Here is a 121,896-nt window from a genome sequence, read left to right as displayed (position 1 = left end):
AAGGTGAGGGGCCGCTGTCTGCAGGGACCTTTTCTCCCCTCTCCCTCCAGGCTTATTCATGCGTGGGCCAAGGCGCTTCCCCTCTTGTATTGAAATTACTTTTTTCTTTTTTAATTTTAAAAGACTTTATTTATTTATTTGGGGCGCCTGGGTGGCTCAGTGGGTTAAGCCGCTGCCTCCGGCTCAGGTCATGATCTCAGGGTCCTGGGATCGAGTCCCGCATCGGGCTCTCTGCTCAGCAGGGAGCCTGCTTCCTCCTCTCTCTCTCTCTGCCTGCCTCTCTGCCTACTCGTGATCCCTCTCTCTGTCAAATAAATAAATAAAATCTTTTTAGAAAACGTACAAAACAAAAGATTTTATTTTTTTATTTGACAGAGCGAGTGTGAGTGCAAACAGGGGGAACAGCAGGCCAAGGGAGGGGGAGGAGCAGGCCCCCTGCTGCGCAAGGAGCCCAGATACGGGATTTGATCCCAGGACGCTGGGATCATGACCTGAGCCAAAGGCAGTGGCTCAACCCACTGAGCCACCCAGGTGCCCCTGAAATTACCTATTGCTACTCTTATTTCGCTCCCCAGCTGCAGCACAAGGCCCTCCAGCGGGCATCTGAATCTTGCCCAGTTTCAGATTTCCATGCTTCCAATACAGAAAAGGGGCGAGTTCACTTTTGTTGAATTGAATAGAATGGCATTCCTACCAGTGTCTGGGCACAGCCTGCAGTGGTCCTGGGAAAGGTAAACAAACAAGGCTCCCCACCCACCTCTGCCCTCACCCTGGCAGCTTTGAGCCGGCCCTTCCCTGTGTTGGACTGTGTTGGATCTCGTTACCGTATAACGCAGGAATCATAAAAGGTGCCACCTGGCTCAGCAGAAACAATAAAAACCGGTGTGTCCTTGTCCGGAAAGTGCCCAAAGCTCTTTAGAGTTGAGAGAGTGTTTGGTTCAGGATTTTCCTAATAAGAGGACAGCACGTCAGCCAGCCCAGGCAAATCTCAGAGAGGACAGGACTTTCGTCTTTTTTTTTTTTTAATACACTTTTTATTTGGGGAGTTTTAGATTTCTAGAAAAATTACAAAGATAGTACCAAGGTCCCAAATACTCTGCATCCAGTTTCCCCTACTTTTTAAAAAAGATTTTTTTTATTTATTTATTTGACAGAAAGAGATCACAAGTAGACAGAGAGGCAGGCAGAGAGAGGGAGAAGCAGGATCCCTGCCCAGGACCCTGAGATCATGACCTGAGCCGAAGGCAGAGGCTTAACCCATTGAGCCACCCAGGTGCCCCTCCCCTATTTTTTTTTTTTTTTAAGATTTTATTTTTAAGTAATCTCTACACCCACTGTGGGACTTGAACTCACAACCGCAAGATGGAGAGTCACATACTCTACCAATGGAGCCAGCCAGGCACCTCAGTTTCCCTATTATTAACATCTAACATTTGCTATAATTAATTAGCCAGTCTCAGTACATTATTACTATTATTCTTTTTAAGATTTTATGTATTTGTTTGACAGAGACAGCAAGAGAGGGAATACAAGCAGGGGGAGTGGGAGAGGGAGAAACAGGCTCCCTGCTGAGCAGGGAGCCCAATGTGGGACTTGATCCCAGAACCCCGGGATCATGACCTGAGCTGAAGGTAGACACTTAACCGACTAAGCCACCCAGGCGCCCCTCAGTGCATTATTATTAACTGTATTCTGATCTCCTTGGGTTTTACCCAGTGTCCTTTTTTCTGTTCCAGGGTCCCACAAAGGACAGCATCTTACACTTAGTTAATCATGTCTCCTCTTGGTTGGACAGTTTCCAGACTTGCCTTGCTCCTGGCGACTTCGACTGTTTTGAGGAACACTGGTCAGGTATTCTGTAGAATGCCTGTGTCTGACGTTTTTCTCCGTATTAGATGGATTATGGGTTTGGGGAGGCAGATCACAGAAGTCCATTTTTTATCCCTTTCTCCTTCTTAAAAATCCCGTGTCAGTCCCCACTCCCCACCAACCCCCATATTTCCTCCTCCTTCCCCACCCCCACAAAAAGCTGTTATTGCCTTGAGAGAGTCTGATACGGACCAAGGAAATGAGGTTTGATTCTAGTAGGTATCCTGGGGGGGGGGGTCGTTCTCACCTAGCTGGGTATCCCTAGCAGGAATGGCTCCCTCTGAAAATGATTTCTCATTAGAGCCACCGACCAGAGGCCCTTGTGGGCTTTGGACAGTGCGCTTAGCTGAAGGACCAAGCAAAGGCAGGAGGCCTCTGGCATAGAGAACAGACCTGTTCCTGTGGTTGCCTGGCCTGGCAGAAGACACTAAGCCTGAAGGATTTTTATCATCTCCTGTGAGCAGTAAGACCCTGGAACACAGAGCAAGAACAAGTGATGAAAAGTATGGTCCCCGTCAGAGACGCACCTGGTCCAAGAACCATCCCTACTTCCTCCGCAGTTCCTGAGGCCTGAAGAAGAAAGGCAGGACGTGGGGAGGTTATGAATATGACAGCTCCCTCAAGGTGGTGAAGAGCCTGGGCCCTCTCCCCGGGGACTTCGGGCCGAGTCTCTGCAGGGGGCACATAACCGGACATACACGCCTCAGCGAATTGAATTCCGCAGAGACCCAGTTGATGGCATGTGGGGGCCGGGAGCAGGGGGTCCGGAAAGGATTTTCCCTGCCAAAAGGCGGTTTTATTAAAGCACGGGTATAGGACCCGTGAAATAGCTGTGCTTCCTTTGTAAGGAGTGACTGATGCTTTTAAACTTGGGGGGTGGGGGTGGGGTAGAGATAAAGGAAGTTTCCATCGGGATTGTCATAGGTTAAAGAAAACTTCTGCAGGACCCTGGAGGTTGGGCTACTGTCCAGCTAAGGTCAGTAGATGCTCCAGCAGAGCATCAGCAAGAAGGCAATTTTGAACTCCTCGAGGAATGTCCTGTTCTGCCCGTCTCAACTGTTTGCCCATGGGCTGGCTGCAAAGGTGTGAGGAAACTTAATTTTTATCTACATTTCTTTGGCCTTTGTTCTCCCCATCCATAATTTCTTAAAATAGTGCATGACCCGTAGTGAGCGCTCATTCCATAGTAACCATTATCATCATTATAACCTGATGATTGGAATGGAAATAATTTGGCAGTCATCCTAAAGTCCAAACTCTAAGGCCCAGAAGTCTTCTCAATAAACTTGCTGAAAAAACAAAATTCAGATTTCTGGAAAAAGGGAAGCCGCTCTCTTTAAAAAAAAAAAAAAGTCAAAAAAAAGTCTCTACTTACACCCACCTGCACACCTGCTGGCAGATGAAAGAGACAGAGGGTTGGGTTTCTCCAGAGCACGGCTGGGTTAGACTTCCTCATGTCCCCTCCCACGTGCTTCCAACTTGGAATTATGTTCAGAGGGCAGTTAACCAGGGCTGAGTACTCTGCACTGTGTAGGGCCGTGAAATGGAACCAAGTCACCTGGTTCTTTTTTTTTTTTTTAAGATTTTATTTATTTATTTGATAGACAGAGATCACAAGTAGGCAGAGAGGCAGGCAGAGAGAGAGGAGGAAGCAGGCTCCCCACCGAGCAGAGAGCCTGATGCGGGACTCGATCCCAGGACCCCGAGATCATGACCTGAGCCGAAGGCAGCCGTCTAACCCACTGAGCCACCCAGGCGCCCCTGGGCATATAATTTCTTAATTAATTCTTTAGTTCCCAGTATAATTAATGTGATGAATTACAGTATTACAGTTTCAGGTGTACAGTACAGCGAAGTGACAGTTCTGTACATGACTCAGGGCTCCTCGTGGGACGTGTGCTCTTAATCCCCTGCACCCGTCTTCCCCATCCTCCCATCCCCTCCCTTGCCCCATCCCCTCTGGTAACCACCAGTTTGTTCTCAATGGTTAAGAGTCAAGTTTGGTTTTTTTTTTAAGATTTTATTTATTTATTTGACAGAGAGAAATCACAAGTAGACAGAGAGGCAGGCAGAGAGAGAGGAGGAAGCAGGCTCCCTGCTGAGCAGAGAGCCCGATGCGGGGCTCGATCCCAGGACCCTGGGATCATGACCTGAGCCGAAGGCAGAGGCTTAACCCACTGAGCCATCCAGGCGCCCAAGAGTCAAGTTTTTTTGTCTCTTTTTTGCTTTGGTCATTCGTTTGGTTTCTTAAACTCCATGTATGAGGGAAATCGTATGGTGTCTTTCTCTGACTTATTTTACTCAGCATCATTCTCCCTAGATCCATCCATGTTGTTGCAAATGGCAACACTTCATTCTTTTTACGGATGAGTAATATTCCATTGTGTATATCCCTATATCTATATCTCTCTGTATATAGATACCACCTCTTCTCTATCCATTCTTCTATCGATGGACTCCCAGGTGGCTTCCATATTTTGGTTATCGTAAATGATGCTGCAATAAACACAGGGGGTGCATACATCCTTTAGATTAAGTGTTTTCTTATTCATTGGGCAAACCCAGGAGTGGAATTACTGGATCATGTGATAGTTCTAGTTTCCGTTTTTTTGAGGATCCTCCATACTGTTTTCCCAGAGTGGCTACCCCGGTCTGTGTTCCCACCAGCAGTGTAGGAGGGTTCCCTCTTCTCCATGTTCTTGCCAATGCTTGTTTCTTGTGTTTTCGATTTTAGCCGTTCTGACAGGTGAAAGGTGGTGGCTCTCTGTGGTTTTGATATGCATTTCCCTGATGATGATTGCTCTTGAGTTCTTTTCATGTCTGTTGGCCATCTGGATGTCTCCTTTGGAGAAATGTCTGTTCATGTCTTCTGCCCATTTTTTGATCGGATTATTTGCGGTTTTTTGGTGTTGCATTGTGTAAGGTATTTATGTATTCTGGATACTAACCCCTTATCAGATCTGTCATTCGCAGATATCTTCTCCCATCTGATAGGTTGTCTTTTTTGTCTTGTTGCATGTTTCTTTTGCTGTGTAGAAGCCTTTTGTTTTGCAGTCCCAGTAGGTTTTTGTTTTTTGGGGGTTTTTGAGTGTTGTTGTTTTTTTTTTAACAAGTCACTACCTTGGCGCAAACAAATTTTGATGTCTACTCTACTTTCTTTCTTTCTTTTTTTTTTAAAAGATTTTATTTATTTATTTGACAGACAGAGATCACAAGTAGGCAGAGAGACAGGCAGAGAGAGGGAGAAGCAGGCTCCCCACTGAGCAGAGAGCCTGATGCGGGGCTCCATCCCAGGACTCCGGGATCATGACCCAAGCCAAAGGCAGAGGCTTTAACCCATTGAGCCACCCAGGCATCCCTTGAGATTATTTTTAAATAATCTCTACACCAAGCACAGGGCTCAAACTTATAACCCTGAGATCAAGAGTTGCATGTTCCATGCTCTGAGCCAGCCAGGCCCCCTTCAGTAGTTTATTTTTCATTTGGTTTCCCTTGCCTCAGGAGACATATCTAGAAAAACGTTGCTACCACCAATATCAGAAACATTACTCTCTCTCCTCTCTTCTAGAATTTTTATGGTTTCAAGTCTCACATTTAGATCTTCAATCCATTTTGAGTTTATTTTTGTGTTTGGTATAAGAAAGTGGTCTACTAAAAAAATAAGTAAAAGAAAGAAAGAAAGAAAGTGGTCTACTTCCTTCTTTTCCATGTAGCTGTCCAGTTTTCCCAGCACCATTTATCAAAAAGACCGTCTTTTCCCCATGGTACATTCTTGCCTCCTTTATCATACATCAATTGTCCATACAATCGTGGGTTTATTTCTGGGCTCTATTCCGCCTCTTCGGTCTGTGCGTCCGTTTTTTGCCCATCCCATACTGTCTTGATGACTACAGCTTTGCAGTGTAACTTGAAACCTGGCAATGCAATACCTTCAGTTTTTTGTTCTTCTTCTTCAGGATTGCTGTGGCTCTTTGGGGTCTTTGTGGTTTCATACAAATTTTAGGCTGTAAAGCACTTTAAAAAAAAAAAGATTTTATTTATTTATTTGACAGAGATCACAAGTAGACAGAGAAGCAGGCAGAGAGAGAGGGGGAAGCAGGCTTCCCACCAAGCAGAGAGCCCAATGTGGGGCTCTATCCCAGGACCTTGAGATCATGACCTGAGCTGAAGGCAGAGGTTTTAACCCACTGAGCCACCCAGGCGCCCTGAGTGTAAAGCACTTTTAATTGAGAAGTATTACCAAGGTTCTGTTAACCTCTTTGCCCAGGTCTCTGCCGCTGAAGAATATGACAGAAAACAAACGCAGTGATTTCTCCTCTTCATACACCCCTTATACTTCAGATGTTGTCCTGGTGCAAGTGAATAATAATAACGGAGGATTCATTGAGCCCTCTGTGCTGCTTACAAAGCTCAACTCTTTACTTGTGTTAATTCACTTAATCCTCACAACTCTCTGAGCCCTGTTCCTTTTTTTTTTTTTTTAAAGATTTTATTTATTTATTTGACAGACAGAGATCACAAGTAGGCAGAGAGGCAGGCAGAGAGAGGAAAGGAAGCAGGCTCCCTGCTGAGCAGAGATCCTGATGCGGGGCTTGATCCCAGGACCCTGAGATCATGACCTGAGCTGAACGCAGAGGTTTAACCCACTGAGCCACCCAGGTGCCCCTCTGAGCCCTGTTCTATTATAAGACACCCATTTGCACAGAGGAGTAAGCCAAGCCACGGAGAAGTTTAAATGAATTGCCGAAGGTCAAAGACCTACCCGGTGGCTCATTTGGCAGGGACTAGGTTTAGTTGCAAATGAAAATAGAAATACAAATAACAGGGTTTTTTAATGGGTGAATGGGAGTAGACAGTACAGGTTTCCAGGTTGAATAAGTCATGAGGATGAAAGGTGCAGCATAGATAAGACAGTCCGTGGTGTTGCAATGGCGTCACACAGTGGCACATGGTCACGATACTTGGGAGCGTAGCGTAATGTGTCAAGATGTTGAATCGCCGTGTTGTATACCTGAAACCGATATAACGTTGTGTGTCAGTGACTTGCAAGGTTGCAATGGCAGTCCTGCCATTCTTAGAGACTTAGGCTCATCCCTCTTTCTTCTCTGGTCATCCTGGAGCATGACTTCTGTCCTCTGGCTCTCCTCCGGAGTCCACGCCAGGGATTCCCTGGAATGCCAGACATCAGATCGGTGTGTTGGTCAGAAGAGAGGGAAGGAGGGTCGCCGGGGCTGGCGGCTCCGTAAAAGATGTGACTCTTGACCTCAGGGTTGTGAGTTCGAGCCCCGTCTTACGTGTTGCATTTACTTAAAAAAAATAACAATAAAGCAAAATACTTGTTAAAAAGTGTGGGGGGGTGGGCCTGGGTGGCTCAGTCATTAAGCATCTGCCTTCAACTCAGGTCCTAGTCCCGGGGCATAGGGCTCCCTGCTCAGCAGGAGACCTGCTTCTCCCTCTCCCCCTGCATATGTTCCCTCGCTCGCTGTCAAATAAATAAGTAAAGTCTTTAAAAAAGAGACAGAGAGAGAGAGAAGCGGCCAAAAGGAGTTTCCAGGAGCGCCACCTAACAACTTCTGTTGACATCTCCCTGGCCATACCTACCTGCAAATAATGCTGGGAAATTCGTTTTGTTTTTTAGATAGGGCACCTTCATCAAGGTCCTATAACCAAAAAAAGGGGGAGAGAAAAAATTTCACACCTGTATCATAATCATAATCAATCATAAGATTAATCATCTTAATCATATGATTAAGAAATCATAATTTCTTTTATTTATTTATTTATTTTTATTTTTTTTAAGAAATAATTTCTTACACTGGAACTGTGGTGTCGGGTGGCAGGTGAAGAAAGGGCTGAGTTACCGTTTTTATTTCCCACTAAGTGACTAAGTGTGGCAGTCACTTAGAAAACCAAACAAAGGCAATGTCCACGTTAGAAGAAAAAAGTCAAAACTTTACTAAGATTTCCAGTTTCCTCTTGTCCCCAGTTTAGAGTTATAATGAATGAGATTTTTTTTTTATAAATAAGCTTTTGTAATCTCATAGTATTTGCATGTTGTGTAGGCTCTTAACAATTAAGATTAAAAGCAAGACAGAGCGGTATTTCCACAAAATAATTTCCTTCTGTATTGTTATTCTGAAAATTTTGTTAAAGATTTATTTATTTATTTGAGAGAGAGAAAGAGCAGGGGGGGGCAGAGGGAGAAAGAGAGTCTGAAGCAGACTCCCTGCTGAGTGTGCAGTGGAGACCGACCTGGGGCTTGATCTCTAGACCCTGAGATCAGGACCTGAGCAGAAATCAGGAGTTGGCCACTCCTTTGACTGACCCCCCCCACTTCCCTTTTTATTCTGAAATTTTAATCTGAAGGCTTTTTTTCCCCCCTCAAGACATTACTCTTAGATTTCCCTTTCAAAGAGTAAATGTCCAGTATCAAAGCTTTCATTTGTCTTTCAAGGAAAGAAAGGACAAGAATATTTGAATTAGCTGTTTAGAAAGTTTCATAATCAGATTAGATACAATACTTGATAAATGGTCCAGACCTTTTATCTGACCTCAATACCTCCAGTTGTAGATAAAGTCATTTGTTCCGTGAAGTAATACATGTGTTGGATGCTTTATATGTGATGGTCATTGTCCTATCATCGTTAACAAAATAATGGATTAATATGGAACAGGTGGTTTAAAGTTTGTTTCTCAGGGTGCCTGGGTGGCTCAGTCAGTTAAGCATCTGCGTCTGGCTCAGGTCATGATCTCAGGATCCTGGGATTGAGCCCCACATTGGGCTCCCTGCTTAACAGGGGGTCTAGTTCTCCTTCTTCCTCTGCAGCTCCCCCTCCCCCGCCCCACTTGTGCTCTCTCTCTCTCTTCTCTTTCAAATAAATAAATAAAAATCTTAAAATAATTAAAGTTTCTTGATGAGAGCTTTTATGGTTAAGTTTTCTTTTTTTTAAAGTATGCCTTTTCATACAGATAAACCAAATTTGTGACATTACAAAAAAAAACTTTAAACTCTGTTTTTGGAATCATGAGGTGCAACTATTTCAACTGTGTATACATTAGGCATAGCAAAACGTATGTAAGTATCCAGGAAGATAAATATTAACAATTTTTTTTTTTGCTTTAACATTCTTTTCTTTTCTTTTTTTTCTTTCTTTTTTTTTTTTCCTTTTTTTCATTTATTTCTTTTCAGTGAACGATTTTCTTTGGTAAGAGTAAATGATATGCTCTGAAATGCCGTTAGTGCTTTCTCTCTAGCTGGTGTAACTCTACAATGGATATATTTGCAGAAAACGTTCTTCTCATTTATATTAATGTAGTCGTATTGCTTCTCTAAGGAAATATTTATAAATATTACTCCTGCGTTCCGCAAACGTATTAGGAAGAAAATCAGAGCGGAAGACTCCATTATGATGGAAAATATTATAAAAATGTTTCCCCTGATAGAATTCAGAAATGTGCATGTCTCAGTAAATTAAGAGACATGAGTTCAGAGTCAGAGCCTCAGGCCGTGGCTGCGATGTCCTGCGTTGTCTTCAGTTGGTTCCGAATTCTGATTACCTCCTGACCCTAGACAAGCCCTTCAGACCCTTGAATTGTTCCCCTTTTGTTTGCCAGGGCACAGCCCGGTGGGAGGAGCCTCAGAGCGCCGAGGAGCCTTGGTGTACCAGTTAGAGACCTGTCTTTCCGTTGAAAGGGAGTCAGTATGGCAGATACAAGAATGCAGCCAACAAGTTCATAAATATACTTCTCAACATGCTTTCCCTGTGGTGCCCTGGATCTTACCCAGACAAAGGTGATACATTATTTTAAATCTATACCATAGCTCCTTGCCTTGCCTTGGCTTATAGTTTGGAGAGAGCTGAAAATGTGCCTCCCTCTTGGCCAAAAGGTTGTCCTTCCTGCTCTTCAAAGTCAGTGTTATTTTTATCGTGTCCCTTCCTTAACATTTGTTTCTACTCTGCAAATTCCTTCCCAGCTATTTCCCTCCCCTATGACAGAACAGCAAGCTTGAGCCCCAGCAAATACTTCAACGTACAAATCAGCCTGTATCGTGTTCATATTCCTCGTTTCAAAACAACAGAGGTAGGAACTGTGCTCTTTGTCGAGGAACCCTAGGACAATAAGGAGATTTTTCATATATACGTTGGTGGCAAAATAGAACAAGAGACACGCCTTGTCATCTTTCGCCAGAGCCAGTCAACCCCTTGTCTGATCATCAGGGGCCACTCCTATACCGACTGATACCTCCTCATATACCCTGTCTCCTCAGCTCACTGCCATCAAAAACAATACCAGATCAGAATCTGGGATCCTATAAATCATTCCTCCTCCTCCCTCCCCGTATCTTCCCTCCCGAGCCAACACTCACAGAGCAAAACCACCTTCTCCAACAAATGAAGGACACCAGGAAGAGATCCCAGAGACCCTCCATTTAGCTCATCACCAGCACCATCTCTGGTTCGTGACATCTCAAAGCAGCAACGCACCTGAAAGCCTTCAGGACGGCAGAAACATCGATGCTGGGCTGTGAAGCTGAAGGACTGACCCAAAGTGGACCTTTGCCCCAGGAAGATGACTGAGGTGCCGGGAAAAGTTCTTCAGCCTCGCAAAGAGTACCCTTTTGTGGCAGTCACACCGCATGATGAGGGAAGCAGAACAAAGAAACTAAAAACGGAATATGTGCCTAAATTATTTATGACGATGCCGCAGCTGTATTGATCCGAGGCAGTTTCCTCTCTCAACCTCACCTTCCCTGTACCTCCAGAAGTGGCCACCTGCTCCCCAAAGCATGACATTGCAACGTGGATGCGTGGCGGGGAGGGGTGGGTTACTACTGGTCAGGACCTTGGTCAAGAGAAGACTGGTTATCCAGTTGAGTTCTGCCGTATTTCGTGACAAACAAACCCACGATCTCTTCGCATATCTCATTTCCTAGGAGAGAAATGGTGTCTCCTTTCTCAGCGGAGCCTGCAGGAAAAAAAGGTTCTGCCCTCCCTGATCAGATCACATTACCTCAGCCTCCACAAGCCTAATACGAAATTGAAGCTTTCAAAACAAGAGGGCATCTGCAGTCTTAAGAACCTTGTTTACCGTGTTGGCTGCTGAGTCCACGGGGCCAGCATGCTGCCAGGCACACAGTAGGTGCTCAGTCGTGGTTAGGGAGTGAGTGTTGTCGGTGTATCAGGATTCAGGCAATGGAGGCCGGGTGCCCAGCCGCGTGTGGGAGGGAGTCGTTGGCTCCCCAGATAGCATGGGTGGGCCATTCTAGGCTTCCCCCTGGGTGAAGTCCTACTTACTGCCATCTGAGATTGAGGGTGTAAATTCATATGTGCACACAGTTCCAACTTTGCCATTTGGGAATCTCTAAGATGAGGATTCATCCTTTGTCCTTAAACAGACAATCCGAAGGCAATTTGACCCACTCTTTGGGCCAAAGTTTAGGTGTGATAAACTTCTGGGGAAAAAAAAAGAAAATATTAGAAGATATAATATCCTTTTCACCTTAAAAAGAGCTCTGTTTTGGTTTTTTTTTTTTGTTTTTGTTTTTTGTTTTAAGATTTTTTTTTTCCCCAGGTAATATCTACACCTAACGTGGGGCTCGAACTCACAACTGTGAAATCAACAGTTGCATGTCTCTCTGACTGAGCCAGCTAGGCACCCCAAGAATACCATTCTTAATGCTGCTGAGGTAAGCAACACTTCATTAAAAAAAAAAAAAATCCAATTCTAATATAGAGGAGAAAAAAAATTGGTAGCTGACCAAACTGGTTCATTGCAAGAAGAAATTCTAAAGATTTGTCCCAAATCAGTATTGAAAGCCATTTAGGAAAGGCATATAGTGACATATCCATTACAGACAACTTTGGTCAAGGTACTACCTTTCTGGGGCGCTTGGGTGACTCAGTCAGTAACATACATCTGCCTTCAGCTCAGGTCATGATCCCAGGGTCCTGGGATGGAGTCCACATAGGGCTCCCTACTCAGTGGGGACCCTGCTTCTCCCTCTCCTTCCCACTTGTGCTGTCTGTTGCTCTCTCTGTGTCTCTCAAGTAAACAAATAAAATCTTAAAAAAAAATGTAATTACCTTTCTTCCTAATAGTCAACATTTTATGAGAGTAAATAAAAAAGCACATTATTAGAAGAGATGGAAATGTTAGGTAGGCATGCCAAGTTTTCTGACAATATTTAAATCAATCAAGAGAGTACTAGAAATAATCAGGTTCCAGCAAGAGCCTACAAATGGCATCACTCTTAAATTTTAGAGAAGATGAAAGGTAGAGCCCATACGAAGGCCTCTGTCCCTCTTATCCCAAATTCCTGGAAATGGCAGGGGTTATTATTATTTTTTAAATTCATAACAGTATAAGAAAACAGAAACAGATACCCTGAGGGGGCCAGAAATGATTAGGAGTCCCTGAAATATGCCAAGCAGATGCAATCTTATTAACAGAGAAAGTCTACTACCTAAAGATAGGAATTACTTCAAATGTGCTCCTGGCTTAGAAAGGGCAGATACAATGAACAGGAAGAGCCCTAGGCTACCAGAAAGTGATTAGATACGATGAACGTGAACATTAAAGCAAAAATGCTGAAGAACATGTTAGTACATCAGATTCAGAAATGTGTTAATAGAATTATATATGCTAACCAAGCAGGATTTATGCCAAGAGACGTACCATATTGAAAAACTAGACTAATGTAATTAACTCTATTACTAGATTAAAAATGGAAACCCTGTAATCATGTAAATAGATGTCCCAGAAAACATTTGATAAAATTCAGCATATATAATAAAAAATTTTTTTCGGCATTTACTAGGAATAGAAAGAACACTTTTAACCTAATACAGAATATCAATCCAAAGTCCTTAAGCCAACAAATCTTCAGCTACAGAGAATTGTTTCCATTAAAGTCAGATATAAGACAAGAAAGGATGTCAGCACTTTGTCACCCAACATTATGCTGGAAGTTCTAACAAAATAAGACAAGGGGAAAAAAGCCCTCTAAATATTATCAAAGAATAGAAAAAAATGACCTAGAGATATATTCAGGAAGTACTATTGTCTTTTTAAAGAATTCCAGGAGAATCAACTAACCAATTCTTCGAAATAACTAGAGAACACAATTAAGGTAACCAGAAACAAGATAACAGAAAAAAATTCATAGCCTTCCAAAAAAAAAAAGAAAAAAGAAAAAGAAAAAGAAAAAGAAATTCATAGCTTTCCAACATGGTAGCAATATCCATGTAAATGCCATTGCTTTGGACGATTCTTAAGATTTTTGGGGCGCCTGGGTGGCTCAGTGGGTTAAGCCTCTGCCTTCGGCTCAGGTCATGATCTCAGGGTCCTGGGATAGAGTCCCACATCGGGCTCTCTGCTCGGCAGGAAGCCTGCTTCCTCCTCTCTCTCTCTGCCTGCCTCTCTGCCTACTTGTGATCTCTCTGTCAAATAAATAAATAAAATCTTAAAAAAAAAAAAAGATTTTTATTGGGATTATTTTGGATTGACAGCTTCATAAGAGATTGAAGGTGTTCATGGCTCATCGCTGTCTTACAAGTCAAGCTACAGGAAGTCTTCAAGGTAAAAGGAAATGCTTACAGATAACAAGAAACGATAAGCACTGGAAGTTATAAACTTGTGAGTAAACGAATTGTTTCTCTTCTCTTAATTTCTTTAAAGGACACAGAGTCTTTTGTTAGGTTGTGTAAGTGATACTTGTAACACTGTTCTGTTGGGTTTATAACATATATAGATGTCATAAGTGACATTTAACAAAGGGAGGAGGGTTAGAACCATACTGGAAATCTACTATGTTTTACCAGAATTTAAGTCAGTATTAATCTAGTGTAGATTGTGATCAGTTAATATATTTTTTTAAAGATTTATTTACTTATTTGAGAGGGGGGAAGAGGGAGGGAGAGCGTCCCAAGCAGACTCCCCACTAAGTGTGCAGCCCGTCACGGGCCTGATCCTACCAACCTGAGAGCAGGACTGAACTGAAGCCAGGAGACAGATGCTTAACCAACTGAGCCACGCAGGTGCCCTGTGATCAGTTAATATTTATGTTAAATTCATACAGTAACTAGTAAGAAATAAAAATGTTAAAAATCACCGGAAGAATGCGACAGGCACGCAAAAGAAGACAGGAGAGAAGGAACAACAGAACAAAGACAAAAGAAGCCAACTTCATGTGACCGATCCATGAACACTCTACCAGATACAGAACACACATTCTTTGGAGGCACATGTGGAATATTGCCTCAACTAGATGATATTCTAGGGTGGGGGTCAATAAGCTACAGCCCCAGAGCGAGCCACCTAAACATTTAAAACTTTATTTATTTATTTATTTATTTATTTATTTGACAGACAGAGATCACAATTAGGCAGAGAGGCAGGAAGAAAGAGAGGAAGGGAAGCAGGCTGCCTGCTGAGCAGAGAGCCCAGTGTGGGGCTCCATCCCAGGACCCTGGGATCATGACCTGAGCAGAAGGCAGAGGATTTCACCCACTGAGCCACCCAGGTGCCCTTTTAAGACCATTTTAAAGCATACAATTCAGGGTCATTAATTACATTCATAATGAACAACCATCACCATTAGCCACACCCAAAACTCTTTCATCATCCCGGACATAAACGCTGTCCCCATTAAAGAGTAACTCCTTATTCCCCACTCCCTCCAGCCCCTCTGACGGACTTTGTAACCCTATGAATTGGCCTAGTCTAGATATCTCATATATGTGAAATCGTACCATATTTGTGCTTCTGTGTCCGTCGTATTTCACTTGGCATAAAGTTTTCAGAGTCTACTCATACTGTAGCATTCATCAGGAGTTCATTCCCACTTTATAACCAAGTAATATTCCATTCTATGTATATGCCACATTTTGTATACCATTCACCTATGATCAACACTTGGGTTGTTTTTATGTTTTGATTATTGAAAAAAAACAAAAAAACAAAAAAACGCAGCAGTGAATGTTTGTGAATAAGTATCTGGGTTTTGTTTTTGTTTGCTTGCTTTTTTAAGTATCTGTTTGAGTCCCTGTTTGCAATGCTTTGGGTTATACGGCGTAGGAATGGGATTGCTGGGTTATATGATAATTCAGTATTTAACTTTCAGAGGGACCCTTAACTGCTTCCCAGGATGGCTCCTCCATTTCACATTTCCACTTGCTATGGGTTCCAGTTGTTCCAAATCATTGCTAGCACTTATTTTCCATTTTGTTTGTTTCAATTACAGCCCTCCTAATAGGTACATGAGTTGGAGTCAATTGCAGTTTTGATTTGTATTTCCCCAATGGCTGATGATGTTGAAATCATTTCATGTGGTCATTAAGCTGCCTGTTTTTGCGAAGAAATCTTGATGGGAACGTGACCTCATGCACTGGTTTACCTACAGATGGCAGCTTACATCCTGTAACTGCAGCGGTAAGAAGTCAAAAAGACTTTAGGGCTGCAAGTGTAAAATGTTTAACTGATATCTCACCCATTAAGAAAAAAATTTGCTAACTCCCATGGTAGACTGCTAAAAAACCTCAGTGTATTTTAAAAACACTGAAATCAGATTTGTGTGGGTGGCTCTGTTGGTTGAGGGTCCAAATTTTGGTTTTAGCTCAGATTATGATCTCGGGGTCTTGGGGTGGAGCCCTGTGTCGGGCTCCTCAATCAACTGGGAGTCTGCTTGTCTCCCTCACCCTTTGCCCTTCCCCCCGCTCACCTCTCTCTCTCTCTCAATCTCTGGAATAAATAAATAAATCTTTAAAATAAAAACACTGAAACCATATAAGGCATGGTTTTTCAAAACAGAATTAGATTAGAAATCACAGAAATGTGGGAAATCTAAAATATTTAGAAATTCAGAATTATCTGAAAATTAAACAACAGATTTCTCAATAACCCATGGACCCTTGTGAAGACATGCCAAAGGTAATTTAGAAAACATTTCTAAGGGGCAAAAGAAAAAAAGGAGAGAGGGAAGAAATAAGCCATAAGTGCCTCTTAATGATAGAGAACAAACAGGGTCGAAGGAGGTTGTTGGGTGGGAGATGGGCTAGATGGGGGATGGGTATTAAAGAGGCCACTGAAATAAATACTGAAATAAAAGCTTTTTTTTTAAAGATTTTATTTATTTGATGGGGCGTCTGGGTGGCTCAGTGGGTTAAAGCCTTTGCCTTTGGCTCAGGTCATGATCCCAGGGTCTTGGGATCAAGCCCCGCATTGGGCTCTCTGCTCAGCGGAGAGCCTGCTTCCTCCTCCCTCTCTCTCTGCCTGCCTCTCTGACTACTTGTGATCTCTATCTGTCAAATAAAAATAAATAAAAATCTTTAAAAAAAAATTTTTATTTATTTGAGAGAGAGAGGGAGAGAGAGCATGAGCAGGGGTGGAGGGACAGAGGGAGAAGCAGTCTCCCTGCAGATATGGGACTTGATCCCAGGACCCCAGGGTCATGACCTGATCCAAAGGCAGACGCTGAACTGACTGAGCCACCCAGGTGTCCCAAAACTTTTTTTTTTTTTTTTTTAATATGAGGGCTTATGAAAACCAAGACCTTTGTAGATTTCTTATTCCAGCCTCTCATGGTTAAACTGCCAACTGGTCATCCTTATAGATTTCTGTTTCTTAAGCTTTCAGATACTTGTGTCCACGGTTGTAACAAACTTGAAACGAGTATTCTGTCGGTATTTGTTAAAACTATTAGGTGTTATGTTGTTTCCTGTCAGGAGGAGAAATAGAACATTGTGAATGAAAATGAAGTCAAGACTGTGTATCTCCGTGAGTTAGGCTTATTTCAATAATTGGCCTGGCAATGGAGCAGTTGAATTGAAAACTTCTCCATTAGGTGGAAGTTGGCAATTAGAGGAGGGTTTCCCCCAGCAAGGGACCCTTTCATACTGCCCGTCTTGTCTTCTCCATGCTCAAAAACTTCATACATCACATGATCCCTCTGTTAAACGTCTTTCTCTCAGGTAGCAGCATCTGTCCTGTGCGTTGTATTCTATTTGAGAACTGTGAATTAACCTTTTCCTTAATTTTAGTTCCTTCGGGGGAAAGAGGCTTAACTGATACCAGTGTGTATGGTATTAACCTTCACTTGTTCTTAGAAAAGAAGTGATAAAGCAGGTTTGTGCTTAGTACCCGTTGACTGTCTGTCCCTGTGCCTTTGAAGTCCACGCATAGAATTTCAGGAATGATTTCAGTGTGGTCCTCATTTTGTATGCCTGGCATCTCTGAAAGCTCTTTAATGCTCCGCAGTGCCTCCCCTGCTATGGACAATCCAGAGAGGTAAATGCCACCCCATATCTGAGTACCTGCCAGGTTGTAACTTCTGAATTCTCAAGGGCAAGTCGGTTTGGGCCCACTGCAGCAAGCGAGTCAAAGACCCTTGCCCCTACTGACTGCAGTCAGTCTCCTATTCATGTCTACCCCCAACTCCCTAACCCCCTAACCCCCTTGGTCTTGGTCTTGGGCAGGAATCCAGGAAACTGAGAGGGATGTTTTCCCTGAAATATCTCCTCGTAGCGAATGATCTGGTGGACAGAACTTTTATAATAGCAACTGTTTTCAGGGAAAAGAGTGGCAGCTAGTGTTGCCAGATGGCAGAGGGATCCTTAGATCAGAGATCCCAGCATTAAGAGCAGGATGGGTTGGAGAGCAGTTGGTTCAAAACGAGTCATTTGACAGCAGAGAAAACTGAAGCTCAGAAAGTCGAAGGTACTTACCTGAGAGACAGCAGGAACTAACATTCCTACCCAATATCTGTTTCTTCTTTACTAACAAGTCCTTGATTTTGTTTACCTATTCCCAGAGTGAAATCATTACCATCCTAGCCTTCCTTAAAGCTAGGGCTGGACATATGACCCAGTTCTCACGAGGGACAGGTGGAAGTCATGGGATGGGGTGTGAGGGAAAGCTTTTTAAGAGGGAATATGGCGCTTGTATGCCCTCGTCTCTTCCTTCCTTCTCACTTGTAGAGCAGACATTAAGATTAGTTCAGTTCTAACGCTGGTTTTTATCATGTGCCACCATCCATTCTGGGCATGAAGAACTTTCACTTCAAGAGCAGTATTTCTTTCTGGTCATCTGTCGGCTATTGCTAATATTAGAGAAGAAGCCATTCATAAATGCTACCCACCTAGTTTCAACTCTCAGTGCTCCTAGTTTTCTTCTAGAAGCAAAGAGCACACAGGAGGTTCTACAGAACTTGAAAAGGACAAGAAGCTTCCAAGCAGGAAGTATTACGAAGGTGTCTTACGTCCCACTGAGCCTCAGCACTAGGAATATCTCGCACCTTATCTTCTGCTGCTTTGCTCTGGGGCTATCTGCCAGCCACTCTTAGAAGAATGGAACACAAGGAAGAATTAGCAAAGGTCTGGGAGGTGAACAGTCAAGACCAACATTACTGGAGCTTTGAGGAGATGTGCATGGAGGAAATTGTCACAGCTGAGCCAGAAGAGAGAAATTGGAAAATGACCCAGGAAAAAAAGAGGCAAAAGGGGGAAAGCCCCTGTCTTATCAAATGTCCCAAACTGCTGTGTTTCAGCACAATGGCTCATTTGCATACACCATCCTGCCCACCAGTGCTGGGCCCAGCTTCTGCCTCTGCCTACCCAGGAAGGAGAGTACTTTTGCTTCTGCAGTCAGTCTCCTATTCATGTCTCACCCAATGATGGCTGGCAGATTTTGTTGTTTTTTTTTGGGGGGGGGGGAGGGAATCTCAAGCCCTTATACTTTCCTCCTTTTCTAGAGATAAGAGACAGCCTACAGCGGGGTTAATAGGCCGGGGGCAGAGAAGTCAAGTTTTCTTTTCTTTTCTTTGTTTTTTTTTTTTTTTAAGATTTTATTTATTTATTTGACACAGAAAGATCACAAGCAGGCAGAGAGAGCAGACTTCCCGCGGAGCAGAGACCCCCGATGCGGGGCTCGATCCCAGGACCCTGACACCATGACCTGAGCCGAAGGCAGAGGCTTAACTCACTGAGACACCCAGGTGCCCCCCCCCCCAAGTTTTTTTTAAGGGGAGCTAAGGTTGTCAGGTATGAATGGAGCAGGGAGAAGACGGACAGACCCTGACGGCAGCAGCCTCCTAGGGGAGCTGCTATTTGAAAAAGAAGTAGAAAATGGGAGAGACATGCCCCGAATGCGTAACTCAATGAATGAACCGAGTCGTTGTAAAAGTGACTTAGTTCGTCGTCCCTAAGGGTGACAGTGTTTGGGCAGGAGCCTTGCTGGCCGAAATGGTGCTTGCTTTTTTCTTTAATTAAGGGAAAGTCGAGTATCAGGAGGATACGGAGATACAATCGCCCTTACACACGCAGAGTGTTAAAAATACAATCCTTGTATTTGTTCTCATCTCAGAGGCGCTGGGCTTGGGCTTTGTTACCTATTGGATTTCAGGAAGGCTGACTTGAGATGCGGCGTTGCCATTTCCTGGGCCCTCGCATATTTTTTTCCCCCCGGCGCCGGCAGCCAGATCCTTTGTTGTTTGCCTCCTCTGCATTCAGGCTGCCTGGCCTCGCACCTCCAGACAGTGGGATGGGGTTTTCCCCCGGTCCTCGCGCCGGGAGCTCCGAAGGGCCACCTTCCCCCGCATCCGCCGAGGGAGCGCGTTAGCCCTTCCAGGGGTGGAGCGGCGGGGGTGGCGCCCGGGCCCGCAGCCCACCCGCTTTTGTGTCGCTGTTTGTCTCTGCAGCCGCCCGACCCCGGGCGGGAGGCGCGCGGGCCGCGACCCCCGAGGAGGCGGGGCCTCGCCGGCGGACTCCGCCTGGTGTGCATTTCACGCCCGCGACCGCCGCCGCCCTGGTTTGTTCCGCTACCCAGCGGCCGGGCCCCACCGCCGCACCCGGAGTCCAGGACGCCGGACGCCGCTGCCTCGGAGCGCTCTCTGGCCTCCAGCCCACCCAGCCGCGCTCTGGGCTAAGCCCGCAGCTTGCTCACTTTTCCTCGTGAACCGCCTCCTGCAGCGGCGCTTGGCAAAACTCAGAATAAAGCAAAGACGGGGCGCGGGGGCGGTGCGGGAAAAGAACGCCTTCGATGCACCCGCCCGGGTCCTGCAGAGTCGGTGAAGGGTCGCAACCATGTCTGAGTCGGAGGAGATAAGTGAGTTTGGCTACATCATGGAACTGCTGGCCAGAGGCAAGGTAAGTGCCGGGGCGCGCGCCGCGTCGCGGGCTGGGCCCTCACCCCGGGCGCTACCTGGCCTGTCGCTGTGGGCGTCCCGGTCCCTTCCAGCGCCCGCGGAAGGAGGGGGCCCGATCCCGGGTCCGCGCTCCCAGCCAGGGCGTCCCAGCAGCTGCAGGATGCAAAGTGGCCGCCTTTTCTTTATCGCGCGGCATCTCTGAAATGAGCCGAGGGGACTTGGCGAGCTGGGCGACTGCGGGGGGCCTTCCGGGACGGCGAGGGACGAGAGCTCAGCTCGCGGGGATGGACAGGAGGGCAGGGCGGTGGCCGTGGGCGCACTCTCCGACGCCCCCAGGGCTGCCCACGCGTGGTGACTTCGAGTGGGTGATCCGAGCGTCCAGGCGCGAAGCGGGGAGCAGGGCTCGGATAGCGGATGATTCGTCAGGCGGGCGGAGTCGGGTTCAGCTCGCAGGGTGACCGTATGCCGGGTAAACAGGGGCAGAACCCCAGGTACCATGGCCTTGGCGTCTTCAGCCCTCCTTCCAGGTCCCGAGGCCCAGAACAGAGCCAGCAGCCTGCCTTCGGAGGGGACGGGGAATGCCAAGGAACGGGATTTCAGCCCGGCACCTGTCCGGAAGCGGGTTCGAAGCCGCGGCTGGCGCGGTCCGTGGCGCCTCGCGACCACGCCCTCGGCCGGTCCGGGAGGCGCGGCGCCTTGGCAGACAGAAAGCCTGGCGGGAGGCCGGCCTCCGTGCTGCATCCGAGAAACTGCCCCAGGGAGGCTTCTAAGTGGTGTGCGGGCGGGACGTGTCAGGAAATGCGAAGGCTGCACGGGGCGCCCTCAGCCAGGATTCGCAGCCCGCGGGAAAGCTAGAAACGGCGTCTGCGTTTGCCCCGTGTCCCCGGGGTTTTAAGGTAGTGCTGGCGCGGGAGGAAAGGACTTCCTGCGTGCGGTCGTCAGAAAGAAGGGTGCTTCTGCAGCCCCGGTGTGAGCATCTGAAACTTGAGGCTCACACCTCACCAACCCCAAATCCGCTGGGTTTTAGGTTCAGGGCGGGCATTCCCGCGGCTCCCGGAGCTGGGGAGCGGTTAAGGCACTCCCGGACTCAAGTGTCCTGGAGAGCCGTGCGCCCGCCAGAATGCGCTCTCCTGTTCCTCGGCGGAAATAGAAGGCTTATTTTCGCTCTTCGAAGATGCCGGTTGTGCTTTGGGCCACCCCTGCCATTTGCACCCCGAGACCAGAAGGACACGTGGAGGACCCGCTTACCACTTTTCTTCCGACCCTGGAGGGTCTGATCGCACAGGCACGGGGACACCCGGGCCACCACATCCAAGCTCCTCATCGCCCCGAGCAGCTTCCCACCCCCACCCCCCACCCCCACCCCCCACCCCCCGGGCCCGGGGTGCGTGCCATAACCTGGTCCACCCTCGGGAGGACTAACCCCGAGGAGAGGAGAAGGCCAGAAGGAAGCGGTGGTTCAGAGGAAGGGTGGTTTGCAGGGTCCTGATTGCAGGACCCTGGCTGTACAGGAGCTTGGGGGGTGCGGCAGGGGTGGGGAGGAAAGAGGATGCCTTTTGTTGACTACAGAATAAATGGACCACTCTCCGTGGGGCCAGGAATGGGGTGACTGGGAGGCGAGTTCAGGCTTGCCGTGGTCAGTCTTCAAAGTAAGTCAGAATTGCACTAGTTGGCTAAGAGTTTCCTTCCATACAGGCAAAACTTGAAATTCTTTGAGAATGGTTCTGGGGTGAGATCCAGGAATCGGCAGTGTTCACCGCAGGTGATTTTATTAAGCAGACAGATGAACTTCCCGTAAACACTAAGTGGGCAGCTAGGGCAGAACCATTAGTGAATCCTTAAAACTTTGGATAAAATCAGGTAAGCAACACCCAAACTAGACCTCTCAGAATTACCACTAACAGTGCTCGCCATATACTTAGTGTAATGAAACAACAATTTGCAGATTCACCTGGCTTTCTCCGCGGAATTTCTCTCACTGAGCACGCACTCACTGGTGGGCTCGCTGGGTAGACGCACTTTGCTGGGGCTTCAGCGATGGACCTGCAGCAAATACAGGAGCGTGGTCCGCTGAGACAGCCAGGTGTCCCTCTGAAATCTCAGGCTGGAAAATAGGCTCTCTCCCCGTAAGAAGTGAGTTCCTCCCTCTGCCCTTTTGGATGGGGTGCGGGCCAGAGATGTGGAGTAGCCTCCTAACCCTTTTGGCTCCAGTTTATCCCCTGGCCACACTCCTCATACCTTCGCCCTGACTCCTTTAAATACCCTCCTTGTGTGTGTGAGTGTCCAGGATTTGAACGCTGAGTACCTCTCCCAGTATTACCTAGGGAGTAGCAGAGCTTTGAGACTGACTCGCTTTATTTTCCTTTGAGAAGTTAGGTTCCGCTTCCATAGTTCAGGTTCGTAATATAAAGGATAATGTGAAACAGCTCGAAGGATGCCAGGGCCCCCGAGTTAAATTAGGAGAGCAGAAGCCCAGAATTGTCCTGCACCCCTCCCCTCCAGTCCTCTCTTCCCTCCTCCTCTGCTCCCCTCCCTTCTCCTTCTTAGAAGTCGAGACCACCCTGACTTCTTTCACTTTTCTCTGAGGGCTTTAAAACCTGACGAAATTAACATGTGCTTTTTGCAGGATTTACAGCCAGACTTCACAGAAGGTCTTACAGAGTAAAAAATGGAGTTTTACTCCCAGCTCCAAAACGCTGCCTTCCCCAGTGGCTGCAGTTTTCTCGAGTGTGTCTATTTCAAATAAATTAGCTTATTGTGTGTTTTCTGAATGTGGGGAGTGAGGCTTTCATCTTAGTGTAACCTTAAACCCAAATGGCAGACTTGATCAACCTACTTGATCAGCTTCTTTTACTCTATTGTGATGATGAACTTTAATATTTAAAATCCAAGGGGGATCTCAACCATTGTAGTCTTTCTGCTCCTCAGACAATACCCTGTTAGTATAGTGAATGCCTAGGATAATTCTCAAGTGGATTAAAAAATCAACCTAAATGGACTTCCTTGTCTTTCCCTATCAGGGAAATTTGTACGGTTTCTTGAAGATACTTTTTGGATGTTTTGTTTCTTTTGTAGCTCACCTCTTTGGACTGAAAGAGACCTTTCCAAATCTGTGGTCAGTACCTAGGATTACTGAAAGCTGTGTTTTCAAACTTTTGGACCCTAGAAGGTTTTGGCTTATTAATTTTTTAAAAAAAAATTCTCTTCATTCACCTTTTCTCTTCACACCATTATACCCTCCTCTGGAATCATCCAATGAAGATTTGATGACGAGGGACATAGAATTATTTAAATTTAGTATACCCCTTTACATTTAGACAATTTAACATACTTATATTTATGTAAAGATAGCCAGAAAGCACTTGTTCCCCATAGTTCAGTAGTTAACTGTTTGGACACCTCCAAGGAGTGCAGTAGTTTGAGCAAAATGAGTCTTTGGAAAGTTTCCCTTTAACTCTGGTAGAGAAACAGACAGTGATTCCATAATCTGGTGAATTATTACGTCCAACTTTGAACATCTCTGGGGCATAAAAAGTTCAAGAACTTCCACAAAATTTACTGTAAAGCAAGAAGATACTTGTACTCTGAATGAATTAGATTGAGAAGATCCTCAAATCTAGACTAATGGAAAGTCTTTAAGTGTCTCCTAGGACCAAAACAAAAATACCACCAAATGATCTGTTTCACAGGGCTCAATAGGTAGTTGCTCACACAGCTGAACTCTAAACTGGGTGGTAATACTAAGGTTGGGTCCACTGCAAAGTATTCTTTAAAATATTTTTTTATATCTTGGGATTGGATGAAATGTGTGCATGGTGGGGGGTAGGAAAAGCACACAGAAGATGAAGACTTTAGCAATATCATTTGAAACTAGCTAGTTTCATAAATATAATTTTCCTCTGACTTTTTTTTAACCATACTGTAAAAAGATAATTTAAAAAAGAGTATCTTAAATTACTTAGTCAAATAATGCTTAAATCATATTTTTTATGCAACTAAATGATGTTGTATTTCCACCTGTGGGCAGGCATTGCAATTGGGATGCTGGAGGGAGACCCAAGTTTGAATGTCAAGGCTTTTTGGTATCTAGTCATGTGACCTTGAGGGTATTTTTAACCTCCGGGTGGAGGTGGAGAGCCCTTATGGTTGGCCCATGGCCCCACTGAAGGGAATCATACCTACTCACAGGGTTATTGCCAGGATTAAATGAATATTTTATTTAAAGTTCCTCATCCTGGTATTGGCACACAGTAGGTCCTCAGTGCATGAAAGTTGTTACATTTAGCTGCTATGACAACAGTGTTAGGTTTTGAGATACGTCTTTCCAAACTGTGATTGATTGCTAACAAGAGGACAGAGAGAGTTGCCAGATAAAATATAGGATGTAGAATTACATTTGAATTTCAGATAAACAGCACATAGTTGTGTTAATGTAAGTAGGTCCCTTGCAATATATGGGGCATACTTTTTAAATTTAATTTTATTTAAATTCAGTTAGTTAACATAGAGTGTGTTACTAGTTTCAGGGGGAGAGTTCAGTGATTAATCAGTTGCATAGAAAAGCCAGTGCTTGTTCCATCCAGTGCCCTCCTTAATGCCCATCACCCTGTTACCTCATCCCTCCACCCCCTCTCCTCCAGCAACCCTCCTTTTGTTTCTGTGATTAAGAGTCTCTCATTGTTGGTCTCCCTCTCTGATTTCATCTTGTTTTATTTTTCCCTCCCTTCTCCTCTGCTCCTATGTCTTGTTTCTTAAATTCCTCGGATCAGTGAAACCGTATGATAATTGTTTTCCTCTGATTGACTTATTTCACTTAGCATAATACCCTCTAGTTCCATCCACGTCATTGCAAATGGTAAGATTTCATTTTCTGATGGCTGCGTAATATTCCATTGTATATATATATCCCACATCTTTTTTATCCATTCATCCATTGATGGGCATCTAGGCTCTTTCCATAGTTTGGCTATGGTAGACATTGCTGCTATAAACATTGGGGTGCAGGTATGGGGCAAACTTACACTAAAAAAAATTCATTATGTGTCTGAAATTCAGACTTATCTGGGCATCCTTTGTTTTTGCTAAACCTAGCAACCCCAAGTGAACGAATAACGTAGTCAAAAGGGACCCACAGACAATCTCTAATATTGCCACTGTGGTTCACCTCAAGCTGGACAAGGGACCCCTTTGCCACCAGTGATAAAGCCAGTACATTCCTGCCATTAGTGGAAAAATATTTGCTAGAGCAGTACTGTGTTCTTCTCATCAGATTTCAAATTACCAGTCTTATGGTGCTGTTTAGTAAGTAAATGTCTATCAGATTTCTCTCTCTCTCTCTCTCTTTTTTAAAAAATTATTTATTTATTTGACAGAGACACAGCAAGAGAGGGAATGCAATCAGGGAGAGTGGGAGAGGAGAAACAGACTTCCTGCCAAGCAGGGAACCCAATGCAGGGCTGGATCCCAGGCCCAAGGGATCATGACCAGAGCTAAAAGCAGATTCTTAACAACTGAGCTACCCAGGTGCCCCAGACTTTCTCTTAAACAAACAAACAAACAGAAGCTTCAGTGGCTGGGAAGGTAAGGCTTACAAGACATCAAACATTCATGTACGAAATGAGAGTATGTAATCGTGTTCAACTGAGCGGAAAGACTCCAAGTGACCAAGGAGTTCAGAGTCAGGGGAGCTCATCAGTGAAAATAAGACCAATGAGGGAGGAGGCCCTAGGTCTGGAAGATGAGTAGGCTTTGGTGAGGCAATGGACATCTGAACTTCCTGCCTTGCTGGACTCCTCTCCCCTGAGGTGGTTCCCATAGAAACACTTTATGACAGGTAAGCTTGAATTGTTGGAGGTTTGGGTCAGTAACTGATAACTGCCATTCCTTGTCCTTCACCTCTGACCTCCTGATGCCCAGCGTGTATACAGGGCCTGTGCCAATCTGCTGGGGAATCCTGTGATTGATTTCCTTTCCAGCTCCCTTGTTCCCCCTAACTCCAAGGATACTCTTCATTTTGTCCCTGGGCTGTCCAGTGACTAGGAGTCCCCAGCATGGGGGAAACATGTAGGAGGATGTGACCCCGTCCCATTGTTGCGACTTCTTATTGAAGACATACCCACAGAAAGGTACCCTGGCTGTTTGATCTCAGACAAAACAGATTAAGAGCCAGTGGTTGGTGCCGAGCAGAGACTGAAATTATGTATCATGCTTGAAGGGGCTGACTTTGCCAGGAATTTGGTCACTTGGTGGGTATCAGGAGTCAGTATGAAAAGAGACCAGGTCAGTTTAGTGAGTAGTGGGTAGCCTAAAGGGTAACAGGCTTACATTTTAAATGTCCGGTACAAAACACTTAGTGAGCCATTCCTTTACCAAACCTGAATGGGGAGGGGCGGGGGTTGGGGGAGGAGGGAGAGGGAGTGGGAGAGGGGAGGAGAGGAGAGGGGAGGGGAGGGGAGGGGGGGGTGGTGTGGTGTGTGTGTGTGTGTGTGTGTGTGTGTGTGTGTCGGGGGAGTGGCTGGTTGTTGGCAGTTGAAGTAGGGGGAAATTGACAACATCCTTCCCTGACCTTTTGGACTTGATGAGATAGATGCAAGCCAGCTCAGGCCTCATGATGAGGGAGGAGCAATTAAGCAACAAGGGCATGAGATAATGTAGGCAAGCGTGCTGAATGAAGGTCAGGGACTTGCCGGGAGTGCTCACTGGTGTGGAGTAAGGCTTCCTTGTGTTGAACCTTGACCTGTATTTTATTTTTTTAAAGATTTATTTATTTATTTATTTGACAGAGAGAGAGAGAGAGAGAGAGAATATCACAAGTAGGCAGAGAGGCAGGCAGAGAGAGAGAGGGAAGCAAGCTCCCTGCTGAGCAGAAAGCAGGATGTGGGGCTCAATCCCAGGACCCTGAGACCATGGCCTGAGCTGAAGGCAGCGGCTTAATCCACTGAGCCACCCAGGCACCCCCCTTGACCCATATTTTTAAAAAGAAAGTCTTGGAAGAGGAGATGCTAGGGATACTCCAAACTAGGAATAGGTACCTAGCAATGCAGATTGGGAGAATAATGATTTAAGAAACCCAACAATACAGATCGCTCACATCATTCCCACTTAAAAGCCTTCGGAAGCTTCCTCAAGTCTTCAGAAGAGAAGCGTGGCATTCCAGGCCCTCCGTACTACCCGAGACTCATTGTTACTGTAAGTTCACCACCCCTTCTGTCTCTTGCCCCCCAACATGCCAGCATTCAGATACAGTCCTTCACATGCACGTAGAGCCCTCTCTGCTATCGCCCCACACTAAGCTCCTTGTAGTCTAGGACCTTAGCTTACCCTGCCCCTGTCGCAAATAGAGCTACAGGGATAGTGACACCTGTATGGAAAGTCATCTGTAAATACCTAATTGGTAATTAGGCACTTGTAATCTAGGCACAGGGAGTGGACCTGAGCAGGGGAGTTAGCTGTAAGGATGGGAAAGGATAAGCTCTGAAGACTAGCCAGAGGTAGAGGGGAAGGAGAGAAGAGGATTAAAAACAAAAAACAACAGCAAAAACCTCCCCAAAACCAAAAAACCCAAAACCCACAGGATTTTAACTTGAGAACTGGGAAAGATCTTGGTATCTTTGATAACTGGGAAGCTGGTCTGTATGCATGCTGAGAGAAGTTGATGAGATAGATGACTCAAACCCTCGTAACCAAAGGGGTGGGGGAGGAGGGCGGAGGGTGAGGTAGAAATGACTAGGGGTGGCAGAATGGTTTAGAATGGTGGTTTACATGTTTTGCTCTCTTCCTGGCAATATGCCCCTCCCCCCTTTTGCTTTTAAAACTTCTCGGGCTAAGAGATTAAATGACCAGCATTTATGGATTAATTATGTAAATTGCATTAAAAATGTTCCAGAAGGAAAACATGCACATATAAAGTAAACGAGATGCAAGAAAGTGAGAGTGAAAAGTGTCTTCCACACCTGATTCCAGCCCTTTCTCTATAGTCCTGTTGCTATTTTTTTGTGTTCTATGTTGGAGACTTATTTTATTTACTAATTTTCCTATATAAGCAATTATACCTGTCTCATGTTTTTTTGGCCAAAGTGGTAACATAGAGGATCTATGGCTTTTCACCTTTTCTAACACGATGTTTGAAAAATCCTTACTCATCAGTACCTTCATTTTAACTGCTGCACAGTATTTCATGGTATGGTTGGACATCATGGATGATAGTTTCTATAAATAAGGTCCCAACAAGATCTTTGTGCAGGTTTTTGTGCACACATGCAAGCCTTTCAGTAGGAGAATTCTTAGAAGTGGAAGTGCTTAGTCAAAGGTACACTCATTTAAAGTTTTTGATAGGATTTGCATAATTTCCCTTCCAATTAACTCTACCAAGCTACAGTGTTGTGAAAAATCTTGAATGTGCCTAGTTCCCCACATTCTGGCCAAGTGTGTTAAGATAATTTTTGAACCTGGAGAATCAGGTGGAAAATGGTATCTCAGTGACATCTGATTTGCATAATGGAAGGAGGGCTTTGGAATTTATTTTCAGCCAAATGTTGTCTGTACAAGTTTAATCTTTAGCTCATGTTAATGAAGCCTTCTAATATCTTTTAATCAATTAACTAGTTGGTTTTGGACCAAAGCCCTATTCAGGTGGGCTGATGCAGGTGGGCTGATGTGGGATTACAGCCAGAGGGGAATAATTTAACCCAAAGACCAGTATTAAAAACAAACACTGATATCTTTTGGTTTTGTTGACTATTTCCTTTGCTGTGCAAAAGCTTTTTATCTTGATGAAGTCCCAATAGTTCATTTTTGCCCTTGCTTCCCTTGCTTTTGGTGATGTTTCTAAGAAGAAGTTGCTGCAGCCGAGGTCGGAGGGGTTACTGCCTGTGTCCTCCTCAAAGATTTTGATGGGGCGCCTGGGTGGCTCAGTGGGTTAAGCCGCTGCCTTCGGCTCAGGTCATGATCTCGGGGTCCTGGGATCGAGTCCCACATCGGGCTCTCTGCTCAGCAGGGAGCCTGCTTCCCTCTATCTCCCTCTCTGCCTGCCTCTCCGTCTGCTTGTGATCTCTCTCTGTCAAATAAATTAAATAAAATCTTAAAAAAAAAAAAAGATTTTGATGGATTCCTGTCTTACGTTGAGGTCCTTCAATCATTTTGAGTCTTATTTTTGTGTGTGGAGTAAAGAAATGGTCCAATTTCATTCTTCTGTGCGTGGCTGTCCAATTTTCCCAACACCATTTGTTGAAGAGACTGTCTTTTTTCCACTGGGCATTCTTTCCTGTTTTGTGTAAGATTAGTTGACTATAGAGTTGAGGGTCCATTTCTGGGCTCTCCTCTTCTGTTCCGTTGACTTACGTGTCTGTTTCTGTGCCAGCACCATACTGTCTTGATGATGACAGCTTTGTAATAGAGCTTGAAGTCTGGAATTGTGATGCTGTCAGCTTTGTTTTTTTTTTTTTTTTTTCATCGTCGTTCTGGGCTATTCGGGGTCCTTTCTGGTTTCATATAAATTTTGGGATTATTTGTTCCATTTCTTTGAAAAAAAAGTTGATGGTATTTTGATGATTGCATTGAATGTGTAGATTGCTCTAGGTAGCGTAGACATTTTCACGATATTTGTTCTTCCAATCCATGAGCACAGAGCATTTTTCCATTTCTTTGTGTTTTCCTCAATTTCTTTCATGAGGACTTTATAGTTTTTTGAGTACACATTCTTTGCTTCTTTGGTTAGATTTATTCCTAGGTATCTTATGGTTTTGGGTACAGTTGTAAATGGGATCAACTCCTTAATTTCTCTTTCTTCTGTCTCGTTGTTGGATAGAAATGCAGTTGATTTCTGTGCATTGATTTTATATCCTGGCACTTGACCGAATTCCTGTATAAGTTCCAACAGTTTTGGGGTGGAGTGTTTTGGGTTTTCCATGTAAAGACAATAGTCAGAATGGGAGAAGATATTTGCAAATAACGTATCAGATAAAGGGCTAGTATCCAAAATCGATAAAGAACTTATCAAATTCAACACCCAAAGAACAAGTAATCCAATCAAGAAATGGGCAGAAGACCTGAACAGACATTTCTGCAGAGAAGACATCAGATGGCCAACCATCACAGAAAAAAGTGCTCCACATCACTCAAAAGGCATCAGGGAAATACAAATCAAAACCACAATGAGATGCCTCACACCAGTCAGAATGGCTAAAATTAACAAGTCAAGAAACACTGGGTGTTGGCAAGGATGTGGAGAAAGGGGAACCCTCCTACACTGTTGGAGAGAATGCAAGCTTGTGCAGCCACTCTGGAAAACAGCATGGAGGTTCCTCAAAAAGTTTAAAATAGAGCTACCCTACAACCCAGTAATTAAAATAACTGGGTATTTATACCAAAGATACAAATGTAGTGATCCAAAGGGGCATGTGCACCAAATGTTTATAGCAGCAATGTCCACAATAGCCATACTATGGAAAGAGCCTAGAAGTCCATCCACAGATGAATAAAGATGTGGTATACGTACACAATGGAATATTATGTAGCCATCAAAATTTGAAATCTTGCCATTTGCAACGACGTGGATGAATTATTGTGCTGAACGAAGTCAGTCAGTCAGAAAAACACAATTGTTATATGATCTCACTGATAAGAGGAATTTGGGAAACAAGAGAGAAGATCACAGGAGAAAAGAAGGGGAAAATGTTACAAGACGAAACCAGAGAGGGAAATAAACTGTAGAAGACTTAATATCTTATATTTGTTCTTGGGAACAAACTGAGGGTTGCTGGAGGGGCAGTGGGTGTGGGAGGGATGGGGTGGCTGGGTGATGGACACTGGGGAGTCTATGTGCTATGGTGAGCGCTGTGAATTGTGTAAGATTGATGAATCACAGACTTGTACCCTGGAAACAAATAATACATTATATGTTAATTTAAAAAAACCATGAAATTAAACAACTTTAAAAAAACCCAAGACTGATATAAAATGCTTTTTAATGGTTGAGTCTCTTAAAAACTATATGGGAACATGGTGTGGTACGTAATACAAGTAACCAAATGATGCAGGCATTATTTTTATCATTTCCCTTTAGATTAGGGTGTTTCTGAACCCGTGGGAAGGAAACAGCCTCAACCCCAGCATGTGGGGCCGCAGAGCGGGCATTAATCCGGATCAGAATAGTCCAGTCCTTGCTCAGCAAGGCGCACGGACGTCCTCTCTACACCTCCCGGGTGAACTGAGGGCATCCCGTTCAAGACCATTGCCATGGTCCCTTCACTGCCAGGATGGAGAAGAGGCTACCGGGCTGACCGTGCTGTGGGAACACGGTGGGAACTTTTCCCTACGACACACGTCTCCCAAGTAGAACATAAAAGTGGGCAGCGTTTCACACCTGACCGGGATTCCTGGGGTGCCGCTGAGGTCCCTTCCCCCAGCTGCTGAGAGCTCCCATTTTCTCGGTCTCTGGGGGAAGGGTGGAATCAGCCAGCCGGGAAGGCAGTGGCGGGGTCCCATATTCGGCGTCCAGCCGTCCCTGGTGATTTGGTTTCGGGTCGCGGTGAAACGAGACACAAGAAAGGTGCTTGAGTCGCGGGGCAGGTGCATCTGGCGCAGCTGGTCCCCGAGCCCGCCAAGCACCGCGTGGGTGCGCGGGTGTCACAGCAGCCCAGGACCCGCGGTGCCCCTTGGCCCCGCGCCCTCCGTCCCCAAGGGGGCACCCCAGGGCGGCTGTCCTGCAGGGGGCGGGGCGGGGAGGGCGCTCCCGCGTGGCCAGCTCGGGTCCCCAAGCCCGCGCCACCTGGCGAGAACGTGTCGTGCGTGACAGCGCCGCGCCCTGGGGTGTCAAAGCAGAAGCCGAATACGAGTGGTTGGGGACCCGTTAGAGACGTGAAGTTCTCCCGATGCACTGGGCCGGAGGAGGAGGAGGAGGAAGAGCCGGGCGGAGACTGGGACCCGCTAGGGGAAGCCCCGGCCCGGAAAGGGGTGCGGCGGGCGGGGTCTCGCGGCGGTCTTCACCTCCCCTGCGCGCGGCTCTCCTGCCCCCGCCGGCCGTCTCGAGTCAGGAAATGCGGCTTGAAGGGGGTGCTTGGCCGAAGCGCAGGGAAAGCCAGATGACGGCAGAGGGGCCGCGCCGGGCGGAGGGGCCGCGCGGGGCCGGCCTCCAGGCCCGCAGTCAGCCGCAGCCCCGCGGGCCGCTCCACCCCGGTCCCGCCCCGGCACCGCCCTCCGCTTCCCCGCCCCCTCGCTTCCGCCCCTCCGAGGCTGCCCGCGGCGGCGGGCGGCGACGGCGGCGGCGGAGGGGGCGGGGCTCGGGCGGCGGCGGCGGCGGGAGCCGGGACCCCAGCGCGCGCGCCGCCGCCCCGCCGGGTCTCCCGGCAGCCGCGCGCCGCCCCGCCCCCTTTGTGCGGTGGGCGCTGTTGCCCGGGTGACGGCGCCGCCCCGCCCCGGCCCCGCCCCTCCGCGGCGTCGGCGCCCGGGTCTCTCCGCGCGGCCGCCCGCCCAGCCGCAGTCCGCAGGAGCCGCCGCCGCAGCCGGCCGCGGGGCGGGATTCCGGGGCCGTCGCAGGGAGCGCGCTCGACTCTCCGCGCCTGTGTTTCGCCCGCCCCGCTCCTCGCCGCGTCGGTCCGCTGGCCGGGTCCGGCTCACCAGCTCCGAACCCAGGCTCCACGGCCGCCGCGGGGACCCGCCCACCAGACCCTGCCCGGGCCGCACGGCCGCCTCTTGGGACCCCGCCGTTGATGACACCTGGCAGAAGGCTACCATGGAAGGGGACGGTTCCGACTCGCTGGTGAGTGAGTGGGCGACGGGGGCCGCCGCCTCACGCTCCCATGGCGCCTCCCCGGGGGCCCCCCGCGCGTGCTCCTCCGCCCTGAGCCGGAGGGAGCCTCTTCTCCGAGGAGCGAGGGCGGCCGTGTGGTGGCCCCGCTTCCTCTTCGCCTTCCGCGCCCCGGGTTCCGCAAATCCGGGCGCCCCCTCTCCGCCCCTCGGAGGGTTGGACCCCGGGGCCCCTGGGCCCGCGAGGGGGCGCCGACCCGGGGCGGCGATCGCTCACCTGAGCTCCTCGGGGCGTCGGGGCGGGGCTCTTGCGTGGGGTCCGCGCTGTCGGATTGCCTCTGCCCGGAGAGTCGGCCGCCCGTCGCGGCTGGGGGCGCCCGTCCGGCCGCCCCTTTGTCCCGGAGTGTCGTGGGGCCGGCGCTGGGGTCCCGCTCGGACCCCCGCGGGCGCGGCCCAGCCCGGCCGGCCGTCGCCGCGAGCGCAGGCTCCTCCCTGGCTTCGCCGGCTGGCGCGCGGGAGGCGGGCGGGGCCCTGGCCGCTGTCGGGGTGCAAGGGGTTTTGTTGGAAAGGCTCCGATCTGCGGTTCTTTCCGAGTTCCTCGTTTGCCGTCGAATCCCGTGGATTCTGAGACAGCCTGATTGTGGGAGCCGCCGCCGCCGCCCCTTTCTCTTAATGGCTCTAAAATGAAAACTCATTTTTTTTCTGGGCCAGAATGACTTCGTATCCGCTGTGGTTAGAAAGCGTATACCCTGTTTCTGTGTACCAGAGAGGTGGAAATGACTCGGGATCTTCTTCTGGGAGGTACACCTTCCATCAAACGGGAATCTGTCTCGGACCTTCAGAACAGAATTTTTCTTTGAACCTATTTTGGACCTTCAGAACGATATTTTTTTCTCTTTGAATCAGGTGTCCGATTCTCGGTGAAACGAGGTGGGATGTGAACATTCTATTTTCTTTGCGGTGAATTGGGAAGCGTGGCGGTCTTCCAAATTTAATAAAATCCTGAGATGATGCGGGTTTCTATGAAATATTTATTGGATGATGCAGCAAGAAACACAGGAAAGACCATAGACCGTGAGAAAAGCTAGTTGGATGTAGTGCTGTTGTCAAGGATGATTAAAACCCATAGTGTCACTGGAGGGGGAATAGAAGAGCATACATTTTTATTTAATTAAAATAAGTGAATTAATTCAGTTCTCATTTTCTGTGGAGCTCCAGTAATTGAAATGATTGTACAGGCTTAGGAGTACTTTAAAATCGGACTGTAAAGCTTCAAGAAGGCTGAATATAGATTCATAGCACCTGTCTTTTGGGGGTGGGGGCAGAGGAACTGGAAAGGGTGGTAAAGCGAGTATGAGGTCATCAAGCCTTTTTGGTTGTTACAAGAGACTGAATGTTTCTCCTGGAAAATAATGCAAGCCGGTAGTACTGAGAGCCCTTAAAATGGTGCTTTCCAGTCCTCTCCATCCTTTTCAATATTCATCAAGTGCTTTTAAGATAACCACTTCACTATGCAGCAAGAGAACCTCAAGCATTTTAGCTACATTACAGTTGGCAGCGTATGAAAATTGGTCACATTTAATAGAAGATTGCTGATGATTCAGCTTGTAAATAGATTTCAAGGAGGCTTCTATGAACATTCTGCCTAACCCGGTTTTTGCCCCCTCTTGTCTGGGCAGAGTTAACTGTGCTTTGAAGGAACATGGTCTCATCCTTAGTGTGCTGGCTTCTTAACTCTTACTTCTTGGATGTCTCAGATGTCCTAAATTAGTGAGTTCACGATGATTTGAGTAACTCCGTAATCGGTGGAATATTACGGTCCCCTCATATTTCATGCTGATTTTTCTCTGACTTCAGTGTTTTCCATGTCTGTGTCCCTTCAGTTCTAAGCTGTGGGTGTTGGGGGGGTGGGCAGTGGTCTGGGAATTTCATTACCGGAAAGGAATTTCAGATTATACACTGTTTCTTCATTCCTTTTGGCATGGTACACACACGTACTTACCAAGAGGTATAAACGTGTTAATATATTCCCCCCACTAAGAGCTTTTGATTCGATTTCTTTTCCTAAAGGTTACCATTAAGAATATTGAAAGAGAGCTCATTTGCCCAGCATGCAAGGAGCTGTTCACCCACCCGCTGATTCTCCCTTGTCAACACAGTATCTGTCATAAGTGTGTAAAAGAACTCTTACTGACCCATGATGACTCATTCAATGACGTGGGATCGGACAACTCCAATCAGAGCAGTCCTCGACTTCGGCTCCCGTCCCCTAGCATGGACAAAATTGACAGAATTAGCAGACCAGGTATGTGGTAGAAGCTTGGGGCCTGGGAGTTCCAGCAATAGCTGTGGAGGGGAATTTACTTTTGCCATTATGTTGGTTGGTCTTTCTGGGTGGGTAAATTAAAACTAGTTGTAAAGGAGCCCTTCCCTTTTTTCCCATGTCAAAATGAACTTCTCTTGTCTATTGGTATTTAGTTAAAGTGGGTTATTGAACACCAGCCTTTTTTTTTTTTTTAAGACCCCTTAATAATCGTCTGTATCTTAGGGGGTATTCTGATCCTCTGGGGTCCTTTATATGAGGGATGAAATAATAGACCACAGAAGTACTTACTAGGGAATCCTCTGTCTATGGTACTGTGTAAATGAATATGCCTTAATGACTCTTTGTAGAAGGCCTTTGAGATGAGTTATTTGGTGTCATTTTGTTCTACCTGAGGTTTTTTTTCTTCTTTAGCCACTTTAAATCCATTGTTTGAAATCAGGATTTTGAATATTGTGTTGAGTATTCTGTAGGGGTAGAATTCTGGAGTGATGGGAGTAGATCCACATGTAGAGCACATACACTGTACCTTTCTTTCTTTTTTTAAGATTTTATTTGACAGAGAGAGAGAGAGAGAGAGATAACACAAGTAGGAAGAAGAGCAGGCAGAGATGAGGGGGGAAGCAGGCTCCCTGCTGAGCAGAGAGCCTGATGCAGGGCTCAATCCCAGGACCCTGAGATCATGACCCGAGCCAAAGGCAGAAGTTTAACCCACTGAACCACTCAGGTGCCCCACCCTGTACCTTACACAGCTCGAGTTTAAATTGTTTCCGGTTGGGGTGGTATTACTTACTTCTTTCTGGATATCCGCTGCAGGAGTTAGATAGAGTAAAATGAATTTGAAATCCCAGGGAAGAGGGCCACTGGGAATTTCAGGGCCAACAGCATCAGTGAAGACCAGCTGGAGGCAGAGGTTTGGGTAGAAATACTTCAGTGTCATGTTAGGGATATTAGGAGAGGATACGAATGGCCATAAGCCCCAGACTTCAGGCCTTCATTTCTGCCCAGGTTTGTCTTGGAGGTTTTAAGCTTGATCCTTTAGGCCAGTCTGTTTATTTCTCCCTGTTGTAGCACAGGAATAAAGTTTTAATCTTACATGTAAAAAAAAAACACCTGTTAGAATCTCCTTCCCCTCATTTGCATTTAGCCAATGCTGTCTCTCTTGTTCCCTGCTGTGACATGGAATCTTCTTGTCTTTGTGCCCCCTCAGACAGTGGATAAGAGTGGATTTGGTCTAAGAGCAGTATTATGCTATTTTAAAAACACGTATTTTTCTTCAAATGGTAATCATGAATCACTTAGAAGCTGTTTTGCATGTATAAAAAATTACAAGCATATATTAAAAAAAAAAAAGAGCATGAAGTGACTGGGGATGCAGGGAGTGTGAGGTCAGAGAGGGTCATGGTTATTATGAAGTCATCACTTGTAGGTTTCCCTCCCTGCTAGGAGCTAGCTGTCCCTGGGAGGAGGGGAAAGACAGGTTTCAATAGCTTGAAATTGCCAGTCCTATAATCTGTTGGTAGATCCTCCTTGGCTAGTTAGGGACAGAACCCCAGTTGGTTGACCAAGGAAATTCATTTATTGTATATTAACATTGAGCACAGAGCATTCAAAGGAATTTTAGTTAACGTACTAATATTTCTATAATTCTGTGAAATCCTGTATCTTATGTGGGCTTAATCTTAACATTTGGTTGGTGTTTATATGTGATCCTTACAAAGTTTGGGTGAAATACAGATGAATAATTAATTTAGGAGCTCACCTAGATAGGTGGATGTTTAGTAAATGCATGTGGAGTGGTTGTTGCATGACAGACTTCAGCTACAAGATTTCTATAAAGCCTACTCGGATGCCTTTACTCAGTAATAGTGACCCTTTTCCTCCCCAAGAACAAGAGATCCATTCCACTGCACTTTACACCTTCAAGATCAGAAATGCAATTACTGAGAAGTCCTGGCTCTCCGTTAGGAAGAACCCTGTCAAGTTGTATCATGTCCTGAGAGGGCAGGGAGTTAGAAAACTTCGAAGGGCAGTTACAGGAAATAAGAGAGTATATGTAGTTTGGAGAGGGAGAGACTGCAGAACATGAAGACTGTCTAGAGAAAGAGAAAGTAAACTGGGTGTCTTCACAGCAGAGGTTCCAGATCAGTGAGTGAAGGAGGAAGGCAGATCTCGGGCTCAGCGGGGAAAGAAAACAAACACGACAGGCTTTCCTAAGATGAGACTGTGAGCCCCCTGTCCATAGAAGTGTTCCAGTGCAGGCTCTGATTTATGATGCTGCAGGGACCAGATACATTGAGGAAGCCGACCGCAGGCATAAAAAATACAGGAACCTCTTTCGTCATACTTCTTCCGTACAGAGACTGTAAATAGTTGATTTTCCCACTTAGTCAGCTGCCATAAGAAAACCAGCAGCCCAGGTAGCAGCAGCCAGCTGACTCCAGGCCTCCCCTGTTAAGAGACAGCGGCGCCTGGTTCCGTGGACTAGAATGGATGCCTTGTCTCACCAGGCAGGAGCCACTTGGCACTTGGCACTATTTCATTATCATAGGGGTATGGAGATGCCAGATTGTCAGATTACTAACCCTCCACCCCCCAAAAAAACCCCTGACAGTGGTTTTGATGTGTCATCTGTCTTAAACCTTGGCAGTTAATTCCAATTACTCAAAAACTCCATGCCGGCTCGGCACAGGATAGGGCAGCCAAAACACATCTTCGACTAAGACCCACCCGGCACTGGGGCTGCCCAAGTTTGAAGTCCTTGTTTTAAGCAGTGGACGAGTGACCGCCCTTTGCAGACATCGTAGAGGGGATTTCTGCTTTGGGTGGTCTGTCCTTGTATGTCAGCCGCTGTATCTTCTCCCATTCTGAAGTTCCCTACCTTGTGTTCATTTGCATTCATTCCGTCAACACACATGTCATTGACCTGCTGATTGCCGGATGCTGCTAAATGTTGAAGAGGAATGAACAAGTTAGATCTGTCCCTCCTTTCTGAGAAGTATATAGCCTGACCCTGTACGGAACCCAGTCATTCATTAAGAAGAGCAGTAGGGAAAATGAAGGAGTACAAAGAAAGCAGTCAGAGGGTGGGGAGGCCCCAAGTGTAGTAATCATTCCTGGAGGCTTTTATCAAATGAAGGTGGATTTTAGGATTGTCCTCCTCCTCGTGAAAACAGCTTTAAATGAGTAGAGGTGATAGCATGACAGTTACGATGCTGCCCTCCATGTATGGGGCATTTGCCTCTGATTTTTCTTTGCAGAGATTCAAAAAGAAATTCATAGGGAAGTAATGCCCCCCCCTTTTTCTTGGCAGCTTTCTTTTTCTATTTTTCCTCATTTAGACGCACTTGGGAAGGAAGTCCTATTCTGAGCAATTGGTGTGGGAGGAGTAGAATTCTAAAAATTAGTTTTGCCACTGGTTTAATAAAGGGATTGATTAGACCAGGACTGCCCAGAACAGTAGCCACTAGCCAGCCACGTGTGGTTCTTGAGCAGTTGAGATGTGCTGGTCTGAGCTGAGATGGTGCTGGGAAGCATAAAACACCCCCCGAATTCCAGACACTTAGAATGATGATCAACTAGGAACTACCTCCAGTAGTTTGTAACTCTCCTACCTTTTGAGGTGATGGTATTTTGGATATATTGGGTTAAAGAAATAAGAGCTGTTATTAAAATTAATTTCACTTGTTTTCTTTTCATTAATCTGGCTCCTGGAAAATTGAAAATGGCAGATGTGGCCGACAATGTTGGCTCATGCAGCTCTTTTTGAATATCATTGCCTGGGATATTTGACAGATTTTTTACAATAAAAGGGTGCCTGGAAAGGCGGGTCGGGTTTGTGTGTACAACACAGTACCACATTCAGTTACAGAAACATAGCCATCTTAACTGTACATTTTGGGTCACCTGTGCAAGCTTTCCCCCCATTTTGTGTTTCTTTTTGTCAGGAAGATACAGCCCATTTTAGCAACGTTTATTTACAAGCTTGATACATGTCAGTTAAAGAAAAAAAAAATCAAACAAAAGATGCTTGCTGTGGCTGTGTATCTTCAACAGTTACCGGAGATAACGACTATTTAAAAATACGGATCTATAAGATAGGGTTTGGGCCTCTAACGGACCCCAACAATGATTAATTCTGAGCGCCAAGGTCTGCTCCGTGAATGCTTTACAGCGAGGGTTTCATAAATAACCACATGTGCTGGAGGAAAAAAAAAAAACATTTTCTTACTGTTAACTCAAGAATTGTGCACAGGACACAGTTGCTGCTTTATCTTTTGTTAACAAGTTGTGAATCTTCTCTTTGAAATTAAATTCTAAATCCAGCTTTCTGTTCATTGTTCACAGCATCACAACGGAGATCTTTGGGGTGGAGAGGTAGAAAATGCTTCATTGCTTGTGTGGCCGCAGGCAGCATAGTATTAGAGTTGACTAATAACCTTGTTTATCATAAAGTTCTTAAACATCAGTGGTCAAGTGTTCAAAATTTTCTCGAAAGGGGACAAATTGGCTGAATGACTTAAAGGTCAACAGGACTAAATTACAAGCGAGGGCTGGTGATTTTAAAGGGGGCTCCGATCAGGAATGCTTCCCTTTTGTCCATCCTCATGACAAGGTATTTTTGAAGAAAATTGACATACCCATGTTGGGAGCTTTTTTAAAAATAACCTTTAAAATCCTTTCCATTTCCTTAGTGGAACAAAGTTTCTAACCACCGCCATCTTGCTACCTTGGGGAGGTTAAATGAGCCAGGACTTTGTTCTGCATTTAAAAATGGGCCTAAAGGCGTTGGCAGTTTTTTTGTATTTAATAGGAATGACCTTCACTTGTTTTGTGCATAAGGTGTCTTTCCTCTGTTAATGGTCTAAAATGTTTGAGTTTTAACACTGAGGTCTTACCCATTTGTGGGTAAAGAATGTACACTGCTTCTTCAGGCTTTCCAGAGTATTTGACTCCTGGCAAATGATGGGCCAACCCTATCTTATTAAAAGGAATTTTTTTTTTTTAATATTCCAGTTGACCTTTAAAGTAAATTGGCTACTTTTTTGTAGAATGCTGGTGATACCTTATATTTTAATGGAGAAAATAAACACCTGAAGTGTTATCCCTTTTCTGTCTTCCTTACCTTCCTCTCTGTGTGCTTCAGTTTACCGATCTTTATGGTTCTAAAAGCCACGGGTCATCCTTTCGCTCACAGGCTTTAGCGAGTCCCTGAGAATTTTCAGCGTTGAGATTTAGTAAATAGGAGGAAAGGTAGGAGCAGTTGGCTTTAAAAACATTCATTGCTTGTTTCTGATTTTTTTTTTTAAAGATTTTATTTATTTATTTGACAGAGATCACAAGTAGGCAGAGAGGCAGGCAGAGAGAGAGAGAGGAAAGCAGGCTCTCCGCTCAGCGGAGAGCCCGATGCGGGACTCGATCCCAGGACTCTGGGATCATGACCCGAGCCGAAGGCAGCGGCTTAACCCACTGAGCCACCCAGGCGCCCCGTTTCTGATTTTTTTATTCAGATGGTAGTTGAGAAAAAGGGTTTGCAGGTTGAACATGACCATAGTACTAGAAGGTAATAGTAACTTTTAGGCATTGGGCAGTCATGCTGGTATAAAAGAGGCATTAGCCCATTGCCAGGCACCTAGAAGCCCGACCTGAATATCCAGCATTTGGGGAGACACTCACCTCTGCCTGGGAGGTAACAGAGGGGAAGTAGCTTGTAGTCAGAATATGGGGGAGGATAGAGCTATCTGAGGTGTTGAACCTGTTCTGAATTGACTCAGTTTTGAAATACTTGATTGTCTCTTTGATATTTAAACGACAGAACTTAATAATGCCTGAAAGCTTATTCTGGGGGGAGATTTGCTATAAACCAATTGGAAGAATTTTTTTTCCGGAGGCGTCTTTTTAAAATTGTATCACGAGTTACACTTGTTTATTAATCTGTCTTTGAGGTCAGGGAATATGGGGGAAAAGAACTAATGCTGCAAGGTGACAGTTTCGGTCCCATATTATCGGCCCCATAAATGCAGTTTAACGTACACAGTTGCATTGCTTGCCCTGCATTGGCCTTCTGCTTGGCCTTCCTACCTTCCAAAGTCGTCATTATTTTTCTTTCTCATTATGTCATGCTATAGAATAGTATCACCCAGTGGAACATTCTGTGATCATGGGAATGTTTGTTTGACCCTGTGTTCTAGAATATGGGAGTCATTGGTCACAGATGGCTCTTGAGAATGTGAAATGTGGCTAGTGCGACCAAGGAACTGAATCTTTAAATTAAATTTAGATAGTGACATTTGGCTGATGGTTACTGTAGTGGACAGCAAAGCTACAGGGAGTAAAAAGTTGACTCTGGTGTGTTTCATTCTTAGTTCCACCGTCTTGATTTTTTTTTTTTTTTTTCACTAGACTGACTTCCCAGAATATCCTTAGGTCTCTTCTGTTTCCTTATTGCCCAGAACATACACTCTGTCATTTGCTTTTGAAAACAGCGATAGAATTCTAAGACAGATTAACTAAAAAACATAAATGCTTTGGCATTCGTAGAAAAATGGGAGACTTTTTTTTAGAGATCTGTTTAGGAAAACATCTAAGATACATTGTCTCAATATTTTGTCTCATTAAGCTAGTGAGATGCTTTACACCTTATTTTTGGAACAAAAATAAAAGAGGTTTACAGAAAAGGGACGAACTGTCTTTTTTTTCAAATTTCTGAACCTGAAGGCCACAATCTGGGTGTCACCAGTATATAGTAAAGCATGACTTTGTTGTTGTGATTTAGTTTGGTTTGATCCTGTTCCTTAAATTGATCGCCACCTTCAATGAATAAAACCAGTAATAACCCACTTTTTTTTTTTTTTTTTAATAGTCTCCATTTTGATTTCTATCATCTGGGCCATGTGGGGAAGCATGCAGTGAAATGTGACTTTCCATTTGTTTCAACTTGACCACTGCACTCTGTCACTTCCAGAATTCTCGGCTTGTCTTTTCATGGAATGAAATGTTCATTGGCATGTGTCTGAAAAGTAGCTTTGCAGCTTATTTTGTTCTATGCCTGCCATGTTGTGGAATATCTTGGACTTGCGTTGCATGTTTTGAGAATTATTATAAGAATACATTTTATGTAGAGTTTTCTCATTTTTATGGGGCAGTTTTTTTGTCATGCTTTTTTTTTTAATAGGTTTAGAAATGTCAAGGTGAACGAAGATTTTAACAATACTCTGCATGTTTTCTGCACAAGTAGTTTTGGGGACCCAGGGCCCCTTAGCATGCTGTAGAGTCACTTCAAATGAACAATATTCTGGGCTGATGGCTGAATTGTACCTTCAGTGACATCATGCCAGACCTATTTGAAGACAGTCTGTTCAGTGATGACGGTAATGTGCCAAGGCACTATTAACATAGCTGTTGAAAAACCTTTTCTAAATGTGGTACGCTAACTTCAGCCTTTCGTTTTTGTACTGGATCACTGGCAGAATGAAGGAAGGCTTTAGGTGAAGAAGTTTTGTGTTTATAAATTAGGTAGTTAACTTGGTGGGCAACCAAGACTCGTCCTGGCAGGGTAGATTCATGACAGAGAACAGTGAATGTGACAGGCATGTACTTAGGCTAAAGGGACAGCCCCAGATTCCTGTGAACTTGTAGGTAAGGACGGTCACGTCTTGATTCTTGCCCTGTTCAAATCAGGGTAATACTGAACAGAAGTGTGCCATGTATGGTCATTGACTGTGTTATGTATATATTGGATAATTGTTTATAAAACTTTCTGGGTCAACTTGTGGTTTACTGAATTAAGTAATTTTAATGATTCTTTTTTTCAGGTCATAAGAAGATGCTAAATGGTTGGTCCCTCATTAAGTCACTAGAGTCTAGGTCTATGGATGAGCTTTTCATTCTTTGAGAGCTTGTACTCAGTTAACGAATGACTTAGCCTGCCCAGATAAAACAATACTACCGTGGGAAACTCTCTCACAGCAATTCTTAACTGTTTTGCGAATCCGATCAAAGCTATGGGTTGTTGAACTGGAAAATAACCATAGGTATATAGATGGAAAATTTTGCATACAGTTTCAAATAGTGTACGGAACTGTTTGGATCTTTTTGGAGCCTATCCGTGGGGCACGGGTTAGGGACTCCTGTCATTTACATACGAACTCATTTTTTCCGTCAGCCAAGGCTGTATTCACTTAAAACCAAATTAATGGATATGAGATACAGAAATAACTACAAATATTAATGATATAATTAAAAAATTGTGACCCTGTGTAGTATTGTATTCTGTGTTTAGTCCATATATCTGGTTTGATGTGGCTTTTTTATGGTCTTTACTATAGCTTTTCCTTTACTCTTTGATAGGGTCTAGTAAGTGGGGCTTGTCTTTTGAATACAAAAACAAGCATTAAGCCTTTTTAGAATACTGATTCCAGTGGAGTCACTTTGAGTATTATTTCTGGGCAGGAGGGAGGGAGTGGAGGGGAAGGAGCTATGTGTGTTGATCTGTCTCTTTCCAAATCATCACTCCTTTCTTCTTCATTCTGTTCGGTTTCCTACTGACGTAACTAAACAAGGACTTCCAATCACACAGGCTGGAAGCGCGGTTCCCTGACCCCTAGGACAACCACTTTCCCTTGCCCCGGCTGTGAGCATGACGTGGATCTCGGAGAACGAGGAATCAGTGGTCTGTTTCGCAATTTCACTTTGGAAACTATCGTGGAGAGGTACCGGCAGGCAGCTAGGGCGGCCACGGCCATCATGTGTGACCTCTGTAAGCCACCACCCCAGGAGTCCACCAAGAGTTGCATGGACTGTAGCGCAAGCTACTGCAATGAGTGCTTCAAAATTTACCACCCGTGGGGTACAGTGAAAGCTCAGCACGAGTATGTGGGTCCAACTACCAACTTCAGGCCCAAGGTAAGAGCAGTTTTGACTGCGTTAGAATATTAGTATTGCAAAAGGAATTGAAAAGTGTCCAGAGCTTGACAACAAGAATGGGAAGAGCTTAAAAAACCTATGTAAGAGGGGCGCCTGGTCGGTAGAGTGTGTGACTCGATCTTGGGATTGTGAGTTCAAGCCCCGTGTGGAGCGTAGAGCTTACTATAAAGAGCTAGCTAGGGATAAGATGGTGTTCATGAACGTAGAGACCTGGATGTTAAAAAAAAAATGAGCATGCGTGCACACACACACACACACACACACACACAGCCTGTACAAGAAATTGAGGCCTGGTATCTGGAGTTCTTTCGTAGGTGGCCAAACGCCTCCACACAGCCTGAAGGCAGAATTCTGGATCTCCATGTCACAACCCAAGGTAGTGGAGCACGAAGCTCGAATGTTTGTCATGATACCTCTGCAAACAGAGGAAAGTCTGCGTTGTCTCAGAGGTACTTGGAGATTGAGAAGGGTGTGAAGTTCAAAGGCTTTTTGTGCTTTAAGTGGTAAACCCCTAGTTGTCTAAAAGATTTGATTGGGAAGCATTTTTCTGATGCTTTCAATTAGCTAACCTTGTGCTATGAATAAATGACAGTAAGTACAGTCTAAGGTTCTGAAGCTTGTTCATATAATAATCTGAAATGGAATTCCCATTTCTTAAATATTCTGGGTAATTTCTCTGATAATGCTCACAGGACCCTTACGCACTGTTGTTTGCCCTGCTCAGTGATTGAAAAGCAGAATGATGTTTGGATATCCTCATTTGTAGTGCTTTCTGATTGAGATAGATTTAAAAAGAAAAAACCTAATAGGTTCTTTTGATTAAAGTTCTTACTCCTTCTACCTTAGTAACTTGTGTGTGAAAATCTATTTACATTCTTGAGCATAAAACTTTGCCCTCACATTAATTTGTAGTAGAAAAATGGGGCACACCTGGGTGACTCAGTTGGCTAAGCGTCTGACCCTTGATCTCAGCCCAGGTCTTGACTACGGGGTCATGAGTTTGAGCCCTGCATTGGGCTCCATGGGGAGCCACCTTAAAAAAATTTTTAAAAAATGGGACAAAAAAATCCTGAAGTGATCTTGAAACTATGAGCTGAGTATGTCTAACATCATATATCTATATGGGAGATTTTTTTGTGAAGTAAGCTCTGTGCCCATTGTGGGGCTCAGACTCACTAAGCATGGGCTCACGGGTCACGTGGTCTCCCGACTGAGCCATCTCCGCACCCCTCTGACATCATTCTCTATGGGGCAGGACTGGTCAGTTAAACAAAAGCAGTCTGTGCTTCCACCCTTTGACTCTGTTTTCAAAACTTGTCCATGTGGCAGTAGATTTACCAGAGTTTTTAATCCCCTATTCTGTTCCTTATTTCATTTTAAATTCACCAGGTCACAGATTCTTAACAATTTATGACTTCAACTTGGTGCTTTAATACCTTTTTTAGAAGATTAATTAAATTGATTAATACTGTTCCATTATGAAAGAACCTATGATGATTAAATGAATTATATGAGACTTGGGTTGTTACAATTTAAAACACATGAAATCTTGAGTAAAATTCTTTTGCGCCTATTGCAGACTTAACTGTACTTAACAAATACAGTAAAAGATTGGTAAGAGAGAACTGAAGAGGCAGGATAGGTTATATTGAGGAACATTTTATTTTCCTTAAATTACAGAGTTATGCCATACAGTAAAATTCTACAGAGTTGCCCCTTACAGAATTATTTATTTGCCTATGACTTGGAGTTCTTATCATCCATCCTTGTAGAGGGCCAGATTTTATGTTTATGCTTGAAACATAACTGGTTTTGAAAACTTTTTTTTTTTTTTTTTAAGATTTTATTTATTTATTTGACAGAGAGAGATCACAGGTAGGCAGAGAGGCAGGTAGAGAGGAGGAGGAGGAAGCAGGCTCCCTGCCGAGCAGAGAGCCCGATGCGGGACTTGATCCCAGGATCCCGAGATCATGACCTGAGCCTAAGGCAGCGGCTTAACCCACTGAGCCACCCAGGCGCCCCTGGTTTTGAAAACTTAATGCAACATTGTGTGTTAACTATGCTGGAATTAAAACACTAATAACAAATACATGTAGTGGTTTTGAAAATGTAGGAGCTTGGACATGCTGGAGATTTCAAATTTGTTTCCAGTTGTTTTTCTCCTGGTCCTGCCCGTTGGTGTAGGAGTTTTCATATTGAATATTTCTTTGTGTCTCGATACTATCAAACCAGCCATTGATGAAAATGGGAACTCGAGGAGCCACAGACAGCTTTTTGATTTCATGGACACATTAGTCTAAAGTAATCTCTTGTTACTTCGTGTACAATTTCAGACATACCTATGGTGATAGTTTACAGAGGAAATAAGAAGGTAGCAACTTAGATGAGAAAAACAGAGTTTGGAAAAAAAGAAAAAACAACACAACAGTTCTAAATTTGGCCAGTGTGTGCATGTTTAATATGTAAAAGCAAACATCTGGAACCATGTATCAGAAAGTCGTTCCAAGACTCCTTAATACCAGGTTGCTTTTTTTTTTTTTTTTTATTGCCAGGTTGCTTTTTGTTTGTTTGTTTGTTTTATTTTTAAGTAATACCTCTGCCCCATGTTCAAAGGCTCAAGCTCACAAGCCCCAGATCGAGTTGTGCTTTGTGGACTGAGCCATCCAGGTGCCCCCTTCCTTAGTAGCTGATTTCTTACTAGGACAGTGAGGGCCTGGGATCCCATCAGTTATTTGCTGTGGTACCTTGCAAAAATACCGGTCGTGTCATTCAGGGTTGCCTGATCAGTGCAGCCCAGGGCCTTTCTGGAAGGCTGGATTCAGCGAGAAAGCCTGATAGTGAAATTTTTACCACCTTAACTGCCAAATTTAGGGGCATTGGCATCTACAGATTTAACTGACCATTTGAACCCTCAAATTGAGAAATAGTAATTCTAATACACCAAATGCTTTTACACTTTTATTGTATTTTTTCACACTTTTATCTCCTTTAAGTGGTTGTATTTAGTGATTTTTGTAAAGCACGTCTTTGTGTTTGGGGACTTTGAGTATCCTGGAAGCTCTGAAAACCTGTAATTACACCTTTGTTCTGTACTCAATAGATTTTAATGTGCCCAGAACACGAGACGGAGAGAATAAACATGTACTGTGAGTTGTGTAGGAGGCCGGTGTGTCATCTCTGTAAGTTGGGCGGTAATCATTCCAATCACCGGGTGACCACCATGAGCAGCGCCTACAAAACCTTAAAGGTAGGATTTGTGCATTTGGGGAACTAAATGTTGAGTCTTTTACAACGTTGGTTTTACTTGAATGCATTTAACTTTTTCTTTATAAAATCATGGCTGAATATGGTCTCGTTTTACTGCAGTGAGTCATCAGTGTAGAGGGTCCCTCAGTGATGTAATGTGAGGTTGTTAGCGTGTTTGACTTGGGCTGGTTCTGGAGAAGGAGGGGGTGAAGACCACTCCATGATGATCCCCACATGAGCCCAGTGCTTGTGGTTGAGTGTGTGTAGAAATGACACTCTTGAGTTGTGTGGAACTGACAACCCTTTTGAGGGTGTGCGTGTATATATGTGGAAATGACAAACTTGTTGAATATGTGTGTGGGAATGCCACACCTATTGAGTGTGTTTGGAAATGACAAGCCTGTTGAATGTGTGTCTGTGTGTGTGTGGAAAAGATAGGCCTGTAGAGTATGTATGTGGGAATGCCACACCTGTTGAGTGGAGAGTGTAGAGTATGTATGTGGAAATGGCACACCTGTTGAATATGTATGTGGGAATGCCACTCCTGTTGAGTGTGTGTGTGTGTGTGTAAAAGCAATGCCTGTTGAGTCCATGTGTGGAAATGCCACATCTGTTGAATATGTATGTGTGAGTGTGTGTATAAAAGATAGGCCTGTTGAGTGTGTGTGGGGGAATGCCACACCTGTTGAGTGTGTGTGGAAATGACATGCATGTTGAATGTGTGTGTGGGATTGCCACACCTTGAGGGATAGCTATGTTAAGGCCCTTAATTCCTGTTGCTTCCCTATAGAAATAGGGGAAACTTCATTTACAGTGAGGGTCTGGTTGGGACCCTTACCACCTAAAACTGAGTCACTTCCTGTTTCTCTATCGGAACCTTATACACGGACCTTTGAAAACTTTCCGATTTGTTTGATAAGCTACAGCAAGGGAGGCAGTGGTATAATGCTATTTTTTGTTTTACTCTTTTTTTCTTTTAAAATGAGATCTTCATTCATAAATCCACCTCTCATTTTAGTGAGTTTCTTTCTATCTTTAATGGTATCTACATGCCTTTTGGGGCCTAGATCAAATTCTGACTTATCCACATGGCTTTCTCTTCTGCATTTGATATGTCTGTCATGCTCAGTCCTCCTCCTGCTTTGACTACGTGGATTACGGGCATAACCGTTTTATTGTCCTGGTCTACTGATTCTGTCGTCTGTCATTGCTGGTCAATTTTGTAAATTTTACCTTGTTGGGCAGTGGATACTTCATGACCTGCAGACATTCTTGAGTTTTCTTCTAACGTGTGATTAATTTCCCTCAGAACAGCTGGCTGCTTTTGGATCTTACTTTAAGTTAGGACAAAGCACCATTCAGTTCTGGGGCTGATTTTACCAGACTTCTCTTCTTCTTTACTCTTCTCAATGCCTTTTTGGTTTTTGAGTTTCGAGGGGTTTTTGGTTTGTTGTTTAATTTATTAGTTTGGTGCATCACAGGCACTATTTCCAGCCGGGTATGAGCTCCGGGAGTTGTTCTTTGTCATCCTTTTAGGTGATCCTTTCCCTGGCCTTTGAAAGTTTCCTAGCACATGGAAATTGGTCAGTATTCTGCTGAATAAGCCACAGGGACCCTTGGTGCACTCTCCAGAGTTCTTTCTGGCACTTCCTGTTCTTGAGGATTTTGCTTTACAGGCTCTGGTCTCCCTGGACTTCTCAGCTTTGTCTCTTCATCTCCTGGGAGACCCTGGTCCCCTGAGTTCCCCTCTGCCTTTGGCCTTGGAGGACGCTGGGTCTAGACAGGATGGTGGGTTGGGTCCATCTTGTTTCCCTCTCACAGGACTCTTTTCTTGATGTCCAGTGTCTTGAGAGCCGTTTCAGATACTCCGTTAGGTTTCAAGTTTGTTTTTTTTTTAATGGGACAGTAGATCCAGTCTTTGTTACTCATTTGTGCCCCCTAGTGGCATTACCATTGTTTGCTAATTAAATACAACTTTTAAAAAAATATTTATTTATTTGACAGATTTATGTTGAGAGAGCACAAGCCGGGGTGGTGGGGAAGGGAAAAGCAGACTTCCCGCGGAGCAGGAAGCCTGATGGCCGGGCTCAATCCCCAGACCCTAGGATCATGACCTGAGCCAAAGGCAGATACTTAACTGCCTGAGCCATCCAGGTGCCCCTAAATTTAATTTTTGACACCTCTTTTTTGTTGTTTTTAAGTGATTTGGTCTTAAACAAGCTGTCCAAAAATTTTTTTCTGTAACCTGGAATAAATCTTCGATAGTAGCATCCCTTTAAGTTAACTCTTTGCTCCATTGTTAACTTTTCTCCTAATGTTTCAGACTTTTTTTTTCTTCCAATAGACTCCCATCATGGGTTTTTCAATTTACTCACTTTTTAATGAGGATAAACTTTAGATTGACCCCTTTGCCAAAAACAGCAACCAGATCTCCTTAGATCTTCCTTTTTACTTACTTCTGGGCTTTAAGCAGGAGAGCTACATGATATAAGTTTATATTATTTACATGTTTTAAAAGATGCATTTATTTTGGAGGGAGAACATGGGTGGGGAGGGGCAGAGGGAGAGAGAGAGAAACTGAAGCTGACTCCTCACTGAGTGTGGAGCCGGACACAGGGCTTGATCTCATGATCTTAAGATTGCTTCCTGAGCTGAAACCAAAGGAGAGGTGGATGCCTGACCAGCTGCACCACCGAGGCGCCCCTCTGCTATTTTCATTTTTACACACTCAGGTATTGGTAAGACCAAAGAAAAATGAGCATCACGGTGGTATGACCTTGTCCATCTCATTACTGCTGTTTGTTGAGATGGCTGAAGCTGGGTCAGGCTTCCCATCTGCCCCTGTTATCTGGCTTCTGATACCAGTACACTGTGTTGGAGTGTCTGACCTGTCCTTGGACTTGAGGGTTCTCTTCCGCTGGTGGAAAGTGCTTCGCTAGCGCTTTCAGGTGAACTGGCCTAAATAGTGAGTAATGGGGAGGAACGGGCCCGTCTGTTCCTGGCGGTCCTCTCTTCTACTCTTGGGGTGGGATACGTTTTTTTAGTCTTGTTTTTGCTTCCACATAACCTCACTCCTGTTTCTCCCTGGACAGAAAGACACCTGCCTGGTTCCATCTCCTGTTACTTGCCTTTGTTTAGTGACCTCACTTTCCCGGCAATATGGAGTCCTTCCCACCTTCCAACACAGGAAACCATGTCACGCTCTCCTCTGGCCAGTTTGGACTGCTAAGGCTTCAGAATCCTACTTTGCCCTGAACCAGGCCCCACAGTTGGGTGTTCATTGTTCCTCCCTCACTCTGGCCTCATCTCAGCAGCCTGATTCTCCCAACTGTGGGTGTTAATGGGTTTTCTAAACCCACTTTATTGAGGGACACTTGGGTGACTCAGTGGGTTAAGTGTCTGCTTTTGGCTCAGGTCATAATCCCGGGGTCCTGGGATTGAGCCCCACGTCAGGCTCACTGCTTGGCAGGGAGTCTGCTTCTCCCTGTCTCTCTACCCCTCCCTCCCTGCTCATTGTCTTTCTTGCGCCCGCACTCTCTTTCTCTTAAATAAATAAAAAAATGATTTTTTTTTTTTAAAGGAGGGTTGGTTGTTAGCTCATCTTTCTTCATTTGTCTACTTTCTTACAGTTGGATGGTTTTCTGAGGACTATTTCCCGAGGACTTTTCCCTACTTTTCATTTTTTCTTTATTTCCATAAATTTCTAGAAGAAGGTCAGTGATCTTGTTCATGTGCAGTTATGTCTTCTCTAAAGGGTGGCTTTGTGATTTTAATCATAACTGAAATGACTGGAAATAGGACTTAAAAAAGTAGAAAATGTACACATCCCTGTAACGAGTCCCTGTTGAACGAGAAGGTAATACGGCTTCTGTATTTTGGGGGTGTGTGCAATTTGTGGAGTACATAATGCCCTGTTCTCTGAAGTCATTTGGCAGCTGACTAAAATGTATCATTCTGGGCTGTTTCTTCCCATCGTTTTATCCTGCATTTTCAGACATGGGGCAAAGCTGAGAACACCTTTTAAATGATAAGCCCTAAGGGGGACAGGAAACATTGATTATATAATATTCTCCTAGCCTGCTCCCATGAAAGATACTCAGTGTGATTGTAGAATGAATTTCTCTCCCTTCTCCCTCGTTTTGTGGACTCCTGTTTCTCTGGGTACCTTTGACCTGTGACCTGATTAAAGGCCGGATGCAGTGGTTCTCAAACTTGCATGGTGTTAGGATCACCTGGAACACTTGGTTCAAAACTGCAGAGGGCAAAGTCTTTCCTCCTTGAGGGGCTGCATGTTGTCTCTCAGTCCTGTGGAGACTGATGCACATCAGCTTTTGAGAACCACTGGTCCAGGGGAAGGTTTTGGAGCAAATTCGGCATCCTTGAGCAGTTAGCCTCTGGTCTGTTCCTAGAGAATTGGGGCCCTAATGTAGCTAAAGGATTTAAAACGTATTCCCCCATTAGATGTCTTTGCTGAGGGTAGGAGCCTTGTCTTTTTACATTGCACTTCCAGCGTCTAGGATGAGTGTCTGATGCTTACCCATTTTGGAGGCCTGTGAATAAATGGACACACACCCGTCATCTTAACCCAGACTGCCGTATTGTGAGGGGCCCCAGAGGACGGGAGATAAAGGCTGTAGTTGGCTAGAGCCTGTGGCTGAGCAGTCCTCCCTGGGAGCGAAGCCTGGTGCGCTCTGACTTGCCACTGGGTTCCTGAATTCTGTCATCCTTTCTCCTCCAGCCTGGCTTGCACTCCCAGTGTAAGCGGTCTTACCACGAAGCCCCACGTCCATGAAAATGTCGCCGCTGTAGCGACAAGGAGTGTGACCAGTTGCACCCCTCCTGTGTAGTCCCAGCACAGGCTTGACGGGACGGCACTGGAGGAGCTCTTCTCTCCATTGCAGCTTGGTGCTGAGGAAGTGCCTGACAGCCTGTGAAATAGTGGTCAGCGTACTGGGCAGTGAGGAAGCTTCTAGCTCAGCACTGACGCTGTGGTATTTGCTGTCAGTGAGCTTCAGTTTCCTGATCTGTAAAACGTTGGGTCAAGACACATTTCATGTCCTTGACTCCCTGCAGGTTCTTTCTGGTCCCATCCTGTCCTCAGCTCTCGGAAATCTTATTCCTCTAGTTCATGGGTCATCCTTCTGTCCCTCTGGTGAGCCCTCAAGGAAACTCAGTGTGTCTGTTGGCTGGATGCTCTGGAGAATTAAAGACGGGGCCTCCCATATTAATTTCAACATACGTTCTCTTACCCTGTTACATGGTTTAAGTGAGAAAAGGGGCAAATGATACAGGCAGGAGACTGACTTCTTGACTTGGCTGCAGGTCCTGGTCCTCTTTTCATACCCAGCCTCATTCAGGGCAGCAGCGACAACTGAGAAATGCTCAGGTCCTCTTGTCACTGCTGTGGCTGGGGTGGCATTTTCTGGATGACATCCCTCTTACTTAGACTCTGCATATATTCGTCTCTTACAACTTCGTACCCTGTGGGGCTTCAAGGGTCGGTTTGTTAGCTTTTGAATATACTTGTCATACATACTGTTTTTCTCTGGGTTAAACTGGGGCTCTCCCCATGGGGCACCTGGGTGGCTCAGTGGGTTAAGCCACTGCCTTCGGCTCAGGTCATGATCTCAGAGTCCTGGGATCGAGTCCCGCATTGAGCTCTCTGCTCGGCAGGGAGCCTGCTTCCTCCTCTCTCTGTGCCTGCCTCTCTGCCTGCTTGTCATCTCTCTCTGTCAAATAAATAAATAAAATCTTTCAAAACAAAACAAAACAAAACTGGGGCTCTCCCCAAAACCTAACGATGTTACCTCTACATTAAGGAGACCAAAGTAACTACTTCATAAATATCTCCTGAAGGAGGTATTACTTCAGTAGCTACTGAATTTCTTCCTTCAGTACGCTCTGGGAGCTTAAGGAGCTGTTTGTATAAATCTCTTTGTTATTATGTAGGTGTAATTATTTAATGGATATCTAGTCCAGGCTAGGCTGTGAAGGTCATTTTGGAAGAGTTGCTTGCTCTTTGAGGGTCTTTGTGTGTGTGTGTGTGTGTGTGTGTGTGTGTGAGAAAGAGAGAGAGAGAGCAAAAGCGAGAAAATGAATTATAAAATCTGATGGAAGACAATCCTGTTTGAATCGCCGTCCTTGCGGTTACTTAGAAACTTGAAGAGGAAGACCTGGGGACGATAAAGAGACAGCAAAGATGTATTACTTATGTATTGTGTCTTTTTGGCTAATCTAAGCATCACTGCCTTGTTCTTTTATTTGGCCTGCTTCTCATCTCTTAGAAGTCCATGGGGCCCTGTGCGCAAGGCCAGTAACTGTGTACCCTGGGTTAATAACGAGAGTGGTCAGGGTTGACTTTACTGCGTGTTCCTCATAGGCTAAAGAATTGTGTGTAAAAAGATAAAAGAGGAAGGAAGGTAGATCTGCAAGGCCTTTGTTACACTTCTCATTTGTGTTACTGGTATGTTCTGACAGGAAAAGCTTTCAAAGGATATTGATTATCTTATTGGCAAGGAGAGCCAGGTGAAGAGCCAAATTTCTGAACTAAACTTGTTAATGAAAGAAACAGAGGTAAGTGATGAGCTGGTTTGCATGCTTTTATTTCTCCATCTAGGGAATTCATTCACTCATAACATCCGGAGGGCAGTAAATGAGCTTGGAGGACAAAGTTGGGGTAGGTTTTGCCCCTGCTTCTCCGGGCTTAGAGAAACCAGAGATTTAAGCTATCATGTGTGATCTGTGCCCAGGAGAGGTGGTGATGAAATGCTGTGGAAGCACAGGGGAACGAATGACTGGCCCTTGACCTGGGCGTATGGGTCTCAGAAGTAGTAACATCAGGTGAAGTTTGGAATTCTTGACAATTACCTCTCTTTTACGAGATTAACAGATTGCCTTTGAAGTATGTACTAGGTGTCGACTTAAAATGCACTGTTCTCAAGAATATACCTGAGACAGGGTCACCAAAAGACACACCTTAGAATGTTCATGGCTGGAATCTAATAGCCATGGAGTGGAAACTACCCAACTGTTCCTCAGCCCCAGAATATAATCATTTAAGAATGATGATCTGCAAAGGGGCAACAGTGTAGCTAAATCTTGGGAGAATGTTGAAAGAAAGATGCCAGAGCAAAGGAGCACGAACTCTGTGATCTCCTTTATGAAAAGTAACAACAAAGGTGGAGCGGGGTTCTGTTTAGAGTTCAGGACGCGTGTCACTGAAGGCTAGGGAGGGTGTCTGGAAAGGTTGGTGTCTGCCATCTGGGTAACGTTCCTTTTCCTTAATCTGGATGCACGTTACGTGGTGTGTGTTTGCAAAGATGAGTCCGTCTCCACACTCACATATACATTCTTCTGTGTGTATATTATACTTAAAAAAAAAAAAAGAAAATTTATAGCATTTTAAAAAATGAGGTGGAAGATGATAGTACTGGGTTGTTTTAAAATTCCAAATACTCTTCATTGATTAGGACGTGTGATTTCTCTTCTCTGTTGGAAAGAAATTGAAGAGCCATTGCTCCTGATCACTTTTAGAAGTTACAATGAAATAGAAAAATATCTGGGCTAGTAAGAGACTTTCTTGAAATTTTATTTCAAGAAATTAATTTCATTTTCCTAAATGGGTTAAAGAAATTGATATGTTCTGCAGATTAGTACCAGATCACCAGCACTCCTTTTGTGTTTAATCCTCTTTTTATGATACTCACTGATTGCATTAACAACCCTAAGTAAGTTGTTTTTCCATGTGCTTGAAAAGTGGAATCTTGTTTTTCTCATTGTCTGATGACCCACTCTACCGAGGTGGTATCATCCGCTGTTCCAGAGGATCGTATCTTGGGTCATTGAAGGTTTGTTTCACTCCTGGTCCTCAATTCTGCTGCCCCGACTTCTGAAATAAGGGACCCCCAGGACTGGTTGCAGAGCTGCTGATTTCACATGAGCTGTTCATGCAGACACCGAGTCTTTGGGATCCTAAAGTACTTAGCTTCTTTGTGTCCCTTTCCCTGAAGCTACATTCGTGAGCTTATCAGTAAGAATCTCCTCCACTTTGGAGAAATGGTCTGCATTCTTGACTTTGACTCAGTGAGGACTATGACACTGTCCTTTTATTCTGTAATTACGCTTAGCTGGAAAAAAAAATCCCCCCTTTTTACCTACCTGTAATGATCTTTTTGAATTTAATGCTGTAATTTATCACTGAACTACTACCAAAATGTCACCACCCTCTGTCCCCCTTCTTTCTTCCCTCCTGCCCACCCTTTACAAAAATTTCTGCCTTTTGGGTTTAGGAAACAGAGGGGAGTCTGCAAAAAATTGCCTTTCATTAGAAATGTTGGCCAGAAGCCATTGGAAAGTACACAATGCTCTTCTTCCATATGTTGTCAGCTTTTAAGAATGTGTTTGAAGACTTTTTTTTTTTTTCTGTTGGCTGCTGCTTATGGGTCTGTAATGATGAATGCATGTGTGTGCTCTGCTGGTCCTATTTTCAGAATTGTGTTGGTCTCTGATTTTATGGATGTTCAGAAATGTTCCGTAGGCTCTACAGATAGGATCATTTTATGACCAAGTAGACGAAGGGCTGCATTTGCAGTGAGTATAATCGTTCTGTATACAGAGTCTATGCCCTTGTCGTGGGCATTTTATGTAAATAATCTTTACCAATCTTAAAAAAACCCAAGTGGATCCTCTTATCCCCAGCTTTCAGAAGAGAGCAACTCAGACATAACAGAAGTTAAATAATTTGCCTAAAGTCACAAAGGATTTAATTCTAATTAAGTTATATTAATTTGAAGAGAAGAGTTACAGTTTTATATCTTAGTAAAAGATGTCATTTTTCTGAGTTTCATGCTGTGATTAAGTTTTCTTAAAAAAACTGGAAGAGGGTAGAAAGGGTCAAACGAGTTGCCCGAATTGAAAAACTCCAGAATTGTGTGGTACCGTGTCTTGGGTTATATCAGTTAATTCCTGCCTCAGGTTCCTCTGTGTCCATATTGAAGGTTGTTTTCTTATTTAATTGTTCATTGGTGCACTAGGGATCTGAAAGCTGGGGAAAAGTGTCATGCGGTTACAAAGTACGTCTCACCAAAAGTTGGCGATCATTCCTTGCGCAGTGTGTTCAGTGCCAGACTATTGTTCTGAAAATGCCAGAGTCGGACCAGATTAAATTTGGGTTATTTGGAGAAAAGACATGTGGATTTAGCAGGTGAGGTAATATAACCCTTGTGCCTGTTTTATAATAGTGTAATGGAGAGAGAGCCAAAGAAGAAGCAGTCACACATTTTGAAAAGCTCTTTGAAATTCTAGAAGAGAGGAAATCATCTGTTTTGAAAGCGATTGATGCATCTAAGAAACTAAGATTAGACAAATTTCAGACTCAAGTGGAGGAATACCAGGGACTTCTAGAGAACAATGGGCTTGTGGGATATGCCCAAGAAGTGCTTAAGGAGACGGATCAGTCCTGTTTTGTACAGACGGCCAAACAGCTCCACCTCAGGTATGTTGGAGTTTAGAATCTCCTTGGCAGTGTCCTTCGGGGCTGCTCTGTTCCAGCTGGAGCTCCCCGGGCTTCCTGATGCTGTGCTCTGTGCGGACACCCTCACCACACTCTTAAAACCCAAACACTGAGCGGGGCCTTTTTTTTGGCTAATGACATCACAGATGTTTAGTCTGATGGACCTTTTACAGAGTTGTTTTTGTATAAACTATCTGCCCGCAGAATACAGAAAGCCACAGAATCTCTGAAGAGCTTTAGACCCGCGGCTCAGACGTCCTTTGAAGACTATGTTGTGAACACATCGAAACAAACAGAACTTCTTGGAGAATTGTCCTTTTTCTCTAGTGGTAAGTTTCAGTGTCGGCCAAAGCTGCTTACTCTTGTTACGGGAATTCGCAATACACAGGGAAAACTGGCTCTTCGGTTTGGCAGCATGAAGAACCGTGTTTTTAATGCACAGAGTGTATTCTTTTGGTTTGTGTGGTTTTTAAACATCGTATGGGGTGCCTGGGTGGCTCAGTTGGTGAAGCGTCTGCCTTTGGCTCAGGTCATGAGCTGGGGGTCCTGGGTTTGAGTTCCACGTCGGGCTCCCTGCTCAGCAGAGAGTCTGCTTCTTCCTCTCCCTCTGCCCCTCCTCCCTCTGAAGTTTGTGTGTGTGCATGTTCTCTCAAATAAATCAGTAAAATCTTTAAAAAAACAAATTGAATAAATGGCATCAGATTGCATATGTATCCTTTTTGTGAATTGTTTTTCCAAAAAATGAAGTTTAAGATGTTTGATGCTCAGAGAGTTCTGGTTTAAAGCTGTATTTTAGCTGCTTATAGTATTTCATTATAGAAATCATTTCCCTACCGAGAGACCGTTTTTTTTTCCCCTGTTGCTGTGCTGAACGTCTTTGTCATGTTCACTTGTGCACACCTGTATGAGTTTCTCTAGGGCAGAAACCTAGAAATGATGTCTCCAGGTGAAAACTGACTCTGAGAGGTTTTAAGTATCAGCTGTATCAGCTCATGAGGGCTGCTGAAACAAAACAGTGGACTGCGTGCCTTGAACAGCAGAAAGGGATTTTCTTCAGTTCTGGAGGCTCTGAGTCTGAGGTCAAGATGTTGTTGGCAGAGTTGGTTCCTTCTGAGGCTGCTCTCCTGGGCTTGCTTGATGGCGGCCTTCCGCTGTCTTCGTCTATGCGTCTGTCTCAATTTCTGCTCATAAGGACTCCAGTCATGCTAGTCCTGGTGGATTAGTTCGCATCTTCATGACTTCACTTTAACTTAATTACGTCTATAAAGACTCTTTCTCCAAATAAAGTCACATTCTGAAGTAGTGGGGATTAGAACTGGGGCATCCGCATTTTGAGGCTGTAACACACACTTATGATGCTGTTTTGTTGATCTCCAGTGGGGAGGTCTTTCCTTTCCTTTCCTCCCTTGCCTTGTTCATGTCTCCCCCACGATTTCTCTTCTAGTGACAGTGAACAGTTATGGTCCCTAGTGAAATACTTACAGGTTGATGACTGTGTAGTTACAGATGTGTGGATTTGGACAGTCTCCTGAAGGAAGTTTGTCTTGTTTAAAGTTACAAATTCTAGGGGCGCCTGGTGGCTCAGTAGGTTGGGCCTCTGCCTTCGGCTCAGGTCATGATCTCAGGGTCCTGGGATCGAGTCCCGCATCGAGCCCCGCATCGAGCTCCCTGCTCAGTCAGCTGGGAGCCGGCTTCTCCCTCTCTCTCTGTCAAATAAATAACAAAAAAAACTTAAAAAAAAGTTAGAAATTCTAGGGGTGCCTGGGTGGGTGGCTTAGTCAGTAGGGCACCTGGCTCTTGAACTTAGGTCTTCACTTCAGAATTGTGAGTTTAAGCCTTACACTGGGCATGGAGCCTACCTAAAAGAGAAAAAGTTTTAAAGTTAAAAACTGAGGATGATTACTGTGACCTCATTTCTTTCAAATCTATATTTGAATCTCCTTTCAGGTATGAGCTTATCTTTTTTTTTTTTAAGATTTATTTATTTTTAGAGCACATGTAAGTGGGGTTGTGGGGGACGGGAGAGGGAGAGAGAAAGAACCCTCAAGTAGACTTTTTGCTATGTGTGAAGCCTGACGCAGGGCTTGATCCCAGGACCCCAAGACCATGATCTGAGCCAAAATCAAGAGTCAGACGCTCAACTGACTGAGATCCCGGGCACCCTGGATATGTGTTTATTTTCATTATTAGGCTCTTCTTTTTTAAAATACATATTTGTTACTCTTTCAAATGCTAATTCTGCTTCAGATACTATAGTCTCCCTTTTTCCAGAAGGTAGACTTGAACTGTTTTTCATACACGAGCTGGTTTACTTAGGAGAACAAGGTCCTCTCTGCCCTGGGGGTCCCAAAACAGTCCTTGGAAAGAGGATGTTGATGGTTGACAATCTTGGGTTGGACCAGGGTAGTGGATGGGTGACCGGAAAGTCATTCCCCAGCCTCTGACTACTCAATGGTCTCATTGTTTCCTGCATGCACCTTTTTTTTAGTAAGCTATGGTTCAAAAAAAAGGGGGAGTGTGAGTCGGAGTATGTACTACTCATGTTATTTTGCTCCCCACCCCAAATGTATTTTGGATGACTTTCCAGATCTCATTATGGGGCTGTAACTTCCGGTTGCACGAACGTTCCATACCCATACCCAGACGGGCTTCTGCATTGCTCGTATGTTTCTGGGAGAGGCTCTGATTTGATAGAAATGTGTGTGGGGTGTGTGTGTATGTGTGTGTATGTGTGTGAGAGAGAGAGAAACTTTGCTAGCTTATCCTAAGCTGTTAAGCTTACTGGAATTCTTCTATGGAAGGGATCCTGCATATGCATGAAGGTTTAGCTGCAATACTTTTGTATCATATTTTTCATGAAAAACTGGAAACCAGGTTCTGATCATTGTTACATGTTGATACAGCCATGGCGTGGGATGCCAGTGGGAGAATCTGTACAGGATCTGCACGAAAGTATTACACTGATTATCTTTGAGTCACTTCAAGTATGTTATATGTAGTTCCTGATTTTTTAAATAGAAAATAACTATCATGGGGCGCCTGGGTGGCTCAGTGGGTTGAGCCGCTGCCTTCGGCTCGGGTCATGGTCCCAGGGTCCTGGGATCGAGTCCCACATCGGGCTCTCTGCTCAGCGGGGAGCCTGCTTCCCTCTCTCTCTCTCTGCCTGCCTCTCTGTCTACTTGTAATCTCTGTCTGTCAAATAAACAAATAAAATCTTTAAAAAAAAAAATAACTATCATGTTTATACCAAGAAAAATTAATTTAAATCGCTTTGCAACTCTTTGGAACACAATCTGGAAGAAAATCATGGAAGTTTCATTGAACTTCGTCAGACTGGCCAAACTTAGAGTTAAAAGTATTTATAAAATAATTCTAGGAGGACATAGATTAACAATTTCAAGTCCATTGTTGTTACTTAGTAGGTGGAAATGGAAATGCAGATGGTTAAAAAATTTAAGGTGTTTCAGAATGAATGTAACACGTAAAGCTGCTACTGAATCTTTTTTCGTCTTCTCTGTTGTTCTCCTTCCTTTCAAGTATAAACCTAAATATACCTCTAAAAGTCTTTTGTGCTTATTCTTTTTCATTTCCAATGTTGTGGTAAGAGCGCATACCTTGAGATTGTTATTTTAACAAGTTTTAAGCGTGGAACACAGCGTCATTGACTCTGAATACAATGTACTGAGTTCTCTCTAGAGCATCTTCGTCTTGCTTGACTGATAATTTTTCTTTTCTTTTTTTAAAGATTTTATTTATTAGAGAGAGAGACAGTGAGAGAGAGAGCATGAGCAAGGAGAAGGAGAGGGAGAAGCAAACTCCCCGTGGAGCTGGGAGCCCGATGCGGGACTCGATCCCGGGACTCCAGGATCATGACCTGAACCGAAGGCAGTCGTCCAACCAACTGAGCCACCCAGGCGTCCCTTGCTTGACTGATAATTTATGCCTCTTGGTTGATAACTGCTTGTTGCTCCCTCTCCAGGCCCCAGCAGCCTGCATTCCAGTCTTTGATTTTGTGAATTGGGCTCTTTGAGATTCCTCATAGGAGTGGGATCGTGTGGTCATCGTAGGTCTCTGTCTGGCGTATTTCAGTTTGCGTGTCCACAGGGCCCGTCCCTGTTGTCATACATTGCCGGAATTGGTCCTTTTCTTATACACAGCATTACAGATTCAGAAAATTATTGGACCAGGGCACCTGGATAAGCATCTGACTTTGGCTTTGGTCTGGATCCCAGGATCGTGGGATGGGTTCGCATTGGGCTCCCTGCTCCGCGGGGAGCCTGATTCTCCCTTTGCCTGCCACTCCCCGTGCTTGTGCTCTTCTCCCTCTCCTGCTGACAAATAAAGAAATTAAAGCTTAGAAAAAAAAAAAAAGGAAAATTCACAGACCATGCAGAAATGATTGAAGTTATTTGTCGGTATATCATTTTTACAGAGGGACATGCAGGTTGTGAAACACCGTGATTTTACCACATTTCGTATCTTGCTGCTTTCAGGCATAGACGTGCCAGAGATCAACGAGGAACAGAGCAAAGTGTATAACAATGTTCTGATCAACTGGTACCATCCTGAAAAGGATAAAGCGGATAGCTACGTCCTTGAGTATCGGAAGATTAATAGAGATGAAGAAATGCTGTCTTGGAACGAGATAGAAGTCTGTGGCACCAGCAAAGTGATCTCAGACCTGGAAAGCAATTGTAACTATGCTTTCAGAGTGAGAGCCTACAAGGGCTCCATCTGCAGTCCTTGCAGCAGGGAGCTGATCCTTCATACCCCGCCGGCGCCAGGTAGTGTGAATGTGGGGATCAGAAAGCCTTGGAGTCCGAGGATACCTGGATAAAAAATAACCGCCAGCTCCATGTCTAGATCCACACTAAAATTAGCATTCGTTTGTTTAAAAAAAAAAAAAATTCTAGAAAACTGATTCCATCCCCAGGTGGGTTTAGGAAGAAATCGCATGCGTGAATTTCACCAGGTAGGCTGGGAACAGGATTAGAATTTGGCCTGACATAGATAGAGAACATGAAGAACTTCAAGTGAGCAGGGCTACTAATTTGAGATTAAAAGCGCATAGATGCTACCTCACGAGTTTTAAGTAGTAGAGTTCTGTATTTTTGGTGAGTGTGTAGGAATCTCTACAACATAGATCTAGGTAGATTTTTTTAAAAAATCTGTTGTGATTAAGCTCCTTCTGACTTGTCCGGATTTTTCTTTTTTTCTTTTCTTTTCTCTTTTTTTTTTTTTTTTTTAGGATTTTATTTATTTATTTGACAGAAATCACAAGCAGGTAGAGAGGTGGGCTGGGGAGAGGAAGCAGGCTCCCCTGCTGAGCAGAGAGCCTGATGCGGGGCTTGATTCCAGGACCCTGGGATCATGACCTGAGCTGAAGGCAGAGGCTTAACCCACTGAGCCACCCAGGCGCCCCAGATTTTTTCTCAGTAACTCAGTGATTCCCCGCATGCTCGGGTTGGAGGACAAATGTTAGAACCAAGTAGAAGCTGCCCCTCTCCCTGCCCTCCAGAAGCTCCCCTTTCACAGCCCCCTCTCCCACCTTCAGAGTCAGAAACTGCTGCTGCTCATGGAGCTCCTGTAGATTTTTCCAGAATGAGAATCACCAGGTCTGGTGCTGCCTGCAGCATCTCCGTGGACGAGTGATCCTCAGAAGCAAAGTTGTGCTCCTGTGCGTAGCAAGAGGTTGATTGCTGCCTTGGAGCTTCCTCCAGTTGGTTTTTAGACCCCGCTGCCCCCCACCCCAGTTCAGTGGCTCACGAGCCCGTATTTCATACACCCTTGTCTTTCCTTCCTCTTTTGTCCAAAGTGTACTCTCCACTGCATGGATTTCATGCCCATTGTGGCCAGTTTAAAAAAAAGAAATTAGAATACAAATACAGATCAGGGTTGGCTAACATTGTTCATCTTGAATTTGAATAAAATCCAATAAGAGAGTTTGAGGATGGATTTGCAAGTATTAAGTCATATTTTACCATTTAAAAGTCATATTTTACCATTTATGTAGTTTCCCCTTTCTTTTCTCTGCTCTCTGACTGAAAGTGGAATTAGAAAGAAACCTGGAAGTAGCTGCTATTTTGGGGGATGTATGTGGTGGACAGGGAAGGAAGACATGACATGTTCCAACTTCTTTATTTATTTATTTATTTTTTTAATTAAAAAAATTTTTTTAAAGATTAAAAAATATTATTTATTTGACAGAGATCACAGTTAGGCAGAGAGGCAAGCAGAGAGAGAGAGGGAGATGTGGGTTCAATTCCAGAACCCTGAGATTATGACCTGAGCCGAAGGCAGAGGTATTAACCCACTGAGCCACGCCCTTTTATTTTTGTTTTTAAGTAATATCCACACCCAGTGTGGGGTTTGAACTCTTAACCCCAAGATTGAGAGTCCCATACTCTGCTAACTGAGCCAGCTGGGTGCTCCCAAGCTGACTTGCTTTTCTCTGAGAGAAGCCCTGTGAATGGGGTGACAAATCAAATACATTTTTTGTAAACCAGGAGACACTTGAGATGGACTGGAAGCAGGAATGGTCACGGCAGGACAGTAGGCATTACCAGGAAGATTGGTCAGCCTGTAAACAGAGAAAGGATTTAGCTTGCTAGTAGACATTTTTTTAAAAAATTGGGTGCCTGGGTGGCTCAGTGGGTTAAAGCCTCTGCCTTCGGCTCAGGTCATGATCCCAGGGTCCTGGAATCAAGCCCCGCATCAGGCTCTCTGCTCAGCAGGGAACCTGCTTCCCTTCCTCTCTCTCTGCCTGCCTCTTTTTTTTTAAAGATTTTATTTATTTATTTGACAGAGAGAGATCACAAGTAGGCAGAGAGGCAGGCAGAGAGAGAGGAAGGGAAGCAGGCTCCCTGCTGAGCAGAGAGCCTGATGCGGGGCTCGATCCCAGGATCCTGGGATCATGATCTGAGCCGAAGGCAGAGGCTTTAACCCACTGAGCCACCCAGGGACCCAATAAATAAAATCTCTAAAAAAAAATTGTGGTATGTGATACAGTTAAAAATGACCATTTTAATCATTTTTAAGGGTACAGGTCAGTGACACTTAAGTACATTACCCTGTTGGGTGGCCACCACCACTCATGTCTCTAGAACAGCTTTATTTTTTTCCACACAGAACTCTTCTGCTCATTAAACACCAACTTGCCATTCCTTTTTCCCACAGAGCCTGGGAACCCTTTTTCCACTCTCTGCCTCTGTGAATTTGCCTGTACCTCATAGAAGTGAATGATCTAATCCTTCTGTTCCTGGTGTATTGGGGGCTTCATCTGTGTTGCAGCACGTAGCAGAATTCCCTTTTGGGTTTTTTTAGGTGGAATACTGTTCCATTGTATGTTTCTTTATCCATTCCTGTGTTGATGGATATTTGAGTTGTTTCTGCTTGGGGCTAAAAGCCAATGTCCTGCTTCATATATTTGAGTTGATAGAGTCTTAGAAGAGTGGCATTATGTCCATCCCTTACTGGAGGAAATTAAAGGTTTAAATCCTTAAGCAGGGATTAAAACTCATCCTCTCTAAACCCCAGACCTTTGCCTTTTTTTTTTTTTTTTTTTAAAAACATCATGCCCTGTGTCTTATCTCTGCCATGTTGGTTGATAAGGAAAAGCCCCCAGTAGAGTAGGTAAGGTTTTCCAAATCTATAGAATGTGGAATGCATGTTTAGGAAAATGTACAGATAATTATGAAAATGAACAGTCCCTTATTTTGAGCAAAGGGACAGATCCCAGTAGTGTAAAACATTTAGAAGAGATCTGCTCTGTCTGTTTCAAGGAACCCCATCGGTAGGTTTTCTCATACACTTAAAATGCTTGCTTCTGCCGTCCGACACTTCAGAGCATGTTTGGATAGAGAGATTCTCCTGGAGGTGATCCTGGAGGTCAGGATGTTGGTTTGTCCCAGTTTGTCGAGGGCAGTATGATCTATCCCCTCTCACGGCTCCTTTCAGGCCTTTCTGGTTCAAGACCAGATCAGATCGAACTGCCAATTACAGAAACCCTAACACGTAGTCATCAGACTAATTCCAAGCTCTCTCCACAGTTTTCAGTTTCCTCTTTGATGAAAAATGTGGCTACAATAATGAACACCTCCTGCTAAACTTGAAGAGAGACCGCGTGGAGAGCCGAGCCGGGTTTAATCTCCTGCTCGCAGCAGATCGCATCCAGGTGGGTTATTACACGAGCCTGGACTACATCATTGGAGACGTTGGAATTACCAAGGGGAAGCACTTCTGGGCCTTCCGTGTGGAGCCGTATTCCTACCTGGTCAAGGCGGGCGTCGCTTCCAGTGATAAACTGCAGGAGTGGCTCCGTTCTCCCCGGGATGCAGTTAGTCCAAGGTAGGTTCTCTTACCGGTCGAGGACTTGAGAATCCTGTAGGTAAATAGCCTTGTTCATGCGCAAGGCAAGCCAGGAAGTCCGCCTGGGTTTCCTTACCGCGGTCCGAGTGCTTTCCTTAGACCCTGGTGCTTTGGCTGCGGTTAGGTGGCTGGCTGAGGAACGGGGTCGGGTTGTCTTGTATTTCCAAAGTGAGAATTGCAACTCAGCAGTTCCTTTTGGTGCTGCGTGGAAGTGAGTCTGTTCTGGATACCTCTTGACTGTGCTTTACACTTTGAAAATTCAAAAGGTTTTCATCTCAGCTACCTTGCTGCTTTGCTTCTGTGGTCAGTGCTACTCAAGTGCATGGTGAAATGCTTCTGATGGCCATACTTCAGAACAGATATGAAGTCGTTCTTTTGTTACGGGGCACAGTTTTCTTCAAAGTCCCCTGTAAGGATTTTACAACATTGAGTGATGGGACATGGGTTTCCATATCAGAGACTTCCAGTGTCTTAAGAGATGGGTGATTGAACCGAGATTGTATGGTTTCGTTGTTTTAGATGGGATAAGGTCTGTTAGTCCACACAGTCCATTTTTGATCCCTTGTGTGAACAGAATCCCAAATTAATAATCGGAGTTGATAGGAAGAGCTTTTTGCTCTAGGGTGAAAAAAAGACAAAATGATGAAAACAGTAATTGGGACATGGTCAGTTAAACATAATGCCATACACCTAGAATATTGATAGAAAATTGGCATTCATAATGTTTAAAAAGCTTATCAGAAATATTAGAAGTGAAAAAATCTGATTAAAAGTGTCATCATTAAAAAAATAAAATGTGTCAATGTACCATAATCACAAATACGTAAGAAGTGAACTCTGCCCAGGAAGAAAATGGAAGGACCTTTGTTATCCCAAAATTTATATTTGTTGGGGGGAAAAACTCTTATTCTTGCTTGCTTACCTCATAGAACCGTGTAGAAATCCCAGTGCAGAATGAAGGTTCTTAGGACCATGAAACATGACTTTTTCTCCTGCATCGTTTTTGCATTGCCTGTGTATTTTACTTTAATTTGCCAATTCCTTGCATTAGGGCACACATCTTGGTTTTTTATATATATATATATATATATATATATATATATATATACATATATATATATATATTTTTTTTTACGTATGATTATGTGCTATGAATATTTAATCTGACCGTTCCCTTGAGTTTTTTCCTTCCATTATTATTACTTATTTTAAGCAATCTCTACACCCAGTGTGGGACTTGAACTCATGAGCCGGAAGCAAGAGTCTGAGCCAGCTAGGCACTCTTCCCCAACTTCAGTTCTGAGAGGCCAGAGTCCTGAATTATTTTATAGGGTTTTATTATTTTTCTCATCTGCAGGTATATATATAGACATTTTATGATAGTTCATGACAAGGAATTTGGGGCTGAGTCTCTGGTATCACTCTAAATGGCCATGTGTAGTCGTCACGTTTTTAACTGATTTGTATCTTAATAAAGGTTTTTGATGTACTGTTTAATTTTAAAGCAATGTATGTCATTGCACGAAACCGTTTGGAGGCCCCCCGAAGGCCTGTGGCTTGGCACCCCCGCTAAGACTCCATCCGTTGTGTTCCAGATATGAGCAAGACAGCGGCCATGACAGCGGAAGTGAAGACGCCTGCTTTGACTCCTCACAGCCGTTCACACTGGTCACCATAGGCATGAAGAAGTTTTTCATACCCAAGTCAGCCACTTCTGCCAACGAGCCTGAGAACAGAGTTCTCCCCATGCCCACGAGTATAGGGATTTTCCTTGACTACGACAAAGGCAGAGTGGCTTTCTATGACATGGATCACATGAAATGCCTTTACGAGCGCCAGGTGGACTGCTCGCACACCATGTACCCAGCATTTGCCTTAATGGGCAGCGGGGGAGTCCAGCTGGAGGAACCCATCACGGCAAAATACCTAGAATACCAAGAGCACATGTAGTTTAAGCATCTGACGTGACTTAGGGTAGAAAAGGGGAGCAGAGTAATGCCTTGGTGTTAACCTTTGTAACTAATTACATATCATCTAAGTAGTCTGTGATCACAGTGGTTTTTGTGCGTGTTTCCTCTTAAATCGGAAAACCTAAACAGTTCTGCCTCTTCCTGTCATCGTCCTGCCTTTCACAAGCCATGGGAGTAAAGACACTCCTGGTTAATAACTCTGAAATGGTTAACTCTCTATAACTGGATTGTCTGTCTTTTTTTATGAACAGGAAATCTAATTTATTTATGTCAGCGCTGTTGCTGATACTTAAATTTCTTTTTTTGCGGGGGAGGGAAGGGATACAAAAGTATTTATTATTACATTTCTTTGGTGTTTGATTTTTTCATTTTGTATCATGTTCATGTCTTAAGATATTTTTTAGATGCCTTATGGGTGGAAATTAGTACTTAGCTTGTGTCTCACATATGTTTTTCATAGGAGAACGGAAGTATAGATAGATAGGTTAAAAAGGTCAGAGAAATGGTAGTATATTTAAATGGAAAATTATGTATTTTGAGGTGTATAACGGATTTTCAGAGTATATTCCCTGCAAAATGAATACTGCTTTTTTTTTTCTTTTAAGATTGCAAATTGTATTTTTAAGGATATTTTGAAGAGTTCCTTAGCTGTAATGCCCACACCTTCGTGTGTAGTTAAACATTGTTTGTCTGTTGGCAGGAAACACAAAGTTCTTGGCTAACACTTGAAACTTGTCACTTCCTGTAAAATTTGTCTTCAGTTTTTCTTATTCTGTGAAATGAGTTATATCAAATAATTTATTTTCTTACAAATATTAGTGAAGATTCACTGATACTTGGCATATTGTCTCTTTTGCCCTCCTGTCGTGTCCTGTGATTTTATGAGTCTCTTCTTTCTGGCACTGATACTGTATATTAGATTGTCCTGGTTTATGTTTACATGTTTGGAAAGTTCACGACTTATTTTTAAAGCCATTAAATTATTCTAAAATGTGAAGTAACTGGTCAGTTGGATGTTTTCTGTGGCCGATTGTTTAGCAGTAAGCATCTGTAAAAGTAAGTAAAAGACAAATCTGGTTGTTTAGGAATAATAACAAAAATCATAGTGACTGTGTACCCTTTTATCAGCTCTTGTTTGAAAAATTAATATTTTAATTGAAATTTTATGTTCATTTTTAAAAGCTGTCTCTTACCTAGATGCCTTTTTAATTTATTTATTTATTTTTTAAAAAGATTTTATTTATTTATTTGTCAGAGACAGAGGGAGAGAAAGCGAGCGAGCACAGGCAGACAAAGAGGCAGGCAGGCAGAGGCAGAGGGAGAAGCAGGCTCCCTGCCGAGCAAGGAGCCCGATGTGGGACTCGATCCCAGGACCCTGGGATCATGACCTGAGCCGAAGGCAGCTGCTTAACCAACTGAGCCACCCAGGCGTCCCTGCCTTTTTAATTTAAACTGTGTATTTTTTAGACATTAAAATATTCAGAAGCTAGACTGTTGTACACTTTAGCACTCATGGTTTTGAAATGCTCTTGACATATTTTGATAGACCAACCCAAATCTTCGGCCTTACCTGGTTTCCTTGTTTGTCTTTAATACATATTTTTAAATGGGAATCTGTCCCTCAGGCGGGTAGTATATCAAATTAGCTTTTTCGTCACCAGCGCAAGTGGGAGCTCTCACGGTGAACTTCAGCATTGAGCAGGCCTTGTTCCGTTCCCACGGATGAATAGCACTTGACGACATAGGTGAACTAAATTTCCGCAGTGTTCGTGCGTCCTTGTGCATTCGGGCTGCTAAAGCCCTGTGGGTGGTGAGGTTTGAGTCTCAAGCCTGTGTAAGCACATACCGTGTGGACACTTTAAAAGCTTTAAGAGGAGTAGGAAAGGTGCATAAAACCTTGTAGAGTTGTATAAGAATCATTCTCTTGGGATTTTTTCATTTTCAATAAAAATTGAAATACGTGTAACTGTTGGACCACATCCTGGGAATCCTCAGTCTGTTTACGTGGAAAATGGAAACAAATCACCAATAAGAGAAGTTAAGCTTGAGTATATTAACTTAGAGCTAAGGTTTTACGTAAGGTTTTTGGGCATGTTACTAGCTCTAAATCTTGTTGACGCGGTCATTAGAAAAGCTTAACGGGAAACTAGTTTACTTCGGCTAACTGATCAGATTGTCAGGAGACCGTTCCTTTTCAGCTCTGTAATCAGATTTTGATCAGAAGACTCTTTAGTTCATATTCGTACCCTAGGGTCATTGGGCTCTGGTTGTGGGTCACAACGCATTGTTCTTCATGCTTGATGGGTCTTCATTTTTTTTTTTTAAGTTGATTCCAGGCTATTCCCATGATCCTGTATAATTTAATTCTCATAGTTGCAGTTGCTTTCAGAAAAGTAAGAGGAGTCAGAGCTATCTCCTAGGCATTGAACACACTCCGGTCATCATTGGATTAGAGTGTGTCCCTTGGGGGAATGCCATCAATCCTGGCATGACTACAGAAACTGGAGAACCAAATGTTAAAGACAAGACAGGCCTGCCTTCATCTTAGAAGAACTTCACCAGCGTGTTCACGGCGATGAACATCCTGAGAATTGAAGTTTCTCCTGGGACTCAACTCCCGCTCTTTCTGAGACATGGAGCTGTGTACTGGTTATAAGGTGACCCAGACCGCCCAGCCAGGTTCCTGCTCTTAGGAGCTTCCTTTTGAGGAAATGGAAAGTGCTAGAAGAGTGATTGAGGAAGGGGCTGTTAGACTGGGTGGTCAGGGACGCCCCTCTAGAAGTTGGACACCTCACCTCGAATGAGCTGGTCCTACAAAGAGCTAAGTGATGAGTATGCTGGGTAGAGAATAAGGGAACTCAAGAAGGCTTTGAGATGGCAAACTGGTGAAGCCTGGGTTCTGGCAGGAAGTAGCCTTCACCATAGAGGGGCCTGTTGAAATGGTAATGAAAAGATTACTTAGAGATGTGAGCCACCCTGGAGAAACTGGTGAGGCCCTGGAAAGATGAGTCACCACTCCAAGCTATTACTGTGTCTAGAGCAAGGAAGGCAAGGGGAAATTGTGTTCCAAGATGTTGGGAACAGAGTGACATTAAGGAAGGGTTGCCTGCTGGGAGTAGGGCTCACCTGACCCTTGAGACTGGTGCCAGGACACGGAGGGAGTAGGAACATCCTTCACTGGATCTGTTGGTGCTACTTATTGGCCAAACCCTACTGGCAACCACCCAGCAAGGGCTCTGTTGAGATGCAGATAGTGAAGATGATCTTCCTAAGGATTGGAGATGCTCAGGTGTCCATAACTCCTCCTCAAATTGTGTCTTCCCACCCCCCCAACACACCGTACTCCCCATTTCTCTGCTTGAGTTGTTTGCTTGACGCTCTTAGACATTTCACTTTTGTCTGCATTTTCTAAAATATTAGTGCCCCAAGACAGGAGTGGTACCCAGTTTTTAGCACTTCTGGATCCCAGCACATTGAATCTCTCCTGCTTAACCAGCCCTAGGACCCTCTGTTGCTTTCCCTTACATGGTCCCTGTGGTTTCTGAAACTGCCTGGAGATTGGTGAGGGTAAATGCAGCTCACGGGGTCTTCCCAGTACAAGCTTTCCAATTTGACTTCCTCCACCAGGTCATTTACCATCCCTCCCATCTGCTCTCATGTCCATGTCATTAACGGTTACACAGGTCAACTGGTAGCGCTTGGAGTTGGCTTTTCAGTTTCCTGTATATTTTTGTTTTAGAATGGTTTTTTTCTTTGGGAGGGGGTACGATTTTCAAGAGGAAGAGGCAGGTAGGACGTTGCCATCTTGGAACTAGAAAAAGTATTTTTGCAATGATGGATCATAAAATGAGTATTTTTTTCAGATCTTAATTTTATAACACAAGTGTGTTTTTTTCTAATGGGGTTGTAACGTATATGTGCTTGTCTGAGGACGCTGTCTTGGAAAATCTCTTATAAATTGAATTTTATTGTATATGGTGAGTAGATTCAATATGATTTGAGATTTGAGAGTTTTAAGATACTTTGTCATCTTTAATTTGTTTCCCCATTTCGATTTTGTTTGCCCTAAATGATCTCTCCACTTTCAGGTAAAGCATGTCTGACGATTAGGAACTATGTGTAGCCCAGAAATGATGATCTTGGTAAAATTTCTTGAGTTGTCAGTTCTGCATGTAACTTTAACATGTGAAATTAAAAAAAAAAAAAAACCTTTCTTTTTTTTTTTTTTTTTTTTTCAGTAACTCCTACCCCCAAGGTGGGGCTTGATGAGGGTAAATGCAGCTCACGGGGTCTTCCCAGTACAAGCTTTCCCAGTCACAGACTGGGGCGCCTGGGTGGCTCAGGGGGTTAAAGCCTCTGCCTTCAGCTCAGGTCATGATCCCAGGGTCCTGGGATCGAGGCCCGCATCGGGCTCTCTGCTCAGCAGGGAGCCTGCTTCCTCCTCTCTCTCTCCCTGACTCTCTGCCTACTTGTGATCTCTGTTAAATAAATAAAATCTTTCAAAGAAAAAAAAGTCACAGGCTGAGCCCAGCAGGCGCCCCTCACGTGTGATGTTTGAATTCCTTCTTAAATGTGCCTAATTCCTTCACATTGTTGGGTGATGAGAAAGCATGAAGACATTCATGAAATGCTGTAGAGGTCAGTACATTGTAGTAGGAGCCTAAGCAGTGATCTAGCCGCAGTTTCTGGGTTGAAGGAAAAGAGAATAAGTTGGCATGCTAGCTTGTTAGAGTTAGATGTTTTATATTTGACGCCAGGAATTCTCACGGCATTTATTGCCTGTGTGATTCTGTGGAACACGTGTCCAAAGCAGTGGTGAGTTTTGGATTCATACGTGAGTTTTGTCATTTAATACCTGCGTGATTTTATTTTTTTATTTTTTAATTATTTAGTTGAGAGAGGGAGAAGCAGACTCCCCGCTGAGCAGGGATCCCGCTGTGGGGCTCGATCGCAGAACCCTGGGATCATGATCTGAGCCCAAGGCAGATGCTCACACGTTCTGCTTTTCAGCAGCATTCCCGAAAACGGTATTTAACTCTCTAATACCTTTTACGAATGATCAGTACACCTTCGAATACACGATGGTATTAGGGGAGTCATAAATAGTCTGTTCACCTGCTCTTAATTGTGTCTAATGCCCAGAGCGAACCTAGAAAGAGGTAGATGAATCCCTTGGGGTAAAATTCAGACAGATAAAAATTAAGTCTAGATTCTGAGCCACCGAGATCCGACAGCCCAGGCGTCTGTCTTGGTTATCACTTAACAAGGAAGACGCGCTCACGAAACGCAGAGGAAAAGGTCTTGGGTAGTGTCTGGTAGTCTGAGTCAAGCTTGGGCTTCTGGGGACACTTAGCTCAGGCTAGATTTCTCTGGCGCCCCAGGAGTGGAGGGTGGACTTCTAATTAAAAAGCCACACAGCAAGTGTGAAAAGGCAAGGGACTCACCTGGGGATCTTGCTAAAATGCAGATTTTAATTGAGTAGGGCTGAGTGGGGACTGGGGAATGAGCATGGCTAACCAGCTCCAGGCGAGGCCAAGGGCTGATCCAGGGCTCAGGCTCTCAGGCACACGGGAGGCATCAGCTGGGCTTTCAGACACCAGAGGGTTCTGGGATGTGAGGCACTAGGACAGGACTAGTTTGCAGTGAAAACGTGGCCGGCTCGACTGGAATGGGAGCCGTACTCCAAAGTGGGCCTCCTGAGATTTACAGGTAAGGTCCGATTTTCTTTTTATGCCGTTTTGAAGGCTTGCGCATTTAGGCAAACACTTTAATTGAAACTCCCCAGATAACTGTGTCCAATGGTATTCAGTGTTGAGGCTTCCAAAAGAATGCAGAGGCTCTAGGGGTTGCCAGATACTTAAGGAAATCAGCCACTCCCAGCAGGTATCTTTGAGAAATGTGAGTAGAATTTGCTTGATCCTGACCCGTGGTCTCCCATGATACTAGAAGGTGTTAGTTGCAAAACATACCTGACCCGTGGTCCCCCATGATACTAGAGGGTGTTAGTTGCAAAACATAACCCACAGCTAAAAGACTTGCCTAGATAAGCATCAGTGATTCTGGAAGTTGGCTGTGTATTAACTGCTATGCTCCAGAAACGGCTAATTGCATATCGGAGGCCTTATTTGAATTCTCCCAAAATGGCTAAGGAGAGTGTATCCCTTGTTAAAAAGCAAAATCCAGGGGCACCTGGGGGGCTCAGTCAGTTAAACTTCTGCCTTTATTAGCTCAGGTCATGATCCTGGGGGTCCTGGGATCGAGTCCTGCATCGGGCTCTCTGCTCAGGAGAGAGCCTGCTTCTCCCCTTGTCTGTCGCTCCCCCTGCTTGTGCTCTCTGACAATTAAATAAAATCTTGAAAAACAAAAAACAAAAAATGAACAAAATCCAGCTGAGTAAGTTTGGGGATCGCAGCTTTTATCAAACAATAGAAGGCTTTTATTTTTAATATAAGTTTTTCAGTGTTCCAAGATGCATTGTTTATGCACCACACCCAGTGCTCCCTGCAATAAGGGTTTTGGAGGGGAGGGGGGTGTGGGGGTTTGGGTGAGCCTGATGGTAATAGAAGGCTTTTATAGCAGGAAGGCTGGCTGAGAAAGTTTCTAGTGGAAGAAAAGGGTTTTTACCAGTAGGACTGATTTCCCATCCGGGAGGAAATCAAGAGGTCTTGTCATGTAGATGACCTCATCATCCTTTGGGGGGTTGGAGAGGGACCCCCTGAATGGCAGACTTTCAGGCATTGATTGAAACATTCCTGAATGACTGATGGGGTGAGACCTTTCTGGGGGAGGCTGAAAAGCAGTTTCATTGGGTATTAAGCCCCTTAAAATGACAATGGAAACTATAATTTCCATCATTAAATTAAAAAAAAAAACAAGTTTTTAAGGACAGCTTAGAATTTCACTGTTGGATGGATAGATTTTCTAGTGTTAACTTTTTTTTTTTTTTTTTTAAGATTCTATTTATTCATTTAAGAGAACCGGAGTTAAAGCCAGGGAGGCTTGGGGGGGTGGGGTGGCGGGAGGAGAGAGCAGAGGGGGAAGCTGACTCCCCACTGAGCAGGGAGCCTGATGGGATGTGGGGCTCCTTCCCACTGATGTAGGAAAGAACCTTAGGATTCGAAGCCCCCAGCTCAGAGAGAATTCTTGAGATGTCTTTGGTGCACAAAGGTGGTTTATTAAAGCATGGATACAGGATCCCTGGCAGAAAGAGCTGCACTGGGGTCCTGGGGAGTGCCCCATTACACACTTCCAAGTTGGGAGGGGCTTAGGGACAGAGTGAGTCTCTAAGGAATTTTGGAAGCAAGGTTTCCAGGACCTTGGGGCTAGCTGCTTTGGGAAAAGGTTGTTTATTACCAACTAATAAAACCTTAGTCATGAGACCCTTCAGATGTATATCAGTGGGTCATATGCTTGGGGGATGATCGCCAACACCTATCCTGGGTGGGGGCGGGGGGGGGCGGGGTGGTGGTAGAGATAAAGGAAGTTCCCAGAGGCATTTTTATAGTTAAAGAAGACTTCAAGGATCAGGGAGGCAGGGAGGGTCGGGCCAGGACTGCCTTTTGCCCTAAGCAAAGTGTCAACATTAAGGCAGTTGAGGCCCTAGGGGAATGTTACTCTGCCTGTTCAGGGTCCTGTCAATGGGCTGTCGGTAGTAAGGGAATTAATATTAATTTTTCTTTTGCCTTTTTTCTCCACGTCGCGGGGACCCTGAAATCATGACCTGAGCCGAAGGCAGACGCTTACCGACTGAGCCACACAGTGCCTCCTTTTATAATGTGACCCAAAGCAGAGGGGTTTCAGAGGGGCCACTCCCAGGAGGAATGTGTCTGCATGTGTGTTGCTTCCTTGTGTGTACAAATAACAGTGTCGTACAAAACAACAAGGAAAACTTGAATGGTTTTCTTTGTCACACCATTATTATTTGCCCTGCCGTGGAAAGACTTTGAGGTTTTCAAGGCTGAGAAGTTCGTTTTTAAAATAAGCTCTGTACCCAGTGTGGGGCTCGAACTCACGACCCCGAGATGGGGAGTGTCCTCTGCCACCGACAGAGCCAGGGACGGGCTTGGAGTTTTGAAAGGGAGGTATAGTGACTTGGGAAGATGAGAAATTCTGTTTTTTCGAGTTCTTTAGTGGACTCAGCATATTAAGTATTTTCAAAGGAACCAGTACTCTGAAGTTGGTAATGCGAGTGATTTGTTGAGGATTTGGGGTGGTAAGAAATACTCATAGGCCATTTTCAGATCTAGATGATGGATTCTGAAATGGATGGAGTTATGGGTGTTTTTGGTTTTGGGTTTTTTTTTTTTTAACCTAGAATTACTGTTAGGTAGCAGAGATGTATGTACTTTGGTGATGTTATCCCCAAATCTGTCTTAATTCATGCTTTTCCTTTCCCCTCAAATATAAAGTGCTCTAGAAAGTGTCGCCAGGGGGCGCCTGGCTGGGTAGAGCACATGACTCTTGATCTCGGGTTGGGATTCTGAGTCCCATGTTGGGCATAGCGCTTGCTTAAAAAAGAAAGAAAAGGAAAAAAGGCGGCTGGCTGCTGAAGAAAGGCAGAGAGGAGTGGTGGGGAAACAAAGGAATTTATTGCAGTGAGGTCCACACCAAAAAAAGGAAGACGGCGGGTGACCTCTCTAGGACCGTGTGCAAAGCGCTGAGAATACTACAAGGTTTATATAAGGAAAATGTGGGACAAAGATCAGGTGCATGAGAGACTCCTGGGTGGCTTAGGTCATGATCCCAGGATCCGGGATGGAGTTTCAGATTGGGTTCCCTGATAAGCCAGGAGTCTGCTGCTGCTGCTGCCTCTGCTCCCTCTGCTTGTGATTCTCTCTCTCTCTCTCTGATAAATAAGTAAATAAATAAAATCTTCAAAAAAAAAAAAAGTCAGGTGCATGCGGGTGGGTTGTGAAGGTCACTTCGACCCTTGTCTTGGGGTGTGTCATGCGGGGTCTTGATGGCTCAGGACAGTCCTAAGTGCTTGCGGGAGGAGTTTTGTTCCCATCAGGGGACGCCTCACCAGCGGAAAGAAGACCTTAATCCGTTAGAAAATCTGAGGTCAAATTAAAAAAAAAAAACAAAAAACCAAAAACAAAAAAAAAAAGGAAAAAGCCTGAGTCTAAAGGGAGGTGGTTGAAGCCCTCTTTGAAAAAGATTTTTATGTGTGAATATGAGGCAGGCAGGACGGGGAACCAGGGGAGGGTCTTATAGGACCAGCCAAGAGCCTTCTTGGCTTCCCCCAGGATAGAACTCCAACATGAACCAGAAAAGGGAAAATGGAGTTTATCTAATGGCAGGAGAGAGAGAGAATAGGCAGTGTCTGGGGTACTTGGGAACCAAGAGAAGACTAAGTGTTCTCATAGCCCGGGGTTAGGAGGTTTATATTAGAAAAGGGTCCAGGAAATGCATTCCTTCAGGAAGTCAGGGTAAGCTCTGATCACAGGGAAGTGTCAGATGAACAATGGGGGTTACTTGGTACATTACTGAAGGTAGCGGTCTTGATGCCAGTCGAGCCAAAATTTGAAGGGAATGTTCTGGAACATATTTGGACATCTGGCTCTTCTGAGGTGCTTGGGGCCTTGGACGAAACTCAGACCATGATGAACTTTCTTGATAGCTTCTTTGGCTTATTCAGAGGCAGAATACGGATCAGGAATACACTGGTCTACCAGGAAAACAGCGGACATAGAATCTCTCTAAAATGGAGTCTCTTCAGCTTGCCTATCTCAAATAGTCCCGTCAGAGCTCTGTTGGAGAAATCTCCCCCTGCAAATTTTTTTTGCTTCATCCATTTTAATTCAGCCCAAAGACACAAAAACCTCTCTTCACGTTTTCAACCTATCCACAGTGTATTTGTAAGTAGTTTGACCGCTGACGTTACTTGATACTTGAGAAGGTTATTTATGGAAATGAGAAAGAAAGTCTATATTAACCTCCGTAAGTGATTTAGGGGCCATAGGAAAAAATCACACTGAACGTGGTCTCAAAAATCTTTATTTTTAAGTAATCTCTCCATCCAACATGGGGCTCAAACTCAGAACCCCGAGATCGAAGAGTCGCATGCTCTACACACTGAATCAGCCAGCTTCCCTAGTCCAAAATGTTTTGATGAAAGAGATACATGAAATAAAGTTCAATTATTGGAGTCCATTATATAAGTTCCCAATTAATCTAGGAATGTAGTTTACTGACATAGACTTAATTTATGGGCTTTAATATTCTTAGATTATGGTGATCCATGATATTGACTCCTTTCTCCAAACTGGCCTTTTTTTAAAAAAAAATTTAAATTCTAAGTAGTTAACATTAATGTGTAATGCTGGTTTCAGGAGCAAAATTTAGTGATTCATCACTAACATCAAACTCCCAGTGCTCATCACAAGTGTCCTCCTTAGTACCCATCACCTGTTTCACCCATCCCCCTACCCACCTCCCCAGTTTGTTCTTCAACTCGTCATTTTTCCGAGTCTTTCCAAGCTAGTTTCCCTGTGATATAAGGACAAGAGGCTATCTTCGGCTTTCAGGTGACTATGCATTTGGACCTAGACAGCTGGGGAATCTGCTCTTACATGAATAGAAGAGGCTGCGTGCCGATGACAAGCTCAGACTGAAGCAGTAGGTACTTACATGTGCTGCAAAAATAGCATCTGAAATTAGGCTGACCATCCTGATCTTTACTAGGGAGCTTGGATGGCCCATGTGAGGAAATGTGTTACAGGTCGGATCTCTTCTACACAGATGAGCTGGGTCTTTAGAGAAAGGCTAGAGAATCTAGATGGCTTCATTTTTTTTTTTTTTCCTCATGCTGACATTTTGGGAGAGAATTTTGAGTAATTTTAGACCATCTGTACTTGCTCCTAGGGTTTCAGGATTCAGCAGTCATGATCCCAGCCCTTAGATCTTCTCATCTTGGCACTCGACTTCAGTAACCACCTCTTGGCCAACAGTTCCATAGTCTGTCTCCAGCCTAGACCCCTGAGACCCAACCCCCATTTATACAACCACCTGTTTGGCGTGGCGTGACACTGTCGTTTATGATAAGTACACATTGGGTCTTTGTCTCTGGTCCTGGTATGGAGCTCTTAAACCTTTGGAACTTCCTAAGGGAAGAGCTCACCAAAGATGCCCTCCATTAGGTCAATGAGGTGACTTTGGGATTCTCCCCCCGAGGATGGGAGGTCGTTGCCAGTGGACCCAGGCCAGGTAATGGGAAGGTTGGAACTTTGAGCCCCTCCCGAACCCACCTCTAGGGAGGGAAGAAGGGCTGGAAATTGAGTTAAACCACCAGTGGCCAATGATTTAATCAAACATGTCAATGTAATGAAGAATTCATAAGAACCCAAAAAGAGGGGGTTGGAGAGCTTCTGAGTTGTTGAATACATGGGACTTTGGAGAGAGTGGCATGTTCAGAGAGGTTGGAAGCTCCATGCCCCTTTCCCTATACCATGCCCTATGCATCTCTCCCATCTGGTGAACAAACCTGTGACCCAGTAAGTATAATGTTTCTCTGAGTTCTGTGAGCTACTCTAGCAAATTCATCATCCCAAGGAGGGGGTCGTGGGAATCTCTGCTGGATAGCCAAGTGGGTCAGAACCACAGGAGCCTGCCTGGACTTGCGACAGGCCTCTGAAATGGGGAGGAGGCAGCCTTCCAGGAGTGAGCCCTTGGTTAAATTAAAAAATTCAGCCAAGCACATTCGAAGATCTCATTAGCTTGACTGAATGATTCATAAATCAGGAGACATCCCACCCAGCAAGTAGAGGGGAGCTCTGAGGAGCTATACAGAATGGGAAGGTTTTTACATATTTTTATTTATTTGACAGATAGATCACTTTGACACTGGTTAAAGATAATTCCTGACTCGGACACATTAAGACTACATTTCTGGGGGAGGTCGAAAATGCAATTACATTATGGGAACTTGGGTCTAAGTGACACCACTTTGGGCCTCTGGTTTTTTGTTTTTTTGGTTTTTTTTTTTAATCTTTACTGTTTTGTTTTAAATGCCTTCAACTTTGGAATTTGATGCTTTGGGGGGTAGGGTCAGAATTGAGTAGAATTAGAGGACACCCAGCTATTATCCAGAGAATCTCTTGGATGTGTGAAGAGCCCCTCCCCCCACACTGGAATTGGGTGTAGACTCTTTCACAGATGTGTGTGGCTCAGTGGGACCTCATATAGTGCATTATCTCAGGGCATTGAACCCATGCCACGTAGGCAATTCTTATCAAAAGATAAGCTATGAAAAATCTTTTATTATTTTTAAGTAGACTCCGATGCAGGGCCCAATGTGGGGGCTTGACCTCACATTCCTGGGATCAAGACCTGAGCTGAGATCAAGAGTTGGAGGCTTGACTGACTGAGCCACCCAGGTGCCCCTATTACAAATCTTTTACAAGATAGAATAGTGCGGGGGAGCCTGGGTGCCTCAGTTGGTTAAGTGTCTGGCTCAGGTCATGGTCCTGGGTTCTGGGATCGAGCCCCATGTCCAGCTCTCTGCTCAGCTTTTCTCTCTCCTCATGCTGTTCCCTCTGCATGCTCTGTCTCGTCAAGTGAATGAATAAACTCTTAAAAAAAAAAAAAAAAGAGACTAGTGTATCAGAGAGCTTATCTAGAACATCCATTTGCTGTCTTCAATCCCTCCTCACAAGTGTACCAGAAGCTTTTGTCTGCAAATCTCTATACCACTTCTGGAAGCCTAGTAAGTTATAGATAAAGGTTGATGGCTTCTCTGGTAAATTCTCTCCACCCTCCTAACTCAGTGCCACTTAACTCCCGCCTCAGTTGCTCTCCTGGATTTTTGCCAACTGTGTTTTCATTTGGTGCACATTTCGGATCCACCCCCTGGGGATCCTGAGGCCCTGTAAGGTGCTCTGTCTGGAGTGAAGGAAGCTTGAGCTCAAAACAGCAGACATGTTGCCACCCGGGGGGTGATTTGGCACAATTTCATGACCCCTTGAAGCTGGATTCCTCATCCAAAAATGGGTAGGGTTTTGAAGTAATGTCTGCCTAGTGTATGTAAGTCCTCGATGAGTGTTAGCTTCACAAAGCCCCAGTTTCTCTAGAAGATTCTTTCCAGTTCTGTCACCCAGTAGAATTCATGCCGCAGCTCTATTCAGTGACATGGGCGTTCCTTTGATCTTGGTAGGTTTCGGAGATAAGATTTTTTTTTTTCTTCCTCCTGTTTCGCTTCTTATCTGGTGCTAAGTGTTGTGTTAATACAGAATATGTCTGAAGGATAAAAAGGATTTTTTTTCTTCTGGTCATTGAACCATTTTATTTTTTGAGCTGGACCAGTCTATGGGATGGGGTGGTAGAAAGTCGCTCTTAGATTGCTGTGTTGCTTTTACGAACAGTGACCTTGAAGGACGTGTTGAGATGAGTTCCTTCCGTAGCTTGCCTGGCATGGGCATACAGTAGGTGCTTAGCAAATTCCCGGCCTGACCAGATCCCCACGCTCACGTTAACATCTGCGTGGCAGCAACTCCAGACTTAGAGCCTGGCAGCCCTCGAAAGTATCAGAGACTCAGGATCAGGTTTGGGTACACTTGTATCCCAAACTCCTTCTGCTGTCAGTTCAAGGAAGACTTGAATAGACATGTTACGAGAGAGAAAATCCAAGAGACCCGTACATGTTTGGGGATAGGGAAAAACAACATCACACTGATACATCACACATCAGATTGACCAAAAACTTGAAGTCTGATAATAGGGGACACCTGGGGGGCTTAGCCGGTTAAGCGTCTGCCTTTGGCTGAGGTCATGATCCTAGGGTCCTGGGATCGAGTCCCATGTTGGGCTCCTTACTTAGCAGAGATTCTGTTTCTTCTTTTCCCTCTGCCTCTCCCCGCTTGAGCTCTCTCTCTCTGTCCAGTAAAAAAATCTTAAAAAAAAAAGTCTGATAATAAAAAGTATTTGCAAGTCTATGGACCAGTAGGAACTTGTACATTGCTAGTAGGAGGGCAAATTGGTACAACCTTTTGTGGATAATAATCTGAAGATCCGTATATCCAACAACCTAGCTGTTCTCCTCATAGGTGTATATCCTAGAGATTTTGTGCTCATGTCTGTCTGCATACAGGTACTGGAAAGCTCATCGTGGGGTGCCTAGATGGCTCAGTTGGTTAAGCATCTGACTCTTGGTTTCAGCTCAGGTCATGATCTCCGTGTCCTGGGATCAGTCCCCATGTGGGGCTCTGTGCCCAGTGGGGCGTCTGCTTGAGATTCTTCCTCCCCAACACATGCATAAGCTCTTTCTCTCTCAAATAAGTAAATCTTCAGGAAAACCAAAAAACAAAAACAAAGTTCATCGTCCTGACCTGGAAACAACCCAGATGTTCCTCAGGAACAGAATTAATAAATAATGAAACATTTGTACAATGGAATACTACAGAGAGTCGTGGAAATTAACTTGGACTACATGCAACGAAGTAAACGAATCTTACAACATCGGGCCAAAGAAATATGGTGCTCTGCGTCTGTATGACGTTTGTATCAAGTTCAAAACCAGATTCAACCTGCGTTTACCAGAACATAACTACATGAGGGAAAGGATCTTTATTATTGTTTTTTCAAGAGCTTAGAACAGGGACGAGGGCATATCAGATGCTAGTGGATATTGGATAACCTTGACTTTGTTGTGTAGGGATACATATGTGGTTACAAAAGATACAGAGAAACCATTACCATTAACTTTGGGAGAGGGGTCCCTGCAGGGATGAGGGAGGAAGTTAGGAGGGGGAAGGGATGGCAAGGGAGGTTCTTCGGAAGGGCTGGAAATTTCTCCAAGGGGGTGGTGGTTTTAGGAGCGCCCCCTTGAGTTCACTCCTTAAACTGTACTTCTGTTTTGTTTTGTTTTGTTTTTTAAAGATTTTATTTATTTATTTGACAGACAGAGATCACAAGCAGGCATAGAGGCAGGCAGAGAGAGAGGAGGAAGCAGGCTCCCCGCTGAGCAGCCCGATGCGGGGCTCCATCCCAGGACCCTGGGACCATGACCTGAGCTGAAGGCAGAGGCTTTAACCCACTGAGCCACCCAGGCGCTCCTGTACTTCTGTTGTATGTGTGTTTCTCATAGGTAATATTTCATAGTGAAAGAACTAACGCGACAGTCTTCGAGTTTATTTGGTTTCCTTTTTATATCCTTGTTTTGGAGCATGGGTGAGAGAAAGGGACAGGTGGGGACAGAGAGAGAGCACAAGCAGGGAGAGCAGCAGAGGCAGAGGGAGAAGCCGACTTCCTGCTGAGCAGGGAGCCAGGTGTGGGGCTCGATCCCAGAACCCTGAGATCATGACCTGAGCTGGAGGCAGATGCTTAATGACTGAACCACCCTGGCGTCCCAGTTGGGTTCCTTCTTTAACACCCACTGACTGTGCCATAAGGGTAATCTGGAAGTAGACAGTTTCCTCTGCTGTAAAGTGGGCATGAAAGAAGTCACTTCACAGGGTGGGAGAGATTAAACGAGGATTAAACAAGATAAGCCATGTATAATTCATGTTCACCGCTAGGGCTCAGCTCGCCCATGTAGTGCTTTTGTGTGAGTGAGAAAAGGCATCCTCCTTGCAGACCCTGCCCGGGCAGGGTACCCAGCCGGGTGAGCAATGGCCGCATTGTGTTGATTTAGGACGAGGCGTGGGGGGAGGGGGAGCAGGGATGGGTGAAACAGGGGAAGGGGGTTAAAACATACAAATTTTTAGTTATAAAATAAACAAGATGTGGGAATGCCTGAGGCAACCTGGGGAATATAGTTCATACCGTAACGACTTCATGGGCTGACCGCTGGTAACGAATTACTGTGATGATCACTTTGTCACATCTAGAAATGCTGAGTCCCAGTGCTGTGCGCCCCAAACCGGCATCATACTGTGTGTCACGTACACTCAGTGGCTGAGTTCTGGCCCCACCTCACCCCCTGGTGCTGAGTACCTCTCTTCTGTAGATAAGCTGGGGAACTCTGCCGCCAACTTGGGGGTTGGCATGTAGTAGGTGTTTCCTGTGACTGCCACGATGCAGACCCAAATCTCTGGAAATCCTCTGAGTCCCTGAGCAGAGCTCAATTCTTCCTCTTTGAGTTTTCTTTTATTTTTTTATATTTTGAAAAAAAAAAAAAAGTTTTGAGAGAGCATGCTGACAAGCAGGGGTGGGAAGGGAGAGGGAGAGGGTCAAGGAGATACCTGCTGAGCAAGAAGCCCGATGGGGGGCTTGATCCCACGAACCTGGAATCATGACCTGAACCCAAGGCAGATGCTTAACTAACGGTGCCCCCCCAGCCCAAGAAGTTTTTTAATTTTAAATTTTTAAAAAGATTTTATTTGCCAGAGAGAGAGAGAGAGAGCGAGCGCACACAAGCATGGGAGCAGCAGGCAGAGGGAGAGGGAGAGGGAGAAGCAGGCTCTGCACTGGGGAAGGAGCCCGACAGGGAACTTGATTACGGGACCCTGGGACCATGGCCTGAGGAAGGCACTTAACCGACTGAGCTACCCAGGCGTCCCCAGGGAAGTTTTTTTTACACCACCCACAGGAAACATCTTTGCTTGACCCCACTGTGGTGGTATTTTAAAAAATTAAAAAATTTAAATAACCACCCAACGTGGGGCTCAAACTTAGAACTCCAAGATCGAGACTCACGTGCTCTACTGACTGAGCCAGCCAGGTTCCCCTCCTACTGTGTTTTAAAATATGGTGTTACTGGGGCGCCTGGGTGGCTCAGTGGGTTAAGCCGCTGCCTTCGGCTCAGGTCATGATCTCAGGGTCCTGGGATCGAGTCCCGCATCGGGCTCTCTGCTCAGTGGGGAGCCTGCTTCCCTCTCTCTCTCTGCCTGCCTCTCCATCTGCTTGTAATTTCTCTCTGTCAAATAAATAAATAAAATCGTTAAAAAAATAAAATAAAATAAAATAAAATACGGTGTTACTGGAAAGATGATGGATGGGGACCCTTCCGATCACTCCCTGGCTTCGGTCTCTAAGTTGGATCTGGAGGATGTGAATAGCAGTTCTCTATTTTTCAGTTTTCTCCTTTTTTTGTTTTTTTAAATATATTTATTTATTTAGAAAGCACATAGAGGGGAGGGGCAGAGGCAGAGGGAGAGAGACTGTCAAGCAGACTCCCTGTTGAGAGCAGAGCCCACGTAGGACTCCATCTCATGACCCCCAAATCATGACCTGAGCCGAAACCAAGAGTTGGATGTTTAACAAAGCCACCCCGGGGCCCCACAGTTTCCTCATCTTTCAAATCAGAGTGGAACTGGACCTGTGTGTGTGTGTACTTTGCTGTGTGGGAACGAGGGTGCTTCTGTTAGCAGGATGGGACGTGATGAGGTTGGGGCCATGCTGAAGTTCCCCTGCCCCAACCCGCTCACTTCACCCCACGAAAGACATTACCTTCTAAATTTTTTCGAAAATACAGAATTCTGGGGGTGCCTGGGTGGCTCGGTCAGCTAAGCATCTGCCTTCAGCTCTGGTCATGATCTTTATTTATTTATTTATTTATTTGACAGAGAGAGAGAGATCACAAGTAGGCAGAGAGGCAGGCAGAGAGAGAGAGAGGAGGAAGCAGGCTCCCCGCTGAGCAGAGAGCCCGATGTGGCACTCGATCCCAGGACCCCGAGACATGAGCTGAGCCGAAGGCAGCGGCTTAACCCACTGAGCCACCCAGGCGCCCCAGTCATGATCTTGATGTCCTGGATCAAGCCCTGCATCTGGCTCCCTGCTCTGCCCCTTCCCTGGCTTGTGCTCTCTCTTCTCTTGCTCACTCTCTCTGTCAAATAAATAAATAAAATCTTTTAAAAATGCATTATATATATAATAAAAATATAATATAATAAAATCTTTAAAATGCATTATATGTGTGTATATATAATATATAATGCATTTTTAAAGATTTTATTTATTTTACAGAGTGAGCGAGAGAATATATAATATATATATTATATATATATACACTTTTATATATTTAAGTGTGTATATATATATATGTGTATACACACACACATATATATAAAATTCTGTATGAGAATTCATTTGAAGACAGGGTTTTCCACCGGGCGGGGTAACACTCTAAAGCTCTTCTTCTTGGAACATTCTCTGACTCTTAAGCCGTCCTGATGGGAGCCCAATACAGAGATCAACATGTGAGTTTGGGTGGCAGGCTTAGCACTCCTCCCTTCCCTCGAATGGACCTTGAGCAAGTTACTACGTTCAGGAATTTTGGGTGGATTTGACAGTAAAATGAGTGATACGTTTTGCCGAAACATAAATGCTGAAGAAATGTTAATCATTTTACTGGAGAACTGGGTAGATCCTGATATCATGAATTTTTGCCTTTTCCATGCCCAGTAACCCGTATTTTATGCACTTTTAGACCTGGGGGAGGGTCCGCTGCTCTGGAGAAAGGGGACCGTGTTCCCCAAACAATGGGGGCATGTAGGTTTACTTGATCTCCTGCAGTTCCTGTAAGGAAGCTTAGTTAATAAATTCCCTGACTTCCATCCTTCTCTACTGTGGAGTGATTCTATTTAACGAAGTCACTTCACTCTACCTCCCAGTTTTTGAATTCACAGTGCCTGGGTGAAATTCATGCTTGGGGGTAAAAAGCAAACAAACCAGTTTTGTTTTAATGGCTAGGTGATCGGCCAGTGACAGCAGAGGCTGATAGGGACCTCGGGTTTTTTGCTTACAGAGTCCTTCACATGGGAAATCGCGAGTTTTAAAAGTGCAGGCAAAAAAATCAAATTAATTAAGTGACTATTCCTGGGGTTTTTAAGACCGTTGGAGAGCAGGTCCTTCGCACCCAGTGCCCAGATTAATTCCAAACGGCATGTCATTTTCTTTTATGTACTCTTTGGATTCTTTTCTTTAATGGGGCAGATGTCATTGAGAGGACTAAAGCAACGGCAACAATTGGTTATGAGTCTGTGGCTGGTAGATTTTCAATGAGGACATCGCCCCCCAGTGCTGGAATGTGGCTTAGCCAGGAGCATGTCCCGGCTCAGAACCTCAGTTGAACATTTTGACCAGAAGAGCTAGACTCTTACCCTGATGTGCCATCTGTTTGTGGGTTCTTAAAAGAATTAATGGTAGTTACACAGTATCACAGAAACCTGCAATGACCAGTAACTGTTGCCCTTTTGGGTACTGGTTGGAAAGCAAACATGAGCAGTTCCAGGGACTGTAATTTTCTGTAAGTATAAGGTGGAGATGGGGGCACCTTTAGATGTAGCCGCTCATTTCCGTGACAGGTTTTGACTCACAGGATTTTTTTTTTTTTCCACGTTTGGGAGAAGTGGTTGATGGCTGTGTGAATCTCGCCTCTAGAATCTAGAACCTTTTCTCCTTCTTGGAAGATAATCTTATAATCTTTATGTTCCTTGTATTAAATATTGTTGGTGTTCTATTCTGTATACAAGCTCAGGATATTGGATTCAGTGTTTTTTACTTGGTAAACAAGGCAGACAAAAGGTGTATCTGGGTTTTATTAACAGGAAGAGGGAGTATGTTAAAAGATCTCCGTCTTATCAGTCAGGGTCCAACCAGGAGACCAGGAGACTGTAATTTGAAAAGGAAATGTTAAGCCTAAATATTAACTCTTACCAGGGACCAGGGTAACAGGAAACTTGGCTAGTAGGACTAAAGAAAATGTTAAAGGATACAGGAATAACAGCTCTAGGGGCCAGCTGGTGCCTCTAGGGCTGAGAGAGCACTCAAGGGGAGAGCAAATCAAAGACACCCCCCCAAACCCCTCACCCCGCCCTCTTCTTTGTCTGGTCTCTGGGACGAGTTCCAGACCTCATCGGAGAGTGTGCAGCTATGACCCATTCCCTGGTGGAGAAATCACTGAAGGGCCACCTTGGTGGAACTTGCTAGAAATAGGTCTTCTAGGGGTGCTCAGGGAAGCTGTTCCAAAGGAGGTGCCTTGCTTGCCAACCAAAGAGGGTGTCCAAGGAAGCCGACAGGGAGCTGCTGCTGTCTGACTGCCCCCTGCCCCCTATTTCCCCTGAGCAGGGAGTCCTGGCAGCTGTGGGTCCATTAAGGAGATTGCTGGGGACCACCGAGGGGCCTGGAAGAAAACTCTTCCTCAGCCAGTGTTCCTCCCACGCCCTCTACTGACAGACTTTAACACTGTGTCAGCAGGCAAAGGCAAAACACCGCTCCCTTTCTCTCTTGGTGGTACAGGTGGTGGACAGGGCAGCGGTTCGGATTCCCGGGTCCATAAGTTGGCTACAGACCCACTATGTTTTCTATGCCTTTCAAAAGTACAGAGCATTCAGAGGGATCCACTATCTGCCAATATAACCACTGTCCTTGTCGCTGCTAAGCTGTGGGTGCTGGGCACCGAGGACACACCGTGAATAAAGCCTTCTGGGACATCTGCCTCCTAGTTCATGGGACGAATCAGTAACCTTGGCCACGGGAGTCCCCTGGTGGAGACAGGGTGTGGGAAGCTCTTTGGGATGTGGGGAAGACATAGGAGGTGTAGGAAATTAAAATTATTTGGGGGATGATGACTTCACTAAGGCTAGAGGGCATGATGTAGGAAAGGGATTGCTCTAGACTGAATTTGTTGTCTCCCCCCACCCCCCAAAGATGCATCATTGATGATGGTATTAGCAGATGAGCAGGAAGAGCCTTTGGGAGGTGACCAGGTCATGAGGACAGAAACTTCATGGATGATAGGAGTGCTTTCATTGACTAGGCCCCCCACCCCGCCGTGACCCTCCGCACCCCCCACCCCTGCCGCCCCAGCTCCCTCTCTCCTTCATGGGAAGACACAGCTGGCCTGTTTAGGAACCAGGAACCAGCTCTCCCTAGACACCAAATCTAGGTATGTATCTGTGGTACACACTGGGTATGCTGATCAGATTTTGATTGAACAGCCTCTTCCACCTAAAAGACAAATGTCATTTAACGGAAAGCATATAGGTGAATAGGTCATTAAAATGCGGGCCTCCCTCAGAAACCCTGGGTGGCACCCTCACGTAAGTCCCCCACTCTTGGCTTCAGCTCAGGTCCTGATCTCAGGATCCCGATCTCAAGGTCCTGAGATCGAGTCCGACGCTGGGCTCCAGTTCAGTCTGGAGTCTGCTTGGGATTCTCTCTCCCTCTCCCTCTGATCCTCCTGCGTGTGTTCTCTTTCTCTCTCTTAAAATAAATAAATACATCTTAAAAAAATGCAAACCTGTCTTTATCTCTGGTGCCCATGCGGGGGCAGAGTGGAAGGCTGGCACCGGGAGAGATGCTGAGACACAGGTTCCTCTGTGTGGTTCTGTTGTGTTTGGTGCGTTTCCCAAGCTCCTCACTGCCGCCTCACCCATCACAGAATCCCGCCAGATGGGACAGCTGAGGATGTGCAGCCAGTTACGTGAAACACGCTCTGGTCTCATTTCCCGCGCCCCTCCTCTTTCAACTTTTCCACCCTTTCTCTTACTTCTGGAACAAACCACTAAGGAGCTCCCATACTTGCTATTTCCTTGGTTCTCCCCCCTGTTTCTTGAATGTGATCCATTCTGGCTTTCAACCCCTCCATTTCTGAATGGAGTGGACATTGTGGACCTGAAGCTTCTATAGTTTTGTTTGTTTGTTTGTTTGCTTGTTTTGTTTTTTGGGTGGGGTAGCCTCTGTAGGAAAATGAATATCAAATTAGGAAGCAAAAGTAGGCATGGAAAGAAGTGATTGGGATGAGAAAGTGAGTGGTGACAACTTATGAATTTCAAAAAACTGGTAAATATGGGCGCCTGGGTGGCTCAGTGGGTTAAGACTCTGCCTTCGGCTCAGGTCATGGTCTCAGGGTCCTGGGATTGAGCCCTGGGTGAGCTCTCTGCTCAGCGGCGAGCCTGCTTCCCCCCTCTCTCTGCCTACTTGTGATCTCTCTCTCTCTGTCAAATAAATAAATAAAATCGTAAAAAAATAAAAGCTGGTAAATACTGCAAAATCCAGGAAAACAGTGGTATATTGTGTCCCATGATATACTTTTATATGACTTACCCCGCGTTTCTGGGTTTGGCATGCTCTTTGTTTCCTCATCTACCAAAATTTCGTTATCTTCTAAAGAGGGAATATAGGGGCATTTAGGTGGTTCAGCTGGTTAAGCGACCGACTCTTGACTTCCGCTCAGGTCAAGATCTCTGGGTCGTGAGTTGAATCCGGAGTGGGGCTCCTTGCTGGGTGTGGAGCCTGCTGGAGATCTGGAGATTCTTTCTCTCCCTCTCCCCTTCTCTGCCTCCCTCTCTAAAAAAATAAAAATAAATTGAAGAGGGAATATAAGGATATTAATGCCATTAACATAGTTGATCACTTCTTTTTTTTTTTTTTTACTGTGGATAATGGGGATACATAAGGCCTACAGCCTTACCCAAGGTTTGGGTGTTCTTTGTCTTACTGCTACAGGTTTTTGCCTGAAAAATGGAGGACCTCTCAGGGATGCTATTTTGCATCATCTGCTTACAAAAGGAAATAAAAAGCATATATTAATAGTTGTATTCACAGCATTATTGAATCTATTTTTGACAGGAGAGAACTTTCATTGTTGACGATGTGTTGATGAGAAGAATAGCCTGCTTATAATTATGAATTTTGCATTGATGAGTTTCTTGATCTGTCTATTTCCAACCTCCTCTGTTTTCCGCTGCCTGACTGTTTGAGCTGCAGGTTGCCAGATCCACGGAACGTGGATCGGTCCTGCTTTTACCTCTCAGGGCTGGGTCGCTCCCTTCTCAGGGAAACCCATTTTCTCTTGCTTTCCACAGCTTCCTGTTCTCCTGGGCTTTGCTTTTGTTGCTGGCTATTCCTTTTCTGTCTCCTCTGCGCGACCGGGCTCGGTCCTTGGGTTTCTTGTTTCAATTTACTCGCTAGTGATCCCGTCCTGCCTCATCCTTGTACATGCTGGTTATAAACTGATGTTCTCCCAAATCTATGCCCCTAGATTAGACCTCTCCCCAAGCCTTAGACGTGTAACTTACTCATCTGCTCTTCCCTTGCTTGCCTGTCTCATGAGCATCTCCAAACAAACAAACAAACAAACAAAAAAGTACGTTCGGAGATACAGTCTTCCAGTCTTCCAGTTATGGAATGAATGGGTCACAAGAATATAGTCAATGGTATTTTTCTTTTTTTTACAAATTTAGTTATTGGGATGCCTGGGTGGCTCAATCAGTTAAGCGTCTGCCTTCAGCTCAGGTCATGATCCCAGGGTTCTGGGATCGAGTCCTGCATTGGGCTCTCTTCTCAGCGGGGAGAGAGGGAGTCTGCATCTCCCTCTGTCTGCTGCTCTCCCTGCTTGTGCTCTCTCTCTCTGACGCATAAATAAGTAAAATCTTAAAAAAAAATAAAATAAAAGGTTATATTCCTGAAATTCCATAGGTTGCAAAGGAGGAGGTCTGTTTAGATCTTCTGTGCCTGTTCATACTTTGTCTCCTCAGGTGGACCTAATCCTAGCCGGCAAGTCCCATTTCAGCAGTCAGCTTACTCTGGATTCTGGAATTTTCTACCCAGCTTTAGGTCCAAGAAGAATGCCTCCAGGCACCACTGAGGTGCCTGGCTAGGAATGTGTATTTGCCCTCCTGGGAGTCTCCTCCCCCCTCTGGTCCCAGTTCTGTCCTTGGGGCCTGACCCTACATTGGAAAGCTTTCTTCCTGAAAGGCAAGGTGATAGTTGGCAAGGCCCATAGAAAGTCCCGTTGCTGTTTGCGTAAGGAGCCAAAGGCCTTTGAGATCTCCATGAATCAAAGGATCAAAATTTTGATCAAATCAAAATTCAAAGGTTGACACTCTGGAAAACAGCATGGAGGTTCCTCAAAGAGTTGTAAACAGAGCTATCTTATGACCCAGCAATCGCACTACTGGGTATTTACCCTAAAGATACAAACGTAGTGATCCGAAGGGGCACGTGCACCCAAATGTTTATAGCAGCAATGTCCACAATAGCCAAACTATGGAAAGAACCTAGATGTCCATCAACAGATGAGTGGATAAAGAAGATGTGGTGTGTGTGTGTATATATATATATACATGGATGGGACTGGAGGAGATTAGGCTGAGTGAAATAAGTCAAGCAGAGAGAGTCAACTATCATATGGTTTCACTCACATGTGGAACATATATATATGTATATTGTATATATACAATAATGCTGTGAATACAACTATTTATATATATATATACACACACACACACACACACACACAATGGAATAATATGCAGCCATCAAAAATTGAAACCTTGCCATTTGCAACCACATGGGTGGAACAGGAGGGTATCATGCTGAGTGAAATTAGTCAGTCGGAGAAAGACAACTATCATATGATCTCCCTGATATGAGGAAATGGAGATGCAATGTGGGGGGGTTGGGGGGGTAGGAAAAGAAAAAATGAAACAAGATGGGATGGAGAGGGACACAAACTGTAAGAGACTCTTTTTTTTTTTTTTAAAGATTTTATTTATTTATTTGAGAAAGAGAGACAGTGAGAGAGAGCACGAGCGAGGAGAAGGTCAGAGAGCGAAGCAGACTCCCCATGGAGCTGGGAGCCTGATGTGGGACTCGATCCCGGGACTCCAGGATCACGCCCTGAGCCGAAGGCAGTCGTCCAACCAACTGAGCCACCCAGGCGTCCCTGTAAGAGACTCTTAATATCACAAAACAAACTGAGGGTTGCTGTGGGGAGGGGGGGTCGGGAGAGGGTGGCTGGGTTATGGACATTGGGGAGGGTATGTGCTATGGTGAGTGCTGTAAAATGTGTAAATCTGGCGATTCACAGACCTGTACCCCTGGGGATAAAAATACATTATATGTTTATACAAAAATAAAAAGATTTAATTAAAAAATTCAGAAGTTGAATATCAAGGGGAAGAAATGAGGGAAATTATCTCTGCTGGAACCTTCCTCAGGTCCCTCAGATGACAGCTTCTGACAATCTACTTCTGTGTGGTTACCAGTCCCTGAGGAACACAAACTATTGATCTTCTCTGTGCTATGGGACATCTTGTTTTTTTTTTTTTTTTTTTAGATTTTTATTTATTTATTTGACAGAGAGAGATACAAGTAGGCAGAGAGGCAGTCAGAGAGAGAGGAGGAAGCAGGCTCCCTGCTGAGCAGAGAGCCCGATGCGGGACTCGATCCAGGATCCTGAGATCATGACCTGAGCCGAAGGCAGCGGCTTAGCCCACTGAGCCACCCAGGCGCCCCCCCCCCTTTTTTTTTTTTTAAATCTTGGGGTTTTGTGTGTTTTCATTTGTACTAAGTTTAATTTAATTTAATTTTTTTTTTTTTACTGAAAAATAATTGGCATGCAGTGTTAGGTTCCTTTTAGGTGTCTGGCGGAATTTCTTGATATTAATACACATTACAGAGTGATTGCCACTGTGGGTCTGTATACCATTGATGACCAGCATTATTTTTATCAAAAATGATCTAAAAAAAATGGTCTCCCATTCGATTTTGTGCTTCTTTCCAAGCTTGTCAAAACAGACAAAGCAACAAGCTAACAAACCTATAGAGTTATCAAAACAACAACTTCTTCAAAATCGAGCTCTTATTTTTAAATTTTTGTTTATTTTCTGTTTTTTATTAAGTTATGTCAGTCACCATACAGTACATCATTACTGTTTGATGTAGTTAGTGTTCCATGAGTCATTGTTTGCATGTAACACCCAGTGCTCCATGCAATCCGTGCCCTCGTTAATGCCCATCACCAGGCTCACCCTTTTCCTCACAACCCTCGCCTCTAAAACCCTGTCTGTTTCCCTGGCTCATTTCCTTCTCTGATTTACCCCCCTTCAGTTTTCCCTCCCTTCCCCTATGGTCCTCTGTGCTGTTCCTTATGTTCCACATGTGAGTGAAACTATATGATAGTTGACTCTCTCTGCTTGACTTATTTCACGCAGCATAATCTCCTCCAGTCCTATCCATGTTGATGCAAATGGTAGGTATTCATCCTTTCTGATGGCTGACTAATATCCCATTGTGTATATGGACGACATCTTCCTGACATCTTCCTTATCCATTCGTCTGTTGAAGGGCACTGAAAAATTGAGCTTTTATTGAATGATTTCCCCATTATTTGTTTTCCCAACAGCTTATTAGGATTTTTGTTACCTTTTGGGGAGTCCTCGTTCTCTGGTTGAAATATGCTGCTTTTGGGCCCCAATACGACACTTCCTTTTCCTTATTTGCTTGGTTTAAAACCATGCAAGTGAGCCCACACCTTTTCTGGGTTCTTCCACAGTGAGTCATTCCACAATTTCTAGTGGTTCAGCCGCTGTTCATAAACGCTTACTTCTTTTTAACAAGCAAAACATTTGAATTTTTCTCTTCAATCAGCATAGGGTTCCAAATGTCTGCTGAGAGTTGACGAACTCTTTCAGGGCCAATATGTTGGTGAAGGTTTTGAATAAGAATGAATTACCACCTGGCTCCTGTTTCCTTTGTTTTTTAAAATTTGTTAAGGATATTAACCCTTTTGCCATATATAGTACAAGGGTTCCCCCCCGCCCCCCGACCCCAGTTTACTGTTTGGCTTTTGAATTTTGTGGGTCTGGTTTTTTTTTTAAATCCTTATATTTAAAAAAAATTTTTTTTATTAACATATAATGTATTGTCTGCCCCAGGGATACAGGTCTGTGAATTGTCAGGCTTACACACTTCACACCACTCACCATAGCACATACCCTCCCTATGTCCATAGCCCAACTACCCTCTCCATACTCCCCTCCCCTCAGCAACCCTTAGTTTGTTTCCTGAGATTAAGAGTCTCTTATGGGGACGCCTGGGTGGCTCAGTTGGTTAAACAGCTGCCTTCAGCTCAGGTCATGATCCCAGTGTCCTGGGATCGAGTCCCACATCAGGCTCCCTGCTTAGCAGGGAGCCTGTTTCTCCCTCTGCCTCTGCCTGCCACTCTGTCTGCCTGTGCTCGCTCTCTCTGACAAATAAATAAATAAATAAAATCTTAAAAAAAAAAAAAGAGTCTCTTATGGTTTGTTTCCCTCCCGATCCCATCTTGTTTCATTTTTCCCTTCTCTATCCCCCAAATTCCCAACTATGCCTCTCAAATTCCTCGTATCAGGGAGATCATATGATATTTGTCTTTCTCTGATCAACTTATTTCACTCAGTTTAATACCCTCTAGTTCTATTCGCACTGTTGCAAATGGCAAGATTTCATTTCTTTTGATGGCTGCATAGTATTCCATTGTATATATGAACCACTTCTTCTTTATCCATTCATCTGTTGATGGACATCTAGGTTCTTTCTGTAGTTTGGCTATTATAGACATTGCTGCTATAAACATTCGGGTGTACGTGCCCCTCTGGATCACTACATTTGTATCTTTAGGGTAAATACCCAGTAGTGCAATTGCTGGGTCGTAGGGTAGCTCTATTTCCAACTTTTTGAGGAACCTCCATGCTATTTTCCAGAGTGGTTGCACCAGCTTGCATTCCCACCAATAGTATAAGAGGGTTCCCCTTTCTCTGCATCCTCTCCAACATCTGTCATTTCCTGACTTGTAAATTTTAGCCATTCTGACTGGTAAGAGGTGATATCTCACTGTGGTTTTGATTTGTATTTTCCTGATGCCGAGTTTTCATGTGTCTGTTGGCCACCTGGATGTCTTCTTTGCAGAAATATCTGTTCATGGCCTCTGCCCATTTCTTGATTGGATTATTTGTTCTTTGGGTGTTGAGTTTGATAAGTTCTTTCTAGATTTTGGATACTAGCCCTTTATCTGATATGTCATTTGCAAATATCTTCTCCCATTCTGTCAGTTGTCTTTTGGTTTTGTTGACTGTTTCCTTTGCTGTGCAAAAGCTTTTGATTTTGATGAAATCCCAATAGTTCATTTTTGCCCCTGCTTCCCTTGCCTTTGGCGATATTCCTAGGAAGAAGTTGCTGTGGCTGAGGTCAAAGAGTTTGCTGCCTGTGTTCTCCTCAAGGATTTTGATGGATTCCTTTCTCACATTGAGGTCTTTCATCCATTTGAGTCTGTTTTTGTGTGGCATAAGGAAATGGTCCAGTTTCATTTTTCTACATGTAGCTGTCCAATTTTCCCAACACCATTTGTTGAAGAGACTGTCTTTTTCCCATTGGACATTCTTTCCTGATTTGTAAAAGATTAGTTGACCATAGACTTGAGGGTCCATTTCTGGGGTCTCTGTTCTGTTCCGTTGATCTATGTGTCTGTTTTTGTGTCAGTACCATACTGTCTTGATGATGACAGCTTTGTAACAGAGCTTGAAGTCTGGAATTGTGATGCCACCAACTTTGGCTTTCTTTTCCAACATTCCTCTGTGTATTCGGGGTATTTTCTTCATATAAATTTTAGGATTATTTTTTCCATTTCTTCAAAAGAAAGTTGATGGTATTTTGATAGGGATTGCATTAAATGTGTAGATTGCTTTAGGTTGCATAGACATTTTCACAATGTTTGTTCTTCCAATCCATGAGCATGGAACATTTTTCCATTTCTTTGTGTCTTCCTCAATTTCTTTCATGAGCACTTTATAGCTTTCTGAGTATAGATTCTTTGCCTCTTTGGTTAGGTTTTTTCCTAGGTATCTTATGGTTTTAGGTGCAATTGTAAATGGGATCTCTTCCCTCTGTCTTGCTGTTGGTGTATAGAAATGCAACTGATTTCTGTGCATTGAAATATTTTTATATCCTGACACTTTACTTCTAGCAGTTTTGGAGTGGATTCTTTTGAGTTTTCCACATAAAGTATCATATCATCTGCAAAGAGTGAGAGTTTGACTTATTCTTTGCCGATTTGGATGCCTTTCGTTTCTTTTTGTTGTCTGACTGCTGAGGTTAGGACTTCCAGTACTATGTTGAATAGCAGTGGTGATAATGGACAGCCCTGCCGTGTTCCTGACCTTAGCGGAGAAGCTCTCAGTTTTTCTCCATTGAGAATGATACTGGCTGTGGGTTTTTCATAGATGGCTTTGGTGGTATTGAGGTATGTACCCTCTATCCCTACACTTTGAAGAGTTTTGATTAAGAAAGGATGCTGTACTTTGTCAAATGCGTTTTCAGCATCTATGGAAAGTATCATATAGTTCTTGTTCTTTCTTTTATTAATGTATTGTATCACATTGATTGATTTGCAGATGTTGAACCAACCTTGTAGCCCAGGAATAAATCCTACTTGGTCATGGTGAATGATCCTTTTAATGAACTGTTGGATCCTATTGGCTAGTATTTTGGTGAGAATTTTTGCATCTGCATTCGTCAAGGATATTGGTCTGTAATTCTCTTTTTTGATGGGATCCTTGTCTGTTTTTGGGATCAAGGTAATGCTGGCCTCATAAAATGAGTTTGGAAGTTTTTCTTCCATTTCTATTTTTTGGAACAGTTTCAGGAGAATAGGCATTAATTCTTCTTTAAATGTTTGGTAAGATTCCCTTGGGAAGCCTTCTGGCTCTGGGCTCTTGTTTTTTGGGAGATTTTTGATGACTGCTTCAATCTCCTTACTGATTATGGGTCTGTTCAGGTTTCCTATTTCTTCCTGGTTCAGTTTTGGTAGTTTATACATCTCTAAGAATGCATCTATTTCTTCCAGATTGTCAAATTTGCTGGTGTATAGTTTCTCATAATATGTTCTTATAACTGTATTTCGTTGGTGTTGATTGTGATCTCTCCTATTTCATTCATGATTTTATTAATTTGGGTCCTTTCTCTTTTCTTTTGGTAAGTCTGGCCAGGGGTTTATCAATCTTATTAATTCTTTCAAAGAACCAACTCCTAGTTTTGTTGATTTGTTCTACTATTCTTTTGGTTTCTATTTCATTGATTTCTTTTTTTTAAAGTTTTGTTTATTTTTTATTTTTTTAAATTAATTTATTTTCAGAAAAACAGTATTCATTATTTTTTCACCACACCCAGTGCTCCATGCAAGCCGTGCCCTCTATAATACCCACCACCTGGTACCCCAACCTCCCCCCCGCCGCCACTTCAAACCCCTCAGATTGTTTTTCAGAGTCCATAGTCTCTCATGATTCACCTCCCCTTCCAATTTACCCCAACTCCCTTCTCTCTAACACCCCTTGTCCTCCATGCTATTTGTTATGCTCCACAAATAAGTCAAACCATATGATAATTGACTCTCTCTGCCTGACTTATTTCACTCAGCATAATCTCTTCCAGTCCCGTCCATGTTGCTACAAAAGTTGGGTATTCATCCTTTCTGATGGAGGCATAATACTCCATAGTGTATATGGACCACATCTTCCTTATCCATTCATCCGTTGAAGGGCATCTCGGTTCTTTCCATAGTTTGGCGACCGTGGCCATTGCTGCTATAAACATTGGGGTACAGATGGCCCTTCTTTTCACGACATCTGTGTCTTTGGGGTAAATACCCAGGAGTGCAATTGCAGGGTCATAGGGAAGCTCTATTTTTAATTTCTTGAGGAATCTCCACACTGTTCTCCAAAGAGGCTGCACCAACTTGCATTCCTACCAACAGTGGAAGAGGGTTCCCCTTTCTCCACATCCTCTCCAACACATGTTGTTTCCTGTTTTGTTAATTTTGGCCATTCTAACTGGTGTAAGGTGATATCTCAATGTGGTTTTAATTTGAATCTCCCTGAGGGCTAATGATGATGAACATTTTTTCATGTGTCTGATAGCCATTTGTATGTCTTGATTGGAGAAGTGTCTGTTCATATCTTCTGCCCAATAAAGCTGGCGGCATCACGTTACCTGATTTCAAGCTTTATTACAAAGCTGTGATCACCAAGACAGCATGGTACTGGCATAAAAACAGACGCATAGACCAGTGGAACAGAGTAGAGAGCCCAGATATGGACCCTCAACTCTATGGTCAATTAATCTTTGACAAAACAGGAAAAAATATACAGTGGAAAAAAGACAGTCTCTTCAATAAATGGTGCTGGGAAAACTGGACAGCTATATGTAGAAGAATGAAACTCGACCATTCTCTTACACCGTACACAAAGATAAACTCAAAATGGATAAAAGACCTCAATGTGAGACAGGAATCCATCAGAATCCTAGAGGAGAACATAGGCAGTAATCTCTTTGATATCAGCTACAGCAACTTCTTTCAAGATATGCCTCCAAAGGCAAAGGAAACAAAAGCGAAAATAAACGTTTGGGACTTCATTAAAATCAAAAGCTTCTGTACAGCAAAGGAAACAGTCAAAAAAACAAAGAGGCAACCCACGGAATGGGAGAAGATATTTGCAAATGACAGTACAGACAAAAGGTTGATATCCAGGATCTATAATGAACTCCTCAAACTCAGCACACATGAAACAGGCAAACACATCAAAAAATGGGCAGAAGATATTTCATTGATTTCTGCTGTGATCTTTATGATTTCTCTTCTCCTGCTGGGTTTAGGCTTTCTTTGTTCTTTCACTAGCTCCTTTAAGTATAGGGGTAGGTTGAGTACTTGAGACCTTTCTCGTTTCTTAAGAAAGGCTTATTTGGCTATATACTTTCCTCTCAGGACTGCCTTTGCTGTGTCCCACATATTTTGAACAGTTGTGTTTTCATTGTCATTTGTGTCCATGAATTTTTTCAATTCTTCTTTAATTTCCTGATTGACCCATTCATTCTTTAGAGGGTTGCTATTTAGCCTTCATGTATTTGAGTTCTTTTCAACTTTCCTCTTGTGATTGAGTTCTAGCTTCAGAACATTGTGGTCTGAAAATATGCAGGGAATGATCCCAGTCTTTTGATACTGGCTGAGACCTGATTTGTGACCCAGGATGTGATCTATTCTGGAGAATGTTCCATGTGCACTAGAGAAGAATGTGTGTTCTGTTGCTTTGGGTTGGAATTTTCTGAATATATCTATGATATCCATTGAGTCCAGTGTGTCACTTAAGGCTTTTATTTCCTTGTTGATCTTTTGCTTGGATGATTTGTCCATTTCAGTGAGGGGGGATGTTAAAGTCCCCTACTATTATTGTATTACTGTCCATGTGTTTCTTTGATTTTGTTATTAATTGGTTTATATAGTTGGCTGTTCCCATGTTAGGGGCATAGATATAAGGTGACTGTCACTGTATAAAATTGCTAGATCTTCTTGTTGGACAGACCCTTTAAGTATGATATAGTGTCCTTCTCCATCTCTTATTATAGTCTTTGGCTTAAAATCTAATTTATCTGATAGAAGGATTGCCACCCCAGCTTTCTTTTGATGTTCATTAGCATGGTAAATTGTTTTCCACCCCCTCACTTTAAATATGGAGGTGACTTTGGGTCTAAAATGAGTTTCTTGCAGACAACATATTGATAGGTTTTGTTTTTTATCCATTCTGATACCCTTTGTATTTTGATTGGGGCATTTCACCCTTTTACATTCAGGGTAACTATTGAGAGATATAAATTTAGTGTCACTGTATTGCCTGTAAGGTGACTGTCACTGTATATTGTCTCTGTTCCTTCCTGGTCTGTCACTTTCAGGCTCTCTCTTTGCTTAGAGGACCCTTTTCAATATTTCCTGTAGGGCTGGTTTGGTATTTTCAAATTCTTTTAGTTTTTGTTTGTCCTGGAAGGTGGTTTTTTTTTTTTTTTTTTTTAAATCTCTTCTTGTATTTTCAACAACAGCCTAGCTGGGTATAGTATTCTTGGCTGCATATTTTTCTCATTTAGTGCTCTGAATATATCATGGCAGTTCTTTCTGGCCTGCCAGGTCTCTGTGGATAAGTCTGCTGCCAGTCTAATATTTTTACCACTGTATGTTACAGACTTCTTGTCCCAAGCTACTTTCAGGATATTCTTTTTGTCACTAAGACTTGTAAGTTTTACTATTAGATAACAGGGTGTGGACCTATTGTTTATTGATTTCGAAGGGGGTTCTCTGTGCCTCCTGGAATTTGATGCTTGTTCCCTTCACCATATTAGGAAATTCTCTACTATAATTTGCTCCAATATACCTTCTGCACCCCCCTCTCTTTCTTCTTCTTCTGGGATCCCAATTATTCTAATGTTGTTTCATCTTATGGTATCACTTATCTCTCAAATTCTCCCCTCGTGATCCAGTAGTTGGTTGTCTCTCTTTTGCTCAGCTACTTTATTCTCTATCATTTGGTCTTCTATATCACTAATTCTCTCTTCTGCATCATTTACCCTAGCAGTAAGAGCCTCCATTTTTAAAAAAAGATTTTATTTATTTATTTGACAGACAGCGATCACAAGTAGGCAAAGAGGAAGGTAGAGAGAGGCTCAGCAGACTCCCTGCTGAGCAGACAGCCCAACTCGGGGCTTGATCTCAGGACCCTGAGACCATGACCTGAGCCAAAGGCAGAGGCTTTAACCCACTGAGCCACCCAGGCGCCCCAAGAGCCTCCATTTTTTATTGCACCTCATTAATAGCTTTTTTATTTCAGATTGGTTAGATTCTAGTTCTTTTATTTTTCCAGAAAGGGATTTTATTTCTCCAGACAGTGTTTCTCTAATATCTCCTATGCTTTTATCGAGCCCAGCTAGCACCTTGAGAATTGTCATTCTGAACTCTAGATCTGACATACTCCAAATGTCTGTATTGATTAGGTTCCTAATCTTTGGTACTGCTGCTTGTTCTCTTTTTTGTGGTGAGTTTTTCCACCTTGTCATTTTATCCAGATAAGAATATATGAACAAGAGAATAAAATACCAAAAGGGTGGCAAAGACCCCAGAAAAATGTACATTAACCAAGTCAGAAGAGACCCCAAATTGGGGGGGAGAAGAAAGGTGGTAAAAAGAAAGGAAAAAAATTATATATGGTGAATAGAACAGAGCCACCTACTTGATTTTGGGTGTATTTTGGTCTCTTAGAAGAATTTACCTCCCAAAATTTTAAAGAAAGAAAAAAATATATATACATACACACACACAAATAAGGGTAAACAATCAGAAGGGATGGAATATGACTGTAAAGATGAAATTTAAAAGAAATTCTAAAAAAAGGAATTGTTAAGATAAGTTGGTTGGAAAAAGAAAGGAAAAAACGTGGAGATAATGCATTCAGGCTGGAGACTAGAACAAAGCCATGTGCTAGATTTAGGGTATATTTTGACCTATTAGAAGAAATTTTATCTCAAAATTTTTTAGAAGAAAAACCCTATATGTATACAAAAAATAAGGTTAAATGCAATGAAGGATAAAATATGACTCTAATAATGAAGGTTTAGAAAGATTTCTTTTTTAGAAAGGTATTGTTAAGATAAACTAGTTAAAAAACTTTAAAATAGGATGGGGGAAAATTAAGAAGAATAAAAAAATTTAAAAAATTTAATTTGCAAGATTAAAGAATTATGGGGAAAAAGCCATGATTTCTACATGTTGTATTCCCGTATCTCTGAAGTTTTGCAGTTCTCATTGATCGGTGAACTTGGTCTTGGCTGGATGCTCTTGCTGATCTTCTGGGAGAGGGGTCTTTTGCAGTGATTCTCAAATGTCTTTGCTGGAGGCGGTATTGCACTGCCCTTGCCAGGGGCCAGGCTACATAATCTGCTCGGGTTTGCTCTGGGGGGCTTTTGTTCCCTGAATGCTTTCCGTAGAGCTATGGAGGCCGGGAATGAAGATGGCGGCCTCCCAGTCTCCAGCCCATGGAGCTGAGAGCTCAGGGCCCCACCCTTCAGGGTGCCCTCAGAGAAAAGCAGTCACGCTCTCCCGTTTCCCTCATCTCTGGCCACACTCTGAGCTCACTCGGCCTGTGACCTTGTGTTTCTGTCTCTGGCGCACGCCCCGTCTGGAGTCTCCAAACCTAGCAGATTCCTGCCACCCGGTTGTGCTGCTCCTCCCAGAGAGGAAGGTGAGCCTCCCAGATCTGCTGCTTCTGGTGACCCTGCTGGAAGAGCAGTGGCCTGACTGTCCCACAGCTCACTGTTTAAGGTAACCCCAAGCTGAGAGCTCACTCCTCGGCTCTGTTTCTGTAGCTGGCTTCCCCGCTCTAATACCTACGGGCTTTGCTACACTCAGACACTCCCAGTATTTCTACGACCCTGCAGACCCGAGACCACACTGTCCCTGCAAGGGCTTCACACCTGCTTAGCCTCTGGAGCGATGTCCCTTGGTGGAGCAGACTTCTAAAAGTTCTGATTTTGTGCTCTGCTGCTCCACCGCTTGCTGGGAGACAGCCCCTCCCCCCATGGTCTATCTTCCTGTCCCTTCGATTCACTTCTCCAAATGTCCTACTCAAGAAAGTGGTCCGTTTTCTGTTCCTAGAGTTGCTGCTCTTCTTCCCTTCGGTCTTCTGTTGGGTTTGTAGGTTTCATAATGGTTTGATAATTATCTAGCTGAACTTCTGGGACCTGAATCTCAGTCTTCTACTTCTCTGCCATCTTACCTCCAGCCTCATTCAGGGAATGCCCTCTTTGCTCCATAAAATCATTGGCTGTTGACTTTATTTCCAAGCCTTTACTGTAAAGCTGTCATAGCTTTAAGCCAGCTTTACCCAATTCTAGGGCTTGGGATGTGTTTGGACTGCTGCACTCCCATTGGCTTCTCCTGGAACGCTCTGTAAACCTCTGTTCAAAAGGCATCTCCTTGAGAAGGTCTGCTCCTGTGCTTTGGGTGAATTAAGCTTGCATGCATTGGGAGCCACTAAGACTAGAGTGGTTATGGGCTTGCTGTTCTGACTCAGCATGGACAAGCACTTGGGGAGCGGTTGCTGTAAGGCACAGCCTACGTGTGTTCTCACACTCTTCCTTAGATTCTTCCATCTGAATCCTTGATATCCTTTCCGTCTCCGTTCAGTTTGACACTCTCTAAGGTCAAAATCGTGTTCTGTTGCCCTTGTCATTTTCGGTTCTGGACGTGTCCCATCATGGGACAACGTTTGAATGAAATTAACAAACGTTACAGACCAGCCAGCTTGAACCTGTGAGTCTATGGATAGAAGAGAAACCACTTTGCCTTGTCACACAGGATATGTGGCAACTCATGGTTGACCCTTTAGTGATCCCCGATATCATTGCCAAATGCTATTTTGATTAAAAAATTTTTTTTATTGTGGGAAAACATACAAAACCTAAAGTTAATCTATTTATTTATATATTTAATTTATTTGACAGAGACAGAGATCACAAGTAGGCAGAGAGTCAGGCGGCGGGGTTGGGGGATGCAGGTTCCCTGCTGAGCAGAGAGCCCGATGTGGGGTCCGATCCCAGGACCCCAATATCATGACCCAAGCCACAGGCAGCAGCATAACCCACTGAGCTACCCAGGCACCCCTAAAATTAATCTTTTTAACCATTTTTAGGTAACAGGCATAAGCACAGTGTCATTAAGTATGCTCACATTTTTGGACAACCATCACCACTGTCCATCTCCAGACATTTATCTCTCCACATTAAAACTCCTTATCTATTTTATTTTTTTAAATCCCCTCTGCCATTCCTTGTCTATTTCAGTTTTAAAAATATTTATCAGGGGTGCTTGGGTGGCTCAGTTGGTTAAGCAACTGACTCTTTGGTCATGATTTCAGGGTCATGAGAATGAGCCCTGTGTCCTTGTGGCTTTGTGCTAGGTGGGGAGTCTGGCCACCCCCCCCCACGCCGCCCTGAGCCTTGCTCCTCCCTCTGCTGGTGCACTCTCTCTCAAATTTAAAAAACAAACAAACAAACAAACAAAAAACAAACTTGAAAAAATACTTACCAGAGTAGTAATATGTGCACATAACTTAAGAATGATATGGTATAGACCTGTACCATTGAAACAAATAATACATTATATGTTAATTTAAAAAAAAGAATAATATAATACAGTCAGTTTTATAAAAAAAAAAAGATCAGGGTCTCTGGGCAGCCCAGTCAGTTAAGTGTCTGGGCCTTTTAAGTGCCTTTTGCTCAGGTCATGATCCTGGGGTCTTGGGATCGAGCCCCACATTGGGTTCCCTGCTTGGTGGGGAGTCTGCCTCTCCCTCTCCCTCTGCCTTTCCCCCTCCTCTTGCATGTGTGTGCCTGCATGTTCTCTCTCTCTCTCTCAAATAAATGAAACCTTAAAAAAAAAAAGATCAGTTTCCCGCTCCTGGAAGTGCAGAGAGACCATTCCCTTGCTCCTATTGTTTCCTAAGGGAGACCTAGACATCACACCATCATCTCCTGAACTCAACCTAGAGACCATTACATTCTACTCTTTTAATAGTTTCTTTTGATATTTGTCTCCATATTTATAAATACTAAGTTTTTACTGCTATTTTAATTTCAGTGTACTTTTTACAACTTTTTAAACTGAAGTATCATTGATACACATTTATGGCTCTTTTCATTTATTTTGTTTTGATTTTAAGTTTTTATTTATTTTTTATTTTTAAAGATTTTATTTATTTATTTGACAGACAGAGATCACAAGTGAGCAGAGAGGCAGGCAGAGAGAGAGAGAGAGGGAAGCAGGCTCCCCGCTGAGCAGAGAGCCCGATGCGGGACTTGATCCCCAGACCCTGAGATCATGACCTGAGCCGACGGCAGCGCGGCCCAACCCACTGAGCCACCCAGGCGCCCTTAAGTGTTTTTAATTCCAGTTAGTTAACCTGCAGTGTTCTCTTAGTTTCAGGTGTACCGATATTTTTGAACATATCAATTTAACCTTGTCCACAGACTCCCAGAACAGGAGTTTCAGCTCTGGCTTCCTTCTCTCTACCATCTTCCTTCTTGGTCCTTCCTACAGTGGTTCTACAATTTTTGGTTAAATCTATAATAGTTGTGACATCATTTTGGTTTAGTTTGTAACTAATGTTTCTACTCTTTGAGCTCATAGTAACTTATAAAAATCTGGTTGCTTGCCTTCTCGGTGCAGGTGAAGGAGAAAGAGTGAGTTACTCTGAAGTTTTTATTTAACTTTTTTTTTTTTTTTGTCTAGAACACCATTGGGCCCTCTGCTATAATACACTTGGTGTTCCAGAATTTTGAGCCTCTAAGGTTTGATTTCCCCAGAGAGAAATCTCCAGGGTGGAAGGGGCAGGGAAACAAGGTTGAGGAAGGACCAGAGTCCCCGGGGTTTGTGGCTTTCGGGTTGGGGCTGGGACCTGGCTCCCAAACGCTCTGTCTCTAGACTTTCACCCCATTCCTTTGTCTCTGGCTCCTTGCTCTACCTCACCTTTGATTCCAGAAGCCTCTCTGCATACAGGCTCTGCAGAGAGAATTTCCGTGCTCCCCACGGTACTGTTCCCTAGAGGGCAGTTAGGAGAGAATGCCAGTGGTCTATAAAATCTAGGTCCTCATTTTCCCACACATGTACTAATAACCCTTGCCTCCTCTTTCTTTGTCCTGCGGATGATAGCTTTTAAATTTTGTCACCGTTTTTCTGGTGGTGTGTAGGGAGGGAAAGGAATCCAATACGCGTGGTCAGTCTGTCACGACTTCCCTGAGATCCACACGCACCTGAAATGGAGCAAAGACCCCAACATTGACATTTTACTTAAGACCCATCGGGCATTTTTGCCGACTTCTTACCAGTGGGAGCAAAGGGAAATGGGAAGGGCAGGGCAGTCTTTCTTCCTTATTCTCCGCTTTTCTCAGGATGCGGAGGAAATTAGGGTACAGGATTAAAGCTTGAAAAAAGTCGTTTTTGGAAGGACTCGCTGTGAGTAAGATGTTCATGATGTCTCGAGGGTGTGGGCGTGACAGTGAGAACACGCTGAAATCCAATTTGCATGCTATGTTTTTGATGATTTTGATAGAGTTAGAAACTTACCATTTTATAGGACTTGGGTAAGGGTATTACTATTTTTTTTTTCTTTTTAGAAAAAAATTGGAAGGTCAGTAGAAGTGTCAACATGAGGGTATGGTATGGGCTCTGGCACGTTCTTGGTGTGCTTTCAAGTTGGGGCTGGCAAGTTCAAGTTTGCAGGAGGAACAGTGAGGATTGATGGTCCCCTGCCCCACCCCCCAGCCCCCACCCCCTCACCACTGTGGGCTCCTTGCATTCTGGGCCCTGTTTGCTTCAGAGGGTGAAGCCTCCTCTGGAAGTTCAGAGCTGCCCTTTCTCTCCGATGCTTTTCCTTTATGTGCAGGATCTTAATGGAAGGGAATGTTCTGCCAGGGGAAGTGCAGAGAGACCATTCCCTTGCTCCTATTGTTTCCTAAGGGAGACCTAGACATCATACCAGCTGGGGCTGGGGTGCGGGAGGGGAGGAGCCTCACCTCCAGACTGTTTCAGCTTTGCCCGGCCCATCGGGGCTTTGGAGGATCTGGGGGGTGCTGGCGTTCAGCGGAGGGCAGGGGTCCGGTTCAGCTCCTGGCCTTTCTTGTGTCCTTGCTCCTGGAGTCTTGCTCCTACTTCTTGCCAGTAGGTGGCAAGCGAGGCCTGGCAGAAAAAGAGAAATAAACCCCGCCAGGAGCTGTGGGCTGTGTGGGGCTGGTCTGATCTTGCAGGCGCGCTGGGAAGAATTCTCCGCAGGAAGCGCCAGGACCGCTAGCAGGTGTCTGCTCGGGCGAGACAGAGGGTCCTCGCACCGTTCGCTGTGTTTCCGAACGGGTCAGTGGCTCGTTTTCTCCCAGTCTTTCATAGGGAAACCTGATGAGCTCGCAGCTGGCCCAGGGGTTTGCGGGCTGGACTGATGGGAGTCCTCTGAGGGGTGGATTCAGCTCTGGTGAGAGGCCAGGATCTGGGATAAAGCAGATCAGGCACTGAAGCCAGAAGCAGCGAGATTGGGGTCACCTCACCAAGTCAACGCCGGGACTCCATCAAGGACGGGAGTCGGGTGGTGTGGGCGCTCAGACTGGCCATGACCTAACAGAAGGGCTGGGTCTGGGGGTGCCCCCAGCACCAGCCCTGTAATCCAGTTAACCCTGGGCCAGCCCGTCTGCCTCTTGACAGCTGTGCCTCCTGAGGTAGCAAGAGGTTAGGAGTTGGGGTCAGAGAGACATGAGTTCTAACTCAGGCTCTGGGAGCTCCCTGGACCATAAGTTGGAACATATTACACACCTTCTCTGAGCCTTTACTTCTCCTCCTGGGGATGTGGCCATAAGATTCCAGGGGAGCAGTCCATGGCAGGTGCAGAGGACTTACTACCGTCCCTGGAGTGGAAGAGATGCTTTATAAATGGTGTCTTGTAGTGCTGTTAGTCTTTCATTAAAGCCTAACGAGAAGGAAGAATAAAAGGGAGGCATGTCATAAATATAATCTTTGGTCACAATGGGAAAGAAATCTGGGAAAACAGCACTCTGTGCACCTGTCCTGCCCTGGGAGGGTGAGTTCCATCTTCCTGTCTTCCTGAAGACAGTGCAGTATATCTTGGTGATGGTTGGGAACGTCCTGAGCATGTCTCAGCACTGTGCCTGGAGGGCGACAATAAAAACATGAGGATGTACACTTTTCTGTATTCACTCTTAATTTGTCTGATTTCTATTCAGATAGTCACAGTACAGTATTTTCTTGTCCCTCCACCAGTAGCCTCACTCAGGAACAAAAGAGAGGAGTCTGTCCAGAGCATTTGCAAATGCACATTTATTTATTTATAAAGATGTTATTTATTTGTCATAAAAAAAGAGCATGCATAAGCAGGAGGAGCAGCTGGCAGGGGGAGAAGCAGCCCCCCCACCACCCCGCTGAGCAGGGAGCCCAATGCGGGGCTCAATCCCAGGATCTGGAGATTACAACCTGAGCTAAAGGCAGAGGCTCAACCCACTGAGCTACCAAGGTGTCCCCTGTACTTTTAAATGTAATAATGAAGCCACATAGCAGAGAGCAGACACCAGGAACAGGGACATTGCTTCCTTCCTCCTCCTTGGCTTCCCTCCCAATTCTTCTCTTCTGGGGATGAACAGTGTCCCTGCTCAGACCTGCACATCCGCCTAAGCTGTGGAAAGGTTCAGATATCTCAGTGGTTGGAATTTGCTTTGTGTGCAAGTGTGTTGATGTCACATGTAGGATACAGACATTCTGGTTTGAAATCTCATGCTTTAATTTGACTGTGCTCTGACTTGCGCTCTTCACTTAAGAGCTGGTAGTAATGGCCAACCTGTAAGTTTATATAGTTGCTGGGGGAACCTTGTGGTCGTCTTCTCCTTCCAGGTCTTGTGCTGAGAGGGTCTGTGGGATATGACAGTTAGGCACAGATGAGCTGGAGATGAAGACTTATGCCCCCACAGAGACAAACTCTACCCAACAGCTGCAGGATCCAAGTGAATCCAGACAACAAAGGTGTGTGGTTTGATCACAAGGAGCCTGAGGATGAAAACATGGAAGTGAACACAGGTCTCACTGAAAAGTAACTGTTGGAACCACCATCCCATCCCAGACATGTCAGTCATGGTATCTGTTGACACAAAAGCCAGCACATTCAGTTAAAATACAGTTTTACATTTCCTATTTACTTTTAAAGTGTGATCTTTATTGGGTCCAGTTCTGTGAAAGTCTCACTTTCTATTTCTGGCTGGAAAAGAAGGCAATTGCTGAATTGATATAAGAGAAGATTGGAGAGTATTTGTGAGGGTGGAATTTCTTTTGTTCTTTGGATCAAAAACACAGATGGCAAGTTTCAGATAGGCCAGAACATTCCTAGGTAGCCACCTGCCTTGGTTTGCTATCTAGTCCCCTGAGGCTGTAGAAGAACTTGATCTGAAATGACGGTTGCTAACCTTTCTATCACTAAATATCTTTCTTTCTCTCCCTTCCTTCCAAATAACCTGTGATACCTATCCATGAGTATCCTAGTTACCAAAACCAACCTTTAGGATGTATGACTACAGGATAAGATAGCAGAAATCGAAATTTTCCTGGAAGTTCTTAGACACATGGTCTTGTCAACTGACTTTTTAATTTTCATGACAATATCAAGGTTTACAGCATCTTAACCATAAGTCTTAGAATCCATTTATTGATAAAATATTGATAAAAAATAGTTTTTTTTGGGAATGGATTATGGCCCAGACACTGGACTAAGTCCTTCCCAGGAACTAAATCTTGCATGTTGTAACAATACTGTGAAGTGGATAACAGCTTAATTTGCCCAAAGAGGAAACTGAGGCCTTAGTCCCACTGTTAGGAAGTGGAGTCCAGGTCTGTGTCTATGTAGGTCCTGCTTCATTTACTCCACAGTATTGGTCCTCCATAAACAGAAGCCGAGAAGTTCCAGTTGTGTGGGGGCCATTGGTTTACAAAACAGTGCAGTGAGGATACCAAAAGCCTGTGGGTATGGGAAATGCAGTTGCTATAAACTGCTGTGATCTTCCTTGTGTGGCTCTTAGATTTTCCATCAGTTAATATCTGAGAAGAAAAAGAGTTCTCTGCGAAAACCTCTGGGAAGGATCTCTGTTATTTGGTTTGGCTTGAAGTATTCTCCACCTGATAATATTTGAGAAGAAAAAATATTTTCCCTGAAAACTTTGAGGAAGCCCCGAGTGTTGTCTAAGATCGGGTTTCATCTGTTTCTTCTTCTTTGTGTTCAAACCAGCAGTAACTCTTTTTCTCCTGATTAGTTCTCTACTGATAGGAATGGTGATCTGAATCTATCAGTCTTTCATTCTTTCCTTCTGTCTGTCTACCTAACTACCTACCTTTGACATAAGGACTTCCTCACTGGGAAGATGGAACTATCTCTTTTCTCCCGAGAGGACTGCTATGATCCCACTCCCTTGACAGAATTTATTTGCTACTCAGAAAGAAGGGTCAGAACAGCAATATGGAACCCCAGATGATTCTCAACAGTCACGAAACTATGCTTACATGAAATCCAATGGCTTCTTACTTTGGGTTATAGTCCTCCTTTGCCTCCCATCTGTGTTTGTAAGGTAAGTTAGGTCATGTGGCTGCCTGAAGGATTGAGTTGTGGCTGTCTTCTTTTGTGGCCCAATTTATCCTGCTTCTTCATGAAATTCCTCTTGGTCCTAAGGGATTCTGGGTCCTTTGTGCTTGAGAATGGGAAACCGAAGGGTCCAGGGGGGAATGTTGGGAGGGAAAGGAGAGAGAGTGAAAGATGTTATTGAAGAATAACATAAATAGGGGCGCCTGGGTGGCTCAGTGGGTTAAAACCTCTGCCTTTGGCTCAGGTCATGGTCTCAGGGTTCTGGGATCGAGCCCCGCATCAGGCTCTCTGCTCAGCCGGGAGCCTGCTTCCCCCTACCTCTCTCTCTCTCTGCCTGCCTCTCTGTCTATTGTGATCTCTGTCTGTCAAATAAATAAATAAAATCTTTAAAAAAAAAAGAATAACATAAATATATGTAACTTCAATAATAAAAAATAAAAAATAAATAACTATAATAACTTTATATTTATTTTTATGTAATATGGGGAGATGCTATTAAGAATAACTTTATATATATGAAGAATAACTTTATATATATATATAATAACTTTATATATATGACCCACTGTCAAGCCAAGTGAAAGCTTTGAACTCATGACCCTGAGATCAAGACCTGAGTGGATATCAAGAGTCCAATGCTAAACTCATGGAGACACCCAGGTGCCCTGAGAAGTGAATTCTTAATTCTTCAAAGACATCAATTCTTCACTCCTTGAGCCAACTGGGCTTACTTATTTGGAAAAAGAAGTAGAATGGGCTCCTGGGTGGCTCAGTCGGTCTGTTACATATCCGACTCTTGATTTTGGCTCCAGTCGTGATAACAGGGTTGTGAGATTGATCCCTGCATCAGGCTCCACACTCAGTGTGAAGTCTACTTGGGAGTCTCTCTCTCTCCCTCTTCCCCTCTCCCCACTTGCTCACTCACTCTCTCTTAATAAAGCCTTAAAAAAAAGGAAGTGGAAGAGTTTCAGATGACTTTGACCTTATGAGAGATACATGTGTTCTTTAAACCAGATGAATGAACTTCGGTATAACGGGCTGTCTGGGGCTGGAAGAAAGAATTTGCCTCATGATACCTAAAAAGCCAGTCTATCCAGCATCGTGCCTGACCAGACAGAACTGGTGAAAAGATCAGACTCTAAGTGTAGCACAGTTTTTTAAAAAAAATTGATTTTCCTTATTATCTCCCTGACTGTTTTTGTTCATGGAGCCCAGTTATTAAATTTAGGAACAGATGATAGATCTGGTTGATGGCTTTAAAAATCATATAACAAATTTCACTACCAGGCAAGACTAGGGGCCATTAATTGAGATAGAGCAGTAAGAATTTGATAATCAACTTCCAGCATCAAGAGCTCATTTAGGTTCTAGAAAAATAACCAAGAGTCCTTTTTAGAGCCACTGCATGGTTATTTCCATCATGGTGCAGTGGGTTTTCTGATCCACTCCAGCCCTCCAACAAGACTTTAAACTAACCGAAGCAGAAAGAGTCTCAGAAGCAACCAGGTGACTCCAAGATCATTCCTTCTGTGAGTCAAATGCATTATTGGTTGTCTGAGGACATCCCAGTGGTGTCTTAGGAAGGTGAAGTGTGCTGCCCTTGGAGTCCAAAGTTGGTTGTCACTCACTTGGAGCATAACCTGTAGTTTGCTTCTTTACTCAAGTCGATAGCTTTGAAGAGATTCATGCACACCCTTGTCCACTCTGCCTTGGGATGGGTAGGTCTCAAAGACAGGGCTGTGAGCATGGGAGTGGGTCCAGCACGCCCTCCCAGGGCAGCATGAATGCCCGTGGCATTGGTATTCTAGAAATTTCATATTTCACACAACCTTTTTTATAAGTGATTCACCAACTTAAAATGCAGTGGAAGTTATCTATGAGTGAAGAAAGAAGTAGCACAAAACCCCTGCATCTTAAGGGTCTAGGAAAATTGATGGTAGTATTCAAATACCAGATCCACATGGAATTTATGATGCCAAATCTGGGTTCACCAATAATGTCTTAACAAAATTCTCATCATCTGAGGCTTATGAATTTCTTCTTAAAATTTTTATTTTATTTTTAATGAATTGCTTTTGAAAGAAGAGAATATAAATGTAATAATAGATGACATTCCTGTGATGTCACATTGTTTGAATGGAAGTGAAGGCAGCTCAGAAGGACAGCAGATTTTCAGGCTGTTTCAGGACAGGCATTGGACTCTTTTCCTTTGTGATTTTCTTATCTTTGGTAGCTGTCCAACTTCCGAGTTCACTGTTCTTAGGAGAATGCAGAAAAGTGGGGTTGAGTGGAGTCAAGTTGATCTCAATTTTTTAAAATATTTAATATATATTTTTTCATTTTTTAAAATTTATTTTCAGTGTAACAGATTCATTGTTTTTGCACCACACCCATGCTCCATGCAATCCGTGCCCTCTCTAATACCCACCACCTGGTTCCCCCAACCTCCCACCCCCCGCCACTTCAAAACCCTCAGATTGTTTTTCAGAGTCCATAGTCTCTCATGGTTCATCTCCCCTTCCAATTTCCCTCAACTCCTTTCTCCTCTCTAACGCCCCTTGTCCTCCATGCTATTTGTTATGCTCCACAAATAAGTGAAACGTATGACAATGGACTCTCTCTGCTTGACTTATTTCACTCAGCATAATCTCTTCCAGTCCCATCCATGTTGCTACAAAAGTTGGGTATTCATCCTTTCTGATGGAGGCATAATACTCCATAGTGTATATGGACCACATCTTCCTTATCCATTCGTCCGTTGAAGGGCATCTTGGTTCCTTCCACAGTTTGGCGACCGTGGCCATTGCTGCTATAAACATTGGGGTACAGATGGCCCTTCTTTTCACGACATCTGTATCTTTGGGGTAAATACCCAGGAGTGCAACTGCAGGGTCATAGGGAAGCTCTATTTTTAATTTCTTGAGGAATCTCCACACTGCTTTCAATATGTTTTTATTTGTCTTTTGCTTGGTGTGGGGGAAAGGGCAAGGCCAAGGGTGAGAAAGGAGGTAGATCAGATTTCGGCAGAATGTTTTTAAATTTTAAAAGAAAAGAAAACAAAAGAGGTGTGCCTGGGTGGCTTAGTTGGTTAAGTGTGAATGTGTCTGACTCTTGCTCTCAGCTCAGATCTTGATCTCAGGGTCGTGAGTTCAAGCCTGGCATCAGGCTCCATGCTCAGCATGGAACCTACTTAAAACAAAAAACCGAAACAAAACAAAACAGTATGTGACTTCACTGGGAAAAATGGAGAAACCATTCTATGAGTATATGCCGGTCTACCTGGTACTCAATTTTCCTCAAAGTTGGGATCCCCAGAGAAAGGCATTCCTTAATGGAAATTTGGAGGCCCTAGATAGACTAGCTAAGCTTTGGAAGTGCATGAATTCCAGTCACATCAACTCTTAAAGCTTGAGGGGAACCCAGAGTCAAAGTGACTCACTGAAGGTCATGTAACTCATTAGTAAGTCCAGACAAGCTGGCATAGCGCCATTATCTTCTTGACCTTGGGGGAAACTGCTCCTATGGATAAGGAGTCAACATGATTGTCAACAAGGAAACTTCTAGAAGTCTGCTGTGTGGCAAGTACTAGCTGGGCATTAAGAATTTAGAGAAGAATTCAGCATGGTTTCTGAAGGTAAGGAGGGTACAAGTTAGTATAGAGAAGGAATAATAATAATAATGGTAATAATAATAAAAATTATAACGACAAGTGCCAGACAGAAAAAAACATTGCAGATAGTAGGTATTTGGTAAGTTCTTGTTGAATGAAACAGTGAATTTGGGTCACCAGTGAGATGCCACTGCACGGTGGCTTAGATCTGCTGGGGGAGAAAAGCCTCATATAGGAGGCTTTAAAGGAAGTTGGCTAAATGGAGAATAAAGGAAACCCATCCCAGAAATATCAATATATCTGGAAAAATATGACCTTTCAGCAGAGTTGAAAGGTCAACACAGGAAAATCCAGGCCGTTTCCCTGAAGGGCCATGTACTTGTCACGGGACACTAAGAGCCACTTAGAGATTTTTAGTTGTGGTGCCAAAGTGGAGGCTGGGGCTAGCTCTGGGTGAAAATTCGGGTGTCAGGTGTGCAGCGAGCCAATCTGGAAAGCAGGAATAGCGAACGGTTTGAGCAGTGATTGCCCAGGCAAGACCAGTGCTTATTAAAGTGCTGAGTTACGACGCCGCAGGAAAAATAGTAATGAGATTGGTTGACACTTACGGAGCCTCCCTGGTGTGTAGACGCTGAGCTACCTCCCCCCCACCCCAGTTTGTACTCAAAGCAGCCCAAAAATGAGCTTTCATTATTAGGGCTTTTATAGGGGTGAAGTCAAGATCTGGAGAGTTTAAATTACCTGCCCAAGGACACGTAGTAATGGCGGTGGCACTTGAACCTGGAAAGAGGATGGCCTCTTTCCAAAGCTGGTGTGCTTAGTCTACCCCCTGCCCTCCCCCCGCCCCCCACCTCCTGCAGGTCTGTGGGTAGAAACAAAGGAGAGAATCTAATATGTACCATCTTCTCAGGGCCCAGAGAATGTCCCTTTCCCCAAGGTGGGCTGGGAGCAAGACCTTTCTCAGTGATTTACTCAGAGGATTCACTTCCTTTTCCTAATTGCAGGCCTGAAGTTCCTAGGAGAGCAGAGCCTCTAAAAATACAGCCAGATCTCTGGCACCTGCGTGGTTCAGTTGGTTAAGCATCTGACTTCAGCTCAGGTCATGATCCCGGGGTCCTGGGATCGAGCCCTGCATTGGGCTCTCTGCTCAGTGGGGAGTTTGCTTCTCCTTCTCTCCTTCCCCAGGATTCATGCTCTTTCTCAAATCAATAAATAAAGTCTTTAAAAAAGAAATAAAAATATAGCCAGGTCTCCAGTGAGCGTGTTCTCTTCCCTTGATTTGAATTCCATCAAAGCCTTCTCCATGAGCACACTTATAAGCACCTTGAGGCAAGGGCTTCCTGCCTTGCTAGTGGTTTTATTCAAAATCATCTGGCTTTTGTGAAAAATCATTGCTAAGTAGTCCTATTTTAATGGGATCACTGTTCTCTCAAATTTCCCATTGTGTATTCTTTTCTTTTTTTCTTCAAGATCTGAAACTGCCGGTCATTCTTTGGAGCTTACAAATTCCGTGCATCTCCAGTGTCAGAGGCATGGTGAGAAGGGCTCTCGCTACTGCTGGGTTTCCTGGACCTGTCTGCTGTTAAAAAGGACCCACAGGCCTTAGAAAAAGTGCTCAGGCCTTTGGAGACTCCGATTTGGTCAAAGTTGAGTGAGGGCCAGAAATCTGTGTTTTTTCAAAAACATGTGGCCCAGGGACACAGGTCTTGGGCAAACATGGACCCCGTTTTTAGGTGGGAATGCCATGCAGAAGGCGCCTGGCAGATGGCCTTCTTACCATGTTTCCGTGTTTCTCTCCCTGCCCTGTATAAGCTTGGGTGAGGCACCTCATTTTCCCTATCTTTCCCCCACTTTCCAGAACATGCTGCCATGTTCTGGGTCCCATCCCCATCTAGAATCCTGGCCCCACATTTCTGTTGTAGGCCCCAAGAATTTCAATGGTCAGCCTCATAAGGGGTAGTGAGGCTGACACGTCTGGGTCCGAGGTCTCATTGGCTCCTTGTTCACTTTCTCCTCAGGCCTCTGTGGAGCTCTCCCTAGGCTGGGGCCTTTGCTGCCACTGCTGTGTCTGCCTCTATCATTCAGGGGTCCCCTCTGTGCTACCCAATAGTCTGCTTCTACCAGCGGCTCTTGGCACTAAGTGGTGGCCAGAGTTAGGGTCTCCTGCCATCTATCTCTTGTTACCTCAGCTGCCTTTAAAAAAAAAAAAAAAGATTTTATTTATTTTTGAGAGAGAGAGAGAGAGAGAGAGCACATGAGTGGGGGAGGGAGGGACAGACTCCCCACTGAGCAGGGGACCCAACACGGGACTCCATCTGAGGGCTCTGAGATCATGACCTGAGCCAAGGGCAGACCCTTCACCGACTGAGCCACCCATGTGCCCCAGAGGGAGTCTTTCTTTCTGCTCCCCTGAAGGGTCTGGAGATTACTTGGTGTAGGCCTGCTCACTCTTTGAGCGGGGGGGGGGGGGTCTTATGTGCTTCCCTACCCCGTTTATTGTCACAAACTATAGCAGGTGGGAATTGTCAGGTCACCTGAGGCTCTGGAGATGCGACCCAGAGCCAGTGTGGGTTGTCCCGTTGGAGCTCAAGATGGTTTCCTGATGTTCTCCTGTGGTGGCCAGGTGGCCCAGAGGAACAAGACACGGCCCTCGTCTGGGGGCAGGCTGTCCTGGGTTTCCAAGTCTGCTCTTTCTAGACCTCCACAAGGTCTGGTTGGAGCCCAGAAGCCTGGCCTCAGGTGAAGCAGAGTCACTTGCCCTGTTTTTTCCCAGGTTTTGTTTTGAACCATCAGTCCCCTGAGTTTGCTCTGACCTCTTTCTGCTGTTCTATGTGCTCTTCTCCTACTAATTTCCCTATTATCAGGTCAAGAAAATAGAAGATTCCTCCTAGTTTTATTTTCCCTCCACCTCCAGGAGCCTAGAGCTCCAGTTACGATTAAAGAGTATGAGGAAGCATGGGATTTCTTTTTGACCCACTGCCAGATTTCTCTTAAATCCCGGACATGCACAGTACCATGCTTGTTTTCACTGGATCCCCCAGGAGCCCATTTCTCCATTGTGAGTCTGAGTTGACTGGTAAGTGACTTAGTGATCCCGGCAGAGCCCTTGAAATCATAACCTTGTGTATTTCCTGGACTGACTGCTTCACGGTTGTTTAACCTGTTGCCGTGAATGAAGAAAAGGGCTCAGTTAGAATCTGAGCACATGGGTAGTCAAGAGGCCTGGAAATTTCCCTCTGTTGCAGATCCCAGGGTGAACTGTGGCGTGCATGCCTCATCCTGGGGTTACCCCATAAAACTCAGGATGAGTTGGGAATATGTGTTCTCTCCCTTTGTGAGTTTTTTTTTTTTTTTTTTTTTTAATGATAGAAGAAAAAAAAAAGCCACAAGAAAAGTGAAGCCCTCTAAACCTACCCCCAGTTTCTTCCACCTTTCTTTGGAGCAGTGAACAAGCCTCTGACCTTCACCTATTTTAGTTCGTGTTTTCACTTCTGATGCATTTAACAAAGGAGTAGCTATGTACAGATTCTGCTTTGCCCCATTTCTTTCCCCACCTCTCAAGCAGGCTTTGTATTGTGCATAGTAGACCCCATAGGTGACCTTGACGTTCACCTCTGGTGGTCTGGGTCCAGCCAGGTGGGCTGGTGGAATTCCAGCAGCAGAACACCCACCGGCCTGAGGTCAGCGGGGTGCAGCCCCACCGAGGGACGGGGATCCTGGGGACTGGACAAGGGGCTGCCTGTTTTCTAAATTTGCCTTGCTGGCTTCCCCTGCGTCCCTGTCCCTGAAACACAGTGTGCGGATTTTAAACTTACTCAAGCGAGCAGATAAGGCTGCGTTTTCAAGCCCCGACTCTGAAGGTCTGCTCCTCTTCCAGAGCTCTTATCTCCGAAGGACTCCATCTGAGCCTCTTTGCCCTTGGACTTTTTTCATCCGTGCAGACGTCATTCACTGAAAAGAGAGAGTCCTTCACATTTATTTTGTTGATTGTTGGCAAAGCTGGTCTGATACGGGTTTACCAGTGAAGCAGAAGAATCTTTTGGGAGCATCTGTAGTATTTCTCCTAGGAAAGGAGGGACACGAGTCACCATCCCCTGCACATAGACCCCCTCATCGCTGTCCCTGGAGAGGGGTTGTCTGGCGTTTGACTATGACTCGTGATGCTTAAGTTCTTTGCCCTCCCTGATTCCGATCTGTACTTGGCACCCCAACACACTGCACACACTTTGTATCAGTTCATAAGAAAGTAAGAGTCTTCGGTAATTCTAGAAATGGGATGTGGCCTCTACCAAGAGGGGCCCAGGTGGAGAGACTGGGTTTCAGGAACCAGACAGGACTTCTAGGGATGGGTGGGCCATGCATCCCAGAAGAGGAGAGGAGGGTCCTTTTAGGCAGGAGGTGGTGACTGGGAAGGTGCTTGGTGATCTTGGGCTCCGTGAATCTGGCTTCATTAGGCCTTTGCAGTACCACTTCCCACTGCCTTCCCTTGACTTGGTGTTCTTTCTTTCAGTGCCATTAAAGGTCACTTGTGTCTCTGCCGCAGGACCTTTGCATATGGTTCCTTCTCTCCTACCCATCTCGTGATAGCTTTCTCTGGACCTCCTTCTGTATCTGCATTTCTGTAGGGCAGGTCTTCTATTATATACCCTCCTGGCCCTCTGTGCTTTTTCCCTCTTGGCATTTCCAGCAGTTAGCAGTTATGTGTTTATGCGTCTGGTTTTTAATTTTTGTCTTTATTGCCAGTGGAATTTTGTCCAATTTCAATTGTCTAAATTCCATTTAAGTCCAGGGCGAAGACTGTCCATTTCAGTGATGACTTCAGGCAGCAGAATGCTTGGTGTGTAGGGAATGTTCACTAAGCATTTACTGAATGTGATTGGATCAACAGGAGGCAAGGATGTTCTCTTCCATGGTCATGGTGTCTGTGACGGTATTTATTGACCTTGGTGGTCGTGGTTCTTGTGGAGGTTGGAGGCCAGCATGCAGAGACCCCTGTACCTTTTCCAGGGCATGAGTCCCTCCCTGACTGAGCCAACCATGAGCTGCCTGTGCATAGCATCTTTCAGACCTGTGGGCCAAAGGCGAGAAGGTGATATGGTAGTAGAGGGAAAATACACTGACTTAAAAATATTTTAAGCCATGATTACAGCCATCTCCCTAAAGTCCTTTTGAAACTTGTGAGTTGAAAATGTTGGCCAGTGAGCTCAGAAAAATAAGTTCAAAGGGTTAAGGGTTAAGCACACCTATTTCACAAATTTCCAATGAGATGATCTCAAAAGAGTGCTTTGATCCCATGTCCTTTTTATTCACTAGCTGTGGTGGTAAAAGACCAGCAGCCTGAAGCTGGAGGGACTGAGCCCCAGGACCCCATCTCATTAAGCACCAGCCCCCCAGCTTCTTAGGCAGGGATTAGCACTGGACCTTTGCACATCTTCCTCCTAAGGACCCAGGAGGACGGACCTTTCCTGGGCCGCATTCCCCAGCAGCAGACCCTGAGACAGGGGCCCAAGTGCAAGAGATTTCTTGGGAAGATGATCCCAGGAGAAACCAGGGAGGTGGTGGTGCATGAGCAGGACAGGGAAGGGAAAAGAGCCAGGCAAGGAGGACATTTTAGGCAAAGTATCATCTTCCTCTTGATCCCACCAGGTATAATAACTCAGTTTGTCCCCACCCAATGCCAGCAAGCTGGGCTTTCAGATTCCTGCACCTGTCAGCCATCAGCTAAGGGACCTCCTTGACCCTTCTAGCCCCAGAAGCACAGGCATAGAGGATCAGAGGCCAAAGGGCAATGGAGCCAGAGGACGGGTGCTCAAAAAAGTAAGAGAAAGTGGAGGGAATGTGGTAGAAGAGCCAGCAGTGGCCATTAGAAGATTATAACCAAAACTGGGAAGAAACTAGGCTAAACTAGTACAGACAGACCCCACCCGAAAACGTGTTTTCTCATGAAATCAATTCTCATCATAGCGACTATTTATGTAACCCTCTTCAATGCTAAGTGTTGTGTAAATGCTTGACACATATTATCTCATTTAATTCTTCTGGTATTCCCATAATAATGTTATTATAATTACTTTATTTATTTATTTATTTATTCATTTATTTATTTTGGATGAGGAAACCACAGTTCAAAAGAATTTAAATGGCTCCACCCAAATTCTCCAGATAGAGGTAGCAGGGGCAGGATTCAGACTCAGGCTCGTTATGATGCTCAACTCCACCCTTGAAAGCAACACCTTACAGCAGCCGTTACTTTTCCAGGGAAATTCAGAAGGACAAGGATAATCCCAAGTGAATTTCCAAAGGATCAGCTTCAACATGGCATCTTGCTCCTTGGATGGTTTGACATGATCCTCTAGCTGTCGGTTTGCTGAGGGCCTGGTTTTGGATAAACAGGGTGGAGGGAGGACTGAAAGGGGATTCCTAGATCACAGAGCTCCCCGAGGCAAGACCCCTTGGCACTGTCCCTCCTTCCTTCCTCCCTCTTTCTTTCCCTCCCCAGCCATCATGGTGGATTCTGTGGTGGGTTCTTCCAAATGGGGCTGAGAACCTCTCTTCGCCTTCCACATGGAAAGAAGACTTGGCTTTTTATAGCACTCATGCTTTAAGCAGTATTGCAGCTGACCTAAGAGAATTCCAGAAATAATGAGAGTTTTTCTTGGGAAGCCACGACTGGTACCAGAGGGCAGAGGTTCTAGAACATGAACTTCTCAGGTCCATCTTATGTGACGATGGTTCTTGGCAGAGATGAGTGAGATAAGATAACAAAGGATCACGTGTGTGAGAGCCTAGCACCCGGGCAGGTGCCCGGAAACTGCTGGCTGTTACTTTTGGATATGGTTTAGGAAATTTTTTTAGGGAGGACATTTGCTTGGGCTGCCATAAGAGAGTATCATAGATTGGGTGGCTTAAGCAACAGCAACCTATTTTCTTATAGTTCTGGAGGCTGTGAGTTTGGAGACAAAGGAGTCAGCAGGATTGGTTTTCTCTGAAAGCTGCTTACCTTGGTTTGTAGGCGGCCATCTTCTCCCTGCCTCTTCACATATCTTCTGTGTGTCTCCTCTTATCTTATAAAGACACTCATTATATGGGGTGGGGCCCAGCCACAGGACCTCATTTTACCTTAAGTGCCTCTCTAAAGGTCCTATTTCCAAAAACAATCTCATTCTTAGATCCTGGGGGTTAAGACTTGGACATAAGAATTTGGGGGAGGGGACACAATTCAGCCCCTCCATCAGAGTTTCTGGAAGGCCTGACTGGCATAAGATAGACACATCAGGGGCTGTGTACCCCCAATTTTTTTTTGCCAACATTGATGTTTCTTGTTTTGTTGAGAGAGAGGTCCCAGAGGTACTTGAGTCTGCTGGTTCTTGGGGAGTACCTCTGTTTTCCAAACTTTCTTGATGTGATTCCTCTTCTTGGTAGACACTCTTCTGGATATGGCAGGATTCTCTGCCTCTGAGGAACTGTGGAGCGGCCTTGGCCTCTCACAGTGCTTGGGGTGGAAACCACTAGAAAATGGGAGGAGGATGAGGGAGAAAAAAAGACTGTCTCTTTTTTCAACAAGTTTATTTGTTTTTAAACAGCTGGTATGATGTTTCTTACTAAGGGAGAGTTGTTTCTTATGATCATTGCTTGGAGGCCGTTCCAGATACGCCCAGGAACCAAGCCCTGCAGAGTCAAGGAACCGGGTCTTGGGAGCACATAGAAGCGGATCCATGGGAAATGTGCCCCCACCCCACTCTTCCTCCAAAGCCGTCTTCCTTCCCTTTGGAAGCAGTGGTGGGATTGGCAGGCACTCAGCCACATGAAATAGTACTTTGTGTTTTAATTGCCCCTGTGGTCTGAAAAAGAGTTTAAGGCTGCCTTTTCAGAATATCATGGCCCTGACATGTAGCCACCTTCAGGATGTGTGGGGGCTTCATGGGTAAGGTCAAGGGGAAATAGGAAGGTGACTTAGCAACAAGGACAGTTCTGCTTGCCATGAACATAATGTTCCCCCAGAACTGAATACGTCCCTGCATGACAGAGAGAAAGAAGCAGAATCATTCTCCCTATTTATCAAGAGGAAAGCTGAGAAAAAAAAGACCAAAAAAAAAAAAAAAAGGAAGAAAGCTGAAGCTGAGGACAGTGTGGTCCCTATATCTTCAGGGACTGAGAAGGATAGCTGAAGTGACAGTGGGGTCTCGTCCCTGACTGAGGTGGGGACTCCCTTGATAAGAATTCATGGAAGAGAAAGTGGAATTCACATGCTCTCAGTGCTGGCAGAGGTGTGGGTGAGACCAGGCCACCACTGAGGTTTAGAGACAGAAGGGTGCTAGAAACCAACTAAGCTAGTTCTTTCTCCATATGTCTGTCCCTCCCTCCCTCTGTCTGCCAGGGCTGTACCAGCAGTGGGGATATAATGGTAAGCAAAACCAGATGCCATTGATTTCCTCATGGAACCCATGGTCTCATTTGGGGAAGGAACACTGATCATATAATCACCCAAATAAATGAAAATTTGCAT

General features: G+C 44.5%; 1 protein-coding gene across 6 annotated transcripts; it reads left to right on the top strand.

Annotated features, from left to right (window-relative positions):
* The first annotated feature begins 19,914 nt into the window (after positions 1 to 19,914).
* On the top strand, positions 19,915 to 67,394 carry TRIM36 (tripartite motif containing 36). Of its 6 annotated transcripts, none has more exons than XM_044263046.1 (11): positions 19,915 to 20,009; positions 34,823 to 35,057; positions 39,423 to 39,452; positions 43,654 to 43,979; positions 47,101 to 47,247; positions 53,724 to 53,819; positions 56,486 to 56,739; positions 56,962 to 57,086; positions 61,251 to 61,541; positions 64,806 to 65,103; positions 66,720 to 67,394. In XM_044263046.1, the coding sequence occupies exons 1-11, from the start codon at positions 19,947 to 19,949 to the stop codon at positions 67,072 to 67,074; spliced, it is 2,220 nt and encodes a 739-aa protein (XP_044118981.1). In that variant the 5' UTR covers positions 19,915 to 19,946; the 3' UTR covers positions 67,075 to 67,394. The 6 variants fall into 6 exon arrangements, with proteins under 6 accessions (XP_044118981.1, XP_044118989.1, XP_044118997.1 ...); XM_044263062.1 differs by lacking the exon at positions 19,915 to 20,009 and adding an exon at positions 32,528 to 32,765; XM_044263054.1 differs by lacking the exon at positions 39,423 to 39,452 and having other exon boundaries at positions 19,916 to 20,009.
* The last annotated feature ends 54,502 nt before the right edge of the window (positions 67,395 to 121,896 follow it).

The sequence above is a fragment of the Neovison vison genome, chromosome 1 (genome assembly GCF_020171115.1).
Source record: "Neovison vison isolate M4711 chromosome 1, ASM_NN_V1, whole genome shotgun sequence".
In the NCBI taxonomy this organism is placed as follows: domain Eukaryota; kingdom Metazoa; phylum Chordata; class Mammalia; order Carnivora; family Mustelidae; genus Neogale; species Neogale vison.
This window is presented reverse-complemented; position numbering and strand designations above follow the sequence as displayed.

Excerpts from the sequence above, each read along its gene's own strand:
- TRIM36 (XM_044263046.1), top strand. The coding sequence starts at position 19,947 with ATGTCTGAGTCGGAGGAGATAAGTGAGTTTGGCTACATCATGGAACTG. Across the intron at positions 20,010-34,822 it reads AACTGCTGGCCAGAGGCAAG|GTTACCATTAAGAATATTGA; the intron begins GTAAGTGCCGGG and ends CTTTTCCTAAAG. Across the intron at positions 65,104-66,719 it reads CGGGATGCAGTTAGTCCAAG|ATATGAGCAAGACAGCGGCC; the intron begins GTAGGTTCTCTT and ends GTTGTGTTCCAG.